Source organism: Melopsittacus undulatus, chromosome 11, assembly GCF_012275295.1.
Source record: "Melopsittacus undulatus isolate bMelUnd1 chromosome 11, bMelUnd1.mat.Z, whole genome shotgun sequence".
Lineage (NCBI taxonomy): Eukaryota > Metazoa > Chordata > Aves > Psittaciformes > Psittaculidae > Melopsittacus > Melopsittacus undulatus.
In genome coordinates this window covers 15,733,349-15,873,655 of record NC_047537.1, presented here as the reverse complement: position 1 = coordinate 15,873,655, position 140,307 = coordinate 15,733,349, and the positions used below count along the sequence as shown (strand labels likewise).

Genomic DNA, 140,307 nt, shown 5'->3' with positions numbered 1-140,307 from the left:
TTGATTCTCCTGCCTCTTAAGGAATCTGGGCTCAGAGTTCAGCTTTATGGTTGCATCTATATTGCAAGTTTTAGAGAAACAGGAAATGGTACATTGCTGAGTGGACTAAGAAAATCTCTTTTCAGCCATTGTTATAAAAACCAGATTATTAAAGCAGCCAATAAGCAGTAAACCCCTTTAAAACTTACTTGTGAGAAGGACAGTAAAAGGAAAAAATACAGAACTCCTTACACTACCATGAAATCTACCTAATTTGGTTCAGAGACTGATGGCAGCAGTTGTCACCAACCTGTTTCCTCCGATACAGAAAGAAGATACGGGATCCCCTTTGATATTGGTCACCAACACTTTCAGGCAGATTCCAGTCAAGTAGTTAAATATACGGATCTTTCCATCAGCACAACCGCTGAGGACTCTGAGATAGAGGAACTCCAGAGACAGGACTTCACTGAAAAACACAGCACATCACCATCCTTTCACAAGGAGACACCATCAAATACCTCTTGTCTTGGCGGAGATACAAAGTCTGCCTCCATGAACAGGCTAAGCAGAGGAGCTGATCAAGATATATAAGAGGTCTAATAGTGAAGTCCTTCATAATCACTTCATTGTCCAAACCAACCAAACCATCATACTCTCATAGCAACCAGTCCAGTTATAGCCATCTGCTGCATTTCAGATTTCATTTTTATGTCTAGGAAAGTAAATGATAGTGTGATACCCTGTTGTATACAGGTTGGGATCCTCAAAATAATGGACTATGCACTGTCAGTCTTACATCATCCCTGCTTGTGAGCAAGTGATTGTATATTTGCATTTTAGGTTGTTAAAAGTCTTAACTGACACATGCTGGTTGTGACCATGTATGCCTGACACTGGTTTTAAGATGAAGACTGCTGAAAACAAGGATATTTCAAATACTAGGACTGATAGTTAAGACATTTTGTGTTCCTATAAGGGAACAAATTTAGTAGACTGTTGAATACAACTTGAAACACATCTGATTCCTACTTAGGGTGGCGGAAAGCTACGAGGCATCTCTTAAGTTTTCCCAGCATGCTCCATCCCAGGACATATCTGTCAGTGCTTCCTGTGACTAAATGCCACTCATCAAAGGACAAGCACTTAACTGGGCCTTGGTGCCCTTCCAATACCTGCAAAGAAATAGAAATAGGTGCAATACTGTCAGCAATCTGGATGTAAGCATACCAAGAAAAAACAGCCTTATATACTGTATTGTAGTTTTATTGGGTGTTGTTATACCAATACACGCTATGGATGACTGTGTTAGTTTTATAATCATTCATAAGTGTTCTGGGCTTCCTAGCATGGAATTAACATCGATTTTCTATCTTTATTACATTAAATAGATGTTAATGCACTGAGACCTTTGTGATCTCTTGATTGTTAACCCAGGAGAGAAGAGAGTGGACTGCCCTGGCTATAGTGGAATGCAACTGCAAGCTTAGCTCAGCCAGAGCTGGGATATCTTGCAATTTGCAACTCTTCCCCACATGTAGAAAGAGCTTCACTCCTTTCAGATGTGAACTAACACTGATTCTGGACACATGCTAAAGTAATTAGCAGACTCCACCCTCAATCTTCCCCTTGCAGAGTATCTATCCAGCTGCTTCAGCATTATAAACTGGTTCTGAGAGCAAATCTCATGTTTTGGGCTAACCCATCGTACCTCTGACCCCAAGAGCTGTTAGACAAGCCCTCCCACTCTCTTCGTAGGTTCTGAATGTTTCTGCATGAGCAGAGATTGATTTATCTTCAGAGAACAAGCAATGATGTGGGTTAAGCAAAGCAAATCAAGCCCTTGGTTAAAATTGACTATTTGCTAATAAGTAGTTCTGCAATTCATGGATAGTTCTATCAGTTTATGAAATTCCCAAAACTAAAAACAGTCTAAAGTCTTTGACAAAAGCAAGAGGCTATGATAAACTAGCATGGAAGATTTTTGACCATTTAGCACAAAATTATCCACCTAAGAAAACACTTACTTTGATCAGAGCACCAGTATCAGCTCTCCAGACCTTCACCAGCCCTCGGTCAGACCCACTGACAATATGGGTGCCGTTCATTTTAACCACCCCAACAGCACTATTGTGCTTCAGAGTCTTGACACATTTCCCACTCTGCAGGCTCCACACTGTTAGGGACAAAGGGGAAAAGTATTAAATGCATGTGTCCAATGATAAGTTTTGCTGGGTACAACATGAATTAAAAGATACTATTGGAATTACAGCTATATGTTGTAGCTGCAGCTCTGCATGGAGCCAACTATTGACTTAAAAAGTATAATTGCATGGCAGAAACATTTTAAATGCAAAGTTCAGCAAAATAACACAACTTTTTCATCCTTACTCTATAAGCAGAACAACTGGCAAAGCTGAAAGCTAGTATTACTTGCCCAAAAGATGGTCCAGCCCTATAGCCACAGAACTGAACGGAAGCAGAAACAATGAGAATTTATTCAATGACACAATCAGAGACCTTGTGTGAGCCTATGTCCACAGCTTAGGCTGTTCTGGAAGGAAGAATGAGGCACTAAAATTCACCCTCTGATTTATAGGTTTAGTTTCATACCCACACACTGCATGTGTCACACTCCTCACACCTCCCATGTACTCTGACCCTTGTTTGCTGCTGTTTGCCTTTGTCTGGGAAGGTCCTAGTCTTGGCTCTCACCTTTCACCATCCCATCCTTGGCTCCTGACACAAACTGCTCTTCATGTAGATCCAAGCAGGTGATTGTCCCACAGTGGCCATTGAAGGTTTTCACACAACTACCACTGTATAGATTCCAGCATCTACAAAGGACCAATCAAAAAGGGAATATGGTAATTAACTTAATTAACAGCTAATTCATCTTTTAATTATTTCCTATTTAATAGGCCCAGCTCTTCTTCCATAAACACAGGATTAAACTCAGGAGTCATTTTACCAACATATCAGAGGATTTGGAATGATCCATTCAGGCTTAGCATTAAGTTTTTACCCATATACTGTGTTCTTCAGCCTCTAAACGGCCTGGAAACGTGGCTAGTTTTCAACTTTGGCATGGTTACATTCAATTAACCTTAAAGAGCAGAGCTTTACAAGATAAAGCTGTTTATTTACTGCCTAGTGCCAAGATGATTGCTATTGACTTTACCTAGAGAGCTCAAACCCAGGCTCACACAAACAGCCCTTTTGGAGCAGGGAGGACAGAGCCCAAATGAGTGTAAAACCTTCTGTTAGATGCTGCCTGTGATGAAGCTGTGTAATTGCCATGCAGAGCCAACCTACTGCTTTGCTTTTCACCTCTCATCATGATACTGTCAGGATTAGTGATAAATGTGAGAGCTGATCATCTCCAGCCCTTGTTTCAGAGTGCAATACCTGGAAAGAAGCAGCTGTACAGCAGGTACCAGGCTGTTGAGCCTGCTTAGCACAACAGGCCTTCTGGAATGACATGGAGAAACCCAGCCTCCCTGAACTTGATGCTGACGTTAGCAAGGTCAGAATCTCCCTGCAAGGGCTAATTTAAAACATACCTGGTGTTTTAAGGTACTGTAAGAAAGCCCATGCTTCCCTCTATTTTCCTTTCTTATCACTCAGTAGTGGGTGGAATAGGGAAATGGAAGCTGTGCTGTGTGAGTGGGGCATGTGTTTCTATACATCCCGTCCTTTCTTCATTACTCTAATGAAAAGCGGTGGAAGAAGAATTCCTAAAGACTGGAGTGGGAGGATTAAAGTTTCACATTTCCTAGCCCAAGGGCTGGTGCCCCATGGCACAGTCCCAGCAGTGCTCACCTGATGCTGAGATCGAAGCTTGCGCTGAGAAGAAACCCCTTCTTCTCATTGAGATAGAGTGCTTTGATGGTCCCGGCATGGCCAGAGAGCAGAGGAGGCAGTTTCTTTATTCCTGGCATTCCAACAAACCTCACTTTTCGATCTGCAGAGGCAACAGCTACCAAGTTTCCACCACTGTAATGGATTACTCTGCTTTGGTCTGATCTGGATAAGAAACAGTGACTGAGATGAGTACAACAGATCAAGGGCTGATGCTTAGTGGTCCTCACTGAACAACCCAATGGACAATACATTTAAGTGGTGTATCTTTTGCAGGCACAACAACCAAGGTCCCTAGTTCTGCATATCCAAGTTTGCATCCAGAGGGTAGGCTTAAAGAAGGGAGAGGGCTCCTCCTGGCCCCATATCCCTTGTGATACACTGTAAATCACTAACATTTCTGGTATCTGCATAAAACCTGGATTTGATACTTAAGACTTGTTAACACTGATGCTGAGAGACCCTTTTCCAACCATCCATTCTCACATAAGGGTCACAGAAATGGGACAGGTTTTCAGAAGCTGCTGTTCAGCCCTACAGCCAGGCAGTTTACTCACTGGTCCATGAGGATATGGATATTGTAGGAGCCACAGAAGACATTTCTCTCTTCCAGCTGGATTGTGTCAGTTCTCAGACCTTTATAGGTTTCCTGCAGATTGTTTCCCTTCTCCTAATGAAAAGGAAAATAGGAGAGTAACTCAGGGAAGAGGAATGCAGTCTTATTCCATCATATTAAACACATCAGCTTGTCCATACTGTAACGATGAGACCAGAGACAGAAAGTGTTGGTAAGGAGCACCCAGAGTGCACAAACATCTGGTTAGCGCAGAAAGGAGGGTTGTTCCCATGCCATGGTCTGTGACAAAAGAGGAAGACCCAGCTGCTGCACCCTTTGTTCTTTGGGAAAAAGGCTGCATCCTTATGATGCTGCCTAGCTGTGCCAGCACCCCATCTTTGAGGCTGTGCAGTGGGGGATGCATTAGGACAAGGCAGGAGTTCAGGGATGCAAGAAGGTGCTTAGCAAGCACTGGTCCTTGTGAATTGCTCATGATGGGACAAACCAGGAGCAGGAGCTGGAGGAGAGCAAAGCAACTCCAAGTTCACTATCCTGTCTTCCAAAGCCACTGCCTTCCTCCCCAAATACTGAAATGCAGGATTCACGGAAGATCAACAATTCCCAACATACCCTCGTTTTACTTTGCTGATCAGTGCTTTTGGCTTCAATGACATCACCCTCTTCATTTAACTGTGGAATTGCCACTTTGACTGTTTTAGCATAGTTTGAAACAGCTCCTCTTGGGCGCAAGCCCTGGAATAAACCAGCAGAGACAACACCGTTACTACAGAGTGCACATATGCAATGGATGCTACTCATGTGTCGGTGCTTCCATTGGATGCTACATGCAAAGCAGAGCTGCATACACTGGCTTGTTGCTGTTGTGTAAGTGATCTGGCTTGCATTCACTTTATTGGTAGATTTAACTTCTGGGTAAAATAATTACTTTCCATTTGTCTCCACACTCTAGTCTTAAGCTTTTAATAAGTTGCATCTTGCCTTTGGCAAGCACTCAGTTGATTCAGAATCCAAACCCACTGAGATGAGAGGCTCTCAAATCACCTTTATCAATATTTAGGACTCGTTTTTACTGTGTAAAACCTTCTGTTCAGCCTTCTTTTAAGGCTAGCACAGAGCTGAGATTTCTGTGGTCTCTCTAGGGGTTTATCATCACACTTAGCTTGGTGTGTGGCAGATCTGTACTAACCAGAACAAACCTTTCCTAAAAGTTCTGCTTTATTGTGTCCCAGCCACCAGCTCTGATTTCTCACAGGGAAACCCAGCGTTCCCATCTTCCTATGGGGAGCAAATAAAGCTAACTTTTGAGGTGCTTCAGGGAGCCATTGTAGCTCTGCCCAGTTCCCACTAGCTCCTGGAAATCCAGTACTTGCATTTGTGACCAAACTCTTTCTGTTTACAGGAATGTTTTAATCCATTTTTAGAGTCACAGCCTCTCAAAGTCAGTAAAAGCTATTCTGTTGTGATCACTTGTGACACTCTGAGTATCTCCTCTGCCTTAGCTCTGCAGGGAGAGGAAGAAGGAACAAGGCAGAGTGAAAGATAACCTCTAGCAAAAGCAGCTCCATCCAATGGCTTGGGCAGTAACAGAAAAAACACCAAGTTTTAAAGTGTGTAACAACAGCAGAAGCCCATGCATCATACCTGCAAATACACGATGTTCTCCTGTATTACACTATGACATTCACGTTCCCTCTTGACTTCTGTGGCCAGGTATTCCCAGCATCTGCTCACAGCAGCACATGAAGCGAGGGATTTCTGATCCAAAAACCCTAAGGAATTCAAGGCACATATTGAGCACATCGGACACCATTCATTACCCTTTGGGGAAACCAAAATCAGAGCAGCTTTACCCAGGATGTACATGGACAGATGAGGGGGCAGGCAGCGGATTAAGTCCTTGGGTGGGTTGACAGTAGAGGGCAAGTGGAGAGATCTAGGAACCTTGATGACATCTTGGTCAGCTATGGGTATAATAGGTGAGTTGTTCTCTGTATCAGGACCCTCCTGGATGAGGCATTCAGTGTTCTGACCACCTAGAAGACAGGAGTTTAGTCTCGTAAATGCTTGAGCTTTGGTGCCTACTGAGAGCACTAATGTTAGTAATGCACTGCAAGAGTTGATTGAGCTTAATGTAGCTTTTCTGCTAGTCCCTTTGATACTGCACCATTCAAAGGAAGATGCTGGAAACCCCCTGGGTCCTGCAGGACAATCCATATAGTTTCCCCCCACTATTAAATACTCAGATACTGCTACCCGTTATATCAAGCCAGCCAGTTCTTGTAGATGAGGTTTCACTTTTAAGAGCATAGTGGGAATCGAATCCAAGGTCTAGGACAGCTCTATTCTTTGAAGCTTCTTGGAGATTCAGTAGGTTATCCATCTACATGTGCCTGTGGAAGAATTAACCAAAGAATCAAACCTTACAGTAGGCATCTGAGAGCTGAATTATGGGATTGTAGAAGTTAGAATAGTGTGTTAAGTATCAAATAAATTATGCTGGGCATGATGCTCTATGGTATGGAATATCCCTTCGGTTAATTTGGGTCAGGTGTCCTGGCTCTGCTCCCTCCCAGCTCTTTGTGCCCCTCCTCACTGGCAGGGCATGAAACTAAAATGTCCTTGGTTTAGAGTAAGAACTACTTAAGAACTAAAACATCAGCACAGCCTCAGCAAGGCTGAATCTGCCTTTCCTATCACAAGATATATAAAAATAACTATATTATATGTATATTATATATAATGTAATATACATATATACTATATATAATATTATATTGTATATAATATTGTATCCTTATTAATAATAATATATATAATATATATAGTATATATTATATATAATAATAATACAATATACCAGTTGTTATAACAATATAACAAAATCACTGCAGGGACAACCACCCCTGCGCCAGCACCCCAAACGTGACACCCCGCAGGTCTGGCTGCCCTAGGTGCAAGGCTTTGTGTCCACCGTTTTCTACCTGACACCGGGGAAGGGCAGCATCACCTCTAAGCCCGTCCCGTGCCCCGGTACCCCAACACACACCGCCGGTGGTGCCAGCACCGGGGATGCCGGAGCCACGACCCCGCTTACCTGCCCTGGCCGGGCTGCCGGCTCCCCCCCATCCCCGTGCGCTGCGCGTCGCGGCTGCTAGGAGACATCGGTACCGTAAACCTCCGGCCGCGCCGCCGTATTGCTGCGAAGAGCCGCGCACACGCGTTTGTGAAGCCGCTTCGCCCCATCTGCTCCCGAACAGTCAAACTTCGCTCAAACGCATTTAGTTTTTCAGCTTCGTTTCCTGAGTCCCAAGTTTCCCCAGACGGAAACTGAAAACGAACAAAACCCCACTCAAAAAGCCACAAGCAAATAAAGCCAAAGCACACCTCATTTAGTCATCTTATGAGTAAAAAAAGCACGTAGTGGTGACTGGATGGGCATCCACATAGCTCCCCATAGCTGAGACCCAGTGGTAGTGAGGCCAGGAGGTTACCATGACATCCCATTCCTGTTCTTCCCATGGACTGCTCTAAATTCTTGCCTTGGGTGCCTGCAAGGGAGGAGCTTTGCATGAGGAGGTGATGCAGTGACATTGTGGCAGAGGTGTGAACAGCTTCTCCATGACCAACACCACTTTTACCATGGCAGCCAAACAATACAAACAAATCAGTCAAACGACAGGAAAAGAAACTGCCAGAGGGATTTATCTGAGCTGGAAAGTCTAAATCTGATGGAAAATCACCTCTTCTGTGGGTGAGCTGAGGCAGAGCCCATGGCTACCTGCCTGGGCATCAATACCATTTCAGTGAAAGTATCATTGCTACAGCAGGTCTTTTGAAAGGTGAATGTCTCTAATGGAACAAAAAAGCATTACTGTGTCACACTCTGGCTTTGGAAGACCTGGAAGGGCCCTGAAAATCCCTGGCTGTGGCCTTGGGATTGTTTTCCTAGTTTCATGTTATGTGCAAGACACAGCCAGGAGGGAATCGTGCACTGTGTGAGCTAAGCAGCTCTGCCAGGTACCACTACCTGCTTTAATCCCCGTGTTAACAACTCCTGGCATTGTGTTTGGAAATACACTAATAACTGTGCAGAAACCAGCTGTGCCTCAGCTGTTCTTGGCTCAGGCTTTATCTATGTACCAACAAATGGTACCACTTGGAAAAGAGTTCCTGAAACAGGTAACATGTCCCATCCACTTTAACTTCACTACAACCCATGGAGCACATCCTGATACCAGGAGGTTTTGTGTGTAGGTGCTCTGTGTGATTTGGGATAGAAAAGGGTGTTACAGACTCCTTAAACCTGGCAAGTGCTGCAGTTCCTCTGTGTTGCAATACATGTGGTGTTATCACAATTGCTTAGCTCTGAGCTATGTTCATATCATCGCTTCTCAACAAACCTGTTATCACAGGCTAGCTGCAGTTCTACATGCAATTACTAATTATTATTAATTATATTCAAGTGGAAAATATCCCTTCTCCAAGCTGCTAGAGCATCATATAGACAAGTTCAATGTCTTATAGTAGTAAAATAAGAAGGGAGGGTTTGGCAATCAATTTCAACAGGGTTTGGCAGACCTTAAATACACACTAAAGTATATGGGTTTGGATGAAAAGCAGATAACAGTGTCTGATGTTACGGCTTGTCTGGAGGTGTGGGATCAGCCTGTTTTCTAGCCTCACCTAGGAGGTTTTGGCCAATTCTTTGCTGTGTTAGGATGCTTGTGATGCCTTCAGCATGTTACAGCTGGGAGTCTGGGCAGGGCAATGGAAAGAGAATTTTGTCCCAAAAGAGGAAGGTTTCTGGGCTAAATCTCTATTGTCACCAATCAGGGTTGGATTTGGGATGTGTAAGGAGAAGGTTTTTAAAGGAGAAAAACCCAAACACAACTGTCTTTGAGGACATGACTTTGTGGATTAAGTAGTTTATACCTATACATAACCAGTGTGTGTGTGCTGGGGGTTCACTGGCATCTATGGCATCACTGGCTGCCTTCTGATGGCTGAGAAATGCAGGAGCTTTAATTTCCCCTTCTCTCTTCTGATAACTTTGTGGTAGAATTTGCCTTCTTGTGACTGTCCATAGACTACAGTACAACTCTGGGGGTATGCTCTGCAGCAGGAAAACTGATGTGGTATCATGATGAAGTCTTGTGGTACATAGTGAAGCAGCAAAGGCCCCAAGTAATGAGCTGAACCCAGGCTTTCAAACACCCCGCTGTGAATTCCTAGATCTGCTCTCTATTAGTCCTGTAAGGATTTATTTGGAATCATTTACTGGAATTTATACATTGCTAATTGCATGTGAAAAGCCAAGGAACCATGCACCAAATCCAGCGAGATGGATTCAGATAGTCAATAGCCTTTCTTACCTCAACGATGCACTGCACTAGGCTGTGAGAACTGCTGAGTTATGTCCATCTGGAGAGAATGGCTGAAGCTTTCCTTATTTCCCCAATTTCCCTTGGCAGCCTGCTCAGGTCACTTGAACAGATGGAAGATTCACACTGTGATACCTGCCTTGGGCTAAAGGAGCCTCAGTGTTTAGGGTTCAGGGCTCCTTCCTGAAGTTCCATACTTTTCCTGCAATGTGGTTGCACTCACCAGGTACTTTGAAATGTCTCTGCTGGGGTTTGGTCAGGAAAAGTGTAGAGATGCTTTGTAGGGACATGCCTTTGGGTCAGACACAAGTGACTGTTCGGACTGTCAGGGTGTCTTTGGCTTGTGCTGGGGACAGAGGAGGAGGAACTATTGTTTAAAGCAAGGAATTGGGAGATCAAGGACCTGCTCTACAGTGTCTCATTACCATGTGAAGCTGCAGGCTGTTCCTTACCCATTCTGGGCACACACAGGCTTTAAACCAAATGGGATGAAGAACTTGTGCTGTGCTTCTCATAAGGCTGAGTCCATAACTCTGAGGAGGCTGAGAGCAGTGAGTTACTAAGGTGCTAAGGAAAGAAGAAGAGCTGCTCAGTGCCTGCACCACCAGCCCCAAGACCACTAAACTTTCTTCTGTATCATTGCCTACATTTCAAAGGTCTTTGCACTGATTCATTGGAGCACTGATGTGTTCCCCTCTGGGCTCTTAAGCTTGGGTAAACACTGAGTAAAACACTTGAATTCAAGTGCTACAGCAAGGGGTTAGAATAATTAGGATGTTTTAACAGCTCCAACAAGCAAATCAGCTTTATGAACACAGAGTCCCATCTATAGCACCGTGATGGTGACAGGTTGAGAGAGCCTCAATTACAGCACACCAGTACATGGATTTGTTCTCTAGATGCCAGGCTAGAAAGGATGTTTGTTTCTGCTTCGCCTGTGGGAAGCTAATCACTGACATGGTACCGGATGGGGTGGGAAGGGATGAGTCTCCAGCCAGCAGCTGGCACGGAGCAGGCACTGAGGAGAGGAGTGGGAAGGAAGGTTGGTTGTGATTATGCCCTGGGCTATTTGAAAACTGGACTGCTGCTTGCAAGCTGGCCCATGGCATCTGGCAAAGCACGTGTGGGGTGGGTTGGAGAGGCTGGCATGCTGCTCTGAGGAGGATTCATGTCATCGTCTTCAAACAAACAGCATCCCCTTTGCATCACTGACTACTTTCATGCATCTCTTCCTGCCAGCCCCTGTGTTTCTGCACTACTACCAGGTACCCAGCTCTCGCTCCTGAGCATCTCTTGAATGCTGAAAGGAGGTTTACAACAATATGAATTTTGAAAACCCCCTTAATGCTCCCTTTGGGCTCCATTCCTGTTGGATGTGCAGCTTAGAGCCAAGCTGGGAGCCTGAAAGGGTTCATGGGATGTCTTGTCTTCATCCCAGATGTCCCACTACTTGTAGCGTCCTGTAGGGTGAGCCCTATCCCTTGAAGAACCTTGAATAGATGGTAAAGACTGACCTACCCTTGCACAGCAATGACCATTCCCCAACCAAGCAGTGACTCTTGAATTTGAAATTGAGCTACATCAAAGTCATTTAATGGCTCCAATTCCATTTCTTTTTCAATCTTACAGTTTGAGCACTTTCAAATATGTACATGGTATTTTGAATGATTGGATTCCATTTGGACCAAAAAGACAGGTTTGTAGAAGTGCTGTATTTCTGCACTGAGAGGGCTGTGTAAGTGGAAAAACACTCAGTGCCGAAGGACTCTTACCTTTTGGCTGGTCACATACAGATTTGAATCCAGCTTGCAAAGCCAGTTACCTGCTTCTTACCCCTCAACAAGGCTTTACACTGAAGGATAATTTCCAGCTTACCCCCAAAAAGATGGGTTTACTTACCTAAAAACATGTTGGGAGCAAACACATGAGATGGAGCACTTGCAGGAGATGGGTAGTCCACCTATGTATGTGCTGCAGCTCTGAGGCATCCAGGTGAGCCTCAAATGCAGCAGGTCCTGCTCCACATACAATGATTATTCCATAAAGCTTTCCTAAATAACCAAGCTACTTTCCTTATCTCTCCCCCATAAAATTTATACTAACCATTGAAATAAGGTTGGTAGCCTACTTCTATGGGCAGGAGGCAGCTAGAAGAGCTCCTACCTACTTTGGGGAGTAGTTTATATGCTGGTATCTGCTGCTATCGGTCATCCTGGTGGCAATGAGCTTTATAATAGCAGCTGGCAGGTGCCTCTCATTTATTACTCCAAAAGCAAGCTTGTTTCCCAGTGGTTATTGCAGCTCACCAAGCCTTTTATAAGAGATGCTTCAGCTTCCCCTAGGGATCAGACCTAAGATATCAGTATGAAAGCCATCACTCTAAGATGGTCTTAGGAGAAAAAGGTACCTATGTATTTGTCTTTAATCAGAGTGGAGACTTCAGTGTGTATGTGTACTGGGGGATAGAGGGCATGATGGAAGTAGGCTCTCTACAGCCTTCTTTGATTTTGGAGTGGTTTCTTGGCTCTTATGCTAGCTGCTTGCTTGTGTGGTGCTGCTGCACATCAGGGAGCATAATTCAGTGTAAGAGCTATGCCCCTACTGCACATTTCTGGGTACCTGGGTTGTGCTGTGCCTCAGATGTGACTTTGAAGTCATTTACATTAGTGTGCAGGTAAATTAATGCTTTTATTCCATGTTTCATCTGGTGTTATGGATCTTTCCCTGGACATCTATGAGGCTTTAAAAGCAGAAAGGTGTGCTTAGACTGAGTATGGGGGACAGGCTGGGATGTTATCTTCCTACATAGTGCTCTGAATGATGTACTTAAGAAAGTGAGGGTGATGCCCCTGAAGGGAATGGAAGTGCTTCTTCTGAAAGCCTTATTTTCCTTCTTTCAGGAGTTCCAGCTCTTGCAGAGAGCTGCCACTAGCTGTAGGGATGGGCAGATTTAAGCAAGCAGCAGTTCTAGCAGAAATAGTGGCAGTGTCAATTTCAGTCAGGTATAACTGTCCTACTGCATCTGAAGAGATTGCTTTGGTTTTCCTTGGTGAGTTCCTAAAATGAGATTGAATTTATGCTTCTTCCTGAGCGAGCTCCGAAATGCCTGCAGCAAACTGCCTGGCAAACAGGGGACAGCATGAGGAGGAAGGGGTTGTGGAAGTGATGTGGATTAGCAATAATCCCACCAGCCTGGCAGGGTCTGGGGTGGGAACAGGCAAGGTTAAACCTTTTGATTATACCTACACATCCATGGGAACCCTACATACAGAAACCCTTCTGTTATCAGCTTGCAGTGAAGTAACAGGATGCCTGCAGCAGGCCGATAGTAACAGTGTGCAGCACTGCTATCGAATGGGTGAAATAGAGGAGCCTCCAAGGGGATGGAGGATGGAGAAGTGTCTCCCTGCCTTTTGCTGCTGGGTGGGAAGGAGCAATGGATACAGGGTGGGAGGCAAGGGCCGGGATGTGGTCTCTTCCCTCTCTGGGCAGTGGCAAGGCCAGAGATGCTGGAATCACCTGTACAGCTTCAGTCTCAGGCTTGTTTAATGGGTGAAGGATATTGGCAGCTTGGAAGGCATGTAGAAGGAAATATCTAGGAGGGAGGGAATGTGAGAACTCCATCTGCTTAGTTCTTATCAAAAGAAGGACTGAGCAACTTAATTACACTGTAAGTACTTCCCCAGATAACAAAAAGCACTTTCATCTGGCAAAAAAAAAAATGGCACAATGAGAGCCTATGTCTGAAGGATAAAATCAGCCCAATTGAAGCAGGAAATACTGTGCAGGCTGCTAATGACTTCCACCCTAAGGGGGGAATTTCATCTCCTGATGCCATGGCATGTATTGGCCACACTGGTCTTGCATCTTGATTAAACCACACACCTCATTTGGCTGACAAAATGCTGGTCAGATGGGATGAGAAGGTGTTTCCTACCCTGAGGACATGGGGAATGAGCTCTCTTATTGGCACTGTGGGGCTGCAGAGCCCAAGTTCTTGGGCTCCTGGTCACCCCTGTATGTATGGCCAACCTCTTTATACGGGATGTGGTGAGGCAGCTCTGGGGTTACATGGGCTGATGGTCCTGCCTTGGCCTCAGCATCCACAGACTGGTATCCAGAGCGTGTTAGATGAGCCGGGAGCAGACATGCTCTTCCCTAGTGCTGATCCTGCTGGAGGCAGAAAGCTGTGCTCCTACGTGAGTAGAAAAACTACTTCTGCTGGCTCCGTTCTTACACTTTCATCACTGCTGCTGGCATTAAAAGGGCATTGTATCCAGATTGTTCATGCACCGCTAATAACTCCAGAGTGCTAGATCTTGCTTTCAGTTGCACCGAGCGCTTCAGCGATGCTGAAGCCAAGGGAGCTGTACTGACAGATCTGAGGGAAGTTAGAATTTGGTATTAAGTAAGTTTGCATCCATTCCCAAGGCATGGCTACAGAACAGGAACAGCGTGATCCCTGCTGCTGGCATAATTCCATTTAAATGACATAGCTGCAGATGGAGAAGCTGCCAGTGGGTCTGTGTGGTGGAAAGAAATGGAGCATCAGGCTTAGAGCACCTGAGAAAATAAGGTTTTTGTCTTCTCTTTTATGAACTGGAGATGAAAAGTGTGTGGATTGAGCAGATCTCCTGTTCCAAGCTGCAAGGAGACAACAGGTCCTCAATGGAGGATACAGGAGCATGGAAGTGCCCACATAAAATGTTGCTCCCTCTGTACTTAATGCTGGAGGGATATCAGGTCTGAGCCCTCTATGTAAGGGAACAGATGGGATGGTGCAACATTGCTCAGGGATGGGAAACCTTCAGGGCAGCATTGTTCTTGATGAGCTCTATTTGCAAGGAAATGGAGTGGTTTTCTCTGGCACTGGAAGTGTGGGCTGCTAACACAGCCCTGGGGCTGGAGGCAGCTCCATTCTTCTCTCTGCTCTCCCATGGCTCCAGAAATCTGATGGTGCCCTTGAGGAATAATCCTTGTTTAATGAAGTATGTGTTGGGAGGTGACTTTGAGTGATTCCCTGCTTTAGCTGCTGTCTGGCTTGGGGAATGGTTGGCCTTTCTTAATGAAACCTCTGCCTTCTGCTGTGGATGAAGGCCAATGAAAACCCAGACCTTCCAGAGATGTCCTTGCTTTGTAGGGACACCAAAGATGCATTTGCTTTCTGTTGGGGAACTAGCAAGGAAATAAACTGGATGTGTCAGTCCAAAGGGTAAATGTTTCCTGGGAGTGAATGGGAACAGTTCTGAGACATGCTGGAGGCCCAGGGGCAGGATTGCAGACCTGGGACCAGCATCAAAATGCTACTGGGTAGTAGTGTAACAGAGCTGCACCTTTGCTGTTGCATGGAATAAGATGTGTGACTGATTATCTCAATCCTCCATGTCAAAATCTACATACAACTGGAAGCCAAAACATACTCATCCACTTGCATGTAGTGCTAAAGAACAAGGGAGCTCAGGCAATCACAGGCAGAAAAAGCAAAAGCTCCATTGCTGCAAGATGAGGCTGAAACTCCCCACAGCAAGACAGAGAGCTGGGTTTGAGCCCTGGATAGTCCCTGTGATCCTCAGGGTGATGGACCTGTATCTCCAGCTCTACAACTCAGTGTTGATAAGGATTAAGCGCAACAGACACTTGCATTGACTTTGGTTTTGAGCATGGAAAGCTCTTCTATTTTTATCGCTGATAATTCTCCAACCTCATTTCTTTCTCCATTCAAATCAATGCGTTTCTCAGCAGCCGCCTGCTAAATCCTAGGCAGGGTTTGTAATTGGCCCCATTTCCCTGGGAGAATTGCAGCAGCAAAGCAGCTTTTGTCATCTCTTCATTCCTCATGAAACTTCTCTTTCCTGGTGAAGAATGAAATCCTTTGGTGCTGCCTTCAGTCCTTCCAGGAATGACTCATGGGGGCTGGAGGAACCGTTTATCTCAGCTCCCTGTGACAGCATTGCTCATGTCCTGATACAAGAGTCATAAATATTAACTTGGGCTTTCCATATTTCCTTTTTGGGTTCTTTTAGTGTGGGGAAGCAGATAAGTACAGGCCTTGTGCTGGGCAAGGGCTCTTTGGTTTAAGGGGAAGTTGGGATCTCTGGATATTGTCAGGTGCTGCCACAGGGCTTTAGACAAATCCTGATGCTCCCATTGTAGGGCCACACACAGTGAACCCTGTTCCAGGAGTTTCCTGTGCATCAGTGGCCTCCTGCTGCCCACAAGCTGCATTTGGGAGTTAAAGGGGAAGGGGCACACAACTCCTGCAGTTGTGGGCTGCAGTGGCTGCAGGACTACAGTGGTGACCTGTTTTCATCCATGGAAAAGGATCCTGCTGCGTTTGTGCGCCTGTGAACTTGTCAGAGGCAGCTGCTTCCTCTGCTTGCCTACAAGGTCTGCCCTGTGGCAAGAGCTTACTGAGGAACAGCAGAGAACATCAAGGTCAGATTGTAGAATCCCAGAATGGTTTGGGTTGGAAAGGACCTTAAGATCCTCCAGGTCCAACCCCAGGCCATGGGCAGGGATGCCTCACTCTAGACCATGTTACCCAAAGCTCTGGCCAGCCTGGCCTTGAACACTGCCAGGGATGGGGCATTCACCACTTCTTTGGGCAGCCCATTCCAGTGCCTCACCACCCTCACAGTAAAGAACTTCCTTATATCTAACCTGAACTTCCCCTGTTTCAGTTTTAACCCATTCCTTCTTATCCTATCACTACAATCCCTGATGAAGCGCTGGATCAATCTAACCCTATTGCAACTTTGGACAACCAAAGCTGCTGCCAGCATCTTGTTTGCTGGGATGGAAGGTGTTAATGTGGTTTTCAGGCAGTTGTGCCATGTAAATGTGCTGCTTTTTGCTTGGAGCATCCAATGCAGGCAGCATTATACCCCTGTGAACGATGTCCTCCTTACCTTTGGGGTGCTAGGAGCTCCTGGTTTTCTGCAGCAGCTCATCCTGGCTGAATGAAAGTACAACTTGCACACAGTGCCAGGTAAGAGCATCTCCTCTTGGGAGTCCAAGGGCTCACCCTGGATAAATTGGTAGAATGAGCCCTTGTGTTGCTGAGCAACCCTGTGGGCAACCTGCAGTGAAAGAGCCAATGTTGAATTAGAGAAGGATCCACATCTCCTGCTGGCTGTAATCAATGCCCTGGCCCTGGATACAGATCACAGCCTGGTTTGGCTACTCCTCTTAACTCAAGATGAGTGTGTATAAAGCTGCACACTCACAGCTTCCATCTGACATTTGTTCCTAGTGCTTTGATCAGGCTACTAAATCCCAGCTCCTTTGGCAAACTGCATCTCACCTAGGAGGCTGCAAGTGTCCTTAGCAGTGATGGACTGAGGTGTTCTTCTCTCCAGCTCTGCAGGACTGTGCCACCTTTACTCAGCAATGCCACCTGCCCATTCTGGGATCACCTCCAGGGGGATGGTAGGTTTTCCCTCTGCCTCTTGGACTATCTGATCCAGCAGCACTGGTGCTGTGCCAGCAGCAAGTGTTTGGGCACCAATGCAGCATGTAGTGGGGTGGTAATGCTGGTGCTGTGGAGGGGGAGATGTCACCCAGACATCCCATAGGGGGGTTATGAGGGTGTCAAACTTTTCTCTAAGGTGTAAACCCTGCTACTTCTAAACTTGCCTTCTTTCCAGCTCATCCTGACTTGGAGGAAACAACACACTTGGGCCTGCTAGTGTAAAGCCATTCAGATCAGAGATCTGCATCCCAAAGCATAGCACCATAGAATAGTTAAGGTTGGAAAGGACCTTACGATCATCTAGCATGCTGTAAATGAATAGCTGCTGTACAGGAATAGCTTTGCAGGACTGGGCTGTTCATGGTGAGATGTGATGCTTCTGAAACCTGGGCTTGTGGCACCAGGACACTGCTGTCTGCTGCAACATCACTGTCAATTGAAGGTTAATCCCCTTGAGGGCTGTCCATGTTGCTCCTCACTAAGTGAGGCTGGGGCTGAGCAGTGGCTCATCTTGAATCTGCTCTCCCAACACTGTGAGAAATTCCAGCAGCTTCCATTATAACTTGTTGCTTCCTGCAAATCCTGCATTAGTTTTGCTTGTTGCTCCCAAAGGCTGATTTGAATGGTGCTCAGCATCCTGATCTCTGCTCTCTTTGCCACCTACTGCCCTGACCTGCTTTGCACCGTGATTTCTGCTGGCTGTAGCCTGCAGTTCCCCAACATCAGTCTCCATTAGGTGACACCTCTTTACCAACATTTACATGCTTTATGTGCCATCAGGTAATTGCTGTGCAATTTCACACCCAGGTGATTTATTGCAAGCTCATCCAGTCAAGACTACAGTAATTAATCTGCAAATTAAGCTTTGCTTTTAAATTAAACCATGCATTATAATGGCATGATGGGTAACTGCTAACTCTTTAGATCTAGAGAGTGGTGTTGCTTGTTTCTCCAGCCCAAACCATGGTGGTTTTTAGGTGGCTTTCATGTGCCCCATCATCCCCAAGCACTGGGGAGCCACAGCAAAGGTCATGGGGCATCAAGAGCAGAGGGTGCGTTGATGCAGTTTATAGGTGCATCAGTACTAGAAACCAACTGCCATGTGAAGCAGACCAGGTTGAAAACAAATCCTAATCCCAAATTTTGCCTCTAATCCCCTCATGTTGGATTTTACTTCAAACAGCTTGAGAATAAGAAGGGGGAGAAGATGATTTAACTTTTGCTTGTTTTGAAGCTTCCACAGAGCCACATCAGGAGAGTCAACAGGTCTTGAATGAGTGATGTTTGGTGTAAATACCTCGGTAAATACCAAATGCTGCCTTGGTTGTCTGCAGTTTAAGACTTCGGGATGAAACCAGCATCACATGGCTCCATCTCTCAAGGACAGCAAAAGCTGCTGGAAATCTGAATGGTGTCAGCAATTGGAAGTACAGGGTTTCTGCAAAGGCCTCACTATGCAATATGCAGTTGGTCTAAACTTTAAACCCTTCCTACCTTTGTGTTTGTTTGAATTGTTCCCTTTAAGTGAATCCTTCCAGAGATGTTTGTTAATTCATCTCCATTTGAACAGGGAGGGATCGCGGGAGCCCCTGGTGTCTGTAATGCTAAACACTAGCCATAGGGGTGGGTTATCTGCTCTGGCACTCCCTGGCATTGTGGCTGGCTTCCCCCCTTCCTCCTGCAGCCTGGAGCCCAGGTCCCACTCATTCATTCATTAATCCCTTTCATTCCCTGTTCATTTGTTCATATCCTCTGCAGCATGGGGAGAAAATTGCAAACCCAAGAAGAAATAAGAAATCCATCCTCTTTGGAAATCAAAGCTGCTCCATTCAACTTGTTTGTTCACTTTGAGATTTGCCTATGTGCAGATGAGGTGGAGGTCGCCTATAATAGAGCCGAAGCCTTCGTGCTGAGCAGGGGCAATAAGAGGGAATCCATCCCTCTTCCTTCTGTATCCCACTCTTGCCCTGTGCCTCCCTCTCAAAGGGGGTCAGATGAATTTTCCAGGGCAGCTGGGTCAGTTCTAATGATGTGCCTCTGTGCTCCTCTGGCCTCCAGTAACCACGGTTAGAGCAGAGAGCTCTATTGGTCTATTTTAACTGCAGAGTTACTGTATAACTCCTGACAGCCAGTGCTGTGATGTCTCCTTCAGCCTGAGCTCAGGGAGGGTGCTGGGATATGGGTCCATACCATTGCAAGCTTGCTTGCTAGGACATTGACCCTGTTCTTGGCTGTGTGTCACAGAGAGCCCTGACAGCTCAGCAAGGGTCATGGTCCAAACCTAAAAGCAGTGGGACAGTGTGGAACCCTTGGCTTCTTGGACCTCTGGGAGCATCTCTCCCAGTTTCCTGCCTCATTCCATCTGGTCGCTTCTCTTAAACTTGTCTTGTGCTGGCAAATCATAAGCTCTTCCTGTAAGGATGAGCAGGTTTAATTCCAGGTAAGACACTGGAACTCAGCTTCCCACCACAGCTGGCTGGAGGAGTGCATGCATCCATGGGGAATGGGGCTGTCCTGAACCAGGAGAGCTGCAGTGATTGGTGTGAGCCCAAGCTCCTGGTCTGTGGTGGGAATGTGGCAGCCTGGGGATAAGGGACATCCTGCAGAGCCTGAACCAGGCTGCCAGCATGGGTGGTAGGAGAAGTTTTGTGGAGCTTTCTTTGTTATCTGTGCATGAGTGGAGGCTGGTCTTTTTTCCCCACAAAAATGGGATGGAGTAAGTCCTCCCAGGATGAATGTGAACAAGGTATTTGGTTACTGTGGCCCACTATGTGACCCTTAAAGCAGCAGTTTCCCAGTTCATGGAGATGTTGAGCTGCTCAAGTGTTTGAGGTGCTCTGGAAGTGGATTTTGCATTCTCAAGTGTCTCAAAGCTGAGTGGATACTTGAACATCTTTTCGCTGTCTCATACAAGGGACTTCACTTCTACTTTGAATGGTCACCAACTACATTTACTGTCAGAAAAGCTTGTGAGAAGGACTGGAAACTACTTATGTGTCTTCTGAAATACAAATGTCTTTGTCCTGCAAACCAAATGATATCTTGTGCTTAGCAAAAAAGAACTAAAACACTCCATCTCAAATGGCATCTGTTCACAAAACTGCTCTTGAGCAACCTACAGAGCTGAAACTGCTCAGTGAGTGACTGACAGGGATTAGTGTCACTGTCTGGAGGGCAATACAGTGAAGTAATTCCAGCACAAGTGAGCTTAGACTTTGCTATGTTGTTGCTTTGGATGAGCCCTTTCACCCCCCTTCCATCCAAATGAAGTAGTGCTGTTACTTCTTCTGCAGAATGGAGCTTACTATAGGACAAAGGATACTGCTACCCAGTGCTGGCAGGACTCTGCTGCCCTCCTACCACTGCCTTCATTCTCCAGCGTGCTTGGGAAACTGGAGAACTTTGCCTACCAGTTTAGGAAGGATTTGTCTATCACAGAACTGGAGAGCAAAGACCTCCACCTGCATCACTCTTGGTGATGTGTTCATGCTGGGGACTCGCCACTCCATGTGGTCCCCTCCACAGGAGTGTGTGCAGCCTGCTGAGCTGCTGGGAAAAGCACTGCTCATGTTTCCTTGTCCAAAGCCTCTTGGGTTCTATTTTTTACCACATTAATTCTCCATAGGCTAAAGTGAGTCTCCAGTTCGGTCCGAATGAGTAAACTGAGCTATTGTGGGCAGCCATCACTCGGCTCACAGCCCCTTTCTGGCCCTGACCCCGGCTGCATCTAAGTTGTGCATTGCTCTGACAGCTCAGAGGCTCAAACTCTTCCCAAGCCTGGCTGCCGTGTGTGATTCATGGCTGGGGGTTTGTGTCCCAGCGCTCCTGCTCCTCTCCGCTGGTTAGAGGCGGCATGGCAACAGCGCAGCCCGCAGCCACTGCCGCTAAACCAGCCCGAAAAGCACCATTGCCAGCTCTTGTCTGAGAAATGCCTCTGCCCCTTGCAACCCAGACGGTGAATGGAGGAGCTGTCGGGACTGCAGGAGCCCGGCAGGCTGCTTAGCATGACAATACATCTCTTTAATTGTTCCTGCGCTCGGTTTGGTGCTGGGCATGAGATGGAGAGGTTGGCTGGTGATTCATAACTGAGTCACAGGTCCTCGGGCTGCAGGGAAGTGTTGCCCCCGGGTTGGAGCGAGGGGAGAGAACTGAACTGAGCTCTAAGCTTTAAATCACACGAGGATAAAGGTGTCCTTCTACAAAGGCCTTTGCAAGTGCTTGATGCTGAAAGATCTCCAGGTTTCTTATGTGGCTGCTCAGTAAACAAGTGACTGGCCTGGGTTGGGTTCAGTGTGTGCTGATTAATCCTTAGGTGTTAACCAAATGCAGCTTGGTTGCCCCATCTTTAATGTGGGATGACCTGGCCCCACTCAGATGCGAAGAACTTTCTGGTTCTGCAGCCCTTTAAGGATAACATGAAAGGCTGAGTTTTAATTTTGGCTTTAAATGAATTTAAGTCTCTTGGAAAAGCTGCAGGTGAAACAGATTCAGGAGGAGAAAGCGCCTTGCTGCAGGGGCAGCTGGTTTGGCAGGTTGGAGACCGGGGGTTTGGTGTCTACAGAGGGGACAGAGACCTTCTTGTAGGGTTAAACTGCATGAGGACCTGCAGTTACTGCTGGGCAGGGTGTTTGTCTCAGCTGGAAGAGTGAAATGACTGCTGGGGCCACCTCCATCCTTTGTTGGTCTGCAATGGTGCTGCCTATTTGCTTCTCCTCCACCACTTTAACTCATGGGAGAAGTGAGTTTCTGGAGCAATTGCTTGGTGTTTTGAGAAGTCAGGAAATGCTAATGGAGAAATACAACACTTTCCTCTCACCAGTGCTCTTTGTTTGAGTTGAAATGGATTCAGGCTCCTGGGAGGAAGAGGAGAGCCTCTGATGTGGTACTCTCAGCCTTGGTTTGTAATCTAAAGTCATTTTATGAAGTCTTGGAAGTCTTCATTACCAAGGGAGGATGTGAATTCAGTGTCAAAGCATGAGGACCAGCACTGCCTACAGCAGTGCACGTGGCAATGTGGTCATAGTCCTGGTGTGGCTGTTTGGTGTGATTTTCAACTGTTGTTGCCCTTTCCTTCTGAGGCAGTTTCCTTCTTGTGGTGGTGGAAATTATATGTGATCCCAGGGAGAGATGTGTCACACTCAGCTCCTATTCCACTGATGCTGACCTTGTTATGGCAGAGGGTTGGAGTACTGTCACACCAAGCACCAAGAGTTGAGGGTAAGAACCCAAAATGAAGTAGTTATAGGGTGGCAATTTGGGGGGAGAGACCTAAAGAGCACATCTCACACAGAACTTACTGCCTTCTATCCTTGTAGCACCTGAAAGGCTGGTTTCTTGTGCTGTGGGGAGAGCTTTGGCACAGGAAGGATGCTGCCCATGTTGTTGGGTTATAGACAGTGTCAGGTCTGTGAGTTGCTGAATTCTTGGGGGCTGCACCACTGCAGGCATGAACTGGAGCAAGAGAGGTATTTATACTGCAATCATAGCCAAAAGGCCAGAACTGGAGACGCAGGAGTTGCTGTGTCAGACACACAGTAAGACATGATCTTGGGCAGCATAGTCTAGTGTGAGGTGTCCCTGCCCATGGCAGGGGGTTGGAACTGGGTGATCTTAAGGTCGTTTTCAACCCAAACCATTCTATGATGATCCCCTGGGCTGCCAGCCTTTGCTGTCCAGGGAAAGGAGGAGGGACAAAGCAAACCCCAAGTGTCTGTATCCAAACGAACAAAAGTGCAGAGGCTGCAGTGTGCTGATAGGCAGGGCAGGAGGCACTTTCACTGCCAGCACAGCCCTCCTTGGTGAGCTGAGCTGCCTCCTGGAGCTGATGAAGACAAGTACTTGCTCACTGTGTGGATGCACGGAGGATGCTGGATGCTCTGTTAGAAGCCGCATGGCCAAACCCCAGCATCTCACAGCTGTGTTTGTTCAGCCTGATGGAAATGGCTTTTCTGCCCTGTCTTTGTGTGAGGCTGTAGTTCCTGGGAAGAGCTAAAACTTGGTAGCATCATCCAACAGGAGCTCTAGTGTCCCTTCCAATGACTCACTGATATGGCTATCTGCTCATTACTGTGTGCTGCTCTGCCTGAACGGACAGCTAATTTGCTCATAGCAGGCACTACTAGGTTGTATCTCTTATCCACTTCGTTATTGATGTAACTGTACCCAGCCATGAATTAATTGGTTGCTGCTTTGTTGGCCCACAGCAAATTGCTTGCAGATAAGAGTACACTGGCAGGGTGCTGGGTGTCCTGTACACCCCACTGTATCAAACTGATTGACAACCTGTAGTGCTTGGAGGGAGGGAGGTGTACTCCAGAGCAAAGCCATCACAGCCCTGAGTGCCTACAGCTTTGATCAGAGAGCTTGGGAGGAGGTGGAAATGGGGAAGATGGTGCTGGGTAAGCTGTGAAGTTACGAGCTCTTTGTGGTGGTAGCTGGGTGTCATTTGTCATCTCTTCTGTGTTGCTGGCAGTTGGTGTCTGGGATGCAGAGATGCTGTGGGCTGGGGTGAGCCTTTGTCTGTCTGCTGTTGGAGTGAGTATCCCAGTGTGGCTGGGCTTCAAGGGCTTTCACTGCACATGCAGGCTGGTTCTTTCGGTGGTTTATCTTCACCCAGCTCAAGCGCAGCATTAAGTAAAGCATTCCCTCTTTCACAGCGTTGCTGAAAGTCAAACATCAATGATCTTAAATTAATGATACGTTGAAAGCTCAGGGCTAAGGGAGCACGAATTAATATCCTTGAGACCTGTCTAGTTCTGCCTCTTCTGACACCTCCTAATTTCCCATGTAAATTGGCTTATAGATCTTTGGCTCAAAGGCTGTGTTGTGCTGGGGGAGTCTGGCGTGTCTGCTAGGAAATTATCCAGTGTAATGGCAGGGTTATAATTGTGCTGGAGCTATTCAGGTCTGCCTCCCTGGGTGGGTGCCCTATCTGTGACTATCTGAATAATCACTGCATTTGTAGCTGTTTAGCGTGCCTTTCTGGTTTGTTAAATCCTGCATGCAGCAGGCCCGTGTGTGCACACTTGTGCTCACGATAAAACATGGTGTTTAATCTTGCTGTTATCATGACTCAACCATGCACAAACAGCAGGGGTAGTTCTTACGCACACACCTCCGAGAATAAGCTCAAGCTTCAGCTTATCCAAGTAAAGTAAATTTGCCCAGATTCTCATAGAAAGTAAATACATGTGGGAGGAGAGTTGCAGGGAAAGCATTCAAAAGGTATTGATCCACTTGATTCTGGATCTGTTACTGCCCAACAGAACAAAGTCTGTTTGTGACTTCACAACACATCAAATGTGGGGGTTGACTTTTAATACTCATTGTATAATTGAGGGGGGGAAGCTGTGCAAGTCATTCAGTAAGCTGAAACTCATTCAGGTTTTAAATTAGAAAAGGTCTATTGAGTGTCTGTGCTTCAAGTGCTGCTGATTCGAGGGCTGTGTTGCACAATGAGAGCTTGTCCCTCTGCACAAATGTGATAAATAAGAAATTGGTATGAAAAGAGGCAGTGCCCCTTTGTACTGTGGGTCTGTGATTGGAAAATTCCCTCCATTTGCACACAGTGATGTTCCTGACTTTAAAGGCCTGAGCTGAAGGTGGGAACCATAGTAACATCAATAACAAACCCCCAGAAGGAAGAGAAGTGTTTTTGCTGAAGTATCCCTGTTTGATCCTGGAAGGTGGTTATGGAAACAAAGCTGTGTGGCCGCAGGGGCCAGGCATGGGCCAGCCCCTGTGGAGGATGCTCAGGGGATGCTGCTGCCCCTTTCTCAGATGAAGATGTGCTCAGCAGGTTGCTGGGAGGGACTCAGGCTCAGCATAACAAAGCAGTTGCTTTCAGGTAGATGTGTATGAGGGCAGGGATTGAAAATCAAGTCTTTGCTCAGTTCAATCACCCTCCTTCAGGGATATCTCAGCAGAGACACTCTGAGCACCAGGTTCATTCTGAACAGTTACAATAGTTTTGTCTAACAGAGGAAATTAGGATGGAAGCACACAGGCCAGAAGCTCAGGAAGAACCTTTCACTGTTAAGTTACATGGGTTTGTTGCCAGCATCCTCTTGCTGACCCTGAATGCTGCTTTGCTCTTTGGTGGCTTTATTTAGTTTGCTGTGTGGGGTGTTTTGGCGACAGGGTGGCCAGGGCATGCCCAGGGAGAGGAGCAGAACAAAGAAGGCGTATCTTAACCCCTATGCCACCTAAACAGCTGTAGCATAAGCAGCCAAAATCAAGTGTCCTGACAGAGCTACTTGAGGCAAATCAGACTGCAACAGAACTTGGTAAAACTCCTGTGTTTAGTTAGCTCAATAATTCCATCTTCAAAATCTGCTTGAAAGACTTGGAACTGATGCTGATTTCTTGTTTTATTTTCATCCCTAGGAGAAAGTAGCAGGAAGTGCCCTCTGAGGTGTTCTATTGAAAAAGAACCAAACCCACAAGTTCTTTCTTTCCTTCATAAAACACGATGATTGTTTCCCTTTGACTACTCTTCCCTCAGGGCTGAAATTGTCCGGCACTGATCTCCAGTGCCCAGTGTTCCTTCTGGAGCTTAAAACAGGCCTTAAGGGGTGCTGCAGGTTTCTCTGGGCTGTTTCTTCTCCCAAAGTGGCACAAATGGTGCTGACTGGAACCTTGGCTAAGCCCTCAGAGCTTCCTTGCATCTCTGTTCTTTCCCAGTGCCTGCATCATCACCCTTGGTCCTAGATCTTTTTGACTAAAGGTGTTTTGCTTCTAGTTTCCTGCTGAAAACTGACCAACTTTGTCCACTTGATGCACTTTTCATCCTGGTGTCCTGACCTTGCTGGCTGCTGAAAGCCTTTTCTGGGAACCTGAGAGGAAATGTCTAAGTTGAAGCCCAATGAGGGAAAAATCAAGTCAGGAGGGAAGGAAATGTATGCAGAACTATGGATGTTTTTACCTTGTGTTATCATCCAGGGCAAAGCCTCTGAAGAGCCATCAGCTCATCTCATTTGAAGGCAGACAGTGTGTGTGTACTCTGGTTCTCCTGTGTGGACAAACACTGCTGGGCAGGCTGCTGCAGCAAAGATGTGAATACTCCAGGGTGAGCAATTCACAGCGGAACAGTCAGGACCTGCTGTGTTTCACTGGAATATGGCAGACCCAGCATTAAGCACCAGTGTCTCCAACTGTAGAAATGGGGATAAATTCCAGTTCCTCTGCAAATTATGGGCATGGAGTTGTTAATGCTGATAACATGGGCCAGAGGGTGCTGCAGAAGAGGCACTTTTGCAAGCTTCAAAACCAGTATAACATCTTCTAATCAATACTCATTCCCACTCCCTCTGCTCCCAACCAGCTACGACTCAAGTAAGGCTAATATCTTTTCCCCTTGAGGTGTTTGCTGTTCCCACTAATGCATCCTGAACTACAGCCATGGACACACAAATGTCCAGTGTGATGTGGAGCAGCAGGATGGGGCAATATAAGCCACTCACAGAGCTACCACTGCCAGCTGTGTCCTTATGCGTGACACTGTCCAAGTGCAGGCAGATGTCTCATGGGTCACTGAGTGGCTTCTGCTTTCAGGCAGCAATTTTTCCTTTGGGAGTTAATAAAAGCATCTAAAAGTTCCTATTTGGAGTTTGTGAGGACCAAACCTGGCTTAGCCATTGGTCCAAAAAGCCTTTTAGCTTTTTTCTCCTGTTTCCTCATCATTCTTTTGGTTAAAAAGGAATATGTACTTTGAAATTCTTCTAGTCTTCCTATTGCACTTTATACTCCATATTCCTCAAAGCTTTCTTTACCCTGTAATGTATCAGCTTTCCCCTTTCAGAAGTCAGGCTTTTTTGATTAAAAGACTAGCAATAAGCTGAGTTTTGTTTCCTGGTGCCTTCCTGTTGTGTAGGAGCCAGCTCTTGTCCCGTTAGCATCGCCTTGCCATCCCCAGATTCCTCCCTCTGTGCAGTGCCTTGCAAGTCAAACCCAGTTGGGGTGGTACTGCCCTTACCTAACTCATCATCAAGGGAGGAGCAGAGTAAAGGAACTGTGGGATTTCCTTAAAACTTGACATCCTCTGGGGTTATCCCATTCTAGTTGATGGGAAGGTGAGATAGCAGCTTTTTCCCAGCAGGGATGTGGGATCTTGCTCCTTTCACAATGAGACATCTTCAAAGCTTCCTTTGCAAGTGAGTTGATGGACATCACCCAACAGCTACTTGCAAGGGGAGAAACACGATGTGGATTTTCTGCTTGTGACTCAGTGTTGCTGAGGTATCCTGGTATGACTGATCCTCTCCATAGGAGCTTCAATGAAGGGTTCCTATTGACATAAACACTTCTCCAGAGGTTGCAATAACCAGACTATGCCCTGCTGCTTTCTGTCCTGAGACAGCCCTTCTTGAGTGTGTGTGTGCAAACAAATTAGTTTCTGCTGAAGTTTTTATGGAAAATGTTCCAAAATAGGAACTGGAGCTTAGATATAACTTTGTGAGCTGCCTGTGTGGTCTTTGACAGCTTCAACATGCTTGTAACATCTAACACAGTAGTGAAAGGGTTGAAGAATCACTATGAAGACCCAGTGCTTCTGCAGCATCACTTGAGTCCCTTTACAACAGGAAGAGTCAGATACAGAATACAAAATCTGGGCTTCTACACCAAGCTGTCACAATTGCAGTTCATTAGTATTGATGGCTCCTCTTTAAAGTAAAGATTAAACACTCCTGAAAAGCACTCCTGACAGAACTAATGTATCACACAGCTTGTTACTCGTTGCAGAAGCTTGTTTGCTGCTAGTAATTCTCTAAGTTGGCTGCGTGTCACTTAGGCAACCTCGTACTCATCTGAAGCAATATTCACATCCCATGGGCTTGACCCATGAGTGAATCTGAGATCTTGGCAGCTATTTGAATAAGCACATTTTGAGAGAATTAGTACAAGGAGGTGATGTGGGGAGATGAAAGAAGTGCGGGTTATGTCCTGTCTCCAGTACATCACTGCTCAGCTGCTCTGCCTGGTCCCCGATGCTGGTAGGGTCTATAGCTCTTATCTGTCACTTATAATGCTGAAGACAAGTGTTTCTGGTAACTTTGTCTTTTCTTGAGTAACCCACTACTTTTTTCTGCTTTTCTTTCCTTTACTAAAGGGCAGAATCAAGATAAGCAGTTGCTTTTCTCAGTGGTACTGTAGGTTTTATCCAAGATGACAGCTTACACTTTCCAAGGATAAAATGATCATCATTATTCTCCTATCTCCAGCCATCATCTGAGCTCTGGGTCATTAATACTTGTAAAGCATTTCACATTATTAGACTCAACGAACTAGAGGACAGCAACATGTCAGCTTTCCTTTTTGGCAGCTCCTTTTGGCAGGGAAATTGGAGCCCTGAAATGTCAAACCCCACTCTTGGGCAGCCACAGAAGAAGCTTCTGGCATGACTCAGACCTTGTTTTACTTGGCTTTCCCCTAATCCCATGTCATTAATTTTGGTGGAGGCAGGCTCTGGATTTTGGCCAGAGCAGACTCTGGATTTCCTCCTGTGGCCAAGCAATGGAGGGGATCTGAGGCTGCCTGTGCAACTGGCCTGTTTCCTTGTGTGATCATGGGCTATTCGGTGCCTGTGATTGTCTGATGGGTGCCTGTGTGCGATGGATGGGGTGCCATCCCGTTTTGGAAGGGATTAACAATCTGTCTGAACATGGATGCTGAGCCTGGGTGGTATTTTCACCCCTTTGGAGTGTCAGTTTTGTTCCCTGGTTAACTGCTGTCCTAGGAGCAAGTTAGGCTATGGGTGGGCAGAAGAGAGATGTGATATGGAAGGACAGAAGATTGCTTAGTGTCTGGTCCACAGCTGCCTTGTGTCTTGTACACCAACAGTGCACATTACAGCTTCTGCATTAAGATCTTGCTTTATAATCTCCCCTCATTCACTCTTTCAAGCCTTCCTCTCCAAGCAAAGCCAGTAACTCCTATGGTTTCACAAATGTGAGCTGGCAATTATTGCTGCTAAAGCAACTTCTCCAGGCTTGAGGAAACAGAGGCATCAAGAAGGAAAAGAGCAGACAGCCACAAAAGGTAGGGACTGAGCCTACCTGCCAGGCCTGTCTGGACAGGCTTGTGAAGAATTAAGCAGTCGCTGCTGTTGCTGTAGACTGAGCCAAATCTCAATGTGCAGCTATGTGGCTAGGTCAGTGCAGCCTTGACTGAGACCACAGTGGTATCCTCCCTCATCTCATATCCGCACACCAACCCTTCTGCTACATGCTTTAGCCAAATCTGGAGATGAGAAAATAGCAGGATATCAACTGTGGAGCTCTTAATCCATTCCTAGCAAGCCTGAGCTTGGACATGATGCCACATAGACTGGAAAGATGATAAATTAGGCCAGTGATGTGAGCTGTGAGCAGCTCATGTGTTAGCCAGCGGCTGGGAGGTGGGGTATAGATTCTCCCAGAGCATCTCTGGGTGATGGGATCACTGTTGGGGCTCCTTAAACTTGACAGTAGAGGGGCTTAATAGGGTCTGCCAGCCTGAATATGGATGCAGACCTAGGGGATGGTGGCTCTATGGGATATAGTGTAGAAAGGCAAGGGAGATGAAGTGTCCATCCAGCTTCCAGCAGCCATGGGAAAGGCTCCCATTTGTGTCCCTTGCCAGGACATTGTGTGAGCTTTCCTGTGGCTCTGCAGGAAGGGTCTCACTTTCCTGCATGCGTGTTTCTTTGCTCTCATGTGTGCTCTGGTTGGCACAGGAAGAGGAGCTGCTGAGTGCCCCAAAGGAGTTTGAAGATAAAGGGGTCTCCAGGGCATGTAGTTCCTTATGCTGGCTCTCCTAAGAGCTAACTACCCAGACCAGCAGCCTCTTCCATCCTGTAGCCTTCAGTATACCAGGAGATCCTGTAGGACCAGAGGTAAAGCCAAAACCTATACTCAACATAGCCCTTTTCCCAACTACATACAAAGCTGGTCTGCTCCCTTTCCCTCTAAACCCAGGAGGAATTCACTATGCTGCAGCAACATAATGAACAGCAGGCTGAATTTGCTGGGTAAAGCCTCCCTGAGCACACAGGAGACATCCTAATTACCCTGATTGGGCCATTACTATGCAGGGTTGATGGGGAGATGCTGGAATGTTGTTTTGCCTTTTTTTCCCCCTCTTTCCCCCCAGTCTGGGAGGGAGGAGGCCTCATTAAAATCCCCCCAGGAAAGACACATGATTTATTTCACACGGAACAATTGATGCTTCCCATGCTGCAGAAAGACTGAATATTAATGCCAGCAAATGAGTCCCCTCTCATTGAGCTGCCAGTGTTTGTGCTCCTAAACATAGAGATTGTGTCAGTACTGGCTGGGGGCCGCGGCTTGGCACAACATGGCTCAGCCTGGGAGCAAATGTTTGTGTGCTTTCTTCAGCATCAGGGGTTGGCTGGGGAGAGAAGCATCTCAACTGGGATAAAAGCAAAGGACAGGAGATGTGCTCTCACTGTGAGAGGTGACATTTCACTCCTTTCCCTCTTCTAAAGCAGTTTCTGTGTTGATAACAATGAATGTACATTGCAGCTGGAGGTCTAAGTTGGGGATTGTGGTCTAAAAGGTTGTAAGCACTTGACTATTAAGAAAGGGTGGATGGAGAGGATTGAATCCTCAAAATGCTTTGTGAGAGTTGAAATCTGAAGTCCTTGTGTACAAGCATGGAAGGAAGACAGAGGGGACCTCGGTGTGAACACCCTGTTCCTTTCCAAACCTGTTTCCATTCCTCAGTGGGAGGGAGCTGGCTGCTGGAGAAGGTGCATGCACCTCCAACAACCAGCCTCCTAATGGAGTAAGTCAATAAGAGCTTTAAGAAGCTCTCATCAGCGATAACTTCACCCACCATTTCCATCACCATGCTTATCCCTATTGAGTGCTCTATATCACAACATTAGTGTTGGCTTTCTGTGGTCAAGGCCCACAAGAGAATAGGCAGAGGGCTGCATTCCCAAGCCTGCAGTGGGATGTGGGTGCGAGAAGCACTGCTCCTGAATGAGGCAGGAGTCTCCTTGCTGTGGCTGCTATGAAGGGCTCTGCTTTCTCCTCTGAAATGCCTGGTGGAGCAGGGCAAGGCAGCCCCAAGTCCCTGAGCTGCTGTGCTTCCAGCAGCACGTGTAGGAAGGGAATGGTAAGAGCTTCTTCAGACTTAGCAAAGGCAACTTAATAACTGAACACCTGAATAATTAAAATGATGTCATTACTCTCAGCCTGCCTCCCCTGCAAGTGGAAACCTGCAGGGGACAGAGGAGCACAGGTTGGAGGGAAGGGCTGACTCATCTCCTAGCTTGGTTTAAGTGGAAGAAATAAGGTTTAAGGACTAAATCAAAACCTGCGTGGTTTGAGAAACCTTCACTGTTTAATTGAAGCTCAGAAAAGTCCCTGCTCCTCTGTGGAGCCAGGCCCTGAAGACCTCCTTTTCTCATGGGGTGCTGGATGATGATGCAGTCAGTACCTGGAGTAAGGTCTGCTCCCTCTTGTGCTAAAAACCCACCCTGCTGTGGTGTAAACTCAGGCTCTGGTGCGATGGGCAGAACTTGGTTCTCATTCCCAAGGGACTAACCCTGTATGGACCTGCAGGATGGAGCCTTGAGTCTTCATTGGTGCTTGTGGTTTCCAGCTGCTGTGCGTGGAGAAGGCGATACCAGTGTAGTCTGACTTTGCTTTGGAGGAGGATTCTTTCATACAAAGCTTGACCTTTTGCAAGCAGCATTTAGAGATGGTGAAAGGTATTGAGCTGTCAACCCTGGAAGCTTTTCTAACGTGGTTGTCCTCAGCACATGCAGAAGTGCTTTTGAAAGCGCTGCGCTGCGTGCACCATCGTGTCTTGTACTAAAGCCACTTCTCAAGTGTAACTCTGCAGCTGTTGAAGCCCAGCTCTACCCTTCAGGAGAAGCCAGTGCTGCTGCTCTCCCTTGAGCCAGACTTGGGGGAATCAGGATTGGTGATTTCAACAGCCAGCATAACCCTACTGGTAGAAAGATGCTGTGAGAGAGCAGCTGTCGGGTCTTGTAAGATCATAGGAGCTGTTTCCCAAATGGGATATAGGTAGGGAACAAAAGCTGGAAGCATCATCTCTCATACCCTCCTGCAATCAGGAGGGTCTACATCTCTTTTGAAGGTTTACTCTCCAGTGGTGCAGTGAGCTTCCCATTCAATTGCTACCCTGTAAATACAGCTTCAAAAACACATCTCCTGTTGCCTGGAGGCTCTGAAGAGCCTGATCTGCTGGAGGAGCCCTTTACTTTACACTGATGAAATGTGCTGTCCCCTTTCCAGCTACTGCATCAGCGATGCAGTAGCTGGAAAGGCTGCAGGGGTTGTGTGAGGGTTTAGGTGTGTTGCTTTGCTAATGGGAGATGAGTGAGAAAAGACATTGCTGCATGGTCCCTGCACTGGTCTAATGGGAAATGGGTAGGCTGGAACATATCTGTACCTGCCACGTGGCTCCTCTCCCACCGGTGGGAGCCTGTTGAATGAAATGCATCCCATTAGCAGCCCAGGAGGATTGATGGAACACGATTAGTCAGGAGCACCTGACTAATAATAGGCATTTCTGAGTAGAAAAGGACACAGCTACTCACACAGGAGAACCTGCCACAGAAGGCTGTGTCCCAGGGGCCAGTGACTCATCTCACCTTTCCCTCCTCCCCACCCGGAGCCCCCAGCCTTGTCCTTGCTCTCCATCACAGGCACAGTGTGCTCTGGGGCAGGTTTAGCTGCACAGACTCCAGATGGGGAAGGGTGACTGGGAAAGGGTACCAGGAGGAGCCTAGCAGGGCTTTGGGGACCTCAGCTCCAGCTTGTCATTAGAACTGGCTTGGCAGAGCTATGACAGTGGGCAAGGCAGGAGCATGAGATTCTACTTGATGTGGACACAGGGATGTGGGTACTGGAAAAGAGGTACCAGAAGTGTGAGCCAGGGATTGAATCCTGCTGTGTCCAGCCCAGGAGGGCTCTGTTGCTATCTGGGAAAGCAGGAGTAAAAGTAACTGGACCATCTGCCCCATGTGGGAGTTCATCAAGAGCAGAGCTGTGACGTGTGGCTTCAGTCACACCTCTGAGGACAAGGAGGGGGTGGAGAGTGAACCCATCTGTCTTCCTGCTGTCTGACAAGGCAGCTCCGAGCACATGGGAAAAGTGCTGGCAAAAAGAGCCAAGGGAATTTGTCTCACCCAGTGTGTCAGGCTATTGATGCAAACATTGAATAGTTTCTTCCTATCCCCCTTTGGGTTTGGAGGTGGTTTTCCCCCAGGTTATTTGGCTGGATTCCCCTTATTCCTGTCAAGCAAGAGACACTGGGCTGTGTATGGGAGGCAGGATTGCAGGGAAACACACTGTGTTATCTCTGTGCCCTTCTCATCATGCCAGACCCCACAGCACTTCAGGCTGCCTATCTCTGTGTGAGTAGCTGTGTCTTTTTCTACTCAGAAATGCCTTTTATTCAGGCTCTGCCATCAGTAAGTGAGGCACAGAGGTGGGGGATAGCATAATAGATACAAAGAGCAGAAAAGACAAGACAATAAAGCTGAACATAATGCAGGACATGGACAAGTTCTCTGACTTAAAGCTGGCTCAGAAAAATAGGGAAAAAGGGTAGGATATTTGGATTAGGTCTTTCCAAGGTACACAGGGACTGTTCAGCTATTGGAAGGCCTTACCTTGATCCCTTGGTAAGGAGACACCTCTGAAGGTGTTGGATCAAAAGGTTTTGTCTTCATCGGAGAGGCTTTTGTTCATCTTGCCCTGCGCTTTGGGGTGAATTAGGGAAAGCTATATGCTGTCTGTATCTCTCTTCCCACCCTCCAAGCACACCCACAGGTATCTGCATCCTTGTGTTCCCAAAGTGTCTTTGCCACAGCTTTTATGAATGCACATGGAAAGGGAGGGATCCCACAGCTGGTAGGCAGACATCTGGTCTAGGAACCCCCTGGGGACATGAGGGGATAAAAACCATTGCAGGGTGGTGGGAAGGGGTAGGTGCCCCTGCTGAGACACCAGCTAAATGGGAAGCTTTGTGCATGATGTTGGGACCATGGCTTTCCACTGCACATAAATGAGCTCTGAAAGGACTTCAGCCAGGGAAGGTGCCTGTGTTCTGTGTCTTGACTTCAGTGTGATGACATCTAGAAAAGGTCTGCCCCACAAAGACCCTCTCGAGTGCTGCACCACCTGGTGCTGGCCTCCCTCCTTTGTTAGCCTATGGTGCCCCTGTGCTTTTTAGCATGTGGCTTGGCCGCAGTGGGTCAGACTGACTCACTGCAGACAGGAACAGACTAGCTCAACCATTAACACCTTTACTGCGCAGCCAAGATAATATCTACAGTGTGCTGCTCTCAGAGCCCTGACAGTTCAGTCTGTTTCCATTTCCCACTTGCTGGTGTTAAAAGAGGGAAAAAAAACACCCAACTATTATCACCTCTGCTCACAGAGAAGTGTGCCAGTCCTCCCCTTAACTTCCTTATGAGAGGGAGGGAACACAATAACTCCCTTTGTCCTGAGAGCAGGTCTGGCTTGGCCCAGCACACATCCTCCTCAACCTTTGCTCCTGAGCCCTTTGGAGTGGGTATTGACCAAAGAGCAAAGCAGCTCCATGAAAACCTGCAGCTGACAGTTCCTGGCAGTTCGAAAGTGGCAGAGACAGTGTCATAAAGCTCAAAAGCTCCACCCGTGTCTGGCTTTATTGCCCAGGGAAACAGGGGTGGAAAACTGACAAGATACCACGTAGTCACAGTGTGGATGTGCTGCTGACGGGGGTGCAGGTACAGAGAGACACAGTTACAAGGTTTGTGCAATGGCTCAAAAAGGAATGTGCTGCATCTGATGTCAAAATCAAGCCCACCAGCCTGCTTCCGTCACCAGAGGTGAGTGAATGCCTGTGTGTAGAATGAAGTATCGGCTGTACACAATACCTACAAGTGTGGGGGTATTACAGCACATGTCAGTGTGCACGTGGCTTAGGAAGCCCTGTGCAGGTGACACAGTTCTGCTGTGTAAGGGTGAATTTCTGTTCTGGATATGCAGTGGGTGGTTGGTGGCACAAAACCATAAGTGTGGTAACGAATTCTCTTGTGCTGTTTGATGGTTTTAATTCTTCTTTATACTGAATTCATCTACAGTAACCAGTTCCTCCACCTTTGACACTGTTGAACAATGCCTGAACGGTCCCCTCGGAGCCCTGCACAGGCTGTCAGTGTAATCCCCTGTCTTAAGCTCATCTGTGCTGTCTTTTCTCTAGTCTTTTGTAATGAGTAAAGCTATTTCCTAACCGCCGACTGTTAAAGCTGCACATACAAAACACAGACATTTAATTTTCCCTCTTTCCACTTTGTAAAGCATTGAGAAAGCTGCATAAGCAACACTGCTTCCTCTGAGCTGCCTGTTCACAGCTCCTCACCCCACAGATCTCTGCACACTGTGCTTTTCAGTCCCGCTCCAAACCCTCTGCATGGCTCCCCCATAGCCATGCAGGCTTCGAGGCACAAGAGCAGTATGAGGAGCTAGCGGTGTGAGAACCTGCTCGTTGCCATGAAAAGCCACAAAGCTGGTGTTAGCAGCAGTAGTTCTGGTTATTGTTTGCAGTCCTTTGAAGCAGTGCAATTGGAACTGCCTGGGTTTTTTTCCTGAAATACGTAGGATTAGCATCAAAATTAGCCAGTTCTTGGAGATGTCCTGGTTGCCAAACAGTAGAGTCCACAAGAAGCAGATGGAACAAAAGGCCAAGTAACAGACCTAGGTGAGACTTGTGGCCCCAAGATCTCTCTCTGCTGTTGGCTTCTAGGACATGAGCCCAGTCAGCAAAGCTTGCAGGTCAGGTTGCTTATCAGAAGTACATATATGACATTGTGTTTCAAAGGTTTAAGTTTTGAATGAAGAAGCTCTCTATTGACATGCTGCTTAGGAACCCCGATCAGGCGCAGAGGTGAGGAATCATCAGGCAGTGGTGTTGATGAAGGTTTTATTCTTCCACGGTGAATGTTCCCCCTTGAAATCCTTTCTGTTCTTTCCCTCTTTTCTGTTCATCCTCTTTGGGGGTCCAGTGTCTTGTGTGACAGAGCCCTCCCATGCATGAGGGGAACGATGCAGCAGTATGCAGCAACCCACAGGCCAAGGGCAGTGTAGGAGCAGAGCCCTGCAATGACAAAGAGAAGCACCTGGACTCTCGGAGGTGGAAACTTGCAGTTCATATGCTGCACCAAGAACTGCTTGAAGCTGCTGCTTCTCTATCGACTCACAGATCTGCAGGTGGTCGCTTCCGAGCGCCCTAGTGAACAGCCACAGTCACAGGCAGAGCTACTGAGCGTGGGGAGAAGTCCTCCAGAAACTGGGTCTGTTGAGTGGATTCCGGTGCCAGCTTCAGGCACACGCTGGCCTCTGTTACACTGTTGTTGTTGATGGAGCTGCTGTTGCGACATGGCTCTTTGGCAGGGCGGATGGCCACTAAGAACTGGCGCTTGAAGGTCTCGCTGAGGGCAATGTAGAGGAAGGGGTTGAGGCAACTGTTGGCATAGCCCAAGCTAATGGCAAAGTTGTAGGCGTAAAAGAAGGCCATGGATGGTGTGTCGATGCCGAGGTGAACCAGCTGGAGGATGTAGAAGGGAGCCCAACAGATAAAAAAGGCCGAGCAGATGGCAACTGCCATGCGGGTGACTTTTTTTGTACGAATCTGGAGGCTCCTTTGGGGCAATGGGACCACAGTGGTGGCCATGTGCTGGAGGATCTTAAAATAGACCACACAGATCACAATCAATGGCACAGCAAATGCCAGCATGAATTGGTAGAGGGTGAACCAGTAGATATCAGTCTCTGGGTTGGGAAGCAAGAGAGCACAGCGGACAGTCCCATCCTCCAGAGGCATAAGACCTGCATACATCCACACGGGAATGATGGTCAGGAAGGAGAGGAGCCACACCAGGCAGATAACTAGAGCTGCAACACAGGGGGTGCGGACATAGGTAGATTTTAGAGGGTAAACAGTCGCCAGGTAGCGGTCCAGTGTCATCACCGTAAGGATGTTGGTGCTGGTGATCTGGCTGTTTGTGTCCAAAGCAGTGATAATGGTGCATAGAGGAGCTCCAAAGTACCATGAACCATTGCCTAGGAGCTGGTGGATAAGGAAGGGCATGCCCAAGAGGAAGAGGAGGTCCACAATGGAGAGGTTGAAGATGAAAATATCTGGCACGGTCTGTTTGCATCTCAGTTTCTTCTTCTTGACAATGGTGTAGATGACGATGAGGTTCCCCACAATGCCCAGGAAGCAGATGATGCTGAACAGACTAGGCATGATCACATTGGTGTACGGTGCTGGCTTCTCTGCTGCTGCCAAAACAAACCAAACCAGTGAGTGCAACCCAGAGGCAACACCTTGCCCATTCCTGTGCTTGCCCTGTCCTGCAGCTGGGTGCCCCTCAAAGGTGTAGCTTGGAATGATGTTTAAGACTATGAGAGGCTTAGCTGGGATTTGACACTTTTCACTGCTCAGTACATGCAGCACACTACCCAAATGTGTCCATGTGCGGGCATCTTTCCCAGCTCCCCTGATGCACTTCTGTCCTGTACCTCCCCAGCTCTGTTTTTGGGAACTAACATCGGACTGATGTGCTTTTGCACTCCACTGTCTGACAGAGCCAACAGTAACTTCTCCTGCAGGGTGTGCTGGTTGCCCTGCTCTTTCTGAGGTGAATGGGTGAGGCAGCTGGTGCTTTACACATGGAAGAAGTGAAGCCGCTGAGGAGGTGCCAAAATCTGGATCTACTCAATGCTCAAGCTGTTGTCAGAAAGCCTCAGCTCATCTGCTGGGTGGTTTATCCATTGTACAGCACCACACACAGAGTTTATTGGGCGTGCAGGCAGATAACTGATGCTTATCTGTCTTGTGAGACCCAGGACTGTACCCTGGCTGTGTCCCAGCTCTGTTGGGGTTAGGCAGGAGCATACTCTCCTTTCCATCTTCCTTCCCTGCCCCTCTCCCCCTTTCTAGTTTCTCTTCTAGAAAGAAATCCAGGTGTGTGGCCAGACAGGGATTTGGGAGTATGTTCTAGTGACCCCTCAACAGGGAATGTCCTAATACTACAAGGATTAAAACATGGTTTAAAGATGCTGTCCTGAGTTCTGGATGCAGGTGGATTTCCAAGGGAAAATTCTTGCTTGCTAACACTTATATTACCATCACTGATGTCTGATTGTTGCCCTTGGTAGGAGGCCCAAACATAGTTAAATTCACATTTCTCTTGTCCCTTACCTGGGTTTAAAACCCTGTTTTGAAGCCACAAGCCCTCAGTGCCAATGAACAGGGATTTCTGCTCTTGGGCACAGGAGGTGGTGTCTGAGGCACTAGTTGTGGTGTGCAAAATGCCATGTGCAGGGTGTGATGGAGTCTGAAATCACCCATCTCAGCTCAGACAGATCTCATTACTCCTTTCTTATGGGACATGGGGATTTCTTTCCTAGTGGAAGGTTTCGTGTGAGTTATTTGTGTGGCTGTTACAGACACGCAAGATGGTCTCTAAGCCTGAGCTGCATGTGTCTTTCATTGAATTGCAGATGATTGAATGTGGTGGTAACTGGAAGTGCTTTCAGTCACTTTATTGTTCCATCTCCTTAGCAGCCTGCAGCTGTAGAAGTGGGGAAGTGTCCTCCAACAGAACCTAGGGAAATCTGGAAGAGGAGGTAAAGTGAAATAACAGTAACGATGAGATGGTGTCTCTGCCGAAGCAGTGTCTGTTACCAGTGCCTGTTTGTTGGCTTTGACCTCAAGAATCCTTGAGTACAAACTTGTCCAGGTTTACTCTGATGTGACAGCGAATCTTATCTGAATCGGGAGGATAACTGGGGCTGCACAGCTGGCCTGTGGCTGGAAGTGAGTGCTGTATCACCTCTATGTCATATTTCAGTGCTCTTAGAAGCAGGACATGAGCTGTCACTGCCTCAGTCCCTCTGGCACTAGGAAGCAGCCAGCTTAGACATAAGCAAGGCCAAAGTTAAGAGTGCGGTAGAGCAGTTGCTGCCACAGAGCTGGCAGGGACCTATAGGTGAAAGCCAGATTTGGTTTGTCTTTGATAAGACAAAAAAGCCTGGTCCAGGGCATTTGTAGGGGTTTAAATGGTCCCTGTTCCTCCTGGCTGCTCATTAATGCAAGGAAATGCCCCATGTTACATGGCTTTTGGTAGATAACATGCTGTCATCAGCACCCTGTTGAGACCTGACACTTAGACTTCAGTACCCAGCCTGTGGATCCCCTGCACATCCAAACAGATCTCACACTTCCTTAATGCTTGAAGGTGGCGGACTAGAAACTGGAGGATGTCCTGCTGTTCTGCAGGTAGCTATTGAGTTCTGCTCTCCTGTGTCTTAGCCCCAAAGTTTGTAATGAGTGTAGTGGGACTTGGGCTGTGTGAGTGAGATGTAAAGGCCACTTGGGCAGCTGGAAATTGAGACAAAAATGTCCTTTTCCTGCAGTATAATCAATACAGCCCTCATGGTGATCCTGTAACACTTGGAATGAGCTCAGCTGGCCTTAAAGCAGAATGTGTGCGAGCCCAAAGGCTTTGTGTGAAAGGTAGCCCATACAGATCTTTAGCATCTCGCCTGCTGCTGGTGTTTGTCCAAGGAGGACTCTCAAGAGTTATTAGCTTGAAGCTAGTGTGAAGCAATTGTTCATGCGTGTATCAGAGGCTGGAGCCAGAAGCACATGTCTATCAAATACTCAAAAGTAATTTCTAAAGGCTCTTTCATCTTGAGATCGTTGAATCTGAATTTTCAGTGCTGCTTCTGTGTACACCCCAGTGTCTGTTTACTGAAACAGCTACTTCAGGCATTGACCTGTCCCTGTTTGTAGATCTGTGGCTGCCCTGTTACTTTTTAAAGTCCCAAAGGAGACTGCACTATGTGAGCTGAATGAGGACTTGACCTATTTTGTTTCCTCTAAGGTGATTTTTGCCCTCAGTCATGCCCAAACACACGAGAAACCACATCTTTGCTGCATTTCAGAAGGAAGCAGCTTAAAGCACACTTTCAGTTGATAAAAGGCATGCTGGTGCAGAGGGAGTCAAAGACCACATACAAAACACCTTCTGTTGAAGAGTGTCACCAACCTGCACCATCAAGAACTGCCTCACCCTCAACTATTGATTTGTGAGCAGTGGTAATATGGAAAACACAGACTGATGAGGATCTTAGCCTCCCTCTCCAACGATGTTGTCTACGCCTCGTTCCCCTCCCTGTCTAGCAGGGCTGGTCCATCTCTTTGCAGCTACGATCCACAGGCTGCTGGTGCTGTTACAGCCTCACAGCCAAAGGGCAGAATCGCTTCAAGCCATAGGGGTCAACGCTGGTGGTCGGGCTGTAGGAGGGGGTGTCCCGGGAGCTGTCCGCCCGCGGGTGCTGAAGGCGGCTCTCCCCGGGCCGCGGTCCGGGCTTGGGGTGCTGGGGGGTCCCTGTGCTCAGCATCTCCCACCTCATGGGGTACGAACAGCACGGGGCTCGGCACCGCCGAGCAGCACAAGAGCCATGGGCAGGCGGACTTGCCCCCACCAAGCTCTCCGCCCCACCACCCCGAGCAGCCCCTTCTCACCTGAGCCGTTCCGAGCCTCCGGAGCCGAGAAGTTGCGGGAGGAGTTGGCGGGGGCCATGGCAGTGAGTCCCGGTGGCAGGGATGGAGAAAGTTGGACAAGCTTCCCCGGTGGATCCGCAGCGGCGATGGGGTAGGGGGGGTCTCCCCTTACCCCAACGAGGCGGGCAGAGAGCGGGATGCAGGAGCCCTCCTGCAGCCGGCGAGCAGGGGCTGCGACTCGGCTGCGCTGCGCTCCGCTCGCCCACTCCCGCCCCGCCGAGACAGGAGCAGGTACTGACATCAAAGAGCAGCTGATTCCGTGTATTCCGAGAGCATCCCTCCACCGGCGTCGGCTGGGAGGGAATGCCGGAGCTGAGCGGGGCCGGGAGGAGCTGCCCTCCTCCTGGTCCAGGGGCTGGGCAGTGCCATCGCTTTCCCGAGTGGCTCACGAAGGGATGGGTAGGATCTGTGCCCTCCCTATTACAGCCAGCCTGGCCTCGCTGTCGACAGTAGGAGAGGTGCATCAGACTTCAGCTCTGATCTGCCTTCTTCAGTGTGTGTTCCGCTGTCTCGCAGAGACATATGCACTTTTCATCCCTGAGTCACCAGCACATCTCTAATAGCGGGGCTGAAGGATGTCAAGGCACCAAATTACCCACTGAAAACTCAGTTACTTTGACCCTCTGACCCCTCGAACTCTAATTCCAGCCTGAGACACTTGACTTGTAATTAATTCACTGCTGTTTTCTGCTGTTCCGCTTCTTGCCACAGCTCATTTGCTTCCTAGCTCCAGAAATGAGCTTTACTGCTAGCTCGGATTTTATTTGTGTTCTATTTTTTCCTTAATAATACAAGGCAAGAAACCCTTTGCTTTTTGAGAGGCTGCTTTGCTCTTTATTTGCTTTTCCAGAGCAGTCGCCTCCTGTTTTCTGTGGCTTTGAGGTGATGGTTTTGTTGTGCTTCCTGCCCACTGTTTATATATGAATTGAGTTCTCCATTATGGTTTGATATATTACATGTTACCAGGGCAAAATGACCATTCTGTACCTCTGAGTGTTTCCAGCACTGAAAAAGCATGGTATGTCAGCAGTCTGCAAGAAACCCAGCAGCAACAGGCAGCTTTTTCTCTGTGTTAAAGTGCAGTGTTAGGGGATTGGGTTTGCATTATAAAAAACACATTTACCTGTCTGGAAATCTCTCCTGCTTCTGTCTCCTTCTCTGTAGTTGCAAAGGGTGGCTTCAGCTGTAGGAGCCTGGTTTTGGAGCTTCACAAGCCTTTGTCATTTGGGACGAGAAGTAATCTGTTCAAAATGAGGCCCAGCACACACAGCAGCAGCAATGCCAGCGTGGGGCTGGGAACCAGATTTGGCAGCAGCATTTTCAGTATGGGCCTTTTACTATGTAAGCCAAAGGAGTTCATCATTATTAGATTGTCCTCTAGTGGACCAGCAGCAGACAGATCTGGAGCATGTTTCACTCAGGCATTACAGCTCTTGGGAACTAGAGACAGGCTGGGGCCAATTTGTCTGCTGTGCTGTGAGGTTTTTGCTGGGTCTTTGGAGCTGCCTCAGACAGTGATTTGCCCAAGAGGCTTTATCCATGGTACGTAAGCCAGTTTTGAACCTGTGTAGCTTGCAAAAAAAAAAGTGCTGTTTCTCAGACATTTAGTATTTTCTTAAAAGACCTTTTTTTCCCTCACATCTTGGGCAAATGTTAATGTTCATCTGCGGGGTTACTCCTGATAGCAAGCTATGGTTTGTGTACTGGGATGGTGGCACCTAAGGCAGGAGGGCTGTTTTCTTCTCTAGTGAATGCTTTTGTGCTATTTTGTTTAACCCATTCTTGAAGTACAGAGTATGAGTTTGCATGCAAAACTGGTGTGCGGTTGCTATTCCACTTTCCCTGCGTAGACAAGCTCCTACTCAATTTCCCTGGAGAGGAATGAGCTATGTTACAGCTTTCAAAGAAAGAGCCTGACATTCAAATTCAGCAGTTTCCAAAGCACAACATGATTTTTAATTTGTGATCTCAAATAGTGCTGTTCACTTAGAAACAGCCTTGCATTTAAGGAAGCTGTAATTTCTCTTCTCAGCTGTAGGGGCATAATGAACCACAGCCGTTCCATCCCTGATGCACGTGTGTCACAGCTGCAATGACAAATCTGTGCTCAGCGCTTCAAGATTCACTTCATCAGCAAGGCTGAGTGATTGTTTTATTATTGGGCTTGTATATTTGGGCTTTGGTAAGGTTTGGGTCTCCCTTTTTGCTATGTCAATCTATAGAAGTTCTCGTCCCACAAGGGCTGGTCTCTGTAAAACCAGCCCCATCAAGTTGAAGGGGCAGAAGGGAGAGGAAGGTAGAACTGCAGCAACTGGTGGTGCACAGCTTGTTCATGCCTAGAACTCATCATTGCCAGGAGCAGGGACAGTAATCGGTTCATTATCTGGCTGAACACTTGAAGGCAGCAGCTTTCTGAAGGACTAGTTCTGTGAGTGCTCATCTACTGGAAACTGCAGCAGGGATGAGCTCTCCAGGGACCTCGGGATATAGCTGAGGGGTTGTACTAACCACTCCATGTAATTGCAAGGAAGATCTAGGCACTAACCCTTGAAAATACATCTTAAAAGAGAGATACAGTAATTACCATTTAAGCATGGAACTACCATCTCAACAGCCTAATGATGTAGATAAAGGTGTGGAAATGGAGTTCAGCCCTTCAACATAAAAGAGGAGAAAAAATTATGTCTTTCTGCAGACTTGGCATCACCACTACATTTAGACCATCCCGTCTGCAACATCGCTGTTATGAAGGGAGATAGTCATCTTCCAAAGCTGCTGCTAGGCAAATTCTGTGGCTCAGGAATGAATCTGGCTGGTCTAACAGTGGTTTAACCCCGAAAGGCTCTTGCATTTCAGTAATGAGTTATATTTCCTGCGTCTGTCCCAGCTGGAGATCCTGTCTTACGCAACATGAGTAGAACCACAGCATCCCGTGGGGCAGGAGGCGGCGCCGGCTTCTGTTGCAGTGCTACTGCAACCATTTCCCCAGCTCGTTCCACCAAATAATTCCTCATTAAATGGAGTTTTTTCCACTTACTAAATATTTATTTAGCACCTAGCTACTCCTCTGATTTGCACTCTGGAGAGAGGAGCCTTCACAAAGAGTCAAGTTGCAAATCCTTCCCTCTAACTCGCTGGTTTCCTTATTCGCCACTCCAGACTTACAGAATGGGCCTCAGCTCTTTGTCTTTGCTTGTATCGATCAAATAGCTAATGGGTGAAGTTCTGCCCTTGCAATGGCCTGAGGGGTAGAGATGATTTCATTCAGGATGTGTTAAACATGCTGCACCAACCTTCCATTCTGGCCAAGGACTTGAATATTGTTGCCTCTATTGTCTCACACTTTTTCAGGCAAGATTGGTAAAGTAGTTTCCAACTACTAATGCTTTTTACCTCATTTGATTCTGAAAAGTGAGTCTTTGCTATCGCTTCTCATTTACAGGGAAGGAAAATGTGGAATGTCAAATTATTTCTCTAAAGCCAGATGCTGAGCTGGAGGTAAAAAAATGACAGTAATTCTCTCCAGAGCAGCGCTGGCTTAGGCAGCATCTTATCCATCTTCCAGCAATGATTATCCCGACACAACTGCTTGTATCCCCAGATGGATATGTGCTGAATGCAATCATTTGATTAGAAAACCACCCTAAACACAGCAAACCCAAAGGTCTGGAGGAGTAGCTTCCTCAAGGCAACTCGGTGACTTGGGCATTGCTGCCATCGATCTAGATGTGTGTGGTTGATTGGAAAGAAGTTGCTATCGTGTCTCGATGCCTGATTCAATTCACATCATTGCTACTGTGTGATCTGCTATTGTCCTGAGCTGGTATTAATGAGCTGTGGCCTGAGACAGAGCCATGAGCAAACCCCTGGTTTCCCATGTCCCAGACTCAGCTTTCTCTCATACATGTGTGTCTCTAATGAACACAGGGTGAATTCCCTTTCTCAGCAGCTCCATAGTCACACATGGCTTTACAAGACTACTTAGCTACACAATCACCTAAACCCTCTTATCTGTGCTGGATTTCTAATTCATTAGCACAAAGTGAGCATTTATCTGAAACCAGATGCCCACTTCCCCTCTCCCCATAGGGTTCCTGCCCTTGAAATCACAGGTATGATCTGCCTGCTCACTGCGGGCTCATTCCAGTCCCATGCTGCTGAGTTGAGGTTTTAGCCTTCAGCCCCTGCCCATTCTGCTTGCTCACTGCCAGCTAAAGACCAGGGCAGCAGCTTTCTGTGGTTCTGTTTTCAGTGCTAAAGGTTAGAGAAGCCCAAAGACAAAAGCACAGCCAAAAATAACAAGAAGGGGCTAAGCAGGGCTTGCCCTGTGATGGGGAAGGTGAGAGGCTGGTGGGCTCCATGATGTGCTGAGATCACGAATACGGATGCGTGCTCCATGAAACAGGCAGATTCTGCTGTCACAGATAAGCTGCTGGCAGCTCTTGGACCAACAGCCAGGAGCCCCAGGGAGGCAAATCCTGCCATAGGGTGGACAGTGTTAATCACTGTGCTTCCCTTGTACGAGAACAGGCTCCAGCACCAGGAGGAGGCAGCTGTAACCTGTGCTCCTCCTGAGTGTGAAAAAGGGGAGATGAAGTTTTGGCTCAGATGAGTAGCTCACAGATGACTGTGCATGGAACTCAAGAGCAGGCAGAGCAGGACTGATGCAGAGGGGTTGATGACCAAGAAGAGATATCTGTCCAAGCCAATCCAAAATGAACGCTCTGCCACCCTTTTCAATGGGAACAATGATGACGTTGAACTTGGAAATTAGAGTTTTGAGATGAAGCAAAGTAAAAAGCCTGAGAGGTTGATCAGGGAGAGAGGATAAACTCCCTTCAGTGCCTGAAAAGAGCTGTCACATGAAATTGCAAATCCAAGTGCAAGGATTTATGACAGAGCTAATAATAAAAAGAGAAGAGCTGGTGTTTTATAACCAGAGCCTGCAATCCTGATTCTGAGGAGGGGCAGGAGGGAGGAAAGCAGTAGTAGCTCATTTCTGAGCTGCAGTACACTGAATCTACCTAAAGTCCAGTAAAGCATTTGATACAGCATCTCCCAGGAAATCCTTAGGTTGCTGAAGGCTCAGAGAAGCACCTGTAAAACGAATAAGGAACTAAATCACAAGTGAGACTGAAGTCTTGTGTTGAGAAGGGGGTTGTTAGCAGCAGTAGCATGGGATGGGAAACCCTCCTGACGTGGACCTGCAGCCCCTAGGAAAAGCTCTGCACACTTCAGCAGTTGGCTCACTGGAGTAGGCAGATGTTTGTTCTCTCTCTGTTTCCCCTCTGGCACATCAGCCATATGTGCCCTGTGCTGCTGCTGGGCAAGGAGGCATCTGCCAGGGCTGAGGGCACTGGAAGAGGTGGGAACCTTTTAAAATGATAATGGGAAAGTAAAGCAATGCTCACTTATGGAGGCAGTAATTGGTAAACCAGGTAAGGCTCTTGTGGTGGTAAATGCTGAGAGCAGAGGCAGATGTTTCAGCAGCAGCAATCAGCATTTGTTATCAGCTGGGAGTTCATTAGTTGGAAAGATGAGAGAGGAGGAAGATGTGGGTTCAGTGCGAGCTGCCTGTTTGACGTGGCTCAAAAAAGGGCAGAAGCCATTCTCAGAGGGACCAGTTTCCCTGCAAGGAGTTAATGTTATTGTATAAGGTGAGGGTGAGGCTTCCTCTGGAAACCTACATGGATCTTTGGTCTTTTGTATCCAGGCCTATGTGGAAAGATGAGCTGCAGAAAGACTAGGCAGGTCAGGGCACAAGGAGGTGACTGGGGTGCTGCTGATGAAGAACAGACCCAGGACCATGCCTGGGTTTGCAGGTCAAGAACAGGATGTTTTCTGAGTGATGCTCTCTTTCAGATGGGATGCAGGCTCCATGAGAAGGGTTAAACAAACCAGAAGTTGGCTGTTTTACTGGTGCCTTAAAACATTTGGAGAGAGCTCATCTGGATAAAAATCAGCCCCAAATGTTATTTTTGATTGACTGTGTTCCTGGAGGGGTTTGTGGCTGTGGAGGATGCAGACACATCAGTGTGATGCTTTCTAAATGTCCCAGTTTGCCACCGGGCCTCTTTCTCTCCTCTCCCCCGATGACTCCCATTGTGTGAGAAGGGCTTTTGGTCCAGAAGGCAATGGAGATATTTCTACTGGCTTATTCCTCTATGCAAAGGTCTCTTCCCACATCTTGGGCCACTGTAGCCCTGTGGTTCAGTGCACTCGGATCCTATTCCTGCTGGCGCCAAGCACGGCAGCCTTGCTCATGCCTGGTTTTTTCCCTCTGTGCCTTATTTTCCAGGCTGGGATGAGGGTCAGTGCCTTTGTAAAGCAAACTGCAATGTACTGTGCTAAGAACTCGTGTTTACGAATCTGCTGAGGTTGCAGCCAGGATTGTCAGTCCTATCTCCAGGTCCAGGTTCCTTTCCTGTCAGAAAAACATAGTTAATTAAAGCCTTTTCCGGAAAGGAATTTCTTAGGCACACTAGAGGGACAACAAAGCGAAAGCCGTGTCCTTAATCCTGCCCTTTCATCTCCTGGAAATTCCTCCTCTCCTGTCTCTTTCTCTGTGTCCTGATTGTTAAAAGAAATGAGAAATTATTTCCACTTGGCAATAACCCAAGACAACAAAACTCCAGCCCAGCTGATCGCGGCAGAAGCCAAGGAGACGGGAGCTGAAAGGAGGGAGCTGTTAATGAAGCATCAGCAGCGAGCCAGGGGCTGGAGCTGGAGCCTGTCCAGATGGCACTGCTAATTCCCTGCATCCACTTTACACGTGTGTCCTCCCAGGGAAGAGCTGGGATGAGCGGGCGCCCTCTGCAGCGCTGGTCAGCCTCAGCCTTCCCGTGGCCCATGGAGGGGATTTGCCCAGGTTATTCCAGGCCTCCAAATTGGCTTATCTGAGTTCTCTCCATGGATGGGGAGTGACATCTTCCCTGCTGACTGATGAGGGGAAATGGAGCCCTAGACTTTGGTTTCAGCATTGCATTCCTGCATGGATGCATCAGTACTCCACTTGCCATTCCTCCTCTGGTCATCCCTGCCAGCAGGAAGGACTAGGAGGAAGGAGCAGAAAGACAGAGAGCAATGGGAATGGTGGCAGCAATGGGAATGGGGAGCAAGGGTGTGTTGGCATGGCGCTGATGGCAGAGCTGTGGCTGGTTTGGCAACAGCCTGAGCATCCAGAGCTTCCCTTCATCCCCAGACACCCGGATATCCGTGTTTCCTGGCCTGACAGATAAGGCGGCCTCGCCATTAATCAGGAGGCCTGGAGAATGGGATCAACGCGAGGCAGGCGTGTTGCACAGTTAATCTCCTTTACTCCCTGATGATGGATGGAGCTCACTGCAGACATTAATCAAGTCTGTGTGAGTGCAGTGGGCAAAACGGATCAGACACTGTGCTGCTGGCAGAGCCCCCGGGCAATCCTGGAAGATACCTGATGTGGTGGCAGTGCCAGCCAGGGCTGCAGTGCAATGATGTGGTGTGGCTGACAAAGGGATTGTGGCTGCCAGATCCCAGGGAGATCTGCTCCACAGGAACTGTGCTGGGGACAGGGCTGGGTCCTGGCCATGGCTGGACCATGGTTGTCCATGGAGCTGCTCCTCCAAGCAACCTGCAGGAGGTCCTGGGGTGCTTCCAGGTACATCTCTAATTCTGCAGCCCCTAAATCTGCGGGTTACCCAGAGCTGGCTGGGAGTGAAGCACAGGTGAGAATGGATCTAGAGCATCAGGCAGCAGAAACCCCCTGTAAGGCCCCCATTGCCCCCTGCTCTTGGTCTGTTTTGGGCTCGAGTTGGAGACACCAGTGAGTAAAAACAGCCCCAGGTCCTTGTCCTCCAAAGGGAGAAGCTCAGGCTCAAGGAAGCAGAGAGAAATGCCTGATGCATGGATTGTGCCGCAGCACAAGTGTCACACCACAGGGAGCAGTGTATGGATTTCCGTCTTATCCATCCCACAGCACCTGCTTCTCCCTTAGAAATAAGCTGCTCGGGGCATTCCCGGTGGGAAGCCCTGAGGCCCGATCCCTATTGAAGCATTGCCGGTGGTCCACACGCTCCTGCTGCGCGGCAGCTGGGGGCTGCAATATTCCCTGACAGCCAGCGAGTTGTGGTTTCCTGATGATTAATGACACCTCAGCCCATGGGAGCCATTCAGCCTCCACACTGTGGGGTCATAATGAAGACAGGGTGAAAACTGGTCCTTTTCCAGAGAACAAACCCCAGTGCTGAGGCTGCAGAGCCAGGGATGCAGGTCAGTCTATTCCCCCAGGTTGATGCTGGAAGGAGACCCAGTTTCTGTATATACGTGTGCCTGACCTTCATTTTCAGGATGGGTGCAAGTGGATGGGCAGAACCCAAGGGGGTTGTTAACAGGCGTTTTCCTTTCTCCCCCTCTGCCTTAAGTGCAAAGCCCAGCTGACATCAAAGCAACAGAAAGTCTAATCCTGTTTTGAATCAGTGCAAGCACACGCAGCGAATGTTAAACAGGGAATCCGGCAGCAAAAAAAAGGGAGGATTATCTTTAATTTCCTGAGTGCGGGACTAAGCAAGGGAGACAGAGAGCAAAGAGAGGCACAGGACCAGAAAGAAGTGACTGTCAGCACAGGGAGGCTCATGGAGGAGGAGGAGGAAAGAGGCGAACGGAGAGGATAGTGCGAGCAGCCTGGAGAGGTGAGTCCACTGGGAGCTGAGTCTGGCACATGGGATGGATGCTGGTACCTGCCCAGGTTCTCACGTGGATGCAGGGGAAGGAATCATGTGCAGGGTTTGCTGTGCCAGGGCAGAGGCTGGTGCAGGCTGTAACTCCCAGCTCGCACGTGTTCAACCTGTGGCTGTGGAGTTGCTTTGTGAGGGAGCTCGGAGCTGGGCTCCAGTGGATGGTTTAACAGGGCTCATTACCTGAGGGTGTATGTGTGGAGGGGATTCTTTGCTATAAAAGACAAAGCAGAGCTTCCTAACTTGCCTCCCAAGCCCTGGCAGCTGCTGGAGAGCTGGTTTATGTTGCTGGCTCCCATCACCAGGGTACCACTAAGGGCAGCCACTGCTAAGGCTGATGTGCAGCTTCATGGGGCACACGCACATGGAGCTGTGTCCAGGTTCTGGCCCTGGACTGGGACGTGTCCTGGCATTGAAGCCTTCCTGCTGGTGGTGGTGGCCAGTGGCTGTGCTGCACATGGTGTGGGGACAGGAGGTGTCTGAGGCCAAACAGGCCCAAAGGCTTCTCTGCCAGAGGCTGGTTCCTGGGAGCACAGCATCCTCCCTCCTCCTTCCTGTGGGCAGTGAATCTTCCTTCTGATCAAACCCCCTGTTTTTAATCCTTGGACTTCTTCAAGTAGCAGCTATTGTCAGGAGGATTCATTGTCAGGAGTAAATGCACACACAAGCATCTTGTGCACCTGGATCCCTCATCCTTCTCTAGCTTTGCCCTTGATATTGTGGCCAGCAGGGTGAAGAGCTGAGCCAGGTGGGAAATGCCATGAGAGGGGATGGATGCCTACATGGGAAAGTGTTCCTGGGATTGAAATGAGAATGCTGAGCACCAGGAATGGGACTGAGACTTGTTCAGCTGCTTACAGACAGGACCAAAGCCCAGCAGTGGGGCACCCATCACTTCTTGGTGCCTGGCAACTGAGGGAATGAATATCAGGAGCTGTAGGAAGGGCTCCTGGGGGTGGTTTGAATCTGAGCTTTCTACCGTGCACTGATTCAGTGCAGGAGAGGCTTTTCCTCACCATGTTTCATTCTCACCCTGCACCTTCCTCCCTGCAGGACAGATGCTGTGATGCCAATGCAGGTACCACAGAGCCTTGCTGCAATGGTGTTGTGGGTGTGCAGGTCCCAGCCTCCAGCCCTGCTCTAACCCTGAATGAAGGGTGTCTGGCAGAAGTGCTTGTACACCCAGCCAGGGAAAGCAGCCCTGTGTGCCTATGGAATCCTGCTCCCCCTGCACAGCTGCTGTCACCCCAAGGTCAGCCTGAGCCTCCCCCTGCTTGGGTGCCATAGGGAGCTTCAGGGTGAGCTGGACTTGTTCCTTGAGGTTTTAAACAGCAGTGAAAGGAGGAGCCTGAGCCACAGCTGAGATGGGACAAGTGTATGTCCATCCAGCTGGTTCATAGCATGCTTTAGATGTTTTGGATGTCTGGTATGGGTCTTTGCAGACCCCCCTCTCCACTTGGTGGGGATGCAATGGTCATGACTTGCTAAGTTTGGCTTTTATGAGTGAGACTTGGGAGTAGGAGTCTGGTGCTCTCAGATAGGAGCAGTGGAGCTGTTGTGGGTGCTGCTGTGTGCATCGCTCCTGCCAGTGGGGCTGGTCCCTCCCTGGCAGCAAACCATAGAATCATACAGTCAAAGGATCACAGAATGGTTTGGGTTGAAGGGACCTTAAAGCTCATCCAGTTCCTACCTCCTGTCACAGGCAGGGACACCTTCCACTGGAGCAGCTTGCTCCAAGCCTGGTCCAGCCTGGCCTTGAACACTGCCAGGGATGGGGCGCTTCCCTGGGTAACCTGCTCCGGTGTCCCATTACCCTCACAGTGAAGAACACATCCCTTTGGGTTTTCTACCCCATCCACAAACCAGTCTCAGAGTGGACAGGTCTGCACAGCTGCATAAACCAGGACAAGGTGCAGCCATCAAGCAGCCATGCAGCACGGGCTGGGGAGAGCTGGCAGTGATCTTTGAGTCAAAATCACATCACCTGTAGGATCAACTCATGTGCTCCTCCCGCTCAGCCCCTGAGCCAAACCCCCTGCTTTGAAACGTTGTACTGAATTAAAGACACAAACCCCAACGAAACTTCCAGGGACTTTGCAAGGAGACGATCGTTGTAGCTGGGGCCTCTAGATGGCAACATCGACCCGAAGAGCTGGAAGCAGGAGCAGGGGCCCCGCCGGGCCGATGTGGGGAACGGGAATTGGTGCCGATTTGGACACCTTAATGTAGAGGCTGAGGACAGGGTCGGCCACCCAAGGGTGCCAACATCCCGAACCCCCCCACACTGCAAACATCTCACTCCGGTGCAGGGGCAGCAGAATGTTGAAGGGGTTTCTCTGCAGTGGAAACTCAATTGATGCTCTCAGCACCTGCTCTGTGGGCACAGGGGAATAGGTGTCACAGTGGGTCTGTTAGGGTTGGCTGGTGGGTCTTTGTGCTGGGGTCATGTCACATCAGAGATCGATGGAAACCTGTGAGGTGTGTGATAGAAAATGGGGGCTCATCGCTGCTCTGCCACCTGCCTGTGGGTAGGGCTGTAAAGGGAAGGCATCGAGCTTTGCTGTGCAGTCAGGAGCACTGATTTGTGGTTTAATGTTCAAAGGCTGCATTAAAAACTGTGGATTTCTAGTAAATTGGGGTAAACCCTCCAGTGGCACCCTCAATTCAAAAGGCTTGTGTGGCAGCAGAGATTAAAGCTTAAATTAGCCAGATTTAGTATAACTGAAGCAGTTACCCACCTTTGGGTGAGAGCATCGATGTGGGACCCACCTGCCGCAGTATAACAGCATGCTGCTGGAGGTCGTTGGGGAGGGAAAGTCCTGCTCCTGCTTGAAGCAGGACACACACAGAAAGAAGGGCCCAGACTCCTCCTTTGCAAAGTGGGTTTAGTCTGTGCTCAGGGAGCTGCAAAGCTTAACGCTTAATTAAGATCCTTAAAAGGACAAAAGGTGCTACATAAATTCGGGGGATTATTATAAATGTCACTGGGCTTTACAAGCTCTGGCAAAACTCACAGGAGGAATAACAAGATCTTTCACTTCACAGCCCTTCCTTAGCAGGGCTGCTTAGAGCTTCGTGCTTCAACATCGCAGCTGTAAAATGTTGACATTTATAATTAGATGTGCATAATAATCTCTTTATTCCCCGAACTGAAAAGACAGGGTGTGTCTGGGAATGTCAGTTCCTCCTCCTTGCTGAGAACCCCCCTTATCGGGGTTGCTCGTGAAACTATCATTTGGGGTAATGTCTCGGGGCCTGGGTCAAAGAGGCAGGGGATCTCTGCATCTCCCCCAGGGAGCTGGGCACTTAGTGAATAAAATCAAAGCCTCCGTGTGTTTTTAATCTGATTAGTTGATGATAATCCAGTGGTATCGTACAGCAAAAGCTGTCCAGCTTTATTAGGCAATCTCTTGTTTTAAGAGAACTGCTCAGGGGAGCCCTCAGCTCTGCTGTTTCTGTTGTAGACTGGCAGAAAACGGTAGGGTTGGGTGGTTTTAGTGCTGTGTGAGAGTAGGATTAATTTGGGGTTTGGGCAGCTGGGAATAGGTGGATGTTGGTCCCGTGGGTGCCATCGGCAGCTTTGGGCCGACCTTCTACCAGTGTGGTAGGTATTGGAGGGGCAAAGCGTTGACTGGGTTAGACTGGAGCTCAAGGTGGGGGATCGCCCCCCAGGGCCGGTCCTGGAGCTCCGGGTCGCGGACGGGGAACCACCCCCGGGAAGCGGGTCCCGGTCCGCGCTGTGCCTCCAGCCGGGCCCATTCAGAGCCAGCCGCTTGCCCGGGAGCCCCGGGGCAGCCCCGCGGCGGGCCGGCAGCGGTGCCGGTGCGGCGGGCGGCCCTGCCCCACTCAGCCGGCGCATCACGGTGAGTGACAGCAGCCCCGGCCCTGCCCAGCCCGCACAACCCGCCGGGCTTTTCCAATCAGGCCGGGACGGGGAGGGATTTCCTGCCGGGACGGGGCCAGCCCGAGCGGGACTTTGCCGAGCGCCGCGCTGCGAGCCGGGCAGCCGGGACCGCGCCGCTCGCTCCGGTCCGGTCCGGTCCCGGTCCTGCCCCGCACGGCTCGGCAAGTTCCTGCTGCGCTGGGCTCGGGTCCAGTTCTGTGGGCTCGGTGCGGAGCGGTCCCGTTCAGCTCGGTTCGGTTCGCTCCGGTGCGGCGGGGCTGGGAACGGCACCAGGTGAGTGCGGCCGTGGCTGCGGAGCCCGCTCGGCTCGGGCTGCTCGCAGGAGCCGTGGAGCGACTGGGTTCGGTGGGGGGCGAAAATATCCCCCCCTCCCCTCCTGATCCCCCCCCTTCCCTCCTCCAGATCCCCCCTAAAGCAGGGATCGGCCTAAGCAGGTCCTCAGGGGTCCCGGTGCGGGGGGATGCGGCCGGTGCCCCCCGCGTTGCCGGAACGGGGCTCCCTGAGGCCTCCCAGGGGAGGCGAGATTCCGCCCCCCCACCACCCCTTTCCCTCCGGGACCCGGTGTCGGTGCTTGCAGCTCGTTTACATCTTTCCTTCTCCATTTACGTAATTAGTTTGTTTTTGTTGTTGTTTCTTTTACTCCTCTCCCTCCTTTTTCCCTGCCCTGCCGTTGGCTGCGGGAATGTTTGGGATACTTTGGTTCTCCAGGTGGATTCCTGGGCTGGAGGCTCAGCTCTGCTCGGGTGGGAGGGATGTTTTGCTGTTGCTTTTCCAGCTTTGTGCCTATCCCTCGTTTTACCTTCGCTCCTGCTCCTCTCTCTCGAGAGGTTGAAGAGGTGGAGGTCGGATTCGGAGCCTCGTGTGCTCCGGGGGAGGTAGGCACCAGCACGGGGCTGTTTTCTAAGTGAGGCCGTTCAGGCTTGTTTAATAAAGGAGTGAATGGGCTCAGCGCCCTCACACACGCTTTCTGCGAGTGCTTTTGAAGAGCAGCACAAAGTTGGCTGCAGTGCACAGGGTTAAACGGAGTCGTTTGGAAGACGGTGAGAAGCAGAGCAGGAGGTTTCAGGAGGGGATTTGTTTGCTACAAGAGGTTGGTCCGAGTCAAGTGCTTGAAACTTCGTTGTAATGTAGATAAGCTGGTGTGGGTGCCCCAGGATGTGGGGAGGTGACAACTGACCTCAGCACTGGCCTCAGTGCCCCCAAACAGCCCCAGTGCTAAGGTGCTCATTGAGAGGAGTGATGATGGAGAGGAACCCCCCCCAGTCTGGTGTGGGAACCCCAGTATCCCCTTGTCCCAGAGGCTAAGCCAGCACTGGAGGATCTCCCCTCTCCCTGCACTGAATACTGCTGCACCCCGTGGGGGGGAGGCTGGAGCATGGGGAGCCTGTGGGGGGTCTGTGCTCATGGGCAGCTTCCAGCTCTACCGTGGGTGGGCTGAGCAGCGCTGTGCTGTGGGACACCCCTTCTGGTTGTGCCTCTCCTGACCCAGGCAGGAGCTCTGTTCCCACCGTTCCCTTCTCTCCTCTGTGGTTTCCATCCTCAAAACTGTGACCTGGATTGCTCGGAGAAGCGACACCCGCTATTATATAAACAGCTGAGGGGGAGCGCTCTGGGAAGGGGTTCAGCATTCCAGAGCCATGGTTGGGGATGCCAGAGCCGGTTCCGATCTGGTGCGGATCGGCACAGGGGATTGCAGGGTGATCTGGCGCCAGCCTTGCGGCTGGCACAGCAAGTGCTCCCTGTCCTCCTGCACGCACGCTCTTCCCGGGCGCTGGAGCAGCCTGCCAGATCCATGGCCCTCAACCAGGAGGGGTTTCCTCACCATCCAGTCTGGGCAGCCCGAGTGCAGCAGGAGAGCACTGAGAGGTGTGAGCTGCTTCTGTTCCCTCTCTGGGGTACTCCGGTTAGCTGGGATGTGGGCTTGATCCTGTTCACCTGAGCGTGGTTGTGCTGCTGAATTACACCCAGCTCCTCCCATGGGCCAGAGAGAGCTCATGGACTGGTTAAGGAGTGTGTTGAGTCCCAGGGCACTGAGCTTTATGGTTAATTCAGAGGGTGAGGATTTATCCCTGCATAGGATGGGAATAGTGCCAGCTTGGCTGACCTGCTCCCATGGGCTGCAGGGGATTTTGGCATCCCCTCCCCAGCTCCATCCCTTGGGTGCTGCCACTGGGAAAGGAGAGGAGGAGATGCCATGGTGCCCCAAGGCCCATGTGCTGCCTTTAGGGAGGGGATGTCTTGTGCCACCCCAGGGGATGGGGAAGGAGCTGTGCCCCCGGCCACCCCCAACAGCACCCTCAGGAGCTCTCGCAGGTTCTTCCCTCTCTGTTTAACAGGGATGAGCCAAGTCCTGCCAGGACTAAATATAGTCAAAGCATTTGTTCTTCGGTGTGGATACAAAGGCTGTCGCGACGGAGCCGGGAGGTAAATGTCCTTTGAGGGCTGACTCTGCTCTTCCCCTCCGCAGGTCCCGGGGCTGCCGCACCAGGGCTCAGCCGTGCATGGGACTCCCCAGCGTGGCTGCAGCGCTGTCGCCAAGAGGAATGCCGAAACGAAGGGGCTAATGAGCAGCAGAGAGGGAGGATCTATAACTTCCAGATGGCAACGAGCCCGTAATCCCTTTGGGAAGAATTAGGGACTCATCAGCGCAGCAGAGCCTGGCGAGGGGAGCAAAGCACGACACCTCCAGCTCCGGGAGTGCTGCAAGAGGCCAAAGGGGTCCTGGTGCTGACTGCACTGGCCATGCTGCGCTGAGCAGCCTGGCTTTGTCCCATGGAGCCCATCCCTGAGCACTGAACTATCTCTTGTTTTGGTTGATCGCATGTTCTTCAAGCAAACCCCATCTGGGTCCTGCTGCTCCCAACACAGAAAAGGGCTGCTGCCCTTAACAGGAAGATTTTTTCCTTCTGGTTTCTATGTCCCATGGGATTGTAAAGCATCTTTCTTCTGGATTTCATCTCCTATCAAAGTGTGTTTTGAGGAATTAAGGGCTTATTCCCATGGCTTTATAAACTGCCAGGATCCCAGGGTGTCTGCCTTCCGCACCACCACCACTCCCACTTGTCTGCGATGGGGCGAGAGCAGGAGCTGATCCAGGCCGTGAAGAACGGGGACATTCCTGGTGTGCAGAAACTGGTGGCCAAGATCAAGGCATCCAAGAGCAGTGAGTACTGGGCTGCGGAGCTGTGGGATCCCTCTGTCTAGGTGCTGCAGTCGGTACTGGGGTGTGAGTCCCAGCAGTGGGCTCAGTGCTGTCCAGGCTGGGTTCTAGTGCTGGTTCTGAACCATGCAGATGAAGGAGCAGGCTGTAAGGGATTATCCTGGCAACGCTGGGGTTCCCCTCGGAACTCAAAGTGTGGTCCATTGAGCAGGGATGGGCAAAGGGGCCTGGTGGTGGCGAGGGGAAGTGAAACCACTTAGGGGAAACCCTGCTACAAAGGGTCTGTAGCGATTGCCTGTATTTACCTTGTGAAAAATTATCATCGCGGCCAGTGGACTGGAACCAATCGTCAGGCCTTGAGTTTCAGCCGGGTAATGTTTAACCCTTCAGCAGGGCTTTCCTTGCATGTGTTCTCAGAAAGGTCAGCGGCGAGCGCAGCTCGGAGCCAACACTGGGCTCATGGGGGTCCCCAAGGGCACCGGGGTTCTGCAGGCACCACGCGGTGTCTGGAGGCTGTGGGGAGGGTGGAAAGGTGAAGGAGAAGATCATGGCCACGGTGTCCTTGAGCTCCTGCCTGTTTCCCATGACCTGCGAAGAGGAGGAAGCTGGGAAAAGTAAATAGCAGAGCTCTGGGGCGGTGTGTGGCCAGGGGAAGGTGCACGGCGCCTGTCTGGGCTGGGGGTGTGAGACCTCTGCCCAGGGATGCTTGTCACGGGGGGGTCTTGTGGAAAGCTGTCCTGGGGAGGGAAAGGGGGAACACATCCAGGAGAGGAAGCCTTAAGGCATCGTAGGAGTGGCTCAGGGAGGAGAGGCTGGTGGTGAGAAACATGAGTTATGCTGAGGATTATGAATGTGAGAAGGGATCAGCTCCTCTGGGTCAGCACTGGAAAGCTTTGATTTGGGCCAGAACTTTGCAAATCCCAACTGCCAGGGGGAGGGCCACCTCCTCCCACAACAAGGGTGCTTGGTGCCCTCTCCCCAGGGGAAGGGATGGGGTGTCATTGTCTCTGCTTGCTCAGGGGTCTCTGAGCTGGAGGGAGAAGTTTCCCTGTGCCACTGGGTTGAAAGACATCCCTAAGGCAATAAATAACATCAGGCTCTGAGCATCCCACCAGCTGCTGCAGCCCCAAGCTGCTGTCCCATGGCCGGCGGGCTGGGATGCCCGTGGCAGTCCTGCACACCCAGAGGGCTGAAGTTACACTGGTTTCCTCCAGTCCCCTCCAGTATCTCCCTCCCAGTCAAACCCTGTCTGTGTGTTTTCTCTCTGGCGCCTTCCCCTCCCTGCAGCCTTGGGGCACCCACATGAACGTGTGCTTCACTCCCCCGCTGCTGCGGCGTCAGCAGCTCCCTCTGCTTATTTTCACTCTGTCCCTTCATAAGGAGGGGGATGCAAGAAGCCCAGACCCCTGTAAGGACACTGCTCGATGGGGCTTCCATGTTGGACCTGTTGTGGGGGACTTGCCTGGTGCCAGGGGCTCATGGAGGGTATCGCTGCTCCCCATCCCTTCCAGTTTCCTCTCATGTGAACTGAGCCGTTCATTAAAGCGCCTTGTCCATGGAGAGGCCGAGATGCTGAGTTTTATCTTTGTTTCAAATCCCTCTAAGAGTCCTTCTGCTGTCTCAGTGCATTGGGAGCTCGGGTGCTGTGATCAGCCCTCTGGGGCTTCCTGTGCCTAAAACAGTCAGGGAGCGTAAGCAGAAACCGAGCGCCAGTCCCGGCAGCGGGAATTTCGGGGACGTGTTGTTTAACATTCACTGTGCAGAGCCCTCCCCCTGTGCAAGTGGGTCACAGCACCTATTATTGTAAGACAGGGAGAAGGTTTTGGGGGCAGGAGCAAGGCAGGTGTCCTGCCTGCAGGGAGGGGATGTCCGGGTGATGCTGTGGTTGTTCTGCAGCCACCCAAGGGGTCTCCTGCAGGAGAGCTGGGCTGCTCCTGCACCCTGTGCTGAGGGAGCAGCAATAGCAAATGTTCTGCTTGTTCATTTCCTTCTCTGTCCCCTCCCTCTGCCTCAGAGTGCTGGGGACTTTAATTGAAATTGTTAACCGACCCGTCACGGCTTTGGCCTTTCTCCCTGGCCATCAATCACAGCCTGCGCTGGCTGCACTCACCAACAATGCACCAGTTGGCTGGGCCAGGGCTGCTGCTGCTGCACCGTGGGGCTGGGGCTCCCAGGGGATGTGAAAGGAAAGACACACCCCCCCCTCCAGGACTGAGCTCCCATCCCTGGGAAGGGATGATGGCTCCTGGAGTGGGCCAGTGTCCAGTGAGGTTTGAGTGCCTGCATCCCTGGATGCGCACAGCTAAGGGGATGCTGGGGCAGAGTGTGATGCTCCTGTGATAGCCAGGAGCTGGAGGAGCCGAGGAGGGCACTGGGAGCCGGACTCACTGTTTGCCTTCCTCCTGGGAGTGGTGAAGGGTTTTGTTTAAACGTGCGCAAAGTGCAAAGAAAGGGCAGCAGCTGAGCAAACTGGTGTGGAACTCTCAAGGACAGGGAGCGAAGCTGTTGCCTCGGGGAGGTTCGGCCACCTTTGCCCAGCCACTTGTCCCATTTCGTTAGCTGTGATGGGGCTTCCCAGGCCTTGGATATATGAAGGGCAGGAGTGGGTGCCTGGGACTTGGCTGTGACCTAGCAAGGTGTTAAACACTAGTGAAGCTTGCAGGGTGTCTTGGGTTTATCCCTACGCATGTGTTGGTGCCTCTCATTGCTGCATCTGGGCAGCACCGGGCACTGCAGGGTTTTCCCAAGAGCAGTGCTGGCCCTCCAGTGCTGTCCGCCTTCTGGCTGGGTAGCAGAGGGATGCTGCTGCTCCATGTGCAATGGGACTGCAGCAGGCAGATGTGGGATAACTCACTCCCCCCCTTAAATTTCCTCCTAATCCCTAGTAGCTGTATCAGCTTAAGCCTGAAGCGTGAGGTTTAATATCTCTCCTGTGATTTGTTACCCTTTGCCACCGGCGTTCTGTGTCCCTGTGTTCTGTAGAAACACCCTTTGTGTCCTGATGGGCTTTTTCCTTCTCTGAGTAGCAACCTCCATTTGGGGAAGAAGTTGCTCCTTTTTGCAGTTTGGGGGTTATTTTGCAATGATGTTAGATGTGGTTTTGTGTCAACCTTTAAGACCAACACAGAATAATGGAATAGTTAAGGCTCTTTAAGGAAAGGACCTTAAAATCACCCACTTCCAACCCCCTGCCATGGGCAGGGACACCTCACACTAAACCATGGCACCCATGGCTCTGTGCAGCCTGGCCTTGAACACTGCCAGGGATGGAGCATTTACCACTTCTTTGGCCATGCCATCCCCTGTCACTGGGGAGCACTGTCCTTGCTGCTGCTCCTGAGTGAGGTTTGTCCCAAGCCTGGGGTGCTCCAGCTGCTCTGCATGGTTTGGCTGCGGGCAAAATCCTCGGGCATGATCCTCAGCGTTTCAGGCTCCGTTCCACCCGACGGCTTTCCCTGCTGGTGATGCCTGTGCACCCTGTGGGCTGCTCCAGCCCTGCCCTGGGCACCGCAGGACCAGGCTCTGCCCCTGATCCCAAGCGTGTCCCTGGCCGTGTCCCTCGAAGCCCAAGTGTGAGGACGAGCTCCACGGGGCGCTCCCTCGCTCTCCGCTGTGCCTGACGGGCTGGACCGGCTCCGCTGCCGTGCCAGGGCCGCCACGGGTGCGCCTGCGGAGGGAGAGACGCGGAGCAGCAGCTCCGGAACGGGGACCCCTCCGCCCGCAGCGTGCCCAGACCTGCTCCGGAACCAGCCCATGGGGATGGGGATGGGGGGAGAAAAGAGGCTTCAAAGGCGAGCGTGGAGGCTGCAGCGCTGCACGGCGAGGTCCGGCCTTGCTTCTCCCCCCGCCCCTCCCCGTGGCTCCTGGTCTCTAATAGCCTGGTGCGTTTTCCCATCTGTATCCCGGTTGTTGGAGCGCATGGGGCGGGTTTTGCCCCTTGTTTTGCAGCTCTCTCTCTCTCTCCCCAGGACAGTAAAGCCCCACATAGGCAGTGAAAGCAGTGGTTGCTTTTCAAAGCTGGTTTCTAACGGGTGTTGTGTTTGGAAGGGGGCCCGGCTGCTGCCGGTGTGCCCGGAGCCAGGGAAAGCGCGGGGAGATAAGGCAGGAGCAGGCAACGTGGCACAGGGAGATGGAGGAGTGCAGGGCATTGCATCCCTGAGGCACCCAGCCCCATGCCCCTCTGCACCTCATCTCCCTGTGTTCACATCTCACCCTGTCCCAGGTCTGTGTTTCAGTCCCCAGCCTTTGAAGGCCATTGGCAGGGCAGCCCATGGCTTCTTGCTGTCAGCCTGGGCTACCTGCAGCTGCCTTTTCCCTGCCTGGGTAAAAGAGTGGGGTGGGAAAAAGGGCTAATTCTAGGGAAGGGGATGAGTGTGGGGTCTTTCAAGGCTGCTTCAGGCCATGGTGCCTTCACTTGGGGGTGGCTGGGCAGCACTGGGGGTATCCCAGGGATTTGCCAGTCTCTCAGGGCCAAGGATGGAGCTGGGCTGATGGCCATCCCCAGTGTCACAGGCTGAGGTTTGGGACAGGAGGGGGATTTCCATCCTTTGGGCACTTCCAAATGACTCATCCCAGATGAGGGGGCTCTTCCCAAGGGCATCAGAGGCTGTTTTGGCTGTCTGACCCAGAAACATGGGACAATTTGTATGACAACAGCTCAAAGGCAGACAGGGAGGGCAGACCTGAGCCATGGAACACTGTGTGCCAGGCTGCCAGCAGCACATGGGCACTGTAATGGGGACGGTGCTCCCCAGGGCTGCGCCCAGGCAGGGTAGGATGTGATGAAGCAAGGACACAACCGGCACGGGCATCCTGTCCTTGGGCTGGGATTGTGGGGCTGGACCTGGTGCATAAAGACTTCCTGGATGGCAGCAGCCCATGCAGCAAGGCCCCATGGATTTGATGGCACTGTGTGCATGCTGTTGGCACTCCCACTTTATACCATGTGGGAGCAGAGCTGCGTTTAGGTGAAAACATCATCGTGTTCTTCCTCCTCAGGGCTGCTGGGTTGCAGTTTCCTGGCTGCAACCTAGAAGGGGGATGCAGCATTGTCCCTGTGGTCCATGATGGCATCACTCCGGACACTTCTCCATCAGGAGATGCTGCAAGAAGGTGTTTTGGGGAAGGGGAGGGTGAATCATCAGACCCCAGCAGTGATTTACAGCATCCCCTGTGTGGAAGATGGTTTCCAGCCGGTCGGGAGCGTGCTCCCACACAGCATCACCCCATCAAGAGTTAAAAGAGGGGCTGGATGCCGTGCGTGTGTGTGTGCATGCACGCGCCCTGTTTTGTTTTTAAAAGCTCCTCTCTGGCCTGGATCCCAGCCAGAGCCGGGGCCGCCGCTGGCAAAAACTCCAGCAAAGGAGTATGAAAGGGGCAGAAACTAAATAACAATAACCCACCTTTTTTTGGCTGTTTTAGCAAGCAAAGAGGGGGAGGGGAGAAGCTGCGAGTATTCCAGCTCATCCCGCCCGTCCCAAATCATCCCATGCGTCCCAAATCCCATTCTTGGCTTCGCCATACCTAGGATGGAGAGGGTGAGACCTGCTTGAACCTTGAGGCTGCAGCATCACCCGGGCAGTGCTGAGGTGTCCTGGTGAGTCACAGACCTGTCTGGAGATGCCCAAACTGCTTGGAAATGGCTCTGCCGGGATGATCAGGGAGGGGTTGGACATCTTCACCCATCCCTTGTTGCTATGGGATGCCTTGGGGCTGTGGCAGCCTGGGCCTGGGGTATGTGTGCAACCCCAGGGAGAGAGGCTGGGGCTGGGGCTGAGCATGGGGAGATAAGGAAGCAGGGAAAACCTGCGTGTGCAGCAGGTATGCGGCTCCTGCAGCATCCCAGGCCTGGTGCAACACGTCCGGCTGTGCTTCCGCCAAGCCGTGCCAGCACCGCTCCTCGGATGGGACCCAGCCAAGGCTGCGCACAGAGCACACAGCCCCTGGCGCTGCCGCTGAGCCCAGACCCTCATCCCAGCATCCCATGGATGCTATCCAGGAGCCAGAGCCTGGAACGGTGACCCCGGTGGGTGGTTGTGCCGTGAGGGGTGAAAACTCCCGGGATTTCATAACACAGCCGCAGGCAGGTGTGTTGTGTAAGGATGTCTGCTTGGGAAGGAGCTGGGGAGCATGGCGTGGGTGCTGGGGTGCCCGGCACAGAGGTACCCCAATGGCAGGGCTGGCTTGGACTCTGCCATTGGCTTTACTCTTGCTCCCTCACATCATCGGTGCCAGGGTCTGCCTGGTGCTCAGTCCCTGCTCCCCCAGCTCGAGCAGCCCATCTTTGAGGCATGGTCTTGCTTCTGTGCCAGGATGGGTGTGGATGAGCCTGAAGGGGGTTTTCCAGCTGGAGATGAATTGGATGCGAACAGCAAGAGGGAGATGGTGGGTTGGGAGCTGTGTGGATCTTCCCCATCTATTGGTGTCCTTTCGCCCTGGGCAGGACACCCAGCTCACAGCGTGATGGCCTCTCGGAGACCTTGCCAGCCCCACCACTTGTCTCAGCAGGCTCTGAAAGGGCTCAGATCCTCCCCAGTGGCTCATCATTGACTACATGTGGTATGTGGGTGCATGGTGAACCCAGCCAGCAGCATGGGAGCCAGCATAGCCATGGCAGGGGGGATTGTATTGGGCTGCAGCCCGGGATGGTCTGGTCAGCCTGAAACCCATCTGGTTTGGTTTTGTTGGGCTGACACAGGTTGTAGGAGCCCTCCTGGCTTTCCTGAATGAGCACCTGCTAATCCTGGGTCAAAAAGAAGGGAAACACTCCTTACTGCATGGAAGAGGGTGCTGCACAGACAGAGGAGCTGCCTCTGATGCTGATCTGCATCCTCCTTGGTGGTGCTGGACACAGGCAGCTCCCTGTGTCAGAGCATCTGTCCCACTGGTTATATATAGCAGCATGTGCTGGGCTGCATATGGACATCCTGGAACTGCTTCTCTGTTACTTCCACCCCATACCTGGTGTGGAGACACGGTGGGGTCCAGCTCTGAGCCCCCAGAGTGATGCCTCTGTCCTGTCCCGTCCATCCTGCTCCAAATCCCTGGATAAACATCTCCCAGGAGCAGTGCAGGTGGGTGCCCCATCCGGGATCAACCCAGGCACTGGGATGGGGATCAGCACGTGCGCATCAACCCCAACGTGTGCCCAGCCATGTGCTTGCAAACCCAGCGCCTCGTTGGCCAGGAAGGGCTGGTTCACTCTCCTAGGGCTTTCCCAGCAGCACTGGCACAGCTTGGAAAGCCGTTTGCTGGCAAGGTTTGGGGATGGAGCATCCCACCATGATTCCTTGGCTGGGATGGAGAGCACAGGGGTGGCACAGTGCATGAAGAGTGCCTTTCCCTGCAGTAAGGAGCCAAGGGAGGTGGGGGGCACCCTTCCTCCCCCTGTGCACCCCCTCATCCTCACCAGCACCCCGGGATGCTGCGGGGCGTCGGGGGGGGGGGGGGTTTCCATGCTCAGCTCCCACGTCCTGCCTCCGCCAAGCCGGGCTTGCCGGGGCCGTTCCCGACACGCACCCGATGTGCTGGAGAGGCGTAAACAGATCAGGTTCCCGGCAGGGGTCCAGGGAGCGGGCAGGCCTTGGCTTGTGTCCCACGGGCTGGGATGTGGGGAGCACCGAGGAAGGGGATGGGGTGGAGGGAGGGGATAACCTGGTGGAGGGGTCCCTGCGGGAGGCTGGCTATGACCTTGGTTTGATGGGGGGCCAGGGGTGCTGCCCCTGACTCAGTTCACCCCCAGTGCTAAGGTGGGTCTGTTCCTTAGGGATTCGGAGGTGTTGGTGCTGCCCCAAACAACCTTTCCTGTCCCTGCATGGGAAGCTCATGGACTGGGGGTCCTCAGATCCAACCCCCATGTTATCCATCACGGTTGTATTCTGATGCATTTGACCTTGCTGTAAATCAGCTCTTGTCCTTTTTGTGGTACGTGGGGGGGACGGGGCTGCTCCGTCTTGTCCTTGTTCCCAGCTGGTCCCCAAGCAGCTGCTGGCGGGCTCCGGCATCCGGGCTGGGTGATGGGAGGAACCCACTGCCGGCCCCGAAGCAGCTGGGACAAGGGGACGGGGGCAGGAACGCGGAGCCAGGAATAGCTCAGCAGTCACTGAGGCCCCCAGAGGGACAACAGGATGGGCACAGGGTCCTGGTGTGGGGTCCTGCTTCCACCATTGGATGGGGAGATGCTGCTCCCAGGACATGCAGCATCACCGGCTGCTAAGTGCATATAGAAGATTGCTGCTTCCACATGGGAACACGCATGGTGGTGCAAGGTGTTGTGACAGAGCAGAGACCGGAGGCTGGTTTGTCTTGCTCAGGCTGGAGGGAGCTTGGCCCATGTCTGCTCAGGATGGACTCATCCCTCTCCCCATTGACAGCAGTGTGGAGCAGCCAGGCAGTTCCCACTTGCTTTGATAGGCAACCTTGTGCAGGGCATGGGAGCAGCAAGGATAGATGGATCCCCTCTGCACCCTTGTCATCACCAGGAGATATGGAGAGGGATCCTTCTCATCCGCTGTAGCTTGGGGGCACCAAGCAGCCCTTGCTGGGTGAGACCCTCTTGATCTTTCCCAATGCAGGTACTATGAATGGCTGCAGTGCCACAGCATCTGTGGGAGCAGTTGCCCATCCAGCCTCCCTTGAGACCAGCAGGAGCCAGAGGCCATGTTTTGTCTCTGTCCTGGTGGGAAGGAACCAGTTTGCTCCAGCAGCTGGGATCAGTTCAGATGGAGCTGGATAGCATCATTTGCTGGAAGCTGTAGGAAGCAAAGTGCCTCTCGTTTCAGTTTAGCAGCAGAAACCCTCGGGTCCAAGGGAGGAAACCCCAGTCCCCAGGCAGCGTCTGCCCCATCCCTGCACAGATGGGGCTGTGTGTGTGTCCCCACTGGCCTGTCCCTGCGCTGGCGGCAGCACCGGCTGCAGGGTCACAGTGGAGGAAAGGCATCCGCAAGGTATTTTTAACCACCAGCAGCAGGGCTGAGGCTCGTCCTCGGCTGCTCATTGCCCATGGGCTGGTGATGGGGGAGGCTTTAGGAAGGTTCAGTTCCCGGCTGCTCAGGAAGGAGCAGCAGCACTTGAACCATGGACCTGCTGGGTGACCTCCCGGTGCCTCCCCTCCCATCCTGTGTGTGCTGTGCCCAGATTAGAGCAGTCAGGGTGGGGACAGCCGCTCCGGCAGCTCCAGGTACACAGCAGCAGCTTCCCCGGGGCCAAACAGGGAGGATGGTGCAGGATTTCCAGCCGCCGCCGCATCCCGGTGTGCTTGGAGCACTGGCCATACCGGCTGGAGCAGCTCCTGGGCGCCCTGTGCCAGGCTCGGCGCTGATGGGCACAGAGCACCATAGGTTTGCAGCAGCCCTGGTCTCCAGCATCACTTGCCCCTGGGAGCTGCACGGTTTGCTGCAGCCACCCTAACTACAGCAGAGGGCTGGATGCTCATTTCACTGCCTTGGGTTCGCAGGGTTTTGGTGGCTGCTCTTGGCTGCTCTAGTTTTTATCTGGGCCTCCTTAGAACCATCAAATAAATAGCTACGTGCTGCTGCTGAGCGTCCAACCCTGCAGGTGTAGGTGGGTTGCTGCGTCCCTGCCCGCCCTCCCTAATTAACTGTTGCTCAGCAAATCCAGACTCACTGACCTGCCCTAATCTTCCCGTGCAAGGCAAGCCCTTAACTGCTGCCTCTCATGTCCCCTGTGAGCCCATGTCATGTCCATAGCCCTGGGGATGCGATGGAAGATGGTACCTCAGGAAGCAGCATCCCCCTGGGCAGGGCTGTTTTCCTGGCTGGCAGCTCCCTCTGTGCCCACACTCACGCTGCTCTCACCGTCCCCCTGCATCCTGCTTCCCCTCTTTCTTCCTCCCATTGACTGTGTGCCGGTTGGATTATTTTTCCCCAGATGCTGCAGTCTGCAGTTTTCCCAGGTTGAATCTGCCTGGGTTTGTTCTCCTAATCTCTCTAAGTCCCTTTTGTGTTATTTCTGCCCTCATCCCTCTGTTGTGCATCCTCCAAGGATTATATTAATGCACTGTTGGCTTGGCATCACATCAGTGAGGATGCAGAGGGATCTGTAGGTGCAGAACCCCTTTGCCTGGGTACCTGGGAAGCACTGGAGCCCAGCAGCCCCTTTCCTGTCTCCCAGTTGGAACTGGTATGGAACCAGTTGAACCTGAACTGAGGTGTGTTAATGCTGGACAAACTGCTCTGCTGGTCACTGTGTCCTGCAGCCCGTGGGTGGCTCTGGCCCCAGGGTGTACCCAGTGATGCACTGTGGGCACAGGCAGAGCTCACGCTTGGCCGCTGGCCCCTGCTGCTATCGCCCCATCTCTTCCCGCTCGGGAGGCGTCCTGTCCTTTCGGAAGGATGGGGGAAATGGAAAAGGCTCCACCTCTTCCCTGGGCAAATAGAGCTCCTCTGAGTTCATATCCTGGAGAGCGGAATAGCCAGGTCCCAGCAGGGACGGTGACTTCACCTCCCGGTAACGCGTTTCCCCGGCCAGCTGGGAAAGGAGCCTTTGCATCAATGAAGGAGCCGCCCGGCTCCACACACCCGAAGCCTTTCCCAGCTCTTCCCATCCTGGCCGGGGCTGGGGGATGCATTTCCATGGGAAGGGGTGTTACTGCTGCCCCTTGCCAGGGGAGCTGGGCTGGGGCGCAAGGAACGTGAACCCCCACATTACTGGGGAGAAGGGGAGCAAGCACCATTTGTCACACCATGAGCTTCTGGGGGTCTCAAAGCAGGAGCATGTGTTTGGATTTGCAAGGGATGAATCCAGCCCCAAAGGACTCTTATGATGCTGTTTCCTCTCCTTAGCATTTGCCTCCTCCATGTGGCCATCAAACCTTGGGGGTGAGAGGCACGAGCTGCACCTTCTTCCCAGCTGCGTGGATGGGGATGGGGTTTCCGACTCTGTTTTCCTTTCATTGTTCTGGGAGCCTTCCCTTTGAACGAGCTGCCTGTTTTTTCCTGCTTTTCTTGGGATGGAAGCAGCAGGGGGGAAACTGGGGGTCCAGCCAGGGGTCCCAGTGCGGCTGGGCTGGGGCTGAGCGCTCCATGTCAGTGCTGTGCAGGGATGCTGCCCTTCCTGCTGCCAGCCTCTTTAAGAAACTTCATTGTTGGACTTTTTTTCCCTGGGAAAAAGGCTCCCAGCCTTTCCCAGAGAAGGAAAAAGGCTCCCAGTTGACTCCATGGTCTTGCTGCCATGTTCCCTTTGCCTGTCATGGGTCCCTAGCCCAGGGACAAAGATGCCTTGGACCTCTCAAATACCTCCTGTCCTTTGCCATCCCTTGTCTTCACCATCATCCATTGTATCTGAACACATTACAGGATAGGAAAGGGTAAAGAAGGAGAAAGCACAGCTGAGGAGGGAGGCAGAGCTGCCAGAGCAGACTCAGACGTGCTGTCAACAGAGACAGCTTGGTGGCAGGAACAACTTGGGCTCTGCATGGCTGTAAGCCCTAACATTTGGGGCTCAAGCCAAGGGTTAGTGGTGGAGGCTGTTGAGGTTAGAGACACACAGTGTGTGTTTTGGAGTGGGGATGCTCACAGTGCAGGGATGCTGGGTCCAGCCCTTGGCATGCTGGGAGGAACTGCCAGGAGTTCAGCTCCTGATGGGGTTATTCCAGCTGGATCCAGGGTTCCAAAATTGGGAGTGGGGCTTGGGTGCAGTAGCCGTCGTGTCCCACTGGGTTTGGAAGGTTTCTCAGTGGTGAAGATACCAGTTATCCTAAAGCAGTTGCCAGAAATGGTGTAGGGAAAGGTAAGAGCACATCATGCTCTCCAGTGGCTGCCCTTTGCCCTGTGTTGATGGGAGTCTGCCTCTCTGATTGCAGCCTCCCTTTTCCTGCCAGTTAACCCAGTGGCTTTGCCCCAGTTGGACCCACCCCACAGTGCCTGGCTTGGTGGAGGACCTGTTTGTCAGCGTTGGTGGGGAGTCCATTCACATGGGTGCTGTGAAGCATCAACCCCAGGACAGGCCATTCACAGGCAGGAAAGCACCCGTGGCAGCTGGACATCTGGATGCAGGGATGGGTGCTCATCCAGGGATCCCAGACAGCAGCACCCATAATCACAGGGAGCAGGGGAGCCCTGCATGCCCAGGGAGCTGGGCACAGCGCTGGGCTGCTGGCTATGGTAGGGGCAGAAGCTCTTGGTTCTCACCCAGCCTCCATCCTAAGCTTGCTGGGTAACTTTGGTTGAGTTTCTTCACGCTGTGGCTGAGCTCCTTCCCTATCGGAGCGGGTGAATCTCCTCCGAGCCTATTGGGAAACTGCATCCGAAGCAGCCGGTTTTCCAGGCGGAGCCGGGTGTGGGTGGCCGCAGCGGACGTGCCTGTGGATGCAGGGGCGACAGGAAGGGAGATTCCTGCAGCAGACGTCACCTCTTTGGGTCTCAGTTTTGGGAAGACATCAAGTGTCCCTAGAGCCCCAGCATGAACCCACTGTGTGGGGCAGGGGCACCCCAGGCCAGGCAGGGCTGGTCTGGTGAAGCCCAAGAGGGGGAGATGGTTGGTGCTCTGCAGGATCAGAGCTGATGAACTCCTCCAGCTGGGTTATTGGCTTAGTGCTGAGAGTTCCTGCATGGCTTTTGTTTGCCCAAGAGGGTATTTGGTGCATCCAGAGCACATGGGCCTTCTCCCACCACACAGGGCAAAAGGATGCTGTTCCTGCAGTGCCCAGACAGAGCATCCCTGCATGCAGGGTAACCGTGGCTGGTAGTGCAGGGATGCTCATGGTGTGGGGACACACAGGCTGGATGTTGAGGGATGCTCAGACCTGCAGTGTGGGGAGGCTCAGGACATAGGGGTACTTGCAGCCGGCAGCGTAGGGATGCCATGGGAAGACAAGGGGAAGGGATGAGGGTCTGTGGCACAGGCCCAGCAGAGAGGTGGGACTGGTGAGGAGGTGTCTCCAGTTATCAGTCTATGTTCTCCACAGAGGTTTGCAGTGGAAGAGCTCAGACCACACTGGGCAGACAAAACCAGGGGGGTCACAGCTAAAGCAGCACTTTCTGGAGCCTGACTCTCCCTGTGGGAGCCAGGGCAGGAGTCTCCAAAGGGCACTTTGTGGGTGGACACAGGACACTCGGGCATTCCCTTCCCTGGGGTGAGCGTGTGTGGCTCCGTGTGTGGCTCCTTCCCGGCTCAGCTCTGCGGAGGGATCGTGTCTGTTTCCAGCACCTCGGGGAGAAGCCCCCAGGGCAGAGCCCAGTAAGGGCAGCGGTGATGCCGATGCCGTACCCGCTGTGCTGGCACCGGGTGCTGGCCGGGGCACGCCTGGCTCCATGCAGCCGGCACAGCCGGCGCCGGGTGAGCGCCCCGGGGGGGTAAATAGGGGTTGGTGCCGGGCTTGGTGCCAGCGGCAGGGGTGAGGAGCCTGCCCTGGCCGGCGGCTCCATGGGTGCCCCTTTGCATCCCGTGATGAGCTCAGCCCAGTGGGCAGCACACCAGGGGATGCAGCTTGGAGCCATGGGGAAACTGAGGCACAGGGCACAGCACTGGGGCTGGCTGGGGATGTGCCATGCGGGGCTGCGCCAGCCTGGCTCCTCCACCAGTGAGGATCCAAATGGCCACGGGCTGGCACTTTGCCATGGTTCAGTTCTGGGTCCCTCACTACAAGAGAGACATTGAGGGGCTGGAGTGGGACCAGAGAAGGGAATGGAGCTGGTGCAGGGCCTGGAGCACAAGAGATGGGGAACAGCTGAGGGACCTGGGGGTTCAGATGGAGAAGAGAAGGCTCAGGGGGGGACCTGATGGCTCCCTACAAGTGCCTGACAGGAGGATGGAGCCAGGAGGGGCTGGGCTCTGCTCCCAAGGAACAAGGGATGGGACTAGAGGAACCGGCCTCAAGCTGCACCAGGGCAAGTTTAGATGGAGCTGAGGAACAATTCCTGCCCCAGAGGGTGCTCAGGCATTGGAACAGGCTGCCCAGGGCAGGGCTGCAGGCACCGGCCCTGCAAGTGTTCACACCCCGTGGAAACGAGGCCTCAGTGCCATGGGTCAGGGGTGGCCTTGGCAGTGCTGGGAAGGGTTGGACTCACTGATCTTAAAGGTCATTTCCATGCCGGTTATCCCATGATCCGAGGGTGCAGGTCCCGCTGGCGGCCGCGCTGCTTTCCCAGCCCTGCACGTGTGTGAGCAGCTCCCGGCTCTGCTCTGTGCCGGCTCTTGGCAGCCCCGCGCTGCACAGAAGCTCCCTGCCTCCCTCGAGGCCTCGCTCAGCACCGGCCCCGCGCTGCCGAGCCTCATCCTGCCCGGACAGGCGCTGGAGCAGGGATGGGAGCCGGATGGGATCCCGATGGGAGCCCTTGGAGGAGCTGGAGTTAACCCTTGGGATTCCATGCTCCTGGAATCATCCCTTGCAAGGGCTTTTTGCATTTTGGCACCAAATCCGTGTTTTCCTGTGTTCGTCTGCCTGAGATGTGGATGTGATCCCAGCAGGGAGTGGGGTTTCGTGGATCAGGCCCACGGGTGCTCCTGGCCTGCTGCAAACACACAGGAGGTGATGATGTGCCTGGGATGGGAAGGGTCTGGGTCAGCCCCAACCCCACAGCCCTTTCCCTGCCTGGCTCTAGGGTGTCCCGGCTGGAGGTGCATCTCCAAACCAGTCTGGGAGGGCTGTGGGATTGGGAATGCTGAGCCCCACAACATCTGGGTGAGGAAGGCCATGGAGCCTGTAGCTGCCAGGACACCAACAGGAGGAGAAGGGGCTGAAGAAATGGGGAGAAAAATGGGGGTAGCGATCGAAAGGAGCACATGGGTGGAAAGAGGAAGAGGGATGCAGGGAAACCCTTCCCCTTCCCAGGAGTTTGTTCCCAGTTCGTAGCTGGGGATGAACCCTTTCCACTTTTGGGGACCTGCTGCTTTCCCATCCACCCGTGCGGTCCATGGTCCACATGGTCCTGCCCCATGTCCTGACCTTGCTGGGCAGCTGGAGCAGGGAACTAATCTGAGGAATGCTGCTTGGAGAGAGGAGCAAAGACACGGACACTGCTGTGCAGATGCTGACAGCTGCCTCCTGGGGCTGGGGAGCCAACAGGGACACCCACTGTGTCCTAGGGCACCCAGTGCATCCCAGCCCGGCTTACTGGACCCCACCAGTGCCATTGCAGGAGATGGTTTGGGATGGGATTTAGGGAGAGCTTTTGCTATTCAAATAATGGGCATTGCTCAACTCCAGAACCAGCCTGCGGGGGCTGTGGGATGTTTCAGCCTCTTTTGGATGTGCACAGTGGGAATACCCATCCAGCCCTTCTTCTCTTAGGACAATGCAGGCGCTGCCCCTCTGCAGTGGGTAAGGGCCTCTCTTCCTCCTCCTCACCCCTGTTTCTCAGCTCAGACAGTTCCCAGCTGATGGGAGCAGTCCCACAGTGGGATGTGGCTTTGGAAGAGCTTTCGGGTTGGTGGAGCTGCTGCTGCCACTCTGGAAGGGGTAATTAGGGTGATCCCATCCTGATCCCCTCAGCTGTGGTGAGGAGTCACGAGCCCTTCACCGGCAGCCACTCCAAGCCCATTCTGCACTAATGAGGCTGTTTACAAAACAGCACAGATTGCAGTAAGGATCACACCATTCCCTGCTTTCCTTTAATTACCATGTGCATGAGGAATGAGCCGGCCCCCTCTTCAACCCTGCTTTCCAATGGAGAGGCCATGCAGCAGAGGATGGCTTTGTGTGGGATCTGCCTTGGGAGAGCAGGAAAAGAGAAGGGAATGAAGCAGAAGGAGAAGAGAGCTGCAGATCCCTGAGGATCTGTGTCCAGCTGCAAGGAAAGGGACTCCTTCCCCAGGACTTGTTGGAGCACTCCAGGCCTGGCTCTCAGGCTTTGATTTTCCATAGGAAACAGCAAAGGAACTTTTCAAAGCATTTAATCCTCCCTGGCTCGGCCATGGGGCAGAGGAGGAGCGGCGGCATTCTGTGCCCCCCGCATCCCTTCCCCTTTCTTTCCCTTTTGACTTGACGGATGAATTCCAGGGATGTTAATCCGTTCTCAACCCCTCGGTGGAGAATAAAACGTCCTCTCCGTGTGGGAGGAAAGAATTCATTCGAATTAATTGCGGGAAGGAGCAATTGGGGGAGCGTGTGAGGCTGTGTGGGGTGAGCATCCTCTGCGGCTCAGTGGTCCCCAAGGGGGGGGGACGGACAGGGGTACCCGGGGTGGCACAATCCTCACATTCACCGAGGCTTCAGCTGTAAAATGCCAGCCATGTGCTCCGTGGGCCAGGCCTTGGCAGCAGTGATGGGCACAGGGAGGGAGTGGGGAGCGGAATGGCCCCACTCAGCAGTTTTGGGGTGTTTCTGCCTATAAAAGGGAGGGAAGCAGGGTCCCAGCGAGCAGGGGTGACAGCAGCTGTGGGGTCCAACCCGTCCCGGGGGTGCACAGAGATGGAGCAGGAAGGATGAAGGAGGCAAGGGTCTGAGCTTGAGCTGGGTCAGCCCATGGAGGGTTCGTGGATGTGAAGATGGAATGAGAGGAGGGCAGAGGCCACCGGGATGGGGCAGGCACTGTTCTGTGCGCAGGGAGGTCGGTGCGGCTGTGGGATGGGCTCACACAGGGTGCTGGGGGCTGCCTCCTGCCCTCACCTTCACCTCTTCTCTCTGCAGAGCTCCTGGGGTCTGCCAAGCGCCTCAATGTGAACTACCAGGATGCGGATGGGTGAGTGCTCCCCTGGCAGGGTGCTGGGTGCTGCTGCTGCTGCCAGCATTGGGGAGGGGGGGGGCTTGTTGTTCCCTGTATCCAGTCAGTTCTGCAGCTGCTGAGGCACAGGGGACACAGCAGCATCCCAAAGCTGGGGCAAGCCCCATAGAGGCAGACCCAGTGCCTGCTGGAGCTAAGGGCTGTGCTCCATCCATCCTGTGAAATAAAGCTCTGTGTCCCCTTCCATAGGGATGGGGGTGAAAAGGGATCACAGGTGTCCAGCCGGTGATCCATGTCCTCAGTGCTGGTTGAGGCAGTGTCTGCATGTGCTTGTGCCTGTGTTTAATACCCCAAGAGCAAAATCCCTTCATTTGGGGGGGGGGGAGGGTAGAGGGAGACAAGCTGAGATTGCCAAGTGACCACAGCAGACTTGTGTAGCTCCTCACTTCCAGAATCCAAGCACTTAATAGGATGGGTACTGAGAGTTAAAGAAACCACAAAGGCCCATAAAATAAATCAGTGTGGTGTTCTTATTGGGTTAGCTCTGACCTCTGAGCTGTTAGCATTGGGTTTTGTGCTGCTGTTGTACCTCGTTCCTGAAGGTTTTCTGTCCATGATGAGCCCTGAAGGGCAGTGAGGGGTTAAGAACGTGCAGGATGGCTCTGTCTGCAAATAACACTGTGCAAATGGAGCTTAATGGGGAAAAAATGTAATAATAGAAGCAATGATCTGGTTCTGATGGGGCACAGGGCCCGTGCTCGGGCAGCTCCTGGAGGGCTGCTGATGGGAACAAGAGCAGAGGGTTCCCCATCACAGAGGGCAGCGCATGGGATGCAGGAAGGGGATGGCTGGGAGGTGAGAGCTGTGCATGGGGAGAGCCACACGGATGATTATGTCCTTGGTGTCACCTTGCTTGTGGGTTAGAGATGATGGGGCAGGTGAGTGTGGGCTGCTGGAGCTGCCCCACAGGGATGCCTGCAGGGTTGGCTGGGGGGTGTTTTGTATCTCCCACGTTCTCACTTCAAGGCAGAGCTCAGGGACACGGTGGCTGCACTGAAGGAAGGAGCATCCCTCCCTGCTGGGGTTTGCATCCCTCCTGCGTCAGCCACAGGGATGTGGGGATGCTCTGGGACCACGGATCAGGAAGAGAGAGCCATGGTGGCTGAGCTGTGTCCCCAGCACAGGTCTGGGTGTGTTGGATTTTCCGGCTGGCTCTGTCTGGAAGCCCTTCACACCCCTTGGAGCAGCACATGGGCTAAACCCCAGCAGTGCAGGGACCTTTTGCTCGGCCATGGCCCTTCACGTGCAGCACAGGGAGAGCCCTGGGCAGACAGGCCCCTTTCACAGCCCCAAGACACAGGGCTCTTTCATTACCTCCCACACTGTGCCGTGGGCTCCCGGCATCCCTGCTGGCATGGCGAGGGAGCAGCAGTGGCTGCTGTGTTTGCTGGGTGCTGTGAGCACTGTGGCTGCGCTGCAGAGAGGGGAGATGCATCTCTATCCATCCTGCCCGTCCGGGGGCTGAGGGACACTTCTTGCTGTGGTATCGGGGTGCACAGGGTCCCTGCATCCCTTGCTGAGCCCTGGGGCATGGACAGCACAGAGGGATTTATCTCTGCTTTGCTATGGGGAAACTGAGGCACTGGGAGGAGGGAATCCAGAGGGACGTGGTTGTGCCCAGGCAGTGACCAGCCCCGTGTCCCTGTGCAGGCAGGGGCTGTAGGGACAGTACAGTGGGGATGGGGCTGGGCTGAGTCCTGCCTTGTGTCACAGGTTCTCAGCACTGCACCACGCAGCCCTGGGCGGCAGCCTGGACCTCATCTCACTGCTGCTGGAGGCACAGGCCACCGTCGACATCAAGGACAGCAATGGTAAGGGGTGGCCCCGACCCCCTGGCACAGCCCCATGGCCCCAACAGCCCCCCGAGCAGGTCTGGGGGCCGCATCCATCCCTGCTGAGCCCCGTTTCCTGCAGGGATGCGGCCCCTGCACTACGCAGCCTGGCAGGGGCGAGTGGAGCCCGTGCGGGTGCTGCTGCGAGCTGCTGCCTCCGTCAACATGGCCTCGCTGGATGGGCAGATCCCGCTGCACCTCTCGGCACAGTATGGCCACTACGAGGTGGTAAGTGAGAGCCCAGCACCCCCCACACACCTCTGGGGTGAGCCCCGCAGTGTGGGATGATGCTGAGCTCCGGTACCACATTGCCTCCCGCAGTCAGAGATGCTGCTGCAGCACCAGTCCAACCCCTGCCTCATCAACAAGGCAAAGAAAACCCCCCTGGACCTGGCCTGCGAGTTTGGGAGGCTGAAGGTGAGTGCTGGGGGCTCTGCCCTGCACTGGGCACATCTCGGGGGGCAGCTCTGGAGCTCTTTGGCTCCTATAGGAGCAAAGCACTGGGTCTGGCTGTGTTTTTCCCTCTGCCACAAGCCTCAGTGCCCAGCAGGCAGTGTCTGCATGGACAAGGCTGGATCCTGAACCTGGGAGCTGCAGGTTTTGTTCCTGACCTCACACAGGGCAGCATCGGGCTGGGAGGGAAGCCAGGAATCTTTGCTCCTGGTTCCTGTTTAAGCTCAGATAGGCTTTGCTGGCTGGTCCCCACAAGCCATGAGCACCCAGCTCCAGGTCCTGGTATGGTTCATGGGGACAGGGCCACCCCATGCTCTGGGAGACCCCAACCCAGCCAGCACCACACCATTGAGCTGGGCTGGAGCTCACCCAGCCAGACTGTCCCATACCCCGCTGGGGAGGGGAGCAGGGGGATATTTCCATCTTTGGAGTATCTGTAATGTCTGCAGCTATAAACAGGGCAGTAAAAATAACTCCTCTGTGCCTCTGGGCTGCCCTGAGATGCTGAATGTCGCTCTGGGCTTGGAGAGACTGGAGCTTTTTAGGGCTTGGTCTGAAAAGCCCGATTATGGGAAGACTATATCTGGTTGTTGTGACCTTTATGGCCTCTCACGACAGTGTGGCCATGCCAAGGACCAGCCAGCGCCAGCCAAGCCCTGCGGCTGCGATGGAGGGGAACAGAGGGATGGGGAGCAGAGGGCTGGCCCCAGGGATGAGCCCCACGCTGGGACGGTACAGGTGGGGGTACCTGCACCCCACTGTTCGCTCTGTTGCCTGTGTAGGTGGCCCAGCTGCTGCTGAACAGCCACTTGTGCGTCGCCCTCCTGGAGGGACAGTCCAAGGATGCCACTGACCCCAACTACACCACCCCCCTGCACTTGGCAGCCAAGAACGGGCACAAGGAGATCATCAGGTAACAGCCCCCAGCCAGCCTGGGCCCTGCTCTGTCCTGGAGATACCCATCAGTCCTGCTTCCTCCCAACCCCACCTCGGTTCCTCATCCTCGGCGGTGCAGGGCTTGTCCCCAGGCTGGCCCTGGTGCCCATGTCCTGCTGTTCACCCCTCTCCCTGCTTCCCACCAGGCAGCTGCTGAAGGCCGGGATCGAGATCAACAAGCAGACAAAGACGGGCACAGCCCTGCACGAGGCCGCGCTCTATGGCAAGACCGAGGTGGTGCGGCTGCTGCTGGAGGTGAGCGCTGTGGTGGCAGTGCCATCCCCTTCCCCTCGGTCCCTCCGTGGGTCCGGTGGCACATGTGGGGTCTGGCCATGACCACGTCCCCTCGTGGGCAGGGCGGTGTCGATGTGAACATCAGGAACACCTACAACCAGACGGCGCTGGACATCGTGAACCAGTTCACCACCTCGCACGCCAGCAAGGACATCAAGCAGCTGCTGAGAGGTGAGCTGGGGCCGGCACACAGCCAGGCACTGCCTGGCACTGACAGGGGCTTCTTGGCACCTGCACAGGGCTCCCAGTGCTCCTCCTGAACATCCAGACCAGCCTGGCTGTGAGCATCAGCATCCTGGTCCTCTGTGATACGTGCCCCAGGCCTCCCCCTATGGGCAGTGACCAGGGATCGAGTATTAATGTTTTCTTCTCTCCTTGCTCTTGTTTTCTCCCCCTGCTTTCTCTGACCCACGCTCTTTCCTCCCTGTGCTCTGGCACCTTCTTTCTTCCCCCTGTCCCTTGTCTTCAGAGGCATCAGGAATCCTGAAGGTCCGAGCTTTGAAGGACTTTTGGAACCTCCACGACCCAACCGCTCTCAATGTCCGGGCAGGAGATGTCATCACAGTGAGTCTGCTCCCTGCTCCCTGTCCCCCTGCCCCAGCATATCCCTGGGTACCAACCCCATCCCTCTCATCCCTGTGCCAGGTCCTTGAGCAGCATCCGGACGGGCGATGGAAGGGGCACATCCATGACCCTCAGAAAGGCACCGATCGGGTCGGGTACTTCCCCCCGTCCATCGCTGAAGTCATCAGCAAGAGAACAGGTCCGTGTCCATCCCACAGCCGGGCGCAGCCCTCTATGTGCCACCTCCCCTGCCCCTCCTGTAGGACAGGTCCCCAGAGCCCGCGCCGGGGGCAGAGAAGGACTGGGGCGGGTTCAGGGGCTGTGATCTGGGGGTCGAGGCTCACACCTCCCGCACCGGCTCTGACCGCACGTGTTTTGTCTTTGCCTGCAGGCATGGTTGTGCCCCGTGTGCCACCCGCACGCCAGGGCCCCCCCGCGGCGCTCCCGGCCCCCCCCGGCGGGCTGCAGCACCTCCCCGACGAGTGTCCTCACCAGGCAGCCCCCAGCGTCCCAGCCTATGGGCACCTCACCCTGACCCGGACGGCCCCGGGCCCTGACAGCTCAGGTCAGGGTGCAGCCGGGGACCTTCCCCTCTTCCCAGCCCTGCCCGTGCAGGGGGATGTGGGGGGGATGCTCTCCTTCCACCTCCCACGTGAGAGGGAGCAGGCACATGGAAAGGGAGTGTAGGGGATCCCATAGAGCAGCCCCTTCCCTCCTTGTGTCCTAGGCTGTGTCCCTGTGTGCATTTGTGTGTCCGTTGCCAGCCCTGGTTGCCGTGTCTGTGTTGTGTGTGCCAGGAGGGAGGAGGGACTGATGCATCACCTGTGGCTGCAGGGGTCTCATGAGGGGCTGGGTTTAGGGGTGTCACTGTGCTGGCATGGGTCCCTGCTGGGACCTGCGTGCCCTCTGTGAGCCCTGACCCTGGGGCACTGCTGATCCCTCCCTGATGTCCCGAGCAGCAGGAGACAGGAACAGTGTGGGCAGCGAGGGCAGCATCGGCAGCATCCGCAGCGCCGGCAGCGGCCAGAGCACCGAGGGCACCAATGGGCAGAGCACCAGCATCCTCATTGAGAACGCCAGGGTAGGCACCAGTCCCTGCTCCCCCCGTGCTGCTCCCCCCGGGCTGGAGCCCCAGTCCTTTACTGGGTGAAGCTGTGCTCAGTGTGGGGACCCAGCTCGGCCCATGAAGGTGCAACAGAGCCTCCCTGTTCCATCACTCTCCTTTCCCCCAGCCGCTGCCCTCCACCGATGACAACCTCCATCAGCACCACTTGGGATCAGAGCCACGCGATGGGCAGTTGACCCCCACAGCAGGTGAGGGGTGTCCCAGCTCCATGGGGCCTTGGGCACAGCTCTGCCCCTGGCCCTGGGGGCTGCTCGCTGCTCAGGTACCCCCATGACAGCTCCCCTGTCTTCTCTGTGCCAGGGACCCAGAGCCACCACCCCCCCGGCGGCTGCCCCCCTGGAGACAGGGTCTTCTCCCACCAGTTCTTGCGTCCTGAGCAGCTCCTGGAGGGGAAGGTAACTGGGGACCTGCTGTGCTGGGTGGGAGGGCCACAGCTGGGAGGTCTCAGCACAGCTCTCTGCTCCGGGGACACAGGGGATGGGTCTTGAGCACACTGGGGATGCCCAAGGAGCTATTTCCTGGAGCACCCAGGCCCTCCCAGCCCCTGCATCATGAGCTGTCCTTTGCCCTGTCCTCTCCCCAGGATGCAGAAGCCATTTACAACTGGCTGAGTGAGTTCCAGCTGGAATCCTACACCGCCAACTTCCTCAACGCCGGCTACGATGTCCCCACTATCAGCCGCATGACCCCAGAGGTAAGTGGGGTTCTTCCCCACCTCCCAGGCTGCTGCAGTGGGTGCCACTGCTGACCGCTGCCCTGCTCTGCTCCCGTTAGGATCTCACCGCCATCGGTGTGACCAAGCCAGGCCACAGGAAGAAGATCTCCACCGAGATCGGGCAGCTCAGCATCACCGAGTGGCTGCCCAACTACATCCCGGTGAGTCCTGGTGCCGGGGCTTGGGTCCAGCACCCTCTTGTCCCAGGTCTCGGAGCTCTTTTACAGCAGCACAGGAGTGGGGTCTGTAAGTACATAGAGGCTGTGTTAATGCAATTAGACCCTAATGCAGTCTCCAGGTCAAGGGAAGGATGAAGGAGCTGCCCATGCCTCTGCTCACAGCAGCATCTCTGTGCTCTTTCACAGGCTGACCTGATGGACTGGCTCAGTGCCATCGGCCTGCCCCAGTACCACAAAAAGCTGGTGAACAATGGTTACGACTCCATCACCATCGTCACGGACCTGACGTGGGAGGATCTGCAGGAGATCGGCATCAACAAGCTGGGTGAGTCCCTGCCGCCATGCCCAGGGCAGCCAAGCTTCCCACCCAGGTCCCCACACCCCATTCTTCCTCAGGCTGGGAGGTGCAGGCCTGTCCCGAGCACTCGGAAAGGGCAGTTCTTGGCTGTCCCTAAGGACTCCCTTGGCAGGCTGGAGCCATGAGGACACTGGCCGTAGTTTGTCTCCTCCCAAAGGCAGTGTTTGGATAACCCGGAGGCCTTTGCCCCTGTTTGTGGTGTGACCATGACTCCTCTTGGCCAGGAAACAAAGGCCCCAGGGGCCAGAACCAACCCAACACCCCTTTCCCATTGCAACCTCCCTGCAGGCCACCAGAAGAAGATCATGTTGGCCGTCAAGAAGCTCCGAGACCTGCGCAAAAGCCTCAACCAAGCAGAAGCGACCCTGGCCAGGCGCAAAGTGCCCGGTGCCCTGGACATCGTCACCATTGAGTCACTGGAGAACGGCGAGTGCCAGTCCCCGCACACCCCCAAAATGACGACCTTCCAGGACAGTGAGCTCAGCTACGAGCTGCAGACAGCCATGTCCAACAGCTGCCAAGACACCCTCGGCATCAAGAGCAGCCAGGGCATGTCCCGCAGCCAGGAGAGCATTGGGGTGCGCTCGCGGGGCTCGGGGCACTCACAGGACCACGTCCTGTCCCGGCACCTCTCCAGCCCCTCGCAGGAGAGCCTGGGCAGCGGTGAGAGCAGCAGCAGCAGCAGTGGGCAGTCCTGCGCACCCCCCCGCAGCAAGGAGAGCCCAGCCAGCCCTGAGCCCTATGGGAAGCTCATCTCCCCTGAAGGCCTCAATGGCTTTGCCAACGGTGGCGGGGGCAGCCCGCTCAAGGAGAGGAACCTGCCTGAGGGCACGGAGCAGTACAGCCGGCCGGCGGCTCAGAAAGGCACCGGGACCCCGGCGGTCACCCCTTGTACTCCTCCCCAGACACCCAGCAAGGCGGCAGCCCCGTATGTCTTCATGTACCCACACGTCTCATTGAAATCCCCAGCGGTCCCTTCCCTCCTTGGAGCGGAGCAGCCCAAGGCCCTGGTGCATCCCTTGTCCTCAGGGCAAAAGAGCAGCCTGCAGACATCAGCCCAAAAAGCCTTCTCCTACCTGCACAGCCAGTGCGGCCCCACGGAGCCGCCCTCCACGTGTCCCAGCGCGTGGCCGCACGGGGAGCAGCGCAACGGGGGTGAAGGCTTCAAGCCCAAGAAGCGCTCGCACAGCCTGAACCGGTACGCGCTGTCGGACGGGGAGCACGAGGAGGAGGACGCGGCTCCCACCGGCACACTGGGCTCCTATGCCACCCTGACGCGGCGGCCGGGCCGCAGCCAGATGCCCCGTTCCTGTGTGCAGGCAGAGGCCAAGGTGACCCGCAGCCAGTCCTTTGCCATCCGGGCCAAGCGCAAGGGTCCCCCCCCGCCACCTCCCAAGCGCCTCAGCTCCGTGTCCAGTGCCCTCACAGACAGTGAGCAGCCCCCTGAGCCCCAGCGGCAGCCCACGGCCCCCCAGGACGTGCCCGATGCGGGTGACAGCAGCCGCAGCAGGACAGTGAAGAGCCTGGCGGCTGCGCTGGAGGGGACACCGAGTCCGCCCAAGCCCCTCCTGGCCCCAAAGCCACTGCATGTGGCTCAGGACTGTGTCCCCAGGGTAGATGTGGATGGTGAATCCTGTAACGGCGGTGACAGCAGCAGCACTGTGCTTTCTGATGCTGGCAGGGACCCCTTTGAGAGCAGCAAGCCACGGAGACGGACATTCAGCGAACCCAGCGCTCCCATGACGGAGGTGGTCACACAGGGAGGGCGGGAGGACGCCTGCTCGGACACGGAGGAGGAGGCCAAGCCAGAGGTGTCCTCCCCATCCTCGCAGAACAGCTCCAGTGAGTGCATCCCCTTTGCAGAGGAAGGCAACTTGACCATCAAACAGCGACCAAAGCCCACCGGGCACCCCAAGGCTGATGCAGCCGTGGCGGACACAGACCCCGGCTCCCAACCAGCAGAGTCCCCTTGCCCCACTGGGAAGGAGCCGGTGGTGACCCCCATTGTCACCAAGGAGCCGCCGGTGCTGGAGTTCAACCTCACTGAGTCGGACACAGTGAAGCGCCGGCCCCGGTTCCGGGAGCGGGAGCCACTGCAGGCGGTGCTGAAGGCGTTCAGCATGGCCGGGCAGGCCGAGGCACCCACCAGCCCCAGTATGCCCCAGTACGCCCAGGCGCAGGCGGTGAGCATCGCCGGTCCCACCGCACCGGCACCGCGGGCTGGGCTGGCTGGGGATGCGTTTGATGATGACAGCGTGGAGTTCAGGATTGCCGAGATAGAGAAAAGCATCTTGTCTCTGGAGAAGGGGATCAAGAAGGCACCGAGCCCAACCAAAGCCCCCAGCCCCACAGAGCTGCTTGGCACTGCTGTGGTGAGGACGCCTACTTCAGGTATGTGGACCATGAGAGGTGGGAGTGGGACAGGATGCTTCCTCCTGGGGTGGTACAGGAGGTGAGGAGGATGTGTGTCATTGTACACCATGAGTACATTCCCTTGCAGATGTCCCTGCCAAGCACACCTCGGTGGCATCCACCAAGCTCGTGTTCTCCGGGCCCAAGACCATCTACCAGCAGGTCCTGCAGCCCTCCCGCCATGCCATGGCTCCTTGGGTGGGCACTGAGGCTGTGCCAGATGTGATCGGGTCCCTGGCCGGTGCCGGGGCACTGGAGGCAGGCAGCAAGGTGTCGGTGAAGCCATCGGCATCGGCCCCAGGGCAGCTGGTGCAGCATCGGCTGGAGCAGACCAACTGCACCCTGACTGCTGCACTGCAGGCGGCAGAGAAGAAGATCACAAAGGAGGAGGTGGAGAGGTGAGGGAGATGCTGGGGATGGGCCCTCGAGGGGGATTGGGAAGCCCCCAGTGAGGGCAAGGTGAAGGGATGTACGTGTACAAGGGATGTACCATCGGGCCCAGCATGGCCAACCCTTCCCCGTCAGCATCCAAGCCTTTGGGCTGTGTTTTGACCTCTTTCCCTTCCCTCTGCAGCCACCCCAGTGCCGTGCACTCAGCCAAGAACATCCTGGAAGACATCAGCAACATGTTTGACGACCTGGCCGACCAGCTGGATGCGATGCTGGACTGAGGCTCCCTCCTTCCCCTCCCTGCCTCCAGCTGCTCCAACAGTGTCCCTTGTGATGGGGAAGAGCAGATCCAGCACTGAGGTGCCTCCAGGTCTCTCCAGCCGCCTCATCCCCACACTTTGCACCGCGCTGGGAACGCTGCTGCCCCTCCTTGCTCGCCCCTGGCTCCATGTCACACGTGCCAGTGCGGCTGCGGGCTCGCTTCCGAGGGGGTCAGGCATTTCCCACCAGACTGGCAGCGGGAGGAGAGCCCCGAGGGGCTGCACACAGGGTCCTGGAGGCCACGGAGGAGCCGAGGAGCCTCCACAAGGGCCCTTTCTGTTTCCCCGCTGCATTGTTGAGTCCTGCCTCTTATTATTTATCCCCTGCCAACAATGTGTCAGAGGAGAAACCTCCCCGGGCAGCCAGCACTGGGCTGTTCACTGAGCAGATCCCACCCCGGCAGGGCCTGACAGCAGCTCAAAGGAGATGGGGTTTGTTGCAGTTTGGCAGCTCGCAGAGCGAGAAGGAACCTTTTCTGCTTTGCTGCTTTTCCAAATGCATCAGCGTCAGGCAGCGTGTAATCCAAGGGGATGGAAATCCCTCCTGCGGGACCCTCGCACCCCTCGAGCATGGGAAGCAGTGGATGCTCTGCCATGGCCTTGCTGGATGTGGAGTTCTGGCTTGCCCCTTGCCCAGGGCGAGGAGGATGGTGATGGCAGCGCCGAAGGCTTGTGCTTTTGGATCATGCTGCTAAATGGAGCTGCCCTCTGTGGACACTGTGCCTATGAAACCAGCACCCTGGTGCTCCCAGGGGGAAGCAGCAGTGTGGTTAGTGCTTTTTTTCCCCATTTCTTCCCCTCTCTATCCCTTATCTGGGGAGAAATCAGACCCTTTTCCCACTCCCCTCCCTGCTGGCATTAACTCCACTGGGAGCACTGTTGAACAGGAGCAGTGTTTGGGACACTTCCTCGCAGCAGGAGAGGTGACCCCACGGGCACCAGGTGCATTCAGCTCAGCAGCAGCTACCGTGCGTGCAGGCTGGATGTGGTCAGGGAGCAGAAGCAGTAGCTCCCTGAATCCAAGCAGGAGGAATGGCGGCATCGCTGGAAGACGGATTTCTCCAGCGGGATCTGTTCAGTAGTGCATGTCTAAATATGTCCAAGAGCCCTGAACTTGGCTTGCGCTCGGCATGCCAAGCAAGTGAAAGCATCCGAGCACCAGAAGGGAAGCTAAGATTGTACTCAAGTGCCATTTGCTACAGAAATTCCTGACAAAGGGAAAAGAATAATCTACATATCCCCCTTTTAAATAATCACTGACACAAAACCAAACTGGAATGGGAGAAGGTGGCTCAAGAGGCAGTTGCTTCCCAATCCTTTTGGGAGTTGAGACTGCTTTGGACTGTGCAGCCCCTTGTCCCCTTGCAGAGAGCAGAGCCTGCCTGGACATTCCTGAGGGGTTTAACTACTGGAAAGCAGGAACAAGGACAAAAAAATCCCTTTGGAAAAACAGAAACCCTCTTGTTGGCTGGGACTTGAGGTCGGAGGCAGATGAGACCCCTCTCTCCTGGCTGGTTGGTTGCTCTGACTGATGTATTTAAATGCCTGTATGTGGCAGGTGAGTGCTACACCACAGACCCAGCTGGTTGTAAATAGCCACAACCAGTGGCACTTTATGAGGTTTGTGGAAACCTTTTAAACCTGACTTTTAGTCGAGTCAACCTGGGACCAGCCCAGTTCTTTCTTTTTCCAGTGTTGATAAACTGTAAATGTTCGTGGTTTTTTTTTCCTAAAGGCCAATGTATATATTTTAAATGTGATTTATTCTATATATTTACTAACCAGAACTGCAAGCCTAAGCCTTGGACTCTAGGGTCAGGGATAAGAGGACACTGGGGTGGAGCTGTCGCTGTCTGAGCCACCTGAGGGCAGCACCACGCTGCTCTCGTTGTCAATAAGGGAATTGAACCATTTGATTTTGCAGAAGAATGCCTATTTTTGAAGCTCTAGATCTCTATTTTGAAGCTACTGTATGGTGTGTAAGTTATGTACACTGCAAGTGGGACTAACTGACCCCAGCTGCTCTGTGCAGCAAAGGCAGTGAGGGGAAAAAATAGCCCGTGTAATCACCAGACTGACAACAGATTCTAAACCATCTGCTCTGTTTGTGTTAATCATGTGTTTTGTTTTCCACTAACATGCAGTAAGATTAAATGCTATTAAACAGTGGGGCATATTTTACCCTTTTGATAGTTCTGCCTAGTTGTGTCCTTCATGTCAAATCGCACCTACTCTGAAGATCATTGAGGATCAGCTTCATCCTGACCTTGGACAGTTTAAGACTGGGGTTTCCTCTGGTAATCTCCCCTGGTAAGAGTCCCACTGTTACCTCCAGCAAGGTTAGTGTTCAGCTGGGGTCTTGCCACCACAGTGAGAGTGCAGGGATCAACATGACCTTCCCCTGCCCTGCTTTGGGAGCATCTGAAGCCTCAGCCACCCAAGGAGTAAGCCACAGTGCTACCAGGTCCTGCTTTGCGCAGACCAAGAAGCCCAAGCTGCCTCATCTCACCACACCGCTGTTCTCCAGTGCTCCCAGTGCCTGTTCCAGCTCATCCCAACCTTCCATCCACAGGGCTTCATGCTGTGCCACCAGCCAAGGCAGTGCCTGGGATCCAGGAGACCATGAGGTAGGTGACTGTTGCTCTGCAAGAAGAGGCATTCAGAGATGGACAGTTTGCCTAAAGCTGAGCAGAAAGTGCCAGGATCAGATCCCAGGAGCATCCAGCTCCCTCGGGCCGTGTCCCTACACCAGGTAACTCAGAGCAGTCATACACACTTCTACCTCCTTGCTTTGCTGGGTGCAAACTCATTCCCACTCTCACTGTGTGCGTTACCCAGCTCACTCATTTATTGCCATCCATACACTGGATGTGTGTGGGTCTGAGTTTCTTGCCTGTTGGTTTTTTTTAATACAATTTACAAGTTTTAATACAAATCAAATATTTGTACATACATCCCAAAAATTTTAATATAAAATATACACCATTTAAAAACATTTTGATGTAGGAAACTTCTTTCTGAAGCCGAGTACTCTGACCCTCGGGTACCTCAGTGGCAGAGGGAAGGGGGGCATTGGCAATTGCATCCAAAAGGCTTCATTCACAGGCCATGGCTCCCTCCAAGTCTAACAGGCAGGAAGGAGGGTGCAGGAGAACATTTGTGATCACCCACAGAGGAAAACCATGGAGGTGCCTCCCCTAGAGGAAGGTGTAGGCAGGAGGAAGCACCGCTATCTGCTGCCTGTTATCACCTACAACAGTGGCACAGGGCAAGAGCTAAGGGTTGGAGGGGAAGGTTGTTCTGCAGGGAGCAGCTTGGTGGTGGCTCTGACTCCAGCTCAGCCTGGCCATACAGGAGATGGTATCTGAGCTGAGCCTGGCATAGGGGAGCAAAGCTGATCTCTCAGGTGCCAGGGTAGCAGATCTGGAGCTGGCATTCGGTGAGCTCAGTGAGCCTGAGAACGATGCAGCTTGTTCTCCCTGAGCCAGGAGCTCTGCAAGCCCCAGAGGAGTGAAGTGCCTGGCTGGCAAAGCTGAGCAGACCCCCTCTGCAAGCAGGGGGGCCCTGGTGCTGCTGCACTGCAGGACCGCAGCATGGAACCTAAACATCCTCTCTCCAGCCACACAAACAGGGTCCAAGCCTCTCACCACCCCAACAACCCCCTCCAGCATCCTCCATGTCCCCACAGCTCAGAGGCTGGCCGTACCCCCCTCTGCTCTCCTACCAGACCCACAGCAAGGAGAAGGGTATTGCTTAGAGACACACAGTAGTGTGCATGCTCTCTGGTTATGCTGAAATGTAAGGAAGACAAAGTGGAGCAGCAGGGCAGAGCATGGGGGATCCCAGTCAGCTCCCTGCCTGCCAGGGAAGAACCAGCAGCCATTTGTTAGCCAAAGGAGAAGTATCAGCTCTAGACTGTAGTGTTAATAGTGGGAGCAAAACCAGTGCCAGGATCTACCAGCTTTAGATAGTTTTTAGCACTAGGAAGAGAGTCAGTATCTCCATGGGCTGAAACAAGTCTGGTGGCCAAATCTGTGTGCTCCTGTGTGGCCCTCAACTGTCAACCCACAATGGCACCAGTGTTCCCAGTATAACTGGGGTCTGTCCAGAGTTCAAGAGCATGTGTGCTGTGCTGGGTCAAACCACAGTTTGCAGCAGCCCTCAGGAAGAGGCTTCTGCCAGTGAAATGAAGAACAGACCTCCAGCAAAACAGAGAATGGGTCTGAGGGCTCTGTCACAGATATGATGAGGGAATGTTTCCCTGTGCCTTGAAGAGCAAGTATGGGATGCAGCACAATGCCCGAACTGGGAAAGAAGGTGTCCCCCAGCTCCATGTTAGCCACAACTGCAGGATGCAGATATGCTGCCTGGACAGACATCCCCCTCCCTCCATGGCAGCATAGGCAGGGCTCAGGTTTTCTCTCTAGCTATGGCCTTCTCAAGCAGGCATTTTACTGAAGCAAACCAGCACTGTGAATCACAAGGAGGATGATGGTCATAAACCGCTCTGGGGCTTGCTAAAGCAGATAAGAGCTCGTTCAACAGGGCTGGAGGAAGCTGAGCCATCCTGACCCCCTGCAGGCAGGCAGAGCTGCCCTCACAGCCTCCCTCTGCACCAGATCACTAGGGTCAAATGTGGACAGCTTTTCTTACAGCCCTGCCTTGAAGGACTCAACAGCCGGCATACGGCTACAGCAACAACGCTAGAGGGCAGGCCTGGCACAGCCTGGCCATGCCAGAGGCTTTCCCAACACCCCGCCAGAGACCCTTCCCGGTGTCCCGTTGGGAATGTGAGCTCCAGTCCTCACCTGGCACCCAGCGCTCCTGGAGCTGCAAGAGAGAGGGCTCCTTTGCCCCAGGACACAGGGAGGTGGGTGAGGACATGCATACACATCATCCAGGAGAGCACTCAGAGATGGAAAACCAAAATGGGTTTCAATAGGGATCTCTTGCTTCAGCAGCCCTATGCTGGCCCCAGCTTCCCCTGCCAGCTCCAAGAAACCCATCTGCTCACACAGAAGGAAGGAGTCACTTCATTTCAGCATCACCATGCTACTAACAGAAACCTCTAGTAATAAATAAATAAAGGAAGAGCAGCCTTAACAGCCACTGGAGCTTGCAGGCTCCCTTGGGAGTGCCCAAGCAGGCTGGCGAAGGGCTGCATACCTGGGGGATCCTGCTAGCAGTGCCCTGTCTGGGGCCCCTGGAAGGTGCTGATGTAGTTTTGCAGGGAGCTGTCTGGTTTGCATGTGTGAGCCAAAGCTCCCCGAGCCTTTGGAGCAGCCACTCTCAGTGCAGGCTGTGGCTGTGTGGCCCTGGCTCCAGGGAACTCGAGCTCAGAGTGGTTAAAATGGAGAATTCATCCCCAGCTTTGTTTCAAACTGCAACTTCTGCCTCTTCTGGTAACGGACCCGGACCCTGGGGGAGGCAGAAGAAAGGAGTTAGCATATGGACTTGGGCCCTGTAGTACCATAAGAAGGGAACTGAATCCAGTGAGCAACCCATCTTGGTCCTACCCCATCCAGCCAAGTCCCATCTCCAGGGAAAGCAGAGAAAGGTCCAAAAAGTCTTCCCAAGAACAGAGAGAGCAGCTCTGTCCCCACCAGGGTTCTCTCAATGCCCACTGTTTTTCCTCACCAACCCATTTCCTGACTCAGTGCTCATTAGTGTTAACTCCCAGCTCTGCTGCTCCCTGTGCTAGGAAGAACAACCGATCACTTTGCCTGCTCCTAATTCTTGGCTTCAGCCTCTTCCTGTGAAAATGAGTCCCACAGTCCAGGCACTGTGTGAGGACGTATTTCCTCTGCTGTGATTCAATGCCTCTCTGTCCTCGTGGGACGAGATGGAGAGAACAGCCCTCTCCAGTTCCATACCGGTATTCCATAGACCTTAGCTGTGTCCCTCTCATTGGTTTGAGATAAGGAGATTTTGGTCTCCCTTCCTGCTCCCAATCACTGCCACTGCCCCTCTCTGACCCTCTTTCCTCTCAGAGAGGTGGAACAGGAGCTTGCACACAATGACCAGGTGATTTACACAATGCAATCATCTTTTCCTTTTCATTCCCCACCCTCTTCCCTGTGCAGCATTTCTCTGCAGCTCAAGGCCAGGCTGGAGTAAGGCTCCAATCCTATCTCCCTATCTTCCCTAATGTCCCAGTACCTGATTTCATGCAGCTTGACAATCTCGTTGATGATAACCACAAGGACCAAGGAAAGAAAACCCAGGAGCCATGAGACTGGTGAAATGGAGACGTGGTTAAAGGTCAGTGAAGAACTGAGGTTTTCCCAGAGTTTCAGGTCCAGCACAGTCTGTGCCACTTGCCCCAGCAATCTAAGATCATAAAGAGACACAGCACATCTCAACAGAGCTAACAGTCTACCTATGACCTGTATATCAAGGTTCAGGCCCAGATGTAACACTCCTGAGTTCACAACAGAGACCCTTCATTGCCTCAGTGCAGAACAATCGCCATGTACTGTTGTTTTCCTCAGCACCAGCAAAGTGGTGCTGGAGCAGGTCTAGAGCCCTCCCTCCTCCAGCATCCTGGAGTGCCCCAACAGGGCCTGGGGATACTCACACAACAGCCACAGTGAGCGTCCACCACCGGTTGGAGAGGGGGCTCTTCTTCCACAATGGCTTGGTGCGATGGACGTGGGTGATGGATATGAACACTATGGGGACAGAAGGAAGGGGGTTCTTTAGCATCACACACATACTTTACAATATACACCAACAGCTATAAACTCAAAGGGGTTTATGTCCCTGAAACCAACCATTCATGCAAGGTCCTTTCAGAGCAGACTCCCCATAGCAATTCCACGATACGCAGGATGGGAGGAGTGCAGCAGTAGTACTGCACAGGATCACTCACTATGGGGATGCCAAGGCTGGTTTGCAGCCTGCATGCCACAAAAGATCAGGCAAAGGACCACAGTGAGGGAGTAGGGGATGTGCCCTTGCTTTTGGGTCACTGCAGGCCTGCACCAACAGAAAGCTCCAACCCAGACATGGGTATTTAGCCAGAGCCCAAGAGCATTTGCTCAGCTTTTGCTTGGGCTCTTCTAAACAGCATTTCCCACCTGCCTCAGTGGTCTGAAGGACATTAACAGTCATGCACACTACATCTCTCTAAAGTAAGGCTGCCTCCCAAACCAGAAAGTGTTTCTGTTGGCCTGGACAACCTGCACAGCAATGCTCTGTCAAGCACAACACCCTGTGATGTGGTAGAAAGGGAACAGAGACCCTTTAAGGTATTCAGAGATCAGCTGGACCTTCTCTGCCAGGCAATGCTGTGCAGGTGGTGAGGGTCAGCCAGGAGCTGGCTCCCACCCCTTCTCAGGGTTTAAAAAGGCTTCCAGCACAGGGATGCTGCTCTTCTGGTGAAACTGAAAAGGAGTCAGTATTTTTTCAGGTTAGTAAGAAGCAGAATCAGCTCTGAAGGTGCTGTCCTATCTGTGAGGTCAATGTTTAGTAAGACAAGGGCTTTATGGCTGTGCTGAGAGACAACTGCAGTGTCTGCTTCTACCAGGGAGATTGTACTCTGGTACGGGGGGGCAAGTTTCCCCACAGAGCGGGTAATGGGGTTTGGGGAACAGAGATTTACCTGTGTGTAAGACAACCAGACCAGCTGTGAGCTTCTGGGCTACAAGAAGAGCATTGGAAAATGTCCCAAACCAGTCAGGAGCACCATCAGCATTGCTAGTAAATGAGAGGATACAGGAAGATGTCAACAATGGGTGGAGACTTACTGTCTGACCTGTTCCCAGCAGGGACATGGCCCTGCTGAGAGAACTAAGAGTGAGCTTGGAGTCAGGCTGTCCTTGTACCAGGAGGCAATAGTGAGCAAAGATGCAGTTACCAAGGCTATGGGGAAAGCACTCCAACCTCTCTATAGCCATTATAGCTGGGTCATGCAAGAGCCTGAAGCTTGTTAGAGGGGAATCAGTCCTTCCTGGGAAGGGCCAGAGGAACAGTTCCTGCAGGGTGAGGGAGATGTGTGCCAGGCTCAGTTCTCACCTGTGCAGCATGATGGAGGAGCAGGCTGTGAGATTGAGGCTGGTAGTGTTCACCCCTCTGCAGGACTCATGCAGGGTGAACCCGAAGCAGATGAGGCAGGAGCAGATGGTCAGGCTGAATTTCAGCAGGAAGCAGAACAGGAAGTAGTGCTGAGTCTGTGAATAAGGGAGAGGCAGGAGGATGATGTGGGCATGTCACTGGCCCAACTTCCCCTGCATCAGGGGACCAGTGGCTGCAAAAGACAAGCTGCAGTATAGGTGAGATGCTGCCCTGTGGGCACACTGGCACTGTGGGATTCCCTTCCTGTCCATGTCAGACTTGGATAGCATGGCTCATGCCATGGATCAACTTCCCAAGTGAGCTGGGAAGGCACAGGGCCCTAGCTATGCACCAACACTGAGACAAAGCACAAGAGAAAAACATGTGAACTGTTTAAACCTGATGGATCACCTACCTTTTTAGGAATGGAAGTCAAGTTTTTTCCTGTTGCCATGGTCATGATGGAGCTGTGGGGAGGCTTGCCCAGGAGGGAGATGCTGCAGAAAGGTAAGTTAGTGTCTCAGTAACAAGTTCAGGCACCACAACTCTTCTTTTGTGACTGTTTGAACCCAAATAACCTCCTCAGGCTGCCTGAAGCATTGGAACTCACCTGGGCACTGCCTTAAGCATATGCTATAAAAGGTGTTAGGTCAGGTGCAAACAGGGAGGTGACCTCTAAATGTGTGACTGAGAGCACATCACCCATGGTACTTTGACCTCTGCCTGACTCACAAGGTTCTCCATCACCCTACAATCAGTGCAGCAGTATCAGGATTAATGATACTAAGATATGATAATGATTTTCAGCTGGAGGTTTAAGCCACAAGATAGCAGCAGCTCTCAGAGAGCAGGGCAGGGCTAACATAGCAGTACACAAATCCTCCTATCTCTGTGTTCCCAAGCACCTTGTTAAAGCAGGTGTTTGGAATAATCCTTCCAGCCTTCTTACCATGCTGTGGGTGATGTCAGCTTCCTTTTCCCATGGACACAGTGAGGCTGGGGGACTGGTCTGTGCATCCTGTGGGTGGGAGGCAGGAGATTCCACCCTGACAGACTCACCTGAGCAGTGGGTAGCAGAAACAGGAGAGCCACACGATGTCTGTGGTACTGAGGATGGGGGGCAGCTGCACCAGGCAGGAGAGGAACTGCACAGGAATAACCCACAGTGAAGACCATGAGCAGTGCTAGGACAGTCCTGTCACCCAAGATGCCACTGTCCTCCCACAAAACACTGGGATGAGCTGGTAACCAGGCTGACACTGCACATGCTCCAGGCTGCTGGGGATGCTTTTCCCCATGGGAAACAAGGGTTTGAAAAGAAACCCCTGTAGCAGCATCAGGGAGCAGGGGCAATGCAGCTGAGATCACATAGTCTCTCTCTGTACCTTCCCCAAAGATGCTGTGTTAACCCAACTAAAGGCTACTTTCCTCACTCGCCCCACTGCAGCCACCCACATCCATGCTAGTGCTCCCGTCCTCTGAGCTAAATGCTGTCCCCAGCCCAGGCAGGACTCACCTGAATGACAACCAAGGTCAGCTGGCACTGCAGCAGGAAGAGGAAACACTTGCGGATCCCATAGGTTGCATGCCTGGCCTGGAAGGAAGCACAAGCCCTCAGAGCCCTTTGCTGTGATGGGAGCAGTTATCAGCCAAGAGCAATTATTGGCAGGCAGGAGCAGGACATGGGGCCTGTGGGGGAAGTGGGAGGGGAGAGGATCTGGACCCACTGTAAGCAACAGGGGAAGGTCTTTTGTGTACACGTAGAGGTTGTGAAGGGAAGGCAGAACTTAGACAAGGGTTAAGTTTAAACCTCCTGGCTTTTCTAGGGTACCACTTCTCCCCAGCACTGCACTGGTGTCTGGCTAGGGATCTCTGCAAGCTTGTTCTTTATCCAACTGAACAGTGTTCATGTTCTGTGGCTACAAAGCATCATTCCCAAACCATCCCCTACACCTTGGACTGGTAGGGCCGGGCAGGAAGAGTGTATCTGTTGTGCTTCCTGAACAAAGGACAGGAAACACGAGCAAAGCTAATACTGGCAGCTTACTGAGGGTAACGCCACAAGAATGCTCACATGAGCTCCCAGCTTTGCTCTCTGTGAGCTGCAGGGAGAGGGGATGTGCCTGGCTTACCTGTTCTATGAGCCTGATGATGCTGGTACTCTCCTCTTGGCGGAAGGACATGGAGCAAGGCAGGCTGTTGAGTTGCCCTGAGAGCTGCAGAGGGGTGAGCTCATCAGAGACATGAGTCATAGTGGTGCTGGTGGCATAGCCAAATGTCTCCCAGGAGCAGCGAGATGGGTAGAGAGGGTCCAGTGCTATACTGCAAGCACAACACAGGAGCATTAGGGAAAGTCCTCATCCCAAAGAAGAACCTATGTTCCAATGCAGTCCAGCTTGCACAGTTGTGCTGTGCTATGCCACCTCTATCTACTTTGCTGGTAGGGAAGCTCTGAGCTGTGACATGAATTTAGGATCAAGCTTCCTAGATTTTCTGTAATTCCCAGAGAAATAATGAACACGTTTGGGTTTTTGGTGTTTGAAGGTTAACAAATTGGCTAACCCCTTTTCCACTCTTTCACCCAATAAGAAACATCTGTAATGCCACGTGGTGCACAATAATTCCACATTCTCTCTCCACAAAGATGGAGAGAAATGCCTGTGTGTCTAGGGATCTAGGTAATCATCCCATCCAATACCACTCAGATCTCCTTATGGAGACAAATTCAGTTCATAATGGACAGCAGTCGTGAGCATCCCCTTGTACAACCCACAGATCTAGTGTGACCCATGGCTGGGCACTTGCTAAGCATAAGGTAAAGGCAGCAGGAAGAGTCTGGATCCTGTCCTACCTGATGTCACTTTGCAGGAAGAGGCAGCTATTCCGCAGGTTGGCAGAGCTTCCCAGGCAGCAAGTTACCTCCCCATACTCCTGCATGATCTTGATCATCTCACACATGGCTGTAAAGGGACAGAAGGAGAAACCCAGTGTGTTATCTCATCATGCTCACAGATGCAGTGTTTCACACACCCCTCCCAGGCTGGATGACAAGCAGTTGGAGCTTTTCAAGTTCCCCCAACTGATATTCATCACAATGAGATCTACAATGAGATCTGTGCAGTACACAGCTGATTAATTGCAGGAGGCAGGAATTAAGCTGTGATTGCCAGAACTATCACCCAGAGATGTGCATCTTTAGCACATCTCTTTCAGACCAGAGCTGTAGGTATAGCAGAACATTAAATAAACCTAAATAATTAAAACCTAAAATAAACTTACGACTTTAAAATGTGCTCAGCAGCACATCCCTACTGGCCTAAGTCTAAAGGAACAGAGGGAATACAACAAGTCATTCCAAAAGCAGTGCTGTGCTTAGCCATACTCAGAGCCAGCCCCTGTTCCTGCACTCCCACTACTACCTCTACATCAATCTCTTTATCAACACCCTCCTGGGGCCTCTAAATCAAAGCTGCTGTTTGATGTGCATTTTCTTCTGGAGCTTTATGCACAGTGCTCTGTGTGTGGATAGATTTTCTAGAATGCTCCAGGAAAAAAGAAAACAAGAAACAAACCAAACACAACCCAACCCCGCCCTGTGCAGACTCCTATGCAAACAGCTTATCTAGTGACTGGTGCACCCAGATCTGCAGCACTGCAAGGGTTAGATGGAGCAGGAAACTGCCACTTCTGCCGAAAGAGAGGCAGTCTCCTGGGCACTGACTGGTTAGGCAGGTTGGGCTGTACCCAGGTCTCACTGCCACTCTGTAAACTGTGCCCAGAGGTATCTAAAACACCTAATGATGCTTGGAACTTACACTTTAGTTCCAATACCTGTAGACAGGAATTGGGCAGCTGAGCACCCAGTCTGTCTCTTAGATAAAATGGTGTCTCTCAGAGAAAAGAAATGTGTCCTTTCTGGTCCCTGTAATCAAAAGTTCTACAAAACAAAAGGTTTAAACAGCCACTGCAAGAGGAAAATCATTTTGGGAAGTGATTTCCAAGTTATATAAGGGCAGCAAGGGCTGTGAGCAGAGGTCAGAGTCTTCTAGCACACTGCTAATGCTTATTTAATAGAAGGCAGCAGTATTTTGGATGCTTGCTTTAGTGTGTCTTACGAATGCAAATTGAAAGGAGCAGTTGTTAGCCCAATTCCGTAGCTAGGAAACAGCATCACTGAAATGAATTTAACACCTGGCTTCCCACAGGTACAAATAGAGGGGTTTTAATATCAAGATGTCCTTCTAGACTTCTGGGCTGTATCCCCTTCCCCACACCCAGATGAGCCAGGGCAAATGATGGGGAAGGTATTCATGGGCAGGAGTAGGGCAGACCCAGGCTTTGTGCCACTTACTCTCTGGAGTGCAGTCTGTGAAGAGGGGCACCAGCAAAGGCACATTGTCTATGTTCTGCAGGTGAGGTCTCACCTGGTGGATCCCCCGAGGAAGTTTGGCCTAGAAAAGAGACAGAGACTAAGCAGGGGAATGAGTGTGTGAGGGAGAGGAATTGCAGAAGGAACTGTAACTTCAAACTGCTCTATTTCATGCCTGAGCTCTGTATGGCACAGGAAGAGCTTGTCCCACCCTGGCTACTGGGCAGCACAAGCCATGGCTTACAGCTGGAGGAAAGATAGGTTCTTCTGTCTGCATAGAACGTGGGGCTGTTCCCACTGCCTGCCCAGCACATGGGAAGGGGACACAAATGGACTGAGATGTGGCTTTCAAGGCTATTATGTGTGTGATCATCTCCATTCCTAAACTCCAAAAACTCCTGTTCAGTAAAAATGATTAACTGAGAGAACCCTCAACTTCTCAGCTTCCAGATAGGAAGCTGGGAGATCAGAAGTCCCAGTTCAAACCAGTTAATCTGCCTTGAAGAGGAATTCCCTCTAGAAGTAAGGAGGTGATACTGATGACCATAACAACAGCACAAGGTGTGTAGGGAAAGGGGGCCTCACCCTGTTACAGTCCTCCAGGAAGCTGGGGATATCACTGTCTGTTGGCTGGAAGCTGATGAGATCCGAGTGCCCCTCCTCTTCCATCAGCAGAAGCCCCTCCACATCATCTCGAGAAACTGGAGCAGAAAGCAGCAGCATAAACAACCAGCACAGCGCTGCCTCTGCCACCCCTGTGCCACCCACATGGTGTATTCACGTGGCACTGCAGAAGACAGGAAATGTGAGGTCTGATTTTCTAGGTTAGCAACACTTGGATCCCACTCAGTCATCTAAAATGCAGTATTTTTAGATGACTAATCTGCTCAGAGGTAGAGATGTGAGCCCAAGCTCTGCTCTTTTGAGACACCATAGTTTATCTGTTCTCCTCTCTTCTAGAGGAAGAAAAGAGTTAAGAAATCCCAGCTGAAGTAAGAAGAAAGCAAAATGCACAGGCAAGAGACCCTCAGTGGCTTGAGCAGGGTCCCAGCAAGAACCAAAAGCATTAATGAGCACTTGTGAAACCATGGCATAAGGATGTCGGCTTCCAACAACTGTAGTGCTGCCTGGGTAGAAAGGCTATAAATGTAAGGCACTCTCTCACATACACACACACACACCTCAGGCCCATCCAGTTTTGTGCTCAGAACTCTGAAGGCTCAGGTAGCTGCTGAGGACACAGGAACCTAGGAATGGGTTTAAAGAACCATCCAGGAAACATTCAAAGCAGCTTAGGCACGGTTCTCTCACCCTGGTGTAGGTCATCGTGCAGAGAGCCAGCATGGCTGGGGCTAGAGGGAGGGATCTCTGAGCCAGGCACATCACCATTAGGTGTTAAAGAGATGTGGCAATTCCAGCCAGTCTCCAGACCCATCTTCTCAGCAAACACCTGTAGATGAGCAGACAGAAGATTTTAGTGCCAGAGTGGTGCAGACCAGTGCCATACTGGTACCTTCTGGACCCATTAACTGAATCAGATTAACCTTAGATTGCGCTGATGCTGGACTCTCCAGTCTGCCAGCCAGGGACATGCAAGTTCAGGGTTCAGCAGAGGCAGCTTACCTTGCTTTTGAGCTCATCTTCTAGGGAGAAGTAGACAAAACGGATGCAGGCATTGACCAATCCATCAATGAGGCGGACAATGTCAAGCCGGGCCTGATACTGAGATGAGACCATTCCCATGAAGATCTGTCCGCTCAGAGCCTGGATACAGTCTTCCTTCTCCATCACTTCCCCAATCCCTTCTTCAGGCATGCAAACAACACGCAATCACATTGAGACACGAGGGGCCACGTGTGCATCACACAAAGTACAAATGGTGGGAGAGGCCACCCAGATAACACCCAAAGACACAGTACCCAGAAACATGCAGATACACACACAGGAGGAAAGATGAAGACACATCAATTTGTCCCAGCATACCCAGTCACAGAAGTGGTATCAGGACATCCCCACATGTGTGACCAAGAATACAAGCACAAAACAGTGAGCATGGAAGGGAAAAAAACAAAACAGAAGACAGGAATCAGTCACAAAGAACTGGGGCAGAAAGGTAAAGGATTTGTGCTGCATAATGTTCACATGTGCATTTTAAACACATCAAACTGTGCTTAAACAACACAGGCAGTCTAGCTAGACACAGAATGGCATCAGAGTAGGAGGGGCTGATACAAAGGAACTGGAGCATATTCCCTCCAGTGACATTGCAGGTGCTCCCAATGAGTCTGCAAAGGCTTTTTGACAGGGCTCCTTCACCATCATCAGCTCAGCTTGTGGTGAATGGGAGCTGGATGCACCATGAGGAAAATAATACAATGCTTCACACAGTTGCAAAGCTTGCCACAGGTGGGACTGCAGAGTGTGCTGAAAACACTCAGTCGCAACTGCCTCCCAGCAGTTGGGAATCCCATAATTCACATGTTACAGAATGGGAGACCAAGGCAGAAGGAGATTAGGATTGCTTTTCCAAAAGAAAATGGAGTTATGTGCCTATTTCTCAGTCCCATTACTGCTCTGAAGGAGATGGACAATCCATCTGGTGAGAATCCATTCCTCCAGCACAGCAACAAAATCAAGGGAGAACAGTCACATATCACCATGTATGGAATTCCTTTGAAAAACCCAGTGTATGTGATTTCCATAGGATCAGACAAACAGCAAACCAAGTATTGAAATACCAGAAATCTTGCCTCTGAGTCGCCTGCTTTAAGAAACAGACTCCCCTCAAACAGAAGAATTTCACTGTAACTTAACTAGAAACATACCTACCAGCTGTTACATCCTTACTTCCTCTGGAAATGCATCTCTTTCAGAAACCCTTAGCTCTCAACTTCCATCTGCTGCTCTGAATAACAATGTTCTTATAGCTCTAGCCTGATCAGAGAGCAAGCACCTGGCCCAGCAGCAGAACTGATTACAGACAGCACAGAGGACACATACCATCTGAGCTCCAGCTATTCCTCCGACTGCTCTGCTTGATGGGGGTTGTCCCAGGGAGATCACAGCACGTGAAGATCGCATTCTGCCCAGGGACCTGCACCAGTTCTATGCACTTGCCATTGAGCTGGGAGGACAAGGCACAATGCATTGGCTTGTATGCAAAGGCAGAACAGTATCCTGAGAGGCAAGCGCGCTGGTAGAAATCCAACACCTTCTTCCTACGTGGAAGAGAGAAAAACCAGCCAAAGTTAGGCAGAAATACGCCTCATTTCTGACAATGGACACTGCAGTTCAATGCAGAAATCAACAGCTGGGTATTTGGAAAAATGTATTCCATGAGGAGTGATGAGAGGCTCTAAAAAGGCCTTTCCTTAGAGTTTCTTCATTTTCTAAGCTACAGACACTAGAAACAACAAACTAGGACAACAAGAACACATATTCCAGCAGGGGCAGTGGTGAATGTTTCTGTTTGCTCATCAGACAGATTGATGAGTATGAACACAGTGCTCTTTGAATACATTTATTAACAGAATATGCTCTATATGGCTGCCAGATGACTCCAAGGAAGTTTACTGCATGACAGCAGAAGCTTAACACATCAGAGAGAATTTATCTGTAGAGAGACTAACACCAGGGGAGGAACTGACAACTCTGACGATAGTATCTATTGCAGAGGTAGTTACAGCAACAGACTTCTGTCCTTTCAGATTTGGGTCCCAGGAGCTGTAGGTGAAGTCTCCATTTAGTCAATATTCAGACACTGGAACAGCGTAAAGTTCCTTCTCTAAGTTGAAATTACAAATGAATCATATCAGACTATACAAGGGATTTTTCATTGGCTTCTAAGATGATATTCCAAAAAGGCCCAGTGGGAGTTTTCTGACACTTAAGGATAAGCAGACTTGGAAGAAGAATAATGTGCTGCTGGGCAATGAAACCAAACATCTCTGCTCTGCTAGTGGGAACAGAAATGTAGCCTATAGACATGAATACAAGAAACCCTGCCAGATCCTGCAGCAGGACTAAAAAGGGTGTGCTGCATTGTGATGGACTGGCTTCAAACTGGAAGCAGCAGGTAGAATTGATCACTCTGTATCTGGTATAAGACAAGGCATTTGTCTTGAACAATAACAGAAATTACCTACCACCAGCACATGACTGGTCCTACTACATAACAGAATCCACGTAGAAGTGGCTAATCTGTTAACAGATAGAGTAAGTCTCTTAGTCTTAGCCCAACAGATTGCTTGTTGCTAATCTCTTACGTTGCTATAATTTCAGTAATTCATTATTATTAATTATAAGGCTCCTGTTCATAACCTGCTTGAAGCTTCTATTAAATAGCTTAATGAACAGCAGAAAAGGGAATATTAGCAAAGGGTGATCTGGTTCCCTCTGCAGTTGCACACACTGACACAGTGCCTACCTGTCAGAGCCAGAGAGCGGGTAGATGTCAGTACCATCCCAAAAGTCTGTGCAGGCCTCAAGGATGAGGTCAGCTGTCCCATGGGAAAACATCTGCTCCGTGCCTGAAGTGTAGGAGAACAACGAGTCAGCGTCACACATACAGGCTTCTAGGAAAGCGATCTCATTCCAACTGCTCCTTCTGCTCAAACTGAGCCAGCACTCCAAACAGCCCCTTTGACAAGGTTATGATGTGAGCCCCGAAGTCAGTTCCTGTTTACTCCTTACACTGTGTAACAATCGTGCTCCTATAATGGGTGGGATAATATCTTGCTTCTATCCAACAGAACAGAAGAAAAGTTATCCCTGTGTGCGTGTTCCCATGAGACTACAAGCCCCAGTGATGAGACTGTGAGGATCAAAGTTTACCTCCACTGGAAAGTGTATTCAGTTTCAACTCAGGATTGGATCTAAAGGTAAGAGCTGCTCTTGAGTACCTTCCATTCAAGCAGCAGAAGTAATTCTACAGCCTGACCCATTGGATAGCAGCCTGCTTCACAAAGGGTCCTGAAAACATGTTAAATCTGGGTGGGTTCGAAGTTCAACATAACAGACTCTAGATAAGTAACTCCTGTTGTGATCAGAGAACTGAAACTCAGTAGACACCACAAGCTTGCCTGGTTTTTATTCAACTAGCCCACTATTTAACATAGACTTAAAATCTTCTGTTCCCTCTTGTAGACAGAGGTGTTAAAAAGTGTTTCTCAAAGGTGTGTGATAGCACTTGTCTGGTTCAGATCCCAGGCACGGGACACAAGGTAAAGGGTGCTGCCTTTAGGATGCTGAAAGGATGTCATACTTCCTGCTTCCTTTCGCTTGCACTGACACATTAACATTGCACACACGTAGACTTCCCAGTGGACATTCCTTCCTCCAGCTGCTCCATGATTTTGTCCCCAACAGCTTCAAAGCTCATCTAATGACAAAACCTCACTGCCAAGAAAAATGAGCCCAAAGGCTCCTTGCAGGCATTGCTGCTGAGGGCAAATGCTCCCACGAGCTGGTGAAACCAAGAGCCAGGAATATCCAGTGGCACAAATCAGGCAGGGACCTTCAGGAACACAGAAGGGTTTTCCAAAGCAGAGCAGCTCTCTGCTCTCTGCTATAAATAGCCATCTCAGGCCAAGTTTATGAGCATAACAAACCTCCAACTAATAGGAGCTGTGTGTGAAAGGAGGAGCCTGCCTCAGGGACACAAAGGAGCACTTGTGCCAAGCTCTGATTAATTGTATTGTATGAACACCTAATCCTTCCTACCTTGTTCCTAGGGTCAGGTAGTCCTTGCTAGGAAAGAGGGAGTAAGAGATGTTTATTGATTCATGCAAAAACTATGCCCTGGACACAGAGCAAGAGCATAGAGATGACCACAGACATACCTATATTCATGCCTGACAGCAACTGCAACCCATTTCCTACTCAGCAGCATCAGTATCCTGCACAACAGTCCTAAGGGGTAAATGGTAGTGACAGTAGGCTCTGTAAACTGGAAGGAGTTCAGTCAGCTTTCATTGCCAGTAAAGTGAGCTCAGCCTCTTCCCTTCTTAAATCATGAAGTTGAAGCCCAGGATTTCTCTGGCACAAGGGAGAAAACTAATGAATAGGACAGGGAGGGAGTATGACAGCCATTCATGAGTGCTGGGACTCATCAGGAAGAATCAAGCTGCTACAACTGAGCCAGTGACACAAAGCAAAAGGAATGGAAGAGTGCAGCTATAGCAAAGGAAGGAAGAGATGGTATCAAGCCACTTTATTCTACTGAAGGTGATGGTGAGCCCCTCATTTCCATGTGGTTACTATGGATGTGGGATGAACGCTGCCAGATGGTGAGACACATATTTCCATGGAACAGCAAGGGAGCATACAGATAAGCTGCCTCTTATTTCTGCTACAGCTGGAGAATTTATTATGCATCTCCCTTTGACTTCAGCACGTCCTGGGAATGGGTGGACTCAAAGATTTATTCACAAATAATGGATCAAGAGAGGTTAGTTGTGATCATCTGCTCTGACTGCACAAACAGAGCCATTCGATTGCAGCCAGTGTCATCTGCACAATCCATTACTTCTGCTTGTACACGTAAGAAAGTTTCAAGGGACAAGAGGTGTTCCAATGGTTAACTAACCCCACCGGCTAAATTCCTCTTAGCATCTACTCTAGACAGTGTAATCCAGGTCACATACACATTTGTCTGAGCTCCAGCCTCTAAACTAAACGGTTTAAAAAGGAGGATAAGGAGTTGAAATGAGGCAACATGAAACATTAAAGGGGTTTTGCTACATTAAGAATCTCGGCATCAGAAAATTCTTGCTCACAAAGGCAGGAGAGCAGCAAGCAGGATAAAAGAAAAAGCTCCTCCCCAGGCTAAGATAAAGATTTAAGAGGAATTGTGCAAGAGAAGCCAGTTTACCTGATAAACCTCTGGCCAGCAGAATAATAATGGTTTAGATTCAATATCAAACATAGTCAACTCCAGAGAGCCAACTTCAGTCAATTTAAGGTATTATGAAGAGACTGAGAGCTCTGACAGGCAAGCTGTGAAATCTTGCTGATGTGCTTTAAGACCTCATGGTACCCAGCTATAATTCCTTTCCATCCTAGCCTGTTCCTATTAGACTTGGAAGGATTAAGAGTGAAGAAGTCAGCATGGCTTCAGGTGTTGTATGCGTGGTTACCATGCTTTTGCATGGGATTTCTCTGATTTCTTATTAATATGCAATATAGAAAGGGACTATGCAATATAATATGTTAGACAACTCACAAAGATAATGATTTTGATTTGGGTTATCAGGATTAGCATCTGAAGCTAAAACCTTGAGTAATATTGAACCCTGTGCAGTACCAGTCCCACTATTATAATGAAGTCTATTCAAAACCAAATAACCCCCCCACCTTGTCCTGCACTGCCATTTGGTCCCAGAAACCAGGTTTCCTATATGCTGAAATAATCCCCAAAAGCTATTTATGATCCTGGAGTAAGCCAGAGTTGGGAAGAACTCCCCCCTTCAGTATGCCATAGCACTGATCACTAAGGTTTGGTGAGCACATCTGTACTGCCCATAGGCAGAGCAAGGCTATCACCCCACAGGGACTCCAGACTATTCCAGTCTGACATTTCCAAGGCTCTCTGCAGGAAAAGATCATCCTGCACCAAGCAGATACCCAAAGGAAGGGGCAGCCTTACTGGTAGTGGTGTCCTTCACAAAAAGGTTAATCATGTGGCTCAGGGGTGGTCTCCTCTTGGTGATGGACGAAAGCTTCCCCAGGATTGTTTCCTTGACCATCTCATCACTTGGCAAGCGGTACAAGGCCAAATAGTTCTCCTGCTTGAAAAGGTCTTTAGCACCTGGTGTGAAACCTGAAACATGAATGCGACAAGGATCAAAACCAGGGTCTAAGAAAAACAAAGAAAAGTCCTTCCTCCTGCTTCTGTGCCACCCGCTTTGCCCACGCTCATTCTGACATCTCTCCAGCAATAGGTAGCTGAGCTGTGCTCACGGTGCAGCTACATCAATCTGGCTCAAGATCTATGATGAAAATCATTCAGAAGGACTTGATGCTATTAATAATTACAGCTTTCAGGCTTCTGGTTCACTGGAGAAAGGAACTGTGACACTGAAGGACAAGGATAGCAGTGAGTTCAAGAGCTTCCAGATTTCCATCCTAGTGGAACTCCAACTTCTAATCTCCCCTGTGCCTTGGTTTTCCCACCTATGAACAACCTGAAGTACCTCATGTCATTTATACCCAAACTGCTGGTAAAGCACTACTGTAAAGACAGGGCAGCTGTCTATCCATTAGCAGGTATTCTTTGTCTCCTGTTGAGACTGGCAGACTCAAGCAGAAGAATTCCAAGCCTAGCCAGGGCTGGCTGGGAATATCCTTGATGACATTTGTTCCTTTGATAGTACCTGCAATGTCAGAACTTGCCAAAACCAATCTCTTTAAAAGACTCTTCTGGCAAGTGAACAATAGAGCCAGGTCTGTAATTTCACCTTCTCAGCAACCAGGACTGGGGAAGTATTTTTCTTGTGCTCTCTAAGGATTAAGTGTCTATTGACAGCTCTGATTTCTCTGTGTCTGCTCATCCAATTTCTCCTCACCTATCAGCCTGGCAAGCTCACAGAGGCCCCAAGGCACATGGACAGGCAGCACAGCATTGTGAGTTTCCTGGAGGGCAATGTTGCAGAGGTGGTCAGAGAAGCGGCACAGACGCTCTGTCACACTGGCATTGCAGAGGTTGAGCAGCACATTCAGACCCAGAGGCTTGAGGGAATTCAAGTGCATATGCCAGTTGGAATCATCAAACTGGATGCAGGAGGGGTTCTGCTGGTCTTGGGACAGGCTAAGCATCTCAAGGTGGTAGTCACACACAAAGTCTTCAGCCTCACAAGTCATCGTCTCACTGTCACCAACAACCTGGGCCAACAGACAGGAAAATTCTAGTTGGTTACAATGAATACAGCTTGAGCCTAGAATCCCACAGGCAATTCTCCACTAAATTCCCAAGAGGGGACACTGTAGGTTTAAGTCTGGCTTATAGCTGTACAAAAGACCACTTGTGTGCCCCATCAGTTATGTCTTACCTGTGCATGTTCCTCTTCTCCACCTTCTGTGTCTTTGCTAAAACTCACATTGGACCCAGAGGGATGCTTGCTTCTGCTTGGCTTTCGGTGGGTATGGGCATCAGGAGCCTTTGGAGGGTCACTAGACCAGTTGTTTCTCTCTTGCTCGTTGGCTATATGGACTGTGTCTGCCAGAGGGCCAGAGAGCAAAGCATCTCTTTCATGGGGCTGCAAGAAACCAGCAATATGAACAGTGGTGATTCAGTGGCTGAACCTGAGCCAGTACTAATTCACCTGCTGCATTAGGACTCCTATGAAAGAGTATCTCATCCTTTAAGCAAAGAATTATAACATAGGATTTCTCTACAAGCAAAGGGCCCCTTCTATAATACCACATTGTGCATGTCTGTCAAACCATGTTCAGAGCCAAAATACTGCATTATGGCTTACACATTACTCACCTCATCTTCCATCTCAGGATGGCAGAAAGACCGTGTAGAGAGCTCATCAGTCAGATCTTCATGGCTATCATGAGGTGGTTCCACCTTCCCACTGAAGAACAGAACAGTCTCTGGGCTGGGGTTTGGCCAGGAAAGAATTCCCTGCTTGTCTACACAGCAGAGCACCTAGAACAACCCACAACACCCCCAAGAAGGCAAAATATCAGTGAAAACACATCTCAGTGCTCATGCACAGTTGTAAATATCACAAGTTTAATAAACACATGGGAGAATAGACATGTCCCAGCTTTCTGTCTAAGAAACTGCACTTACTAAGCCTCTAAGAATTCCTTGCTCTAGCAGGATTGAGGGGTTGGTTAACACATTTTATCTCAGGATATTGCAAAACTAAGGATGAAGACCACTGAAGGAAGCAACTACTCAGCCTGTTTCACCAGTTAGTACCTTATGAGGATCTACTCAGCTGGTTCTTGATCAGGAGGCAAGAGGGCTATGGGACCAGAACCAGAGCTAGAAAACACAGACATCCTGTTAGATGCCACAGAGTATCTCTAACCATTGTTTTAGCCTGTAAATGTGCTGTTTGGACAAGACAGTTATCAGCTCCTCTACAAAGATAGGTGCCTGAAGGGTTTCTAATTCCAGCACAGTGACCTGACTGCTAACAGTCTATGCTCAGGGAAGGATGATGTGAAGGATGCAAATGAAGCATTCATGTAGGGCTCCTCCTTCTAACAACCCAGCAATACTCACAGTGACAGATCCCAGACTATGGAGCAAGCTGGAAGTGAAGCTCAGAGTTGGGGATTTGCCTTTTAAAACACAGAGGAAGTGGCTCCAGATACAGCGTATCATTTCCTGCCAAGGGAAGCAGAGGACATCAGCCAGTGAAAGGCTCATTCAGTGCAAGATGAAGGGAGAGAAGGAAAAAAGGGAGTATGACATTACCTGCTTTCAGGTTCAACACAGTGATACACTGTGAGATAAACATCAGCCTCCATGGGAACCTGGTAACTGATCCAGTGCTGATGTTCTCAAGGGAAAGGCATTTCTCCCCCCTTCCAGAGGAGGAAGAATCACTGCTAACAGTGACTGAATTGAGAATTCACTGAAACTACCTTTCTCTACCCAAAAACACAGTGAGGAATTCTGAAGTTATTTTATTCGAGGTGAATCAGTTGTTATAGCTCTTAGCATATTTAAAGTAACTCTCATCCACTTGGGTTATAGAGTTTGAGGCCTTAAGCTTATGATCACCATAATGAGTGAATGGGGGTAAATGGAGTCACTGTGCTGACATGACTTGGCCAAGGTTACTTACAGAGGCAGTGGCAGTTTTGGAAACAAAGCCAAGGTGCCCTACTCCATCATTACAAATGAATTGTAACCAATTGTAATAAACTGAAAAGGCTCTTTTGCAAAATGAAAATGTTGTGTTGGCACCTTCATCTTCCAACACAAAACTGCTGCAGAGGGAGTCTGGGTGGTGGCAATCAATCCAAGCACCAGAGCTGTGTGTTTTTCTCTGTGCACTCCTAAAGCCAGGAAAGCCAGGTTTGCATTGCAGTATTCTTTTACTGCTTTTTTATCTGTTGTTCTGGAATGCTGTCACTTCCCCCAGAGCTCCTTAGATCAAGTTCCTTAGATCCCAAGTGTTAATACAGCTATAAGCTCAAATGCAGAACAATCAGGTAGAAAAGAAACTCTTCTTTAAATCAGTTTCTCATAAGCAATAATGTTACATAGGTATAAAAGGGAAGAAGGAGAGCTTTTCAGTGAGGAGCTTCAGCTCAAATCACTCCCACTGAACACCTGAAAAACATCTCAGCTTAATGAACTGTCACAGAGAGAAAACAAACTGTTCATCAAAGGATGCCTCTGTGTGTGCATCCATGTGCATTCCTCTGTGTGGCTGGGAGGGAGATATGAATTGATTCTTATAATACCTCGGGATTTTAATCATTTCTGGAGTCCATCTGCCTCCTTATGGAAAGGGGAATCTTAATGCCAGATTAGACAGAAAAGTGTCTTTCCTTTACCCTCCTGTTTAATCTGGATGATTCAATTTATAGAGTGGCCAGATGCAGTTCCTTCCCCAGAAAAAAGGTCCTCTGAGTGCTCTTTTAGTCCAGCTTTGGAAGCACATGTACTTAAACTTGTTAAGGAGCCTATGAAACAGGATCAGGATTTTAAAAAGCCTGAGCAGCCCATGGACCCCTCTTTATTGACCACCATCCCCTCTGTTCTTAAGTTTTGGCTTGGAAAAGGAGGTTTTTCTGGTACAAGGAAAATACTTCTTTCTGACAGACACCATAAAAAGCTTATTTTACTCCTGGAACAGAAGGGCTCCAAAGAGGTATGCTCTTCAAGACAGAAAAAAGGTGATATCAAACCATTTGTAATATTCAGAAAAGCACAGCTGGACTCAGTATCAAAGTCACCTCAATCTCTGGTCAGCAGAGTAGCATTTACATGAGAAGGTGCAAGGGAAAGCCATGCAACCAGCAAATTAGAGCAGCAAATGAGTGACAGTGAATAAGTGACACAAGTAAAAAGGGTTTAGGAACAAGCAGGAGATCAGAGAGGAAAGAAAAGGATATCATGAAGTTGTGCAGTGAAGATGGAAGAAAACCATAATAATAGTACCTGAGAAGATACCATCTCTGTGTAGCTGCTGAGAGTGTCCTCTGAAAACTTAGCAAGCTGCAGCAAGAGAAGAGACCAGTTAGTATAATCGTGCTCAGACGCGTCATGAGGAACATCCTTCCCTCAATACTGTGTCTTCATAGAGGAGAAAACAGGAGTCCTGCTCAGTGGGAATACCAAGGCAGAGCAGTAATTCATCCAAGCAATTAAGTCCTTAATGGCCCATGTCTTTATCTACTTGTGAGGCACGAAGTGCTTGGTGCTGTACATCACAGAAGATGCACGGTCATTACCTAAATGTCTACAGAGAAAATAACAGCAATTACACCCAGAGGAGGCTGTTTCTGCATGGTTATCCTTAGACAAAAAGACCAGGGCAGACTGATCTGGTTCTAAGCTAAATGGGTCAGTTAAGGGAGCTAGGAAAGTGGGTGTAAAAGCAGGTGCCTGGAATACAATGGACACAGAGGAATGAGGTGATATGAATGGGATTTGGACAGGAAATGACATTATAGCAGGGCACTGCCATGGAATTAACTTGGAATTATACTGGGAAATATCCTAACTCAAAATCTGCATCCAGCACAAAGGAATGCCACAGTAGATGTCATTTTGAAAAACAGTTTAAACTGAAGTATATTCATAAGCATAAGTGGATATGGCAATTACATTTGTATGGAGATAAAACACCACCCCAATAATAATGCATATACATGGCACTTTAAAAATGACCTGTTACCAAGACAGATTCATCAGGAATAATTTAAACTGAGAGCTAAGAAGAAGAATTAGGAAATGTTTAACAACATTTTATTAATATTTTACTAATTTAATAATTTTATTAATATTTAAATAATCCCATAGGAAAATTCAAAAAGCCCAGGTGTGAGTGGAACTGAAAATAGAAGTAAAAGTTAACATAAAAGTAAGATAAAGTATATCAATACGTAATTAAAACCAGTCTGCTGCTTGATGAAGACAGACATTGCAAATGATACTGAAGGCAAAGCAAGATAAATACTGCTGTTCTTTACCCAGTGATACAATCATACCATAGGATAACTAGGAAATATTTTCCATTCTACCCTTAGCTACTGAAAGTAACTATGTTTAAATTAGCAGGTCTGGACAACTTTCTGACTGTTCCTGCTGATTTAGCACAAGGCTTCAAGCATGGATTAAGTCCCAGTGCAATAGAAAGCTAAAGTGGTGCCAACGCCTAAAAAGGATAAGGAGAACAAACCAGGTTAGTGCAGGACCCAGACAGACTTTGATTTCAGACAGAAAAACAGAGCAGCTAATATGAGACTCAATTAAAAGAAGTGGAATAATACAATCAGTGCCAAACACTACAAGTATGTGAGTAATAAATCTCATGGAACTAGAGTGAGATCTTTTTGGACAGAATTACAAATTTGACTGATAAAAATAATGCTTTTGACATAGATCCCTTGGTACTTGGACAGAGCCTTGGACAACACGGTCTAGTGTGAGGTGTCCCTGCCTGTGGCAGGGGGCTGGAACTGGATGATCTTGAGGTCCTTTCCAACCTGAACTATTCTGTCATTCTAAGATTCTATACTTTGACTTACACAAAATGTTTTAATGGTTTTCTAACAAAAAATAGAGTAACGAAAGAAAAATAGGCCCTGTATTAAATATATTAGAAATAGACTATTCCCAGACAGAAGAGAAACTGAGGAATTATTTGCAAGAGGATGCTCAAATCTGGGTAGTTTGTAAATAGCTTGAAAGAAAACTAAAAAGCCATTACTGATAGAGACTGTACACTATACCAAGTTTGGGGCAAGGTCCAATAATAAAGAGAATAGAGTCTTGTTACAGAACAATACACATTGCTTGGTAAAGAAGCAAACTCATGCACACCAATAGGCATAAAAATAAGGTGGCATAGCTAGGAGCAAAAATGCAGGTTGGACTTAAAGGATGAGGACTCAGAAAGCAGTAACTGTAGATTGTCAGCTGAACAAAGACTGCCCATTTTACTAAAGCAGTGGCTAAAAGATCTACTATGATCCTTTGTTGCACTAACAAAGGAACAGAGAGCAGAAAGTCCAAATTATGCTGAAATCTAGCACAAGCACAGCTGTTACTGGAAGGTTTTGTGGGGTTTGGAGGTTCATAATGCTACAGTGATCCTGAAGCACTGCAGAAAGCTCAGAGGAAAGCCAAAAGAAAGATTAAAGGGTTGGGAAATATGCTTACAGTGACTCAAGGTGCTCAAACTATTTACTTAACTATAGAGATGGTAAAAGGGATTGAGTAGCTACAACAGGCCAGAAATTTGACTGATGTGCTCTTAGATATAGGAGACAAAAGATGTAAATGCTCCAAGGGCTGGATATCAGATACTACAAAAAGTCCCACTAGCAGAGAATGCCCATTTTTAGCAGTGAAGGTAAATAGTTACTGAAACAATCTCTCAAAGCCAGTGCAAATGTTTTCAGACCAACATCAAATTCCTTACTATAAGGAATGCTGCTGTAGTCCAACCGTAGTAATGCAGTTTGAGGCAGGTGCTCGTCTTGGGGGACACTGGTTTGTTCCCTGCAGGATGTCTGACCAGGTTATGGCCTTGAAAAACTGGGCATCAAACAGCTTGAGCATGATGGGAGGGAGCAGAAGGTGGAAAGAGCATCACACAGACCAGGGGATTGCAGAGGAAGAGGGTCTTACCTGCTACATTTTGAATAGAGAGGAGGAAGGAAAAAATAGGCCAAGAGAAGACTGCCCTAGTCAAAGGGGGAATGACCAAGGCACATCACAGTGGTGGTTCTGCAGCAGCAAGGATGGAGGATCATGTCTGAGATATCACACAAAGAGCTGGCTGGACAGAATGAGGTGCCTGAACAAGAAAAAGGAGAAGACAGGAAAGAACACAAGGTGCAGTATGGGTGACAGGGCGCATGCATATGTTGAGAATGATGAAGCAGGGAAGCCAAGGAGCTATGGCTTTGCCAGCCAAATAGCAAGATGTAACAGGGAAGAGGAAGGTTCCAAAGAGAAAAACCAAGTGATGCCAAGAATGGCTGGAAAGGTAAAGTGGAAAGAGATGGTAAAGGTGCAAACACCACTGAGGGAGGCAATGTGTCCTCCCTCCTAGGACACAGGTCATGTACAACCTATAGGGAGAATAATAGAAAACACAGACCCAGGGTCACAGAGGCCAAGGAAGGACAAGAAGGAGAGAGAAACTCTGTCCAACTACTGGCATAATAGAAGTCAGCACTGAAGACAAGCAACACCGTGCATCTCACCAACACCGCCACTGGGAGAGAACAAGAGACACCCATCAGCACATCCAGTTCAGGATCACACACCCATCAGACTGCCAAACTGCTCCCCAGACCAGCACAACCACCAGAAACTCCTCTTACTCCCTGACTACTGCAAAGGCCATGCCTAAGAAGCCTTAGAGGCTCAGGAAAGAGCCCACATGTTAAAACCAGGGACTGCAGAGGATCTCGTGTATCCCATTCCTTCTCAGTGGCTTAACACTGCCCAGTTACAGCCACCATAGGGTGTTTATCTCCATGTTGACCCCTCTGGCAGATTGTATTTAATGGATAGAAAGCACTTGTCTTGAAGAGATTTAGAGAATCACTGGTTGAAAAAATTAGAACATTTGCTCAAGAAGAAGTCACATCATGCTCCAGGGAGAGAGCACAGCTGGGCAAAGATCCAACAAGCTTTTACAACTGACACATCTGCTGAATTCACTGTGTTCCCTTCAAACAGCCCTTCTCATCTCCTGCCCTTTGCTCTGCAGTAGTTTTGATGTGGGGAGATACCTACCAGTGAGGTGGATGAGGCTTTGCTCATCTGGGCCAACACTCTGGCTTCTCCAAAGGCTGTGGCAAGAATCCACAGGACAGGAAAGAGCAACGGAAGGATGGGTAGGACACCATTCACCTGAAAAGGATTTGTAGATCACTAGCGAGCACAGAAACAAGGACTCAGACATCTCACATAACACCTTCTCCATGACCATGAGAGGGTGGGGAAAAGGCACTGGCAGGAAGGAAGGACACTGCTGGCACTGGAAGCAGTGCAGCACCAGGGGAAGCACAGGAGGGCTTTATAATGGAGGGAATGAATAAATCAATCACATAAACTTGCAGCTCTTTTTCCTGCTCAGTTTGGCATAAACTCTTGCAAGTTTAAAGGCAAAGGATACCATAGATACATATACACAGACACACACATACGGCAAGTGAGAAGGAGCAAGATATATAAAGGTCAGTCTACAAAGATTGGCAAGGGTAGAGCTGTTGTTCTGCTCCACTGAGAGCTCCCAGAGATCCAGCATGCACAAGGGAGTGCATAGGATGCTGTCACAGCATGAAGCAACTCACTGAGGGAGGGAATCAGCCTCAGTGGTTCTCTGGGAAGGAGGAGTACTGGAGCTCAAAGCTCTTTACCTGTAGCTGAAGAAGACTGTACTGCCAAGAAGCAATTCCAGGAGCTTTGAAAATGAAGCGCACAGCATTGGTGATCAGGAAGCCAGCCTGCAGTTCAAATAGAGATGGCACTGTCAGCAACTACTACTGCTTGTAGGGAAGGAGTTTCCACTGTCTTGTAACACTCTCAGCCCTGGGAAAGTCTGGAAGATATACTTGGTGTGCTGGCACAGTTCCTCCCTGTGCTCTCACAGCTAGATGGATCAGCATCTTTGCTTCTCTGAACTACCCAAGGTACACACTGAGTCAGCTGTGTAAGGCAGGGCCTGGCCACAACTTCCTGTTGATGGCTGCAAATTCTTCACCTTTATTGACAAAACCTGGCTATATTCAACAACAGAGGCTTGAAATGAGACCTACCAGTACAATAGGGACAGCGTATTTCAGCATCACTGACTGTACAGTGAATCTCTCATTATCCAGGGCTGTCACAGGACGTGACAAAGCCATTTCCAGACACCACCTGAAAAAATGGAAAAGAGCTTGAGATTTCAGAAACCAAGACCCCAACCCTGCACTTTCCTAGGAGACCTGATTAGAACACTGCATTCACCCTATGCTATGGGGATGTACTTCAAAAGAGAAGCCAAATCCTACAATAACAGTGTTGCACTTGCCATGGTGAATTTGCAGTGCTGCTGAGCAAACTCCCCACTTGCTTAACAGGAAGGCTCCATCACTCCAATGTGTACTGAAACTCCAACAGGACATTCAGAGATCTGTATCTCCATTTGACCAAAGGGTGTCATATCACTGGTTATGTCAAATGCATGAAATCTGTGACCTCCCTGCCTTGTTCAAATTTAGTTGGAGAGTAATGAGCTGAACAGTTAATACTTGGCATACATGTGGGGTTATGTATTAGCCTAAACTACCAGTTAAGGCGGACAATTGAAGACAGAGTTAAGAGACTTAGAAAACTCTCAGGTATGAAGAAAACACACCACAGCATATTTGAAATCTCCTGTTCTGGATGAGTAATTCTTATTCTTCACCAACACGAGGCAGCCACAAGGACACAGACAAGGGCAAGCCTTGAGCACTGTGTTTAACCCACCTGACATTATCTATTATTGGTGTCTTCAAGACACGGAAGAGACGATACAGCTGAGGGTTCTGAGGTCCCTTCTTCACTTCTCCCCTTGGCGACGGTGGAGGTGAGAAAGGTGGAAAGAGATCTCCTGGCTCCAGAACTATGTGCTCATCATCCTGGGGAAAAGGTCAGAGAGTCAAAGGCTGCACAGCCAGGGGCTGGGTGGAATCCTGCTGCAAGGGACTGGAGGCTTAGTCCAGCAGGATCCCCACTACAATATGTGTTGTCACCCATACTGTAGTAGTTCCCTCTCTCAGCTCTCAAATATTCATTAGCTAAACTGTTGCTTCAAACTTGAAGTAAAATGAAATGCTTGTGCTCGAGCACATCTGGTTATGGCATGACAAGTGGCATTTGGAGTGAGAGTTATAAAACCCAGCAAAGGTAGATTTTAGGCTTTAAACTTCTTCCAACCTTCTTCAAGTATGTTTTCACTGAGATTTACTTCTACCTCATGGATTTTATATTATCTTCTTTTATAATATATTAGTGGTAAGGAGAAGGGCAAAGCAGACAAACTTTATTTCTTCACATAAAGCCCAGGGTAGAGTAGGGGGTTTGTATGTACTGGATAGATTAACTTCACTTCTATTTAGCAGCATGTTACAATTTCCCCTTGAGCTGGAAGAGATGGAAATATGGTCCTTTGGTATCATATTAGTGTGTCACATCCATTGGGTTTAGGAGTTCATAGGGAAGATGCAGTCTGCCTAACAAAGCACCGTCCTTTACTGAACTTTCAAGCTATTTTCAAGGTCCGAAGAAATCAAACACTCCAATAATCTGTGCTCTTGCAATTAGAGTATTAGCAAGAAAATCACAGGAAATATATTGTTACAGGCCAGGGAAATAAGCAAGTTACCTTAATCCCTCTTAAAGAAGCAAATGACTCTTGGCCTGGCCTCAAGGCAACAACATCTCCTTCTACTAACAGGCTCACAGGCAGGTTGACAAGATGACCATCCCTGTAGGCCCAGTGGAGGGACCAGGATGGGGCATAAGGCATGTGGAGGTCAGGGTACATGGAGTCTGGCCATTTCACCTCTTTACCAAGTGTATCTGAAAGCAGAGGTTGTGTAAGAATTAAGTGATAACAACTCTGGAGGGGCAAATCACACATCAGTTTACATCCTGTAGTGGCTACAGGCCTGTGATTTTTTAGCATCTCTCTCTTTCTCCTTGATGTCTTCTCCCCTCTCTTTACACCCAGTATTAACAACTAAACATTCTATAACCTCAAATACACACTTGTACAATGGAAAAGCTGAAGTCTGTCCTTAAAACCACCACAGTGAACTGAACTACCTCCTCAAGTTCAAACCCCCACTGAGATGATGCTCATGCACAGCAATTTATTTCCTTCTGATCTCTGTTGTGGTACAACCCCACGTATTCTTCTCTCATCATCTGCTGCAAGGCAGTTATTTTTGTAGGCTACTGAGGATTCAAATTACTCCAAAGCACAGACATAACAGACGCCCACCTGATAACACACAGATTGGAAGCACATGGCCACATGATAGCTCAAAATAACTATTGTACAGAAGAGGCAGGAGTAGAACACAGTTCTCAGTGTTTCTGTGCAGCACAGGGCAAGGCTACTAAGCTCAATTAGTAACATATCTGGCCAGGTTCGGAGAAGAAGCCAACAGGAGGAAAAGACAAATGCAAGTAAGAGACAGATGAATGGGACCTCACCATTTATCTTCTCAATGATTGTCTGAAGTCTCCTCTCCACCTCTCTGCACTTCAGCCTCTCCTGACGCCCGATTATGAAGAGATCCAAGAGGAGGAGGAGGAAGAGTGCCAATGCATTGACTATCTCAGCCCCTTGGCTTTGCACAGCAAAACAGAAGAGAGCAGGAAGGTTTGAGTAAATGAGCAGAATACACTGCCAGCCACCCACAGAGATAAATGCACACCCGCCTGGTTGTTTATTCCTACATCCCACAGCCTCCTGGCCAAAAAAGAAAAGCAGGGGAGCTATGATCACGCTTCTTTAGGATAATGCCACCAGAGAAGTCTGAAAGGTCTTTTCCCAATTAAACAGTACCCTGACAAATAGAGCAAAGTAATGCTATGGCACATATGATAGCACTATGAGCCACTAACTTCTCCAGTTTCAAAATCCTTCCTAGCTCTGACAAGGCCTTAGGATTTTTCAAGATGTCCCTGCCCATGGCAGGGGGTTTGGAACTAGATGATCTTGAGGTCCTTTCCAATCCTAACTATTCTATGATTCTATGATTAATGCTGTAACAAAACCATCTCAATCTCTCCATAGGACACTCTATGGATCTTTTAGCAGTAGGATTAAGTTGGCTGAAGGTCTATGAAACGGACTGATAGGGACAGAATTACCAGTGCATGCTAATGTCTTGATGTCTGCACAGAATGAGGGACAACACTGTTCTATCAACCACAGTATCAAGACAATATAAAACTGCCACCTTGCTCCAGTTACCCAGCATAGGATGTTGTTCTTACCTCCCCTGTGGCTGGCTCCCATAGCAGCACAGCAGCAGCAGCACTGCCAGAAGCATCAGAGATGCACCAGGCCAGTGAAAACAGGAGCAACGGTTACCATGGTACAGAAAACTGCTCCTCCACACCTCCTACAAAAGCAGAGCAGCAGACAGCATTTAGGAAATACAGAGGCAAAGGCTTGGAAAAGTACAGTAAGGAAGGGGGAAGGCAGCAGTGGACACTCCAGGGTGAACATGACTTTGTAAAACCCCCTGAACATGACAGAGAGCATCCCAGATCAGTTATGGGAATGCTACAGCACTAATGCTTGCTCAGCTGGTCAGTTTGAGTGACTCTCTCTGCTTTACTCTTGCCTGAAAGAATGAAAAGGCTTCTGTGCCAGGCTGCCCCACTGTCACTAACCAAGCACTGTGCATAAGTACTGTGCATAGACACCAGCACTTTGTCATGCCAGACAAACACGGTGGGCAAGGGAGACTGTTGAGCTTCACAGCTCTTGGTCTTCATCTAATATGGACCCCACTGCCATTAGTGGCTCTTGAAGCCCTCAGATCCTTCACAGATGCAAAGCTTCTGTTGAGTTCCAGCATCCAGGAGGGAAATGCTGGGAGAAAACATATCCTTAGGTAGATTCCTTGCTTTGTTCCAGAGGACTTTAGCAGTTCTATACCCAGGTACTTTACAGGAGCAGTCTGGGAGGGAATGCACCCAACTTTTGTTTCATCTTCAGCTGTTCCTTAGCTGAGTGGTTCTGTGATTAACATTTACCAGGAACTATGATCTTGGACTTCAAACTCATCTGCTTGATGGTCCAATCCAAAAGTGTAACTGAGTGTCAAGGAACTGCAGACAGATGCTTTTTAAACTACCATCTATCACACACACACTCCCCACCTATCAGCTTTGAGGAGACCGAGTGCCCAACCTTGTGCTGTTGGTGCCTCACCTTCCATGAAGCCACTTTCTTCCGTTCCTTTTGATGCCCCTCCAGCAGTGCTGACAACTGGTCTCTCAGGATGGTGAGGGCTTTCTTTGTGGTGAGGCCCAAACTTGAAGTCATCTCATCCTGAGGTGCCAGAAAAGCAAACTGGTTAGTGCTTCCTAATGTCCTTGTTAGGCTTTTTCCTTGAGGCTGACTGAGCACCCTACACGGAATGCCCTGCACTCATCATCACCAGTCTGATTCTGCACCTTCTTGGAATCATCTTCCCTCCTGTGAACTTTAGCCTGCTAGCTGGAATTGGAGCCCTTCGATAGTATCAGGTAAACAAACCAGTCCTGACTGTGCCAGATAAACACCTTATCAAAGCACAATACAAAGTCATTGCTGTGAGACAAGATTCTAATCAGCACAGGCTGAGGACAATACAAAGGGAGGCTGCTCAGCTCCAAGGTTATGCAGGCTTGAACTGGTATCAGCTTGTAGAGACAACAGAACACAGCTACAGTAGAATAGGATGGGTTTTGTTAATGGTAGTAACAATTAAGTAGTAGAATATCTGCAATTCTAAACAAGAGTGGCCCCATTTCCACAACTGCTTATTACGAATTTCTGTTTATGAGTCCTGCCCGTGGGTATTTGACACAGAAGCTGCCACCTTTAAGTGCTAGGCCATGAGTCAGTTCAGGAGGAGGCTCCAGCATCAACTTCTATTTTCACAAGAGAAAGCACTAGAGTTTGAAGTGGTGAACTCTACAAACATATGAGGGAGGCATCTAGACATGAAGGAAGGAGAGCTCCATCACTGGTCAGCAAAGAGGCAGCAGGAGACTGAAAGGATGCAACCCAAGAACATGCCACCTGGAATAGATTGCCATAGGATGCTGGTGACAGGAAAGTGAACACTTGCATTTCTGGAGCAAGGCAAGAACAAAAGCACTTCCTTTTCTTTCAAATCCCTGCTGTGCGGTAGGTACCAGACCACTGAAAGTGAATTAACCAGGAGAAGCAGGCAGATGCCCCTGAGAGGGCAATAGCAGAGAGCAGGGAGCTGCACAACACAGGTTACCATTTGCACTGCATGTTTTCATACGAACACCTCAAGGAGGGTGTAGATACACAGGATATCCTGCACGTTAGAAGCATTCAGGTGTCTCACACTGTTTACAGCACTTCTGAACACAAAGCAGGCAGGAAGCTGCCCCCTCCAGTCCCCACCACTGTGACACAGCCCAGCAAAGGCAGGAGCTGCAGCTCTTCCTGCTATTGCAGTCACCCCTCTTCCCAGCCCTGCCAAAGCCACCATGGTCTCAAAGTGCAGTAGCTTTGCTGTTAGGAGTCGCATGCATGCACCCAGCTCTGCACATGCAGCTCACTGGGACCTGCACTTTTCTTCCTGTTCCTCACCTGAGTGGTTTCATAATGAGCATTTACCAGAAACTATGATCTTGGACTTCAGACTCGTCTGCATTGATGGTCCAATCCAAAAGTGTAACTGAGCATCAAGGAATAGTGGACAGATGCTCTTTAAACTACCATCTACCACACACACACACTCCCCACGTATCAGAGACAACCTGAAGCAGCTAATTCTGGCCAGGCAGATGCTGCTTTAGCTGCCCTTTTACAGCACTAAAAATAATCCTGCTGCAGTTTTCATCCTCTGTGTCAGTTTTAGGAAGAGAGGAAGCAGTTCTGTGTTGTTCTTGGAAGCAACCCAGGTAACATCAGCACAGGACTAAACATAGGAGTCTCTCAAAGACTCCCAGAGGAGAAGATGGCAACAGACATGCTGCTGCACCAGGGGAGTGCTGCCAACGGGAGTGCCTGAGAGCAACACGGAGCAAGTGACAGTAAAGGTTTCTGCCTCTCCACTGAGGGCTGTATAGGACAAAACACCTGCAAAAACATCCTCTCTAACACAGGGAGAGCAGAGAGATAAATAAAAGACACAGAATGAGCAATAAGGACTTTAACTGGAAAGCAAAGTCTGCTTAGACACCAAACTGCTTCCAAAGGATGCATCGAGAGCTACAGATGAAACGAGAGGAAAACTGCACTTAATGCCAACATCTAGTACAGTCACACACTGCCTGGAAAGTGCCACATCCCAGCAGGCAGCAAGCAGGAAAAGGCAGCAAATCCAGAGGTAATCAAAAAGGTTCCTGAAATACGTGTACATCTGCTCCAGGCTTTACACAGGAGTTTCTGTTCTGCGGTAGTGTCAGCCGAGGTAAGGGCAGCCACAAAGGAAGGTGGCTGTAGGAGGTGAGAAAGAACAAGTGCAGAGTGTGGCAGGGCAGGGGAAGACCAGCAGGAAGGGCAGAGATTGTTAAACACCCATCACCCACTGCTAGTGAGCATCAGGGGAATGCACTTGGAACCAAGGAATGAAAGGGACAGGCAAGAAGAGCCACCCTGAGCTGCTGGCAAGGGGCAGCTCTGGGTTTTCACAGCAAGAAGCCATCAGCTGTTAATGAGGCATGTTTCAAATGGCCTAAAGGAAACCTTTGTATACTGCAAACCTTGGCACTCTTAAGCTGTCCCAAAGGGATCTTCCCAGCCTTTCATCAGCTGCAAGTGCTCTTCCTGCCACAGAAGAGGAGGTGAGCATCCCAGGGTGAAGAAGCCATTCGCAGTAGGTGGCAGGTCATTAATAAACCCCTCAATGTTCATCTCTTTGCTTTGGAAAGTGGCATTCAAAGAGTAATCCCCTAATTTTCAAGTCCAAACAAAAGCAGCGAGACACCATCCCACCCACAGGCTTTCTCTGAAGAACAGAAGAAACCAGTAAACTCCAGGTTAAGGTGAAAGCAAACCCCTGCTGGGAAGTAGGAGGCATTTTCAAAGCTACACTATGCTTTTACCCATGCCTGAAGGGGAAAAGTCCTGAGGAGAAAATCAGCAGTTGCTTCCTCCTTTGTCCCAAGGGGCTGGAGAGCACAAGAAGCTCTAAGTGCACCGATGACCCCTGCCCTGCCTATGGCAGCTTTAGTCCGTGATGCATGAGCAGGTAAACAGGGGATGATTGAAACCCTCTGCCTTGGGGATGGTACCACAGCTCTCAGGAGTTGTGATCTGCAGGATGGCTGTGAAGGAAAATCACACATTGCAGATCTCTTCTTTGCATGTGATTTTGCTCTGTAGAGGGAATGAACACGCTGAGGTGCGGAGTGGATGGGAAGATGAAAAGATGCATCAATGTCTCCACTTGCAGTAAACATCCTAAATGTTAAATCACTGCTTAGCTTGCCTGCTAACACCAGGGAAAAGGAACCTGAGCTAGATCTAGCAAATGCCCAGGTTTAGGAACCGCTTTGGCTCTGCAGGAAAGACACAAGAAGCGGCTCAGAGCTGGGAGACAGGGAGCACAGCATGTGTAGACTTTTCTTTGCCTTCTCAGCTGGCCCTCCATAGCTTGACAGGGAGAAATAATTGGGCAAATATCCAATGATCCAAGAGGATCACAGCTAAAAGGTTTCCCTTGCCTTCCACACGGGTTGCAGAGGCATATGCAGACTGACAGATAGGAAAAGAGTGCTTATCTTCTGATTTTGCCTCCCACAATGTGAAGTTGTTCCTGAGCATCACCACCTACCCATGTCTGCTTCCCACAGCCCACCTCCATCCTCACACAAACCACCAGTGATTCCTGATGTCGCCTCCTAAAATTCCCATCTTGTTCTTTGACACATGGAAACATTCAAGAATATCTTTGAAGGTTATCAGCTATTCTCTGCTATGCAATGAAAGACAGAGGTCTTGCTCCTTCCTTCAAGAGGAACAAGCAAGCAGAGATCAGACGTATGCAGGTGAGAAAGAGCCACAACGTATTAGTACAATGAAGTCCTCTTGTCTTTTCATACAGCCATTACACATCTATAGTAGCATATTTATTCATTGTACCAGTAAATGTTGATATAATAAGTGGTGTTGTAGCACATGTGCCAAATATTGTTTTAAATAACACCAGAACACAAATACATTCTTCACAAAGCGAGTTGAATCATCCTCCATCCTCTGTGGATTCAGCCACTTGCAGGATGAGGGGTTCTCACCAAGACTGCTGTACACTTTGTAACTGTCTTTACAAAGACTGTTTGAACAACTAAGGGAATAGAAAACACAATATTTGCTGAAAGCTTCAGTTTTCACAGCCTGCAGATCCACCCCTTTGATTCAGAGTGGTACAGAAAACCACTACAGAGCAGTATGTCAGATTGGTTCCCTCTTTCCAGGCTGCACACAACAGGCCCCTTTTTAAACACTTCTGCTCAATTGCTTTTCAGTTTTCAACAGTTGGAGGTGGGCAACTGGGCAGCAGAATGTTTTTCCTTTCCCTGACAGCTACTTTGCATTCCTGAGCAGAACGAGAAGGCAGCTTTTCATTCAACAATGACATTTGGCTATTAATCTACTTTCAGGATTACACCTCTTGAAATATAAGCACTGGTCACAGTTTCAGAAACACATGAGGAGTAACTTCACCAAATATATTTCTGCATGCCAGTGTGACGACTGGATGCTCCTCTGCACCTCAGTTTCTCATCTCTACAATGTGACTACCAGCTGTAGCTGTGATGAAGATTATAATGGTCACCAACCCACCTGAACACTACTGGAAAGCACAGGAAAAAGAACTACGTGTTGATATCCACAGGACTCGGGCAGCTCCTTAAAGCAGATCATGGCTCTGTGGGCACCACTGCCTTTAAAAGTTGACATGCTGGGAAAGGTACCAGAAGGCACAATGAATTAAACTTGGTTTAAATGGCACCTGCCATGAGCTTGGCAGCCACAGCTTAGCTGTTGGTGGTCTCAAATCAAACAAAACAAGCAAAGCCTTAAGCACAGCAGTGCTCAAATTAATGGACAGAGCAACAGTCAACAACTGCCTCCTTCCTCCATCTGCAGCACCAGTATGAAAGGCAGAGCTCAGACCTCCCCTGACCCTGGACAAAGGAGCTCCCCCCCCCAGTTTGGTAACTGGGTGCCTGCGGGGGCTTCTGGCTTTGAGGCTCCTTGCTAACAGAGCCTGCAGACTTGTACTGCAAACAGGCACAGCTGCAGGAGCACAGATCACTGAAAGATGTGGCCAAAGCAACACTCATCAGCTGCCTGAATCATCGCTGCATTTTGCTGTGAGCAGAGTCCATTTTAACCCACACAACAACATTCACATTTTACCCCTCCATAAAGCACTGAGTAAGATGCCAGCAGGCACGATCAACCTTTCTACATGAGTAATGCAAAGCCCAGTGCTCTGCTTCTCCCTCAGCTACAGCAGCTCAGCAGCAGAGAAGGAGGTGACTGCTCCCCAGGTACCAGCCCAGTGTTGAATTGTGCATTCTTCAGTCCTGTTTGCAGCAGCAAATCCCCAGCCATAGCTACCTGCTCCACCAGGCTGCTGGCAGGATGAGGCAGTGTTTATGCAGTGCTTTGAAGCTCACCTGTGCTATGCAGTTATTAAGCTTTAATTACATTATTCCTCCAACTTCAGAGAGCACTTAGGGGTCTGGATTTATTCTGGCTCCAACACACAGCACACTGCTTTATGCCAATGCAGACCTCACTCCAAGAGGATGCTAATCCCCTCCCAGAGGCCAGCAACACTCAGAAATGCACAGAACTTCAGCACATCTGTCATCCCCCCTTCCCATCCCCACTTTTTTAGCTGAAGACTTTGGGGACTAAATGTATGACACAGCCTAGATGCCAGACACATTTCAAAGGGATGAGTAGGTTCAACAGCTACAGATCAAAGCCCATAGAAGAAACAGACAAATTTAAGTCATGAGGCTGAGGGGTAGCAAAGCAGGAGTCAGCACCTAAAACCCATGTCTGGCCCCTTCTGTTGCTTCTAGAAAGAAAGCATCTTTCCCCATCCCCTCCAGTGCACTAAGCTATTCCCTAGTTAAAATCATCATTCACTGCTTCATGTCCTGCCTTAACCTCTTTTCCTGAAAACCCTTCACGCACCATCACATCAGGCAGGATGCAGAATGGGGGAGGGTTGGGGGGGACAGGGAAAGCCATTTTGAATTGAAATGTTAAGGCAGAGAAACTTACTTTGCAGCATTTGCCTTGGTGGGGGATCCAGAAATCAGCCTGTTTAAAGAGCATCTGGGCCAAATTCCTGCGCCACTTCCCCAGCAACTTGCACTGCTGCTGCTCTCCAGAAATGAGCCAGCAAAGAGGGAGAGAGCAAGACTGTGCAGAGCCCAGCGCTGCAGAGAATGAGACAGAAGCAGCAGAGTGAAGCACCAGGCTGCTGATTAATTCAGCCTGTTTCCAGTCACGCTGCAGCTCCAGCAAGGAGGCGGTGGATGGGGGTGGGGATGAGGGAGAGAAAGGGGGGGAAAAAAAGGCAGGGAGAGAAGAAAGTTTGCCCAGGATAGCACCAGATGTCTGTGAGAATAGTTCATTCATCAGCTGGAGCCGACAGAGCCAGAATCCCTGGGTTCCCTGCCTGGAAAGATGCATATGCATGCACAGTGAGGGTTGATGCTGACAGACAGGGGTCTGTGGAGAAGCAGATGGCAAATTACACAGGACAAAGTGCTATAAAATATACTGCAGGGGAAAGAACACCTGAGCTGACAAGGAAAGGGAATAGATTGAGACAGAGAGACCCAGGAACACTAACTCCCCTACATTAATCTAGGAGACTCTTCTAGATGATTCCACAGCTTTGAATTCAAGCTCAATTTAAAACTGTAAGTATCTGCTATTTGAACAACTTGAGACAGCTACAGGTCCAGTTTGACAATAGAAAGCAGCAAAAGCCCCTCTCAACACCCAATATTCACATAGCCCTAGCCACAGAATCTAAACAAAAAGGTGCACCTGAATTCTTCACAGCCATACACCATGCCAGGGGCTTCACATTTACTGACACCAGGGCAGTGCCACAGACAAGGCAGAGGATTAGTGTTGAGAGGGAAGAGCTGGGTAGAACAAGAGGTGATGGGATAAAAAGGCTTATGGAGGTGAAGAAGAATGAGCTTTCTCTCTCATTCTTTTCCTGCAATGTTTCCTTCTCACTGTTGGAAAGAAGCACCTGTATAAGTGGGGGTTTATGTAGCTCCTACTTCAGCGCTGCCCTAATTCTCCATGTGGCTTCTAAGCTCTGCAGAGCAACCACTAAACCAATGACTTTCATTCCACATAGAAATAGGTAAGGAACCACTTCAGCCAAGAGCCTTGCTGAGATTACAGCTGGCCAGATCAGAACAGACAGGCACTGCAAAGGCCTCAGCATATCATGGAGCTCTGAAGACCAGGTACAGGTGTCAGGACTCATCCACCCTTCCTGGCCAAGCTCTTCACTTTTTTTCCTTCACCAGACTCCAAATGCCTAAACAGGCATAGCCCATGTTCAGTGTTTAAAGCCAGATGTGCAAAGAATAAGAGGTCTCAATGTTTACAATAAACCCAAAGCAGGGTCTGGTTATCACTCTGTTGGCACTACGTTACACATCAGTATGTAACCTCACAAAGCCCTTAAAACCAAAGTTGAAGTGAAGCTGACACTCCATTTAATGTAACTTCAGGAGAAAGCAGGGGGAGCAAGAAGCAAGACATCCTTCATCCTCCTATAGGGCATTTTGTTTCCTAGACAACAATTTTAAACCACAGAAAGGAACAAAATGTCCTAATGACACAATTTTTCCTTCCTTCCTCTTTTCCTGCTAAGAAACTACTTACCTCCTCACTTCAACACACAGAAAAAAGCAAGGAGAAGAAAGGATCAACAACAACATGGGGTAAGAATGGACAAACCCTCATACAACATACATGTAACACCTGTCCTTTTATCATAGTGCTTGATCCCATGGCTTTGCTCCTGGAGAATGAAGCGAATGTGAATAGAACAACTTGCTTGTGACAGTGCAATACCAGGAACAACCCCTGTGCTTCAGGCAGGTAAGAGGTCCTGATACAACTTTCTTCCAGCTCAAAAACTCCAGCTGTGGTTGTGAACACAACTGGAAATGGATTAAACTTCCTCTTCTTGTTTACCCCACCATTGAGAGACCTTGTTCTGAAGTGTTTTGTGTAGGGAAGTAATTTGTACTATGTAGCTTCCTTTTGACATCAGTCTAAATTGCATCTGGATATGCATTTGTGCATGAGTAACAGAGCAGAGGCTGTAAACTTGCAATCTGAAGATAAAACTGGGGCTTGAAATAAGAGGCTTGAGTATAAAGGCAAGGACTGAGACCCATACAAAAACTGGAGCATAGATGAGAGACGTGAGAAAAAGATCAGTTTGTGACAAAGCCCCTGGAAGAAGAGCTGAGGTTTTAGAGAACAGCAGGGGATAAACCAGAGATACAATTACTGACAAGCTGAAAAGAGGCAAAGGACTTGGGCTAATTTTCAGTCCAAAGGTAAGACTGCAGCTCTGGTTAGGCACCCTGGAACAACTGTGGACAGCTCAGGACAGACTGTACTGGAGCTGGGGCCATGTGGACACATTGCCAGGGTCTGGCGTGGTGCTGTATCCAGGCTGCAGTAATCATACTGGGATAACCCAGCTCAGTTGTTATTGGTAACTGTGGTATCAATGATGCCAATGATTTTTACTAGTTTTGTTGCTGTAAATACATCTTAAATAACACAAACTCTTGAGCCTTACACTGTCCTGTGGCAACCAGTGCTGTTGTCTGTCTTGGTATATGCTTGTCTTGGAGCAGAGATTTTGGCACCTTTCCCAAGCATTAAATTTACTTCAGAAACACACACAGAAAATTAAAAAGTCAGGAGAAGAGGAAGAACAAGATATCAGCACATTTAATTTTAGGTTTTGGCACTGCTCCTGAAATAAACTCTGCCTTTCCTGCAGTGTCTGGCTTCTGGCAGAAACTGGAATGTGGCCTACATTACACCTGACAAACTCTGATCCTCAGCCACTTCTGTCAAGGGAACTGTATTAGCCCATAGGAGCAGAGGACAAGTCTCTCATCTTCTGAGTGACAAATGTCTGTGCTTCAACAGTGCTCTGAGCACATCTTCTGTTCCAAGAGTGTTAACTCTTCACACACATATATTAGAGCAAAGAGCTTGCTTTCAGCTAGATTTGAGAGTGATGTTTTCACTTGGGTTCATTTGATTTTTAGCATCTGAAAATAAAACTAGCATACTGAATTTACTACTGAGGTTACATACCAGGTTAATTTGTTCCCTTATCAGCATGTATGTGTCCAAGTTCTTCACTATGGAAAGGAAGATGGATTCCACTTTAAAGGGGGTGAGACAGGGATCTGCAGTATTGGGAAAAAAAAAATAGGAGCAAACTTCTTAACACCAAATAATCTACTTCTACAAGAACAAATCCATTGTCTTTCCTCAGATCCAAACAAAGTTGTAAAATGCAGCTTTATGGTTCAAAAGGCTTTTTGTTTAATTCCTGTTGAAGAGTGTGATGATATTTTGCCTTCATTTTTAATCCCCATTCAGGAAGGAGGGACAAAAAGCTTCAGTAACTTTGAAGAGGAGATTAAGACTTCAGAACACCATGATCCCCCCAGAATGTCCTTGTACAGGACACATTCCTAATAGGCCTTTTAAAGGTCTGTTACAATACTGTCCATGCTGCTGCCATTCCAGCAATTTGATATGCAATTCCTGCATTGCACAGTAAAGAATGTCATCTGAGAAAGAGAGAGATGAACCAAAGATAGTGGCCTACAGTGGAATTGTCTCCACTGTGCTCTGCCGTGGCTGCAGCCATGCCAGTGCTGTGCTTTCATGTCCTACCCAGAACACATCCCTGTACAGAATGGTAACTGCATCATCTCTTAAAATGAACAATGCCAGATTAGCCCATGATGTCAGTAATAAGAGAGTAAGTAGGTATTTATCCTCATTGGAACGTTACCTCCATGGTAATACAGCAATCAGATATAAAACAACAGAGTTCAAACATGTGCTCAAAGCACAAGCAGCTCCAAGAGTTTCAGGCATGAGTAAACCCAGACCCTCCTGGACAAGCACACTCCAGAACAGAGACCCCCAGCAAATAAGAAGTGTAGTAGACAAGTGCTGATGTTCAAAATGAAGTAGCTTTGGAGTCACTTACACTGCTGTAACAATCTTTGAGAACAGATTTTAGGTGATTACCTAAAAGGTACTTTGCACTAATGCACAAAACCACTTCTTGATGCTGGAAGCACTGTAAACAAAACAGCAAGAAAGGGATGCAAGAATAACAGAGAGGCAGCACCATGATCTGGCAGACAAAGTTACTGTGTGGTGGAAAGAGGGACACCAAAAAGGCAAGCCAAGTATGTGTTCTTACCAGAGCCAGCTGAGAGCTTGGCATCTATAATGTCCTCCACTGGTCTCAAACTACCTGTTCCATTTCTGATTGGGATCCAGAATAAAAACCAGGTCAATTTTTGAGTAAGAAATAAATTTAATATTCAGGTAGAGCTGAAACTAAACCAGAAGTGACCAGCACATTGTTTGCTGGAGTGATCAAAATCATTTTACTTTTAGGAAACAGTAACATGTGCCAAGTTGACAGTCTCCTGTCAGCCACAGCAGATATGTCTTTTTGGCATCTACAGCAGCTATTCATGAAGATCTCTCTCTCTTCTTTTCCCTCTGAATCTCAAAGCATGGCAAGACAACATTCCTCTTTACAATATCTAGACATACTTAGAACTTTCTAAACCAGATGTAGAAATACTATCTTGCAGCACTTCCTAGACATGAAATTACCCAAGCAATACATGCAGTTACCATCACAAAAATTGGACTCAGATGATTTCATTACCTTGGTATTTAAAAACTCTTCCTAGTGAATTCAGCCTCTCAAATAAAGTCAAGCAAAGTGTCCAGAGGACTGAAGCCCTACTTTAAACCTCAAGAAAGACACAGCATACATGACAGCATATGCTTTGGTATGTTGCTCCACCATGATGCCTGAGTCCCAGCCTGAGACTACTAAAGGGCTTACCTACTGCCACAAGCACATACATCCCTAGGATCTGAAGGTGACAGAACTCTCAGCTTGGATACTAACCATGGGTTATACTATAATGACAAATGGTGATCCTTGACCCAAAATAATGAAAGACAATTAAAAGGACTCAACATTGCAGCTGGGCATGACCCTTATCAGGAAACCTACCTGCCACTTCTCAAGCTCCACGGCTATGTGGTTCTGTCAGCATGTGCAGCAGAAGGGGATTGCTGCTCAGGGGAGGATGGCTCCTAGGCAGAGATGAGCTTGGCCACACTTATCACATCACCAGCTGTGGAAACAGAAGGGAAGCAGTTAATCAATCTCCCCATATAACTCCATTTAGGACAAGAAAGTGATGACATTCACACAACTCAGATTACAAGATTTGTCTTTAAAAAGAAGGAGATCTGTGGACTTGAAAGTGCTTCTAATAGTACATGAACCTCCTCTCAGAACTGATCCCATTAGCTTATGTCCCCCCAAAAATGCAGCAGTAGATGTATTAAGTTCCCAGCAGCTCACAGGATTATTGCAGCCCTGACACACTTTAGGGCAAGCCTCCAAAACAAGCTGACAAAGAGGTGGATTCCACCAGGTGCTGGAGCATGCTGTCACCCCTGGCTGTTTGTCTTGCTATTCTTATCTACCAAGAGCTTTGTCCAGCTAATCTCTAAGGGAGCCTGCAGTAATGAGTTCTTCATTTGCTGAACAGCACATGCAGTCTTTGACAAGGCTACATTGCTGGGCTGAGCCTGCAGATGACCAACATCCAGTGGGCCAGAAGTCATAAAAATAATCCCAGATTTCCAGGGAACTAGGTCTTCTTTATTTTTTCCCTTTCTTCTTTTTAGCAAAGCTGGACCTGTAATAGAATTGAGATAGGAAGCAGCTCTAGAACTCAAATCCTTCTTCAAGCCCACTTCCCCGTTGATCTTCCATGGCACAAATTTGTTCTCCTTCCACCTAAGTAAAATGTAGTTTCTGGTTAAAACAAAGGCTCTGTGTACATTGCTCCAGAGGATTTTCTTACATAGAAACACAATGAAGCATTCTAAGATGATGCTATGATTTGTCTTGGAAGCTTTTTGTTGATCAGAAACTATTGGTTCTATTTTTTACCATACATAGACTCAGAGCTTAGACTCCTGGTAAACCCAAGCAAACAAGGAAGCAGCAAGATCTGCAAAGCAACCCAACTGGGATTTACTACCTTGGCCTATACCATACTGCTTCTTCAAAGAAGGACTCTGGAGATCCCATCCTTGTGGCAGTCACCTGCAGCACTGCTCTCCATGATGCTCCATCATGACAAGGAAAACACACAGCATCCAAAGCTTACTCAGAAAGCTCCTCTTGCCCCAGCCTGAAAAGTTCCATGTCAGGATTTCCTCTCATGAAGGCAAGTCCTGTATCTGCATTCTGGGAAGCAGCAAGCATTGAGTAGTCCAATGCTGGCTATCAAAGCACTGCTTTGCAGTACAGCAACCAGCACCTGCAACTGCCATTTTTTGGCTGCTGCCTGGCTGGCATGAGCCACAAGGCTGGACTCTGCCCTACTTTGCTGTGCTGTGACCCTTGTCAGTGTGCACACACCCTGGGAATGAAGCTATTTCAGTCACTTTGTATCCCTGCCAGGCCATTAGCAATTGCAAAGAGAGAATCAGAGAGCTACTGGAGTGAAGCTGACAAAGTTCCCAGTAAAGGGCTGGGAGTGGGAAGGAGGAAAAGGTACTTTTGTATGCTTGCATACAGCATAGAGCATCAGTATCTTGCCTTTAACTTGAGAGTGACTTCAATATAAGGGAAGGCATGAGGGGATGATTTTAAGGTCACTAATAATTAAAGGGCTGAGAAATAAACCAGTGATTCTTCTTTTTACTCCTGACAAAAGATGGATCTACTGAAGTATTCTGCACCATGCTCTCACTCATTCAAAGCTAAGAGCCTGAATGTCTCTCTGGATCTGGACTTCAAAAGCATAATTATGTGTGACACAAGTGGGTAACTGGGAAGCCAAAGTCACAAAAGCAGAACAAGAAAATACATCCTGGACTGTTGGTATTCATCCCATGGAGCCCGTATCATTAGGAGCCAAGGGTGGTTCTGACAGGATGGTAGGAGGCAGGGTTTGCTGCACTGCCCAGAGTGACATTCTGGGTTAGGCAGCAAATGAAATGTGATCCTGAGTACAAACCACACCATTCCTTACAGTTCAGAGCACATCATCCTCGTGCTTGGGAATACCACTCTGAAGTCCCTCAGTGCCAGGAAGCAGGATACTAGGGTATCCTACTCTGGTATCGTCTAGTGTGAGGCATCCCTGCCCATGACAGGGGGATTGGAACTAGGTGATCTTAAGGTCCTTTCCAATCCAAACCATTCTGATTCTATGATTCTATACACAACAAGGGTGTTAAAAGATGAAAAGATCAAATATTGGCTGGAAAGAGTGAATATTCCCTACCTAGTCAGATTCAAAAGCTGTTACAATGAACAATACAAAAGCTTGTGAAAGTAACCAGTGGTGCATGCAGCACTGCTCCATCACCAGCATGCTGTCCAGAACATGAACAGACTGACCTGGAACCCAGAAGCAGTTTCTCTCACATTCCCACTTGAAGGTGCTGACAATGGTTGAACTGTGGATGTTTCACACAGAGAGCAAGAAGCCAAATCTCTCCTGTGCCAATCTAGATATACAAACCAAGTGGAATGTTTCATTTTTCCAAGTTTAAAAAGGGCTTTAATTTACAACCAAGAATTCCAGACACAGCTAAGCCTGGACAGGTTGGGATAGCTTAGTATTAGGATAACTGAAGCCAAAAGCAAAGACAAGCTACAGTGATGAACCATCCTCCTGCAATTTCTGCACCAGGATCGGCACTAGAGCCATATAAAATGTGGTTTGTCCCTGCTTTCTTGTAAATCAGAATTCAGCAAGACAAGAAGTCTGTAAGAAAATGGCAGGAATTCTGCCACACCAACAAAAAACCTCATCAGCATTAAAGAGGATTTTGCAGACATTCAGAACACAGCTTCCCACAATGAAGATGAGGCAGTTCATCCTGTAGGCAATGTGCAGATGTGCAGAGCTGTGCATTCATCCACTCCATCCCCTCCCAGGCTCCTGCAGCTCCCAGCACCAGATGTGTCCCTCCATCACCCCTACCCAATAGCAAGGACTCACCCCACTCTGGACCCATCCCAGGAGTTCCATGCACTACTATTTCTTCCACACTAGAGTATCTGTTTGCCTCTGCCCTCCCTGTGTGTTATCTCTCTTCTGCCTGCCCAGGCCATTAGTCACTCATGCTGTTGACATGTTAAACTGGGCCAGACAGGAGGGCAGAAATGAAGTGGGACTTTGCTGGAACATGTCAGTGGGCGTCAAATATTCAGCTGCGGACAGAGATACCTGAAGCTGTGGTTGCTCTAATCAGACACCAGAGGCTCCAAGGGCAGCCTGTTCACTTTCCCAGCACACTCCATCCTCCTCAGGATTCTCATGTCTAGAGCAGTCCCTGGAACTTTGAAATGGTTGGATGTGGTGTCCAAGTGTCAGCACGCTGCATTCAGCATCAGAAATACTTCCAAATCATTCAGTAGAGTGAAACCCAATACAGGGTCCCACCAAGTAACTCAATCCAGTGCATCTTTCACTAACAGCAAATGAACTTTCTGGAAGTCTCGTATGCTGAGCTCTGCCAGCAGTTACCCCACAACTGTGTGGAGAGGTCTGCAATGCACTTAGAATACGTCTATTTTATATTTGTAAGAATAAATGAAGTCACTGCTCAGGTTGCCATGTGCATCTGATACCTTTTAAGAAATCTCCCATCACCCCCAAGTCACTTGTGTTTGCAAGTGCCCTGAGCATACAGTAAGTCTTATAGCTTGATCTAAGAGTATCAACAAGTGTTTGAAACATCCTTCTGAAGAGCAGAAACTTTAAAAGGGTCCATTCAAACATTTGTCTATGAAACCACCTTTCAAACAACAGTTTTAACGCAGTAGAGTATTTATACAGGTAATAAACACTGTGCTTGCAGATGCTCCTTTGAAATTCAGGGATTTCAAAGCATGACAACTTAACCAAACTTCGCAACATCAGTATAGTGATATTTAATAAGGAACTGTACAGCATGATACATGAGGTACAGCACCCCTAAACCAACTAGCAAACAGAAAAATCAGATAACTGTACAACCTACAGACACTTGGAAAGAAAAATGTGCTGCAGAAGCTGCAAATTTTTAGGGAGGAAAATAAATCAACCTAATGATCCTGCTTTCCCTAAATGTTCCATCACTGGTGCTTTCGTGTTATTTACTGAAAATTCCCAACATAGATACAGTCTATGAAAAATGACAGGGAGTCTGAGCATTTCTTGCTGCCAAAAGTGGATTCCTCAGGAGCAGAAGCCTGAGCTGTCACCAAGAATAGAAACACGGGGGAGCAGAGACTCACCAAAAAAGCAGTTGCCTTGGGGAGAATGGCTTAGATTAGAGCTGATGGGTTTGATAACAGCACAACCACAGTCTTCCTCCTCAGGAGTAGCTGATAATTTGCAACATGGGCACATTTGCTGATCTATGGACTTCCAAAGATGTCCCAAGTGGAACTGTCAATTACTTGCTTTTGAGACTCACTAAGAGCACAAAGTAACTCCAGCAAGTGAGCTGGCAGCCACACTTCTGGTTCAGTAGCTGCTTGTGAAAAACCTTGTCAAAAATAGGGCCAGCTGCCCTCTGCCTCACTAACCCTAGATTATAGATAGGGATGTGTAGATGTGCCTCAGAGAAAGGCTGTGAAGTCTATTTATTAGTATCTGTAAAGTAAGTGAGATCTTCTGAATTAGTGTTGTATATGTGCTAAGTATTATCAACTCAGCAGTAGTCATGTATCTTGTTTGTCCATGGCTGAGAAGAATCTGTTGACTTCACACTTCCCTTGCTAAATGGCAGCAAGCAGAGATCTACTTCACCTTGAATCAGGAATAGGATTAAACTTGAAATGAACTGAAAAGTTTGTCTTACAATTGCCAAGTGTGCCTTTTGGAGGTGAAAGTACTTTGTGTTTAACCCTTACTCAAAAGTTTTTTCAATACTCAGTACTCCTTTCTTCAGCAGAGAACGTGCACATTAGACTTGTTTCAAGTGGTGATGTAAAACAAAAGCTGAGCAAGAAGGATGGAGAAGGGGAATAGGAAATAGTTAATGGCAGGTCTTTTCCTATCTAGTTGATGCTGTGATTTGGCACACTTGCAAGAGCCAGACTTGCAAGATTAACATTGGTAAAACAAGATGTCACACAACCAAAAGAAGGCATTTATTTTTGTTTTAATTTTGTTCCGGTGAGTTGAGAATTAATTGATGGATATGGTCAAAAGAATGATCAAATAAGATCAGTCTACCTCCTGCTTCCACAGGGGCTGATACTGCTTAAGGAACAGGAAATCTGAAAGATCTTTGCTGTGTTCGTTTTTCCTTACTTTGTTAAAAGAGTGTTTGGGAATTAAAGGATTGCTTTATCTTTTCTGCTTCAGGTACCCTTAAGCCTGCCACAGAAAGAGACAGCATGTGTACAGTCTGGATCAAAGTGGGGAATGCAACAAAAGGCTCAATTGTGAAAGATGGAAGGGCCCCTCCAGCCTCTGCAGAGCACTGAGACATCATCTGCTTTGTGGCATGATGCCTTGAATGGCAACTAAAACATTTCACAGCAAATGTAGTGAAGAATTCAATGCAAAAGTGGCAGCTGTCACTCATCATTGTAATATTGGTTATTATGGGAACCAGGATTGTATAACTGCCTCCATTAAAACCCATCCTGAAATGCTACAAACCCACAAAAAGGCGGCAGCCCAAAATTAGATTCAAAAAGCTTGTGGTGTATTTATAGAACCTTCCAGCAAATCAATGTTTGCTGATGTACACCGACTCACAGATCAAAGCGCAACTCTTTCTCTTAACTCCAGGTTATAAATGAGGGTGTTGTATGCATAGTTTATAGTAAATCTAGGCAAAAAACCAACCCATACCAGTGTTTGCCATGTGAAGATATTTAACAATATCATGCTGATGGGAGGTGTTCACTGGGAGTTCCCCAAAGCAGCACCTGGAGGGCATTAATCAGACCAAACTCCTACATTCATGCAAAGCAAAGCACAGCCCTTATGCAGAACACACACTGTTCAGTTCAAGAGATTTGTGTATTTTGCTATTCTCACAAGCAGCTCCATGAAAGTTTTATGGTGAACATTTGTCTGATGAACTGTGTGTAGAATTCGAGCGGTGAGCTGACTCACTCTACTGTGAAAGGAAAACAGAGGAGCCCTTTACAGCTCCTTAAAAACTACTCTCCACTAGTCACTCAAGAGTATTACAGATAATGCTCCAAAGTGCCATAATTAGCATAGAGATGGTCCCATATACACTATCACAGGTGTTACTCCAACCCAAATCTTCCTCTCTGCAGCCTTAGGTGCAGAATAGTATTGCCCAAGCCCCCTTAGACCTCTCTTTTCAGCCCACCCTACACAAGGACTTGTCTTTTGGCCAATACCCCATGGCCCAGCCCTGCTCCTGCCTGGTCCCACCCAACCAGAGGGGTGATATAAACCCTCCCTCAGGGCTGTGTTTTTGGTGGAGCATTGTGGTGTTTGGAGTGTTTGTAGCTGCTTCTAGCAGGTACTTTGGATAAGATTCTAAAGAAGCAAAGGTGACCTCAAAGATACACAGTCTCAAACAGTTAGAGTGTAGTATGAAGAGCACAGGAAGGAGGTTTGTTTTCTTGGTTCCACTTGCATTAGCAATATTGATTAGCTTTGTAACCTGGACTAAAAAGACCTAATAACTTAATCCTCTCATGACAAAAAAATGTTGGCAATGTGTTTAATTAAAACGTCCTGGTTAAGAGCAGTATTATATAAAGTGTTTTGATGTACTTATGTAAAAGACAACAAAGAAATACAAGGTACTACTTTAAAGAGCAGAAGATACCTTGTATAAAGCCATCATAGTGTAGCTATTTACGTGGATGTCTGTACTGAACAGGCTTAGAAAGCAAATCTAGTTTGCTTAGTAGGTCATTCAAATTTGGCTGTATTTGAGCAGGCCCTGTAGTTTAGTGCAGTACAGCCCTTTTTAAGGAAGCTTGTTTCTGTATAAATGTGCTCTTTTAAGGAACCTAAAATGTTTCATAGAGGTTATGTGCTCCTATACTATTGTACCTCCTTGCATGTGAGCTGTTCAATTGGGAACTTACTCTACAATTGCTAGGAGATAACAGGATTTTTGGCAAGCACAGGATAACTGGGTCCTTGTCTCAGAAAGCTAACACTATGTACTACTTGGTAGTGGACTTGGGGAGATAGAAGGGTTCTATCTTGGTAACTTTTAAGACGGGTCAGAGTAGCTTAAAGAAACTGTTCTGTAGCACAGGATGTCCTGTGAAGGCTCAGTGAGTGTTGTAACTGTACTCGAGCACCATTCGCTCCTCTCTGGGGCTTCCCTTCCTCTCCGGCTACTTTTTAAGTAGATAATATCTAGAACAAACTTCTTATTTATGTAAAGGGATTTCTACCTGGGATTGCTAGGCCTTTCCTTATCACCCCTGATGGCCTGTGTTATCCTAATAGGGGAAAGCTCCTGAGCAACCGGCAAACAGCAGTATCATAATCCAAGACCTGCATGGATCACAGCTTTGGGAAATACCACACGTGGATGAATGTCTGAGGCAGAATGAGGCGTGCCATAAACTCCTGCTGAGCAAAAGACTGCGATGAGGTAGGAGCAGGAGTGAAGCACCCGGCTGAGCAGAGGAGTCCAGGCAAACTCCTGAAGGATTTTAAATCGGGATTTGCGGCCAGCCCCAAAGCCTTTACGCGGAACACGGAGCTGCAGCCGGAGCCCCCGGCCCGGGTCCGCGCTGCCGGGGCCGAGGGGCCTGGCGGGGGATGCGCTGCGAGGCGGAGCGCGTCCCTCAGCTGCGGGGGCAGCTCCGCGGGTGCGCTGAGGCGTCAACACGTGTGGCAGCGGCTGTTCTCGATCTCCTTCATTTCCTCTCCCTCACAGGCCGCTCCGGAGAGATGCCAAGGGAGGGTGCATGAGGGGTACGGCGCTACACGGGAGCCCGGGACCGGGGTGCGGCGGGATCGCCGCCGGCTCTGCCTCGGGCCTCCCCCGCCATGGCGGGCAGTGTCCAGCCGAGGTGGGGATCCCGCTGTGGGAGCGGCCGGCCCTGCCGGCGCTGCTCCCCGACGGGACGGAGCCCGGCCGCGCCCCGCCGCCGCTCGGCCCGTACTCACCAGCCGCGCCGGGGAAGCCGCTCGCCCGCCGGGCCTCCCCCCTCGCCGCCGGGGCCGCCATCAGGGTCACTGGCAAGCGGGACGTCACTGCGCCGGGGGACCCGCGGTGGGGCTTCGGGGCGGCCCCAAGAAGCTGGCGTCTGGTTGGTGCGATCCCGCGCGGCCCCCGTATGCCGAGCGCTGATTGGCTCAGGCGGGGTGGCGCGCGAAGCCAAGCATCCGCCCTGGCGGCAGGTCTGGGCTAGCCCTGAGGGGAGCTGGGGCGGGCTGGGGAGCGGCGGCTCAGCCCCGGCGGCAGCGCTGAGGGGAGCGGGCGGCACAGCAGCGATCCCGCTGGCTCCCCGGTCCTGGGATGCCGTCGTAGGGACGGTGCTGAGAGCAGTGAAGTGACTCGGGAGTGAGGGGAATGCGTGGGGGAATGAGGAGAGCCCAAGAGTGGCCTGAGGGGTCATTCCCTTGGCAAAGGCAGGCTGAGGTGGGTCCCTCTGTCACGGGGAGTGTGAGGGAGAAGGGTTGTCCCTTTGCCAGGGCTGTGCCTCTGCAAGGGGAGGGTGACACCTGCAGATCTCCCTTTGAAAAGCCACTTTTGCCGCAGGGTAACCAGCGGGCTGGCAGTCTGTAAGGAACCCTGAGGTGAGCGCACACGCTGGATGCCGGATGCGCAGGAAGCCGCTGTGGACCGAGCACACAAACGTTAGCGAGCCGGTAATCTAACGAGAAATCTAAGCCGCTGCAGTATCAGGGAAGGAAATCAGAGGTGTGAGGCGGAGGTGGCTCGTTTCTGTGCCTCGGTGCAGAGATTTGGGGGTTGTCTTCTCAGTTCACAGTGGCTAAATTGAAAAGATGCATGTTCCTTAGCTTTAATTTCCTCTTCCTGTAATTCATTGCAGAGCGTGTATTATCCCAGGTTGTGATGCAGCAGTTCCCATGTGAGATTTTGCTTTACAAAACTGACGATCGTTAGTGTATTAAGCTACAGGTGCAGTTGTTTACGATTTTATGGCAATAAGTTGTACAAGGGCTCTGCACTGTTTTCCCTGCAGATGCAGTTTTGAATTAGAAAGTAGTGTTCAGGGAGCCTACTTAATACTCCTCTGAGACACTACTTTCATGGTGTCTGGAGACACAGAGAATGCCAGAGTTCTACAAGTGTGATTTCAGCTCTTTTTAAATGCAATCTAAATTCTGGTGAGGAGAATGGAAGCCACAAAACAACTTTTCCTGAGCTTGTTATCCAGAACAATTCCCTAGAATCAGTTAACAAAGAAGCCCCACAGTTGTTAATACACTTGAGTGACACTAAGTGATCTTGGTTTAAAATGGCAGGTCTGGGGAATTTTATGGTATAATTTAGAGATGAAATTATACCATAAAGAAGGGGAAGAGGATAAATATGTTACTGGGGTTGTAATAAGATGGTGTGTTGTGCATAGTGCTGCATGGGCATCTTTAGTTCCTCTTTATATTGTTCCACCCCTAATAAAGTATGCTTAATGAGTAGAAGGCTTTATTTAAAGGTCAGAGTAAAGATACATCTTCAATAGAGATCCGGAGGCTGGACTGTTTTCCTCTGACACCAATTCCCTGTGGGTTTTGAGCAAGCCACTAATAAAACCTGTTTTCACTCACAAGTATGGTGTGGATAGAGTTTCTGTCAATGAGATGTGCAGTTATAGGAGCTGATATACTGGACCTTTAACATTTGTGCTTTTATTTCCTCCTTAATAAATCTGATCTACCAGCCTCCCTCAAGGTGATTTAGGCACCTAATGCTTGAAGAGCATTAAGTGAAAAACACTATCAAAAGGCATTATTACTGGGATGGTTGGAAGAGCAGAAACACCCTTGAATTGGATAATATGACTATAGCATCAGAAATAGGACAGGTATCCAGAGAGCACTTTTCCTGTGTATTCTAGTACTAAATGACAAAGGGAAAGCTCAAAAGGCAAATGTTGTAAAGTACTCAAGAGGCACTAAAAACTGTTCTGGGTTTTGGATCTGAAGACTTTGGTGTAGAGACCTGTTCTACCAGCAAGCAGTGTCTCTATTTTTTTAATGTTAGAGTTGTGAATGAACGCTCTAAAGCTAAACAAGATAATGTTACCTCGGCATGTATGGGTGCTTTTTCCACATCCTTGTACTTAGAATTGTTTCACTGTGTGAAGGTCTCCTATATCATTTTGGTAGGAAGAGAGCTTACAGAAATGACCCAGCTACTGCAAACCTCTCTGTATAGTCTGAAAAAGCTTAATTTCATGCTCCCCATGTCCTCAGCGCAGGGATATACTGTCTCCTCTTGGGACCATGACATATGGGCAGAGAAATGGCTCAGTTTGCAGTAAGCTTCCGCCTCTGGCTTGCAGTGCCCGGCAGATCCAGGAGAACTATTTGGCCTCCCTGCATGTGCCTTTCAGTCAGTGCTCATCAGTGTGCTGCTGCGGGTAGAGCAGACATGAAAATTTGAGTAGGACCACTTTAAAGCAGGTATTGTATGCAAAAAAATCATCTTTCTTTGCCTTTTTTTCTCTTAGTTAAGCTCTCTGACAAGATGAAGTTGCATTTTTTAATCAATATTTGAGTATCATTTCTGAGCAAATAATATTTAAGTTGTTGGAAAAATATTGTATTGTTTAGGCAAGGCAATTGTTGTGTGTCTGATTCCCCCACCCCTAGGAACATTTCATGATAGATACTAGGAACTGACCATGTTTCTAATATGTCTGTAATGATAAGAGGAATTAAAAGGGGAAGGTTGATACAGAGGCTGAGGCTTAAAAGCAGTAGTTGAGCTGACCAACACCTCTACCAAAGCTGAAGGGAAGATAGTATTTCATTTTAGCTAGATGATATTCCTTACCAGCTCCTGTGTATTATTTAATAAATAGGGGAGATGTACCATAATTCAATACCTAATTATAAAAGACACTACATTCCTCAAAAGAGAGAGATTCTTTCTTTTAGTAACAAACAGCATCTGCTTTGTTTTTCTCCAGACTGAAAGGTAATTGAACTGACAATTCCAAGCTGTCCTGAAAATGACAGATGACTGAACTGGGAGTAGGAAGAAAGCAGAAGCTCTTTTGTACTGAAGAAAGGGGAGATGACACACTATAGTTGGATCTGGTTCCCTTTTACAGATGTCTTTCAGAGGTTAAGCAGCTGTGGGTGACCTCAGCCAACTCTTTATAGTTGAATTTCTTAATGTTAGCAATGGCTGTTACAGTCCCAGGTAGAGCAGTATTTTTCTATGTAGTCATTTTTATAACAGTCTTGTTCTTTCTTTTCTTTGTGACCATAGAAACACACGTGGTACAGAAGAGAATCTGCTTTTATTACTTTCTTCCCAGCTCAGTGGGAAGAGATAAGACTGGATTGGTTTTGTTTTGGACTATTTGTTTTCTGCTTAGTTTTGAGGCTAAGCTAACTTTTTTGTTTGCTGGTCTGTAAAGGTCAAAACAGTCCCTGTTTGTCTCACATGGTGATTAAGCTGCTTCGCAAGTGCTTTTGAGATCTGTAAAATGGTGAAGCTATTTCAGCTGTTGTGTCTGGGTCACAAGCACCAGCACATTTACTGCACTTGGACAGATTCACAGAAACAGGCAGTTGTGGTAACTTTTCAATATGTGTGTGAGAAAGGCAGAGCATTAGGAGTGGTTTGAAGCAGGGAGAGCTGATGTTTATAGCAAGGCTCAGGAATCAAGAACTAGGAATTTTGTTCCTAATGCTGCTGAACATTATTGTATGGCTTTGGGCAAGTCCACTCTATTTATGCTTCCCTGAATACAGAATATATTCTGTATGTGTTTACATCTATTATATCCCTTTGATACTGCTTTTATCACTAAGAAAACTACAAACTAAAATGAAAACAGCTAGCAAAGCAGTTATCCTCAGTCTATTCACTGTCTTGCTCTCCAAAGAACAGGCACAGAAAACACATCTGGACAAGCTTTTTCTATAGCTTTGTTGTCTGAGCCTCTAATTTGTGCTGTGACACAGTGTTCCAGATACAGGCATGTGTCTAAATCCTTTATCTAGACAGGAAACCTAGATCTGGAATTAAGGTTTTAAAGAACCTCTAGTAATACCAGTTAAGCCTATAAGGCTCCATCAATAGGCCAAGCTTGTTTGGTGACTCTTTTAATACTTAATTATGAATGAAGGCAGTTTGTTGCCTTTTCTGTCAGCAGGTAGTATCAGTGAGTCTGTTGCATGTGGGCTAAGACTAGCATGTAGATACTAGGTTTTCTCCAGGTATTTAGGATCTTCCTAGAGCAGGTTATTGCTCTTTGGTTGCATCAGGCATGTTTGATGAAGCAACTTCTACTTAAAGACTCAATCTCGCAAATGAGATAGTTTTGGATTTTAATGGCTCTGGCATGATTATTACACTGAGGCCAACATGGGGTGATGTGAGAAGAAAAAGGCAAGAAAATAATGTTCATGCAACAAATGTCAACAGCACCATTCCCAGCATTGTCTCCTTGCTGTGCCTGCATTCTTGGCATTCCGCTATTTGCTGCACCCACTTTATTCCTGTGCATCTTGGAGGTATAT

The 140,307-nt window shown here is 49.9% G+C and overlaps 4 protein-coding genes across 9 annotated transcripts in view; 1 reads left to right on the top strand and 3 right to left on the bottom strand.

The window, feature by feature from the left end:
* Positions 1–7,579, bottom strand: part of FBXW10B (F-box and WD repeat domain containing 10B) — an 11,678-nt gene extending 4,099 nt beyond the window's left edge. Inside the window, exons 1-10 of the mRNA XM_034067772.1 lie at positions 7,516–7,579; positions 6,268–6,450; positions 6,059–6,186; positions 5,027–5,149; positions 4,398–4,510; positions 3,802–4,005; positions 2,695–2,816; positions 2,007–2,155; positions 1,012–1,154; positions 290–448 (exon numbers count right to left, since the gene is read on the bottom strand). Coding sequence (XP_033923663.1) covers positions 290–448; positions 1,012–1,154; positions 2,007–2,155; positions 2,695–2,816; positions 3,802–4,005; positions 4,398–4,510; positions 5,027–5,149; positions 6,059–6,186; positions 6,268–6,450; positions 7,516–7,579 — 1,388 coding nt within the window. The remainder of the gene's footprint in view (positions 1–289; positions 449–1,011; positions 1,155–2,006; positions 2,156–2,694; positions 2,817–3,801; positions 4,006–4,397; positions 4,511–5,026; positions 5,150–6,058; positions 6,187–6,267; positions 6,451–7,515) is intronic.
* A 27,361-nt stretch (positions 7,580–34,940) lies between these two features.
* MCHR1 (melanin concentrating hormone receptor 1) lies at positions 34,941–41,214 on the bottom strand. 2 transcript variants are annotated; one of them, XM_005144305.3, is made up of 2 exons: positions 40,829–41,214; positions 34,941–37,575 (listed from the first exon to the last, which is right to left on the bottom strand). In XM_005144305.3, exons 1-2 carry the CDS (start codon positions 41,106–41,108, stop codon positions 36,521–36,523), a joined length of 1,335 nt encoding a protein of 444 aa, XP_005144362.3. In that variant the 5' UTR covers positions 41,109–41,214; the 3' UTR covers positions 34,941–36,520. The 2 variants fall into 2 exon arrangements, with proteins under 2 accessions (XP_005144362.3, XP_030900706.2); XM_031044846.2 differs by having other exon boundaries at positions 34,941–37,572.
* A 12,338-nt stretch (positions 41,215–53,552) lies between these two features.
* CASKIN2 (CASK interacting protein 2) lies at positions 53,553–85,098 on the top strand. The gene is made up of 21 exons (XM_031044854.2): positions 53,553–53,758; positions 55,953–56,648; positions 73,234–73,285; positions 75,041–75,138; positions 75,242–75,387; positions 75,481–75,576; positions 76,395–76,525; positions 76,695–76,803; positions 76,905–77,013; positions 77,312–77,406; positions 77,488–77,605; positions 77,798–77,971; positions 78,366–78,487; positions 78,639–78,720; positions 78,833–78,927; positions 79,116–79,226; positions 79,307–79,408; positions 79,613–79,751; positions 80,073–82,175; positions 82,285–82,594; positions 82,771–85,098. The coding sequence occupies exons 2-21, from the start codon at positions 56,555–56,557 to the stop codon at positions 82,865–82,867; spliced, it is 4,383 nt and encodes a 1,460-aa protein (XP_030900714.2). The 5' UTR covers positions 53,553–53,758; positions 55,953–56,554; the 3' UTR covers positions 82,868–85,098.
* Positions 85,099–85,357: 259 nt separating this feature from the next.
* Positions 85,358–135,866, bottom strand: TMEM94 (transmembrane protein 94). Of its 5 annotated transcripts, XM_034067720.1 has the most exons (33): positions 135,748–135,866; positions 127,605–127,728; positions 125,636–125,730; positions 116,471–116,590; positions 115,525–115,652; positions 114,736–114,872; positions 113,900–114,096; positions 113,002–113,153; positions 112,305–112,407; positions 111,906–111,992; positions 111,280–111,396; positions 107,464–107,520; positions 105,571–105,675; positions 104,818–104,982; positions 104,378–104,584; positions 103,895–104,210; positions 102,976–103,149; positions 99,757–99,859; positions 98,331–98,548; positions 96,954–97,135; positions 96,642–96,780; positions 95,916–96,031; positions 95,313–95,412; positions 93,813–93,921; positions 93,094–93,283; positions 92,478–92,555; positions 92,021–92,106; positions 91,377–91,458; positions 90,923–91,077; positions 90,510–90,604; positions 89,484–89,577; positions 89,066–89,236; positions 85,847–88,324 (listed from the first exon to the last, which is right to left on the bottom strand). In XM_034067720.1, the coding sequence occupies exons 3-33, from the start codon at positions 125,660–125,662 to the stop codon at positions 88,252–88,254; spliced, it is 4,083 nt and encodes a 1,360-aa protein (XP_033923611.1). In that variant the 5' UTR covers positions 125,663–125,730; positions 127,605–127,728; positions 135,748–135,866; the 3' UTR covers positions 85,847–88,251. The 5 variants fall into 5 exon arrangements, 4 of the variants coding, with proteins under 4 accessions (XP_033923611.1, XP_033923612.1, XP_012983272.2 ...); XR_004079973.2 differs by lacking the exons at positions 125,636–125,730; positions 127,605–127,728; positions 135,748–135,866 and adding exons at positions 85,358–85,549; positions 122,534–122,587 and having other exon boundaries at positions 88,073–88,324; XM_034067721.1 differs by lacking the exon at positions 125,636–125,730.
* Between the last annotated feature and the right edge of the window lie 4,441 nt (positions 135,867–140,307).

Bases quoted from the DNA above. Each gene is read 5' to 3' on its own strand.
- MCHR1 (XM_005144305.3), bottom strand. From the start codon at position 41,108: ATGTCAGTACCTGCTCCTGTCTCGGCGGGGCGGGAGTGGGCGAGCGGA. The intron at 37,576-40,828 runs GTGAGAAGGGGC...TTGTTTTGGCAG, and splicing joins GGAGGCTCGGAACGGCTCAG to CAGCAGAGAAGCCAGCACCG.
- CASKIN2 (XM_031044854.2), top strand. From the start codon at position 56,555: ATGGGGCGAGAGCAGGAGCTGATCCAGGCCGTGAAGAACGGGGACATT. The intron at 56,649-73,233 runs GTGAGTACTGGG...TTCTCTCTGCAG, and splicing joins GATCAAGGCATCCAAGAGCA to AGCTCCTGGGGTCTGCCAAG. The intron at 77,606-77,797 runs GTCCGTGTCCAT...CTTTGCCTGCAG, and splicing joins AGTCATCAGCAAGAGAACAG to GCATGGTTGTGCCCCGTGTG.
- TMEM94 (XM_013127818.3), bottom strand. From the start codon at position 122,587: ATGCTCTTTAAACAGGCTGATTTCTGGATCCCCCACCAAGGCAAATGC. The intron at 103,150-103,894 runs GTGAGGAGAAAT...TTCATGTTTCAG, and splicing joins TGAGCTTGCCAGGCTGATAG to GTTTCACACCAGGTGCTAAA. The intron at 91,459-92,020 runs GTGAGTCTGTCA...ACCTTTCTGCAG, and splicing joins TTCTGCTACCCACTGCTCAG to CATCTCCCTCCTGGGCAAGC.